The sequence below is a fragment of the Bubalus bubalis genome, chromosome 7, assembly GCF_019923935.1.
Source record: "Bubalus bubalis isolate 160015118507 breed Murrah chromosome 7, NDDB_SH_1, whole genome shotgun sequence".
Taxonomy (NCBI): Eukaryota; Metazoa; Chordata; class Mammalia; order Artiodactyla; family Bovidae; genus Bubalus; species Bubalus bubalis.
In genome coordinates, this window is record NC_059163.1 from 92,702,494 (window position 1) to 92,846,672 (window position 144,179).

Here is a 144,179-nt window from a genome sequence, read left to right on the forward strand (position 1 = left end):
AGAACTCTGAAGTTCAAGTTCCGAGTTCCCTGCTGAAAATAAGCTCCAGTCTCCCACAATGAATGCTTGATAGCACACTCTTTATTGACTACCTTCTTGTTTCTGTATCACTCCACCCATGGTGTTGCCTGGGATAACTTCCCAAATAAATGCCTTGCACTTGAATCTGTCTTTCCATGCCTGCTTCTTAAAAAATCTAAACTAAAACAATAGTGCTGGGTATTTCCTGTTACATCACTTTTTAGGATGCCTGATATCTGCTGTCTCAATTTTAGAGATGCTAAGACTGATAGGAGGCTACAGGTGGTGTCAGGCTCATGTCTCCATTATACAGTTCCCTTGCCTACCTGTATTAGTCAGGGTTCTCCAGAGAAACAGAACCGGTAGGATAGACAGATAGATATTTATCATAAGGAACTGGCTCACCTGATCATGGATGGTTAGAAGTCCTAAGGTCTGAGGTCAGTAAGCTGGAGCCCCAGGACAGCAGATGGTGCAGTTCCAGACCAAGTCTAAATGTCTGAGGAGGAGGAGAGCTGAAGGTGTATATTCCAGCATGAAAAATAGCAAGCTCGAGACCCAAGAGCCAATGTTTCAATTCAATTCTGAAGACAGGAAAAAGACCAGCGTCTCAACTCAAGAAAGAAAGGCAGGAGGAGTTCCCTTTTAGTTGTAGAAGAAACATTATTTTGTTCTATTCAGGCCTTCAGCTGACTGGATGAGGATCACCCACATTAGGGAGGGCAACCTACTTTACTGTCTTACTGATTCAAATGTTACTATCACTCAGAAACACAGACACACCCTAGAATAATGTTTAACCAAGTATATGGGCACCCCTCGGCCCAGCCAAGTTGACGCAAAATTAGCCATCACATTATCTTTCACCTAACACTTTTATCAGTTACTAATGGTTACTGCCTGGTCATATCATTTACCTGGTCAGATGTTTAAAATGGTGATTTTTTTTAAAATGCCAGTATTCCTTCTGCATTTATTAGCCAAAATTCTATCCATACGAACTTTCCCTTCCTTATCAATTATTTTATTACCCTGAAATATAGTTTGTACAGAAATGATGCAATAAATTTATCTTTTCTGATGACTTGGTTTTCTAAGGAGTTATCAATAATTTAATCCCAAACTCAGAGAAGGCAATGGCACCCTACTCCAGTACTCTTCCCAGCCTGGTGGGCTACAGTCCATGGGGTCGCACAGAGTCGGACACGACATGAGCGACTTCACTTTCACTTTTCACTTTCATGCATTGGAGAAGGAAATGGCAACCCACTCCAGTGTTCTTGCCTGGAGAATCCCAGGGACAGGGGAGCCTGGTGGGCTGCCGTCTATGGGGTCACACAGAGTCGGACACAACTGAAGTGACTTAGCAGCAGTTTAGCAATCCCAAACTATGTCAGCTGTCTAAATTATTTTCAGTATGTCACTCCCATCGGATGCTCTATCAATTTCATCTTCCTAAACCTAGCTCTCCAAGGATTTTTTAACTTCATGAAGAAGCTTCTGGATGACTATCCTCTAGACCTAATCCATAGCGGTAATCCCGGGATCTCCCTTCTTTAGAATTCCCTCCAGCTGTTTCCTGTGTGGGAGCTCCTATTCTCTGAATGCTATGTTTTTCCTCATTCTATTTAAGTGAAGCATATCCCCCAGGTTTCTTTAAGAGAGGGTGTACGATAATTCCAAATTCTACGTTGGAAACATTTTTTCTTTTCTTCATGGAAATACTTTTTGTTTTAGAGCATTTGTTTTCTAGCTCTTGGTGTTTTTCTTGACAGCTTCAGTTCCTATTTTTTTCCTCTTGAGAAAAAAAAATCTGCATTAAAAGACTGTGGAGTCTGCTTTTTATCAACTGCTAAGTGTATGAGGGAGACAGCAGAGGTGGGGTGGGAGAGGCAGCCCTGCCAGCTCTGTAGGGCTGAGGAGCACCCCAGCCGTATTTCTCTCAGCCGTTCATTGTGGGGAGAGCCAGCTTCAGTCCATTTTTACTCCTTATTCTTTGTTTGTGAACTCCTTCTCCTTGGAAACTTGTAGGATTTCCAAACAACTTCAGAGCACTGGGGAACAGTGTTTGGAAATTTCACAGTGCTGTGCTTTGTGTGCTTGATATTAATTAGTTGGACATTCAGGGAAGGTCTGAAGTCCTTCAGTGACAGGAAATTTTGTTGAATAATTTTCTTGGTTATTTCCTCTGGTGAACTTTCTCTTTCTGCAACTCCTAATATTTGAATTTTAAATTTTCTAGACTGTTCTTTCAATATTTCTCATCTTTTGGGGGTTTTTTTTGCTCTGCATCTGAAAGATATTGACATCTTTCTTCCACTCCTGCTATCTTGTTTTTAATTTCCAGGAGCCCAATTTTGTTTCCTGAATACTTTTGGCATTGCCATTTCATTGGTAAATCTTTCAATATGTATCTCTAAAATTACTCCTTTAATAATAACAACACTTTTATCACAACAGAAAAAGTTAAGTCTTTAATATCAAGAGTCTAGGGACTCTTTAAATTTCCTGTGTTAAAAAAGATTTTTTTGTTTGAAGCAGTATTCAGGTAAGTTTATGTATTTCAATTGCTTATTTTTCATGTTATGTTTTAATGTTTAGTTCTTCCTTATTTATTTTTTCCAACCATTGAGTTACTGAAGAGTCAGGTCATTTATGATGTAGAGTTTTCCACAGTTTGGACTCGACTGATTGTATTTATGCTGATTTTACATTTTCCTCTTTACTCTGCATTAACTATAAATTGATGTAACCTGAAGACTTTATTAGAATCAGATTTGACTTTCTTGGGGGTATTAACACTTTAAGGAAGCAAAAAAGTTCTAATGTTCTTTATTTTCATGATTTAGCAGCCATTGATGATCATTGTCTTTATTATTTCATTTAATGGTATAAAATGATATTATAAACTTATATTTCTTTCTGAATTTATTAGCTGTATGTCTACAAACAAAAAATTGCTCTCATCAGCTTTTTAATTACCTGACTTACAGTTAGTGCATGGTACAATTAGCAAATGCTTAATATTTTCCTTTTGTCAGTTTTCAAAATAATGAGTAGGTTTATTAGCATCTTCCAAGGATTACAATGAGTTCTTTTTAAATTGTCATCATTATGAACATTTAGATTTGAACGTATTTGATTTGTCTCAATACCTTATAGATTTTACCCCTTTTAGTCCTCTGATTGTGTGATTTTATTTTTAATTATTTATTTTTGGCTGTGTTGGGTCTTTGTTGTTATGCAAGGCTTTCTTTAGTTGCAGCGAGTGGTGGCTACTCTCCAGCTGTGGTGCAAAGGCTTCTTGTTGTGGTGGCTTCTTTTGTTGTGGAACACGGGCTCTAGGTGTCTGGGCTTCAGTAGGTGTGGTGCATGGGCTTAGTTGCCCTGAAGCATATGCAATCTTCCTGGATCGGGGATCGAACCTGTGTCCTTGCATTGGAGGCAGATTCTTCACCACTGGACCACCAGGGAAGTCCCTAATTGGGTAATTTTGACAGAGGAAAGCTTCTTTTGTTTGGCTTCTGAGTCTTTTTTACATAATCCTACTGTTTTTTTTTTTGTGTGTGACAATTCCTTGTTTTGGATTTGACAAGTTGTTTCAGGTTCATTTGCATGATGTCTGAAATAATAAATTTGAATTGATAGTATCAATGTAAACTTATGATACATTTTACCTGAAAAAGTCCATAAATATTGACTAACTCAGAAGCATTAAACACTCCTGGAAGCCTAGATTGTGATATCTAAAAAACATTTGCTTCTGAAAACCAGGAATCCTGGGTCTCCTTAGAGAAATGGCTGATTCCAGATGTGGTGTTGTGTTTTCACCTGAAGCTTGGGATCCTCTTCCAAATTCATTCTGTTATTGGCAGAGTTCAGAAATTCATTGAAATTAAGTTCTATGTACAGACTGTAAATGAGGAATCCCCAAAGAAAAAGCTATAAGGAACCATCGACAATTTGAGGATCAAATTTTTAGAGACACTACTCTGACAGCAGTGACAAGAATGGAGTGTGTGGGCAGTAGAAGCACAAGATGCTTATATACAGAGATTAGTTGTGCTTCTTCCTGGATATGGGGAAGGCCTAACACTAAGACAGTAGCAGTAGGGTAAATACACAGGGGACTGGTTTGCTAACTATTAAGAATGTATGACTGTCAGCTTAACTGATGCCAACTTGGACATGTACAAGTTCCTATCCTTCCACTGACCCTACCCAGGACTGTACTTTGCAGTAAATCATTTTACTGTCATCAAGAGCTTTGTAGTTAATAGATACTATTTAATAATCGTTAGGATTCAGTGGCTTCCCTGGTGGCTCTGATAGTAAAGAGACAGCCTGCAATGCAGAAGACCCGGGTTTGAAGATCCTGGGTCAGGAAGATCCCCTAGAGAAGGGAATGGCAACCAACTCCAGTATTCTTGCTTGGAGATCCCATGGACAGAGGAGCCTGGTGGGCTGCAGTCCATGGGGTTCCAAAGAGTTGGACACAACTGAGCGACTAACACTTTCACTTCAGGACCCAGTGGCCTCTATGCTGTCTTAGTCCCTGAACAATGATGAAGACCTTCCCTGACATTTTCCTAGAGCCCAGGAGACTAGTTAGCTGTCTATAAATCTTGACTTAGGAATGCACTTCCTGTTTCTAAGCACTACTCCCATTCTCTTGGCTAACTATAAAACTGCCCCAATGGGCCCTCAGCAGCGTATGCAGTGCAACTGCAAATGCCTCTGGATCATAGTCCTTCTGATCCCATCCTGTAAGTTACTGAATAATAAACAATTCCGTTGATTACATGGACTTCCCTGGTGACTCAGACTGTAAAGAATCTGCCTGCAGAGCTGGAAACCCGAGTTCCATCTCTGGGTCTGGAAGATCCCCTGGAGAAGGGAATGGCAACCCACTCCAGTATTCTTGGCCTGGAGAATTCCATGGACAGAAGAGCCTGGTGGGCTACAGTTCATGGGGTTGCAAAGAGTCGGACAGGACTGAGCGACTTTCACTTTCACTGACTACATGGAGCTGCCTGTCTCATTTTTTTCAGTTGCAAGATACCTTCTCACTTTGGTGGGCATTTTTCATTTCCTTTTGTCCTCCAACAAAGAGGCAGTAACGTCAGGTCTTAGGGATTGGTGTGCACGTGTAGGGGAGGGCACTGGGTTATGGGGAAGCGCGGCAAACAGTTACGGAAAAGCCCTGAGAGTGGTGGTTTAGTCGCTAAGTCGAGTCCGACTCTTGTGTCTCCAGGGACTGTAGCCCGCCAGGCTCCTCTGTCCACGGAGGTGCAAAGAAAGATAACTCCCAGAGGAAGCTCCCTCCATCCCCAGCCCATCCTCAGGTGAAGTGGCCACGGAATTCTCCTGTGAGTTTGAAAATGTCCTCTACAGATGGGCATTCTACTCAGTGGTAACCAAGGGCTCTCCCTCAGCCTGGACTTCATTCCTCTAAGGATTTCATGAGAAGCTAATAAAATACATGCCCCTTTTTGACTTAGCCGGTGAGAAGTACCTGACACAAATCTCCTCAAGAGATGTCTTCTAGTGTGGACGGAGGCGCCTGGCAGAAACCAGAAGAGATGTTAACTACTGATGGTGTATTGACTTTTTTTTTTAATTGTTGGGCAGAATTTGAAAACGAAGCGGAATGTGTGGACAATAAACTGTTCAATCTTCTCTTTGAGATGCTGGAAAATTCCTTTTTATATGTGCCCAAGCCGAGATGAGCACCGATTTGGAAGATAGGAAACTGGTGACCGGGCTTATGGAGGAAAAGACAGGGGCGGGAGACCACGTCAACGTTTTCTTTCCAGTAAACAGCAACAGGGAGCCAAACCCGCCAAGAGCTGGGAGGCTGGTACCTTGTCTCTAGGTGGAGGCCTGGGACTGGGGTCCAGCCTCCACGCATGCGCAGCGCAAGGTGCGAGCCGGTGAGGGACCGGGGAAGTTCCACGACTACCTTCTCAGGCTCCGCCCCTTCTCAGAACCAAGGGGGAGGAGCGAACGCGCGCTCGCGTCGGTGCGCGCCCTGAAGCCCGCCCCCAACTCCTGCCTCTGGTCGCTCCACCCCCCACACCTCTGCCCCGGACCCATTTCGGAGGCGCGGCCGACGCGGCGCGCAGTCAGAGCCACGAGCACGAGCGCGTGCGTACGACAGCGCGTGCCAGCCCTGTCGCGAGGAGGCCCCGCCTTCCCGCCCCGCCCCAGCCGGCCTCAGCTCCTTTGGCTTCGCTCCCGGCGCTGAGAATCCCGGTACCCGCGCGCGCTGTGTAGCCATGGAGGTCCCCGGTAGCCTGTGCAAGAAAGTCAAACTGAGCAATAACGCGCAGAACTGGGTGAGTCGAAGCAGATGTGCGGAGGAGGTTCTGAGAGGCTCCGGCTGCAGATCCATTTGGAGCCACTGCCCGCTCCTTCTGCATCCTGCTTGGAGAATCGGAGAGGGTACCCGAGGCCGCGGCTCCTTCCAGCAGGGGCGGTGGGTGGTGCCTGGTGGCGTGGCGTGGCGTGGCGTGGCTGGGGCGGGGGTCTCGGGCTGGGCTCTGCAGGCAGTCGGAACCACGGCCCGTGGGAAGAACGCCCGCTTCTCCAGCTCCACGGCTCGGATGAGACCTCGAGGACTATCTTTCGGGAGTGAGCTGGCGGCTGCTGAAACCTCCGGCGAGGGGAAGCTGCCCGCATCCCTTCCAGTGGCCTGAAGGTTTGCAGAGGAAGCGGAGGCCGGCGCCTTTGGTGCATTCCTGATTTTTCTTGGCTCTGCCAGTGCATTTAGCCCAGGTTTGGGTCCATCTCCGTGTCTTTCCATTTCTGACTTACAACATGAAGGGAGAGTACCCAACAATGTGGCCATTCATGAGTTGAGACTGCCCTGAACTGAGGTTCTTTGTGACTCGGTGTTAAATTGGAATATTTAACAAATAACGTGGAAACTAAAATGTAGGGGGAAACTAATGGTTTATAACATTTAGCAAGGACTGCCAGTTGGCTTTGATGGGGAAATGTTCTTCCTCAGAAGATTGCTTCCTTCCTTAATTATTCTTGCTAAGAAACTGCTTTAAGCTAAGCTTTTGTAAGTGAGGTGGGAGTAGGGTGGGGGAGGTGGTGCCCAACTCTGGAGGCCGGAAAGGCCTTGGTTTTAAGTCTGGATGGAATTTTTTTTTCCACAGTACAGCAAAATCTTGAGGTTTAAATGCAGCCTTGTAAGTCATCATTACCGTTGGTGAATCGAAGGAAAAAAAAGCCATTTCAGACAAGTGTTCATTTCAAGTCATTAATTTACCATTTCTGAGGTTACCAAGGATTCTCACCCGATTCCTTTCTCCTTCTAAGTTACTTCACTCTTCCTTTAGGTGATGAGGAGGGAGAGGAGATAAAAGGTGAATTCGAACATGGAGAAGGAGCCCTGGACTACCAGTCTGGTCTCTGTTTCCAACGTTGCCCTTTAGTAGTTGTTTGATCCTGAGTGAAAACACTGGACTTCTTTAAACCTCAGCTGACTTAAAGATATAATAGCCTGTACTTCTCTAGACAGTTTTGAGGAGTAAAGAAGGTAATGATTTGGAAAGGTCAGTGATACCACTACTATGCAGTTGTTGATATTGCTCCTGTTACTCGGAGGTATTTCCTGTTTAGGGACAAAGGGTTGGTTAAATTAGAGTATTTACAGGTCATTTCAGCTACACCGTCTGTAACTCATTTACTGTTCCACTTGCCAAAAAGTGCATGTGCTTTGTAGAAGCCCTCAGAGAAGATGAGAAATGAAGAACTCGGTGCTTGCCTTCCAGCTGGTCATGGCCTGGTTGGGGTTGTAGTTGGCATTTGCTGGGTGATGAATATATCATTACAGGCCCAGTTATTTGATCACAATTTAGAGGAGAGATTAGTTTAGTCTGGATGTTTTGGAGAGGATTTATGGAAGAGAGGCCTTCCCTGGTGGCTCAGACAGTACTCCGCCTGCAATGAGGGAGACCTGGGTTGGGAAGATCCCCCAGAGAAGGGAATGACTACCCACCCATTTCATGGACACAGGAGCCTGGCAGACTACAGACCATGTGGTTGCAAAGAGTTGGACAGAACTGAGCAACTTTCGCTTTTGTGGAGAAGTATGTTTAGGTTTTTGAGGTAGAGGGAAGCTGTATGAATAAGGTCTAGGAACAAAAATAATTTATATTATTTATTGTAATATTATAACTACTATAAATAATAATAATAATTGTTATTTACTCTAGGAACAATGAAGAGACCTGTTAATATACTCTGGAGGGCTTTTGTTGACTGGAGATAAGATTAAATAAGTAGTCTGGGGCTACTACGCTATATAGTTGTTAATGTTTGGCTGCTGAGTTGAGACTAGATTCTGTGAGAGATTTTTGATGAAGCTAGAATTTTTAATTTTATGGCCTTGTAAATCTTTCTTTGCCCCAATAGGGAACACCCATCATCTTTCCCTCTCATATACATCACCTGATAGCCACATGTGTAGAGAATGCACACACCTTTCCAGTTCCCAACACATGATGAAATTGGTATTCCAGAGGGACTGGTCTGCTGAAGAAATTAGATGCTGTTAGAGCCCACATGTAGAAAGAAGTCCTGGAGAACAGACAGGGTTATGCTGCTGCTGCTGCTGCTGCTGCTGCTGCTGCTGCTGCTGCTGCTGCTGCTAAGTCTCTTCAGTCATGTCTGACTCTGTGCGACCTCATAGACGGCAGCCCACCAGGCTCCCCCGTCCCTGGGATTCTCCAGGCAAGAACACTGGAGTGGGTTGCCATTTCCTTCTCCAATGCATGAAAGTGAAAAGGGAAAGTCAAGTCGCTCAGTCGTGTTCAACTTTTCGCGACCTCACGGACTGCAGCCTACCAGGCTCCTCCATCCATGGGATTTTCCAGCAAGAGTACTGGAGTGGGGTGCCATTGCCTTCTCCGAGACAGGGGTATAGTGAGGTTTAAATGAATTAATAGGTTTGAAGCATGCCTGTGCATCGGTTCATGTGTTTTTCTTCTTATTGCTATTAACTCATCCAGTCATGAGGGTGCAACTGGAGCTGGGCTGACGTGGTGGTGGGAAACAGAATAGCTGCTTTAACAGCATGCTAGGAAGAGTTATGAGGGACTGACCAGAGTTAGGGGATGAAAGAGGGAGAGGTGTTAAAAGATGGTTTAGCCCTGGGAGTTGGGGAGAATAGTTGTGGCATGCAGGGGATTTGGAAAATAGGTTGAGGGCTGGAGTGATGGTGATGACAGTTAAACACTGAGGAAAGTTGACTGTTCGCTGGAGACGATTTGACATGATTTGGTAAATTACTGATTTTCTGTAACATTTTTAGAGGTGAGTATCATGAGAGACAGTGGTTTAAAGCAAGGATCCTGGAACTGACTGCCTGGTCTTGATCCTGGGTTTCACAGTTTACTCATTGTGTAACCTGTGGCTAGTCACTTAATTTATGTGCCTCTACTTTGCTCCTCTAGAAGGTGGGAGTGATAGTCTCATAGGGATATTGTGAAAATTAAAGGAGTTAATGTGTGAAAAATGCTTAGGACAATGTCTGGCATATAGCATTATGTGTCTGTTAGCCCTTATTGCCTTAGTGTTACGTTTGTTAGCCCTTTATTCTCTTGATTCCAATTGTTGTTCAGTCGCCCAGTCGTGTCTGACTCTTTGCGACTCTGTGAACTGCAGCAAGCTTCCCTGTCCTTCACCATCTCCCAGAGTTTGCTCAAACTCATTGATGTCCATTGAGTCGGTGATGCCATTCAACCATCTGATCCTCTGCCACCACCTTCTCCTTTTGCCTTCAATCTTTCCCACCATCAGAGTCTTTTCCAATGAGTAGGTTCTTCGCATCAGGTGGCCAAAGTATTGGAGCTTCAGCATCAGTCCTTCCAATGTATATTCAGGGTTGATTTCCTTTAGGATTGACTGGTTTGATCTCCTTGCTGTCCAAGGGACTCTCAAGAGTCTTCTCCAACACCACAGTTCAAAAGCATCAATTCTTCAGTGCTCAGCCTTCTTTATGGTCCAACTCTCACATCTGTACATGACTGCTGGAAAAACCATAGCTTTGACTATATGGACCTTTGTTGGCAAAGTCTTGTCTCTGCTTTTTAATTTTTGTCATAGCTTTTCTTCCAAGAAGCAGGTGTCTTTTAATTTCATGGCTGCAGTCACCATCTGCAGTGATTTTGGAGCCCAAGAAAATACCAGTTAGTGTCTCCATTTTATTGATGAAGAAGCTGAGGCACAGATATCATAGAGGTTGTAAGAGGTGGACCCAGTATTAAGCATGCTGCAGGTCTTCCCTGGTGGCTCAGATGGTAAAGCGTCTGCCTACAATGCGGGAGACCTGGGTTTGATCCCTGGGTCAGGAAGATCCCCTGGAGAAGGAAATGGCAACCCACTCCAGTACTTTTGCCTGAAAAATGCCATGGATGGAGGAGCCTGGTGGGCTGCAGTCCATGGAGTCACTAAGAGTCAGACACGACTGAGCGACTTCACTTCACTTTCTGTAAGGGACAGGCATTCTTAGTAGAGATAGTCTGTAGAACAAGCCGATGTGTGTGCTCAGTTGCTCCATTTTGTCCAATTCTTTGCAGCCCCATGGACTGTAACCTGCCAGATTCCTCTGTCCATGGGATTTTCCTGGCAAGAGTACTGGAGTGGGGTGCCATTTCTTTCTCCAGGGAATCTTCCTGACCCAGAGATTGAACGTGCTTCTCCTTCATTGGCAGACAGGTACTTTACCACGGAGCCATCAGGGAAGCCCACAGCTAAAGTACTGTCATCTCAGTATAAAAATGAGTTCAGTACTGTCACAATCAATACAAAATTATTACGAAATATGCATAGGTATATATTTTACACAGCACACATCTCAGTTCAGACTAACCACATTTTAAAACCTCTATAGGAACATGTAGGTAGCCAGTAGGAATCGAGTTAGGTGAAGGTTGGAAATAAAGATTTGCTGGTTAAATTTGAGTTAGAGAATTTAGAGAGAAGGGCGGTATCTTCATATACCTACAAAAATAGTAAAGAAAATCAAAAATGCAGAGGGCCCTGTTAGCCTCCTCTTATCTCAGTCTGACAAAACATCAGATGTAATGAATATCATTCCCCATCTGCTTGAACCTTTCTCCGTTGGGACTGGTTTTCATCTGCCTTTGGAAAACACTTCAGAGTGTGTGTTAGTTGGCCCTCGGTTCAGACCCAGGTGTCACTCATCCATTTTGTAGACTCACGTTGGCCCAGATCCTTTGTTCGAGCCTGCTTTATGGTGGAGTTGGACCCTTGCTCCCCGCAGATTAGTCTGAGATCTAGCGCACTGGAAGCACGTTCAGTCTCATTCTGGTCTGCCGTTCCAGTCCCCTCTCTCCTCCACTCCCCAGATTCCTATAACTCCATATGTCCAGCGCCAGTTTTCTTTCTATACCTTACATTCTCAGGGTTTTACACAAGCTTTTCCTTCTGCCCTGATGCCTGTTGACCTTTATCACCTGTGGAAATCCTCAGAGCCTCAGACGCCTTTACCAAAACAGTGTGGCCCTCCTGTGTCCACACACTCTAGCATGTAGGATGAATTGTTTCTGCACCTCTGTATTAAATGTATTGCGTTGCACTCTGCTGTTACCATGTAATCATATTTCGTTACAGAGGTTTTGTGTGTACACTGAGCTTCTGCTGATATAACAGGATGAGGATAAAGGTTAGGGTGCAGAGTTAGCTAGGGTACTTCTGATATTAAAAGGCTTAGATAATTTACTAGTAACTTAGCACAGCTTAAATAAGAGAGTAAGCTCCATATGGGGTAGGATTCAAATTACAGTTTTGTCACTTACTACCTGTGTAATCTTGGGCATGTTACCTAACTTCTCTGTGTCTCAATGTCTTCAAATGTAACAATGTGGATAATAAAACATAGCTTGTAGTGGAGCTAACAGGGCATACCTCGTAGGGTCATAGCAAGGTTTAAATCAGTTAATATATTTAAAGCTCTATAGCTGCTGCTTTAAATGGGCCTTCTTATTTATTTAAGGTGTTAAATTTAAGGTGTTCTTATTTATTAAGTCATCAAATATTTTCCACCTGGTTGGTGTATGCCTTTGTCCTAGGTGCTGGAGATGCAGTCATAAAAAGACAGACAGGGCCCGGCTCTCATGGATATTGCATTCTACCTGGGAGAGAGTTAATAATAAAAAAGCAAATAAGTGAATGAGATACTTTTCCCTTTTATCAGTTCTCCTTCTCTGAGCAGTATGTCCCTCATACTGTTCAAAGCCTTTCATAGAAGGCCAACAGCTCATTCTGGATTTGAAGGAAGAGTGAGGTGATACAAAAGTGAAATAAGCATGCAGAAGTGGAACAGTATGGCATCTGAAAAACGATCCATTCCTCCTTCAGAGCATGGACCTGGCTGAGGGCAGGGGCGGGTATTGAGCCGGAAGTTAGGGAGTCACTGCTGGAAAAGTTGCCTGAAGGAGGAGGAAAGCTGGACTTCCGCCAAGAGTGTGCCCCATTGTTGACTGACCACAAGAACAGGAAGGATGGCAGGATCTAGATCTGCATTGTCCAGTATGCTAGCCACTAGTCATCTGTGGCAACTTAAATTTAGTTAAAATGAAAAATTCTGTGTTTCAAGCGCTACATTTTCATAGGAAGCTCGTGGCCACTGTTTCGGACCATGCAGTATAGAACATTTTTATCATCTCAGAAAGTTCTATGTGATAGAGCAGGTCTAGATAATAACTCTGGGATGGCTACTGACATTGTTTTCCTACTTATTTGTGTATTTGTTTTTACTTTCTTCCTTGGGGAAGGAAATTTTGAGAGATGGTGGCAACTTTGGAATCCTGGTTTTGGACAGTTCTGCTGTTCAGGGTACCCAGCTGCCAGTTAGCCTCCCCTTAGCACAGTGACTTCTCTAAAGTTGGAACGTGAAATAAGCTTCCCCAGCTTGGCTCTGTTATATTGACCTTTAAGAAGTAGTTTTCTTCTTCAGTGATTCTCAACCAGGTAAAGATTCGCCACCCCCGGCGGGTGTTTGATAATATCTGGAGACATTTTTTGTTGTTACATTTATGTGTCTATGTGGACAGGGTTCCTTCTGACATGTGTTGGGCAGAGGCCAGAGATGCTGCTAAAAAAATCCTACAGTACACAGAACAGCCCCCTCAACAAAGAATTATCACCAGTGCCGGGGTCCAAAAGTCGTTAATGCTGAAGTTGAGAAACCCTTTTCTCTGCTTTGAGTAAGAAAAAGGGGAAGTAAATTATGTAACTCAGAAATGCGAAACTAGTCATTTAAAACAAAGTCCAGCTGATACTAGCGTTTTTTCATCCACCTGCCTGGATGTTCCTGTCTTTTGCTCTGAGATGAGTCAATTACCTGTAGCATACTGACAGCAAAACCATACAACCCACCACTGAATTGTTTTGAAACATATTACTGAGTAATTAGTTCACATGGAGAGGCTGTATCTTTTGTTTTTGTTTCTGTTTTTGGCATTCGCCTAAGTGGTAATTTTTTCTATGAAATTTCCTTTCCCAAGGACACAGTCCTCTGCTAAGTATGTTTTAACTGGATGAAAATAGTGGAAAGATCGGACACTGTATAGAAATGCAGTGAGATGACTGCAGCCATTGTTCTTCTCTCTGGTTTCTTTGATGCTTGCGTCCTTGCCCTCTCCTTCTCGCTCATGTGTTTAAGAGTTCAGTTCATTGCTTTGTAGTATTCACAGTTTTACAGCCATCACTAACCAATATCTAGTTGTAGAATATTTTCATCACCCCCACAGGAAACCCTGTAGCCATTAGCACTCATCCTCTACCTTCTTCCTTTCCCCCTCTCTATCCCCTGACAACCAATAGTCCACTTTTTTGTCCTCTGAATGAAATCATACAATATATCACCTTTAGTGTCTGACTTATTTAACTTAGAATAATGTTTTCAAGGTTCATCTCATGTGTAGCACGTGTGGATACTTTGTTCCTTTATGTGATGATATAGTGGTAGGCTTTATGGATATATCACATTTTGCTTAACCCTTCATTAGCAGATGAACATTTGAGTTTCTTCTACTCTAGTTGGTATGAATGATGCTCCTGTGAACATTCATGCACAGCTTTTCATATGTACTCTTAGATGGTTAGAGGTAGACATTAGTGTATTTTTGGCTGCCCAGCCTCTAAGTCCTCTTCGTGTGTGTAGGGAATGCCCCGCTGTCACTGTGATGGGAGGCAGGGGCCTGTCACAGTATAAAGGTTTCTTTATCTGTTTATTGTTTGTCTCCTTCTCTGAAATGTTCTTGATCATTTTTCTCCCATATCTAGGAGGGATCAATCAACAAATAATGAATGAACGAACAGGTAGGTAATCTCAGACTCATTTCTGTTTTTTAGGAATCTCTTATGGCTGGTCTTCCCAATTAGAGGTCACCCAAGGGCCATTCCTGGAGAAGGCGATGGTACCCTACTCCAGTACTCTTGCTTGGAAAATCCCATGGATGAAGGAGCCTGGTGGGCTGCAGTCCATGGGGTTGTTAAGAGTCGGATACGACTGAGCGACTTCACTTTCACTTACTTTCACTTTTCACTTCCATGCATTGGAGAAGGAAATGGCAACCCACTCCAGTGTTCTTGTCTGGAGAATCCCAGGGACGGGGGAGCCTGGTGGGCTGCCATCTGTGGGGTCACACAGAGTCAGACACGACTGAAGCGACTTAGCAGCAACAGCCTCAGCAAGGGCCATTCCATTAAAAAATATCCATTAAGTCAATATTTAAATGTTCTTTCATCTGTAAAACAGAATAGTTGGCAAGCCATAATGTACATGCAGAGTGCATGCGTGACAATCAGTGGTCAAATAAACATGCCAGTTTCTTCGTTCTGATTCAGGAGATCCAGGATATGGCCAGCGATTCACTTTCTGACGAGCAGCCAGCTCTCTGCCAGTTTTGCTGTGGACCGTGCTTTGAGACAGCAAGGTTTTAAGTGTAGCCTTTACAAGTTGTTTTCTTAACCTCCAGGAATGTATGAGCTTTTGCTCTTTGTGTTTGGCTTGTTAATGACTTTTACTGAGTACAGACTAGGCTCAAGAAAAGAGGTTGGGGGTTGTGAAAAACACAAAGAATCTGTAACTCTTACTGCTTGACCAACCAACGCTCCCGAGAAAGTAAAAACTATATACAAAAGACCCCTAAAAGTATAAAACAACAAACGAATCCTATGGGCAGTAAATGTTATAGTGACTGGCTGGCTGTACATGCACCAAGCCAAATATTACTTCAAACCACCCAGACTGTTGGGAAAGAATAAGCCTGACTTGGCTGTTCTGTGGCTAGAAACTGGGCCATTGAAGACTCTGAGAACAGGAGTGGCGCGTCAGAAGGAAATAACTCACTCCTGGTCCTTAGTCATTAATGTCAAGGTTTCCCGGCAGAATTATAGGCAGAATTTGGCTAGAGTGGGATAGAAAAGGAAAAGAAGGGAAGAGGCTCTAGATTACATACAGAAGTAGCCTTTAGATTTTTAGTAAAATTCAGGGATATACCTACCGTCTTGCAATTCTAATAGGTTTTAAAAATATTCTTTGGTTTATTCCGAAAAACTGGGCATTAGGAGATTGTGGCAAATCTTTTTGGAAGTTTGTTTTTTAATATGAAAAATATCAAACATCCATAAACAGTAAGCCTCCTTGTACCCAGACTGCCATATTGGCTGCCAGAATTTTTTGAAACGTAGGAGGCAAGAGGCCTGGAGGGAGCATACTTTCCTAGTGATTAAAACAATCTTTTATCCTGTATCTTCTGTCAGCCATATCCTCTGCAGTTTATAGCTTCTCAGTTTTTTGTTTTTGTTTGTTTTACATTCTACTCAGTTTAAAAAGAAAAGCAGAAGGTATTTTATGGTGCCAAAATGAATTAAAATTCATTAGATACAGGTTTCTTCTTGCCCTAAAGCAAAGTAACTTGGAAAAACATCCCCAAACCAGATGACCAAGTGGAACAGGTTTTGCAAGTGTAGCCAGCTAACGTGCGTAGACAGCACCTTCCTGGTGCCCCCCACCCCCACCCATTCCTGTTGTGTCCCCTCTCAGCAGACTCGGCTTCTGTCTCCTCCCAGGCTGCCTGGCTGGGAGCTGAAACTGGACACTTCAGGAAAGAGATGCCATGGCTTGCCAAGAGATGCAGATGTCTGTGTCTGATACCCCGTGTTTTGTGTAAAATCCTGGAAATGCAGAGCCGGAAAGTTAGGTCTGCCTCCTCAGTTTAATGGAAATGAAGTGGGAGACCCCTATTAGCATTCTTCGTGATTATTGGAAGAATGTCTGTTAATGAGATGGTTCGTGGGGGAGGGGTCCTTTTGGCTCCTGAGGATCCCGCTCACTCCCAAGGGCAACGCGTAATGGACAGTCAGAGGCAGATGGACAGAGATGCTTTCTCCTGTAGCCCCGGCAATTGTGCAGGGAGATGAGGAAAGATTCTGAACCTCCAGCACTTCTTTAGGCTAGCCAGTTTTAGACAAGAATACATCTGGAAGTTGAAAATAGTTAAAAAGGGAAAAATAGTCCCTTTTCGAAGTCCATGGGTGTATACCTGGGAGGGTGTTTGTTCCCCGTTTTGATGACCTCTGTCTCTGACTGTTTCATGCGTCAACCTGAGCCACTTGTGTGGCTGTGGAAGCACACAGTCATGGCCACTGCTCTGGCTTTAAATGAGTGACTGCTGCCTTCAGATGCCTTGTTCCGGCTCCCTGGCAGTCATTCTGGAGCTCCCCGTTACTTCTTGCTTTTCTCTGCACTTGCTGTTCCCCATCTGGACGGGGCTTCCCTCAGAGGTCTTCAGTGCCTTATTCTGGCTGAAGCCTTCCCTGGCCACCCTGCCTAAACGTCACCCTTCCTCTGATACTTCTCATTTTTGGCTTTATTTACATTCCCCTCCTGTTTGATGCTATTCTAATTTACATAATTTCCATATTTATCTTGGTGTATTTGCCCTCCTCTGTTTTTCCAGTGGGTTCTCAAACTTGAATTGGCATTGGAGTCACTTGAAGGCTTTAGAATGATGATCGTTGGGCTTCATCCGAAAGTTTCTGACTTAGTTTGCCTGGGATCGGTTCTGGTAATTTGCATTTCTGGCATTTCCCACGCGTGCTTGTTCAGTCACTCAGTGGTGTCCGACTCTTTGCGAGCCCATGGACTATAACCTGTCAGACTCCACTGTCCATGGAATTTTCCAGGCAAGAAGACTGGAGTGAGTTGCCATTTCCTCCTCTAGGGGATATTCCAGACCTAGAGATCGAACCTGTGTCTCCTGCCTTGGCAGGTGGATTCTTCACCAGCATTTCCCAGGAGATGCCAAAGCTGCTGGTTAGGGACCACGCTTTGAGAACTCCTGCCTTGGCAGGGAGGATTAGAAAGGCCTCAGGAGGGCAGTGATTTTATAGGTATTTTCATCAGAAGCTAGAAGAATATCAGGCATGTACTGTGCATTCAGTAAATATCTTTGAATGAATGATGAATAAAACTGTGTTGAAGAGCTATACGAAGTATCAGATACAGACACCCAATTAAAAGAATGCTGACACTTATTTTACAAAGGCATAACTTGTTGGAAAGACCCTATAATTATATTTTTGCTCCATGGGAGGGCAAAATAGAACCTATATGATTCATTTTTTTCAATTTTAGAAAACAACTTTATTGAGATAAATTTGCCTGCCATTCAGTTTACCTGCTTAAAATGTACAATTTGTAAATACACGTTGTTTAGTATATTTAGAGTTGTGCAACCATCGGCACAGTCAATTTTAGAGCATTTTAACCACCCTAGAAAAGAACCTTGTTCCCATCAGAAGGCACTTAACATCCCAGTCTGAGGCTGTCACTAATCTACTTTCTATCCCTCTAAATTTTCCTGTTCTCGATGGTTCACATATTAACAAATGGAATTACGCAATATGTGGCTTTTGTTACCAGCATCTTTCACTTAGTATAATGTTTTTGAGGTTTGTCCATATTGTAGGATGTATCAGTACTTCATTCCTTTTTATTAGCAAATAATATTTCCTTATATGGATATACCATACAATAAAAAAAAAACATTTTGTTTAATTATTGTGATGCACAGTGGGGTTGTTTGACCCATTGGCTTTTGTGAATCGTGCTGTTAGAGCATATGTGTGCAAGTTTCATGTGGACTTGTGTTCGCTTCTCGTGAGTATGAATCTGGGAGTGGGAATCACTTGGTGATTATATGTAATGTTTTGCAGAACTGCTCTTTTCCAAAGTGGCTGTATGTTTCCATCAGTGAATGTATGTGGATTCCAGTTTCCCCGTAACTTCACTTGTTATTGCCTGTCTTTTTAAAAATAATTTTATTTTACTTACTTATTTTTGATTGTGCCACATTTTCGTTGCTATATGGGCTTTTTTCTAGTTGTGGCGACCTGGGGCCATTCTTCGCTGCTGTGTGTGGGCTTCTCGTTGCAGTGACTTCTCTTGTTGCCGAGCACGGGCTCTAAGGCACACAGGCGTGAGTATTTGTGGTGCACGGGCTTAGTTGCTCTGCAGCACGTGGGATCTTCCTGGACCAGGGATCGAACCTGTGACTCCTGCATTGGCAGGTGGATTCTTTATCACTGAGCCACAGGGCAGCCCCCTTGCCTGTCTTTTTGATTATAGCCATCCTAGTGGGTGTGCAGTGGTATCTCACTGTGGTTTTGATTTTCATTTCTTGGATGGCTAATGTTGTAGAACATCTTTTAATGTGCTTATTTGTGTTTGTTCTTTGGAGAAATGTCTATTAAGATGCTTTGAAGCCTATGTAATTTTATACCTTTTTTGTTTAAGAAGAAAAAAATTTGGGAGAACAACAGTTGCATTCCATTTTTTTTTTTTTACCGTTAACCATTTCATGATACCTGCAGACATTCCTTCCACACCTCATTCAGGAATCTGCTTAGATGCCACGTACTCAAGAGGCTTTTCCTGATCATCCTGTTTAAAGAAGCAGTCATGCCCTATCTCTCTTTCCAGTTTTATCCTGTTTTATTTTCAGAGAGCACTTGTCACTCTCTGATTTAATAATTAAGTTTTATTGGTCTGTCTCCCAATGGAATGTTAGCTCAATGAGGGTAGGGAACCTGTTTTGTTCACTTGGTGTACAAGTATGGCCTCAGGAATCACTGGTTGAATGAATGAATAAATGAATGAATGAGTGAGAAGACAGGGCTCTGGAGTCCACCATTCAGAATTTATGGGAACTGGGGCAGGTTATTTAACTTTTCTCAGGTTTAACACCTTAATCTGGGAAACCATAGTAGCAGGACTTTCTGCATCTTTGGGGAGCCGTGCAGACTAAATCGGAGAAGGCAATGGCACCCCACTCCAGTACTCTTGCCTGGAAAATCCCATGGACGGAGGAGCCTGGTAGGCTGCAGACCATGTGGTCGCTAAGAGTTGGAAACGACTGAGTAACTTCACTTTCACTTTTCACTTTCATGCATTGGAGGAGGAAATGGCAACCTACTCCAGTGTTCTTGCTTGGAGAATCCGGGGATGGGGGAGCCTGGTGGGCTGTTGTCTATGGGGTCGCACAGAGTCGGACACGACTGAAGCAACTTAGCAGCAGCAGCAGACTGAATCAATTGGTGTATTTAAAGAACTGGACACCGTGCCAGGTACTCTAAAGAAAGAAAAAGCTGTTAGTATTCATCTTTTTTCCTTGCTTTTGTCATGTTACATATGGCAGTTACTGTATGTTTGCAAGGAATATATGTTTACCTTTTAAGGAACTCAAGTAGACCAAAATTCTTTCTCCCCCCCCCCTTTTTTCCAGGGGATGCAGAGAGCAACTAATGTCACCTATCAAGCCCACCATGTCAGCAGAAACAAGAGAGGACAAGTGGTGGGGACCAGAGGCGGCTTTCGTGGTTGTACAGTTTGGCTAACAGGTATGGTCCAGAGAGTTAAACCAGTTTTTCAAAAGCAGTGTTTATCGTAGACAGCCTTGACCTGGGAATAAGCATATTTCAGTTTTTGAGTCCTGTTGTATCTGGAGCATCATAATATAGCTACTCAGCAATAACATATTTTCTTTTGCTAATTCCTCTTGTTCTTTATAAAATTGCTGTTAAATGGGAAAAATCAGAATGCATCTTAGAATTACTTTACATTCTGTTAACTTCTGCATGCAAATAAGAACTGGATTCTGCCTTCAAGATGCTAACAATGTAGACCATATGAGGAGGAAGAATGAGCAATGAAGAATTTCACATTTTCTCTCACTCTTCTTCTGCTTCGGCCTCTGATTGAGTCTTGTGTTGATTTTTCCAGAGTCTGTCTCGGAGAGGGTAAATTGATCCAGGTTTTGGAGGTAGTTTTAAAAATGATGGATCTTTTCACTTCTAGGAGTTTGATTTAAAATTTTGGTGCATCTTCCCAGTTTACCCCTGTTGGAGGACAGAGGGAATGAAGAGTGCTTACTGAATTGAGAAGGTATCTTGAGACTGAATAACAAGGCAGGCAGTTCCATTAATCAATAGATCAGTTTATTGTAGGGTAACCTACTCACTGGGTGGGATCTGGCAGTGATCTGGAAGCTTTCTCAGCTGCACCCTGCACTGCCGAGGGACCCCCTGGGACAATTGAATAGTTAACCTAGGGCATGGGAGTACGTGCTTGGACATAGGAAGTGCATTCTTAAGTCAATATTTATGAATGGATAACTAGTCTTCCGGGTACCAGGAGTATGTTAGCTAAGGTCTTCATCATTGTTGGGAATTAACAGAGCATAGAGGCATCCTGGACCTAATGATCTTTGAACAGTATTTATTAACTGCAAATTCTTGATGACAGAGAAGTGAAATTTAGTCCTGAGTAGGGTCAGTGGAAGGATAGGAGGAACTGTACTGGCCCAAGATGGCATCACTTATGCTAACAGCCACACAACCCACTAAAATTTAGACTTACTGACTTCACTTTCACTTTTCACTTTCATGCACTGGAGAAGGAAATGGCAACCCACTCCAATGTTCTTGCCTGGAGAATCCCAGGGACAGGGGAGCCTGGTGGGCTGCCGTCTATGGGGTCGCACAGAGTTGGACACGACTGAAGCGACTTAGCAGCAGCATTTTCCTAATGTGGACAAGGGTCCGTTTTCCAGTGTCTTGTCAACATAGATATTACTCATCCTTAAAATTTTTGCTGATTGCCAAAAAGCAGTATTCTCATTTTTTGTTTTTATAAATTAAAAGTTTCAGTTGTAGATAGGTGATATGTTTCTGTATGTGGCACTTTTGCATTCTTCCCATCTCCTCATTCTTAAGTTGAGATTGATGTTAAATTGTTATGTTTACATTGTCTAGACTTGTAATGGGCTTTCTAGGTGGTGCAGTGGTAAAGAATCTGGCTATCAGTGCAGGAGATTCAAGAGATGTGGGTTTGACCCTGGGTTGGGAAGGTCGCCTGGAGAAGGAAATGGCTACCCACTCCAGTATTCTTGTCTGGAGAATCCCATGGACTGAGGCGCCCAGAGGGCTACAGTCCATGGGGTCACAAAGAGTCAGACTCGACTGAGCATGCTTGTAACATATTCTGTTCCAAATCTTAAATATACATAATTGTTTGTATTTGAGTTCTGTAAGTAAATTGGTTCACCCTTACCACCTAATCATCAGTTCTTTTATTATGGCATGTCTGCTCATGAGCTCTTTCTTTGAGTCACGTTTCTATGGTCTATATTTTTGAAGTGATTTTTGTAAGATGGCTTTCTGTTAGATTCTAAATTGCCTGAGTTTTTATGTTTGAGAATGTCTTACCCATCTTTTATGACAGCTTGGTTGGGTAAAATATGTATTTGGGTCCTACTTTCTTTGTCTTAGAATTCTTAAAACATTACTCCATTTTCTTCTATTAAATGTTGTGACTAATCTAACTTTTTTCTGCTCCTTACGAGCTTTTTTTTTTTTTTTTTGCATTCATGAAGAATTATTACTTTTCCTATACTTTCTTTCAGAAGTTTTGCTTTTCTCATTTAGGCTCTTTGTTGTTCATGTCTGACTGCGACCCCATGAACTGCAGCACACCAGGCTTCCCTGTCCTTCACTGTCTCCTGGAGTTGGATCAAACTCATCTCCATTGAGTTGGTGATGCCATCCAACCATCTCATCTTCTGTTGCCCCCTTCTCCTCCTGCCCTCAATCTTTCCCAGCATCAGGGTCTTTTCCAGTGAGTCAGCTCTTCACATCAGGTGGCCACAGTATTGGAGCTTCAGCTTCAGCATCAGGCCTTCCAATGAATATTCAGTACTGGTTTCCTTTAGGATGGACTGGTTGGATCTCCTTGCAGTTCAGTGGACCCTCAGAGTTTTCTCCAGCACCACAGTTTGAAAGCATCAGTTCTTTGGGGCTCAGCCTTCTTTATGGTCCAGCTCTCACATCCGTACATGACTACTGGAAAAACCATAGCTTTGACTAGAGGACCTTTGCCAGCAAAGTTGTGTATCTGGTTTTTTAGGCTCTTTATCTTTCTGCAGTTGGTTTTTGTATGTAGTGTGAGGGAGGGATCCATTTTCTTTTTTTTCCATGTAGATAATCAGTTATCCTAAGAGAATATATAGATAAGGGTATCCTTTTTCTCTCTGATCTGCTGTGCCAGCTATCATAGATCAGGTTTCCACTTATGTGTGGGTTTGTTTCTGGGAACTCTCATCGATTCCACTGGTATACTTAACTTGTCTATTCCTCTCTTATTACCACACTGTTTTAATTACTGTATGTTTATAAAGTCCTGAAATTCAGTGGAGTAAGTCTTCTTACCTTCTTCATTGGGAATATCTTGACTTTTTTTTTTTTTTTTTTTTTGGCTCTTTGTATTGTATGAGTTTTGTAATCCGTTTGACCAGTTCCCCCAAAATCTTGTTGGGATTTGGTTTGGGGTTATGTTGTATCTAAAGATCAATTTGGGGTGGGTTGATCTTTAAAAAATTGAGTACTCCTTTTCTTGAACCTAGTATATTCCCTTTATTTTACCACTAATGATGTTTATAAATACTGTTTATCAGATTTTTTTTTTTTTTGGTACTTACCTTCAGGTCTAGGATGTAATCAATTTCATAATTGTCTATTTGAAAAGAAAATGCATTCCCCTGATGTGGGCAGTATTCTATATACATTCACCAGACCAGGCTTGTTAATTGTGTGTTTTGGTTTTTTTTTCTGACAATATTGTTGGATACAGAATTCATGACTCCTTTCTTTTTCTTTCACTTCAGTAGCTTAACCAGACCTGTCCAGGTTTGTATGCCATTTTCTTGAAACACTGCCTTTTCTCAGATTTTGTTTCAGATCAGCTTTCTTTGTATTTTTCTGTTGATTTGTATATTATTTTACCAGGGCTCCTGTAACAAATGGCTGCAAACTGAGTGGCTTCAGACGACAGAAGCTTAGGAGGTGGCTGGAGGCCTGAAATCAGGGTGGCTTCTTCCTGTGGGCTCTGAGGGACAGTCTGCTCCGCGCTGCTCTCCTAGCGCCTGGTGCTTCTGGCAGTCCTTAGCGTTCCCTGGCTTGTAGGCGCACCACTCCAGTCTGCTTTCGCCTTCACGTGGCCTTGTTATAAAAACACCAGTCCCTGGATTTAGTGCCCATCCCAGTCCTGTGAGACCTCATTTTAAGTAATTGCATGCACAGAGACCCTGTTTGAAACAACAGTAAGCAAAGGACAGAAAAACCCAGTCTCCCCAGCCTCTGTGTTCACTCATTGTTGATACATAACAAGTTACCCCAAACCTAGTGGTGCGGAAGAGCCATTTTAATTCGCTCACCATTCTGTGGGTAAGGAGGTCAGGAGGGCTCTGCTGGGCAGTTGCCCTCTGGGTCTTGCTTGGTTGCAGTCATGCTGGCTTGGGCTCCAGTCATGTAAAACTGGTCTGGTGTCCGCAGGAGCTTCACGGTAGGCCCTGCTTGTCAGCCGGGATCTTAGCTGGCTGGGGTTCTCAACTAGAACACCTACTTCTCATTTTTCCAGCATGTGGTCTCAGAGTATTTTAACAGCTGTTGTGTAGTTGCTAAGTCGAGTCTGACTCTTTCTGACCCTGTGGCCTGTAGCCTGCCCGGCTCCTCTGTCCAGGGGATTCTCCAGGCAAGAATACTGGAGGGGGTTGCCATTTCTTTCTCCAGGGGATCTTCCTGACCGAGGGGTCGAACTGGAGCCTCCTGCATTGGCAGGTGGATTCTTTATAGCTGAGCCACCAGGGAAGCCCTGTTTAACAGCTGGCTTCTCTCAAATTAAATATCCAAAGAGAAGCTGAATAGCTTTTTCTGACCCGGTCTTGGAAGTCACACATCATCACTTTTACTGTATTCTTTTGGTTATAGGTGAGTCCTAAGTCCAGCCCAGATTCAAAGGCTGGGAAATACAATAGACTCTGACTGTGAATGGGACAGTGGCAATGTCCTGTTGTAAAAAAGCTTTTAGGCCAGTGTTGCAAAATATACTACCTGCTATGCTTGTTAATATACATTTTTAATGTAGAAAGCATCTAATGCTATATTGATCCTTTTAACATATCATCCTTTTTTTGCCTTCTATACTGACACGTCAAGAGTTTCAGTACATGAGGTTTCAGTATCTCTTGTCTCATAACTGTCTTAGTTGTGAATTCTGTAATAACATACTCCCTAAGATGGCACATATTAGTGCATAAACAGACTCTTTCCTTTTCCTTCACTTCTCATCATTTAGTGACTAAACATCATTAGTAGAGGAAGGTGAAATGAGAATATTCTTTTCTTTCTAGATTAACTATGTTATGGATTAGATTCTCAGTTACTTTTATCATGATAGCCTTTGGGAAGTGTTGATTCTGGGATCTAGAGGTCATTTTCTAATATTTATTTCACTGACTTAGGTCTTTTCTTTTTCTACCCTCACCAGAAGTAATTTGGGCATATAACTGTTTTAGAATTGGCATGCAGCTTTAGAATAGTGGTAACGAGAGGACTTGGTGAATATCTGTATCAACCAAATATAATATTCAGATTGGTTAAGCCTTTGTAGCTCAGTGATTTCTGGGATGCCTTTGCATTTAGATAGGAATTACTAAAACATAAATGCTTATTATATTTAAATTATAGATGTTTTTCTAGCTAAGACATAGTAAAATCTTACAGAGAAATATTGGATAAGAATGTTACTAAGAGATTGCTTTGAATAATGAATATAATTAAGCTTGTGATTAAAATTATTTATTACTAAGTAATTATCCTCAATTTTCTATCTGAAATCTGTGGACTGTTCACTTTTAGGCTTATCTGGAGCAGGAAAGACCACAGTAAGCATGGCTTTGGAGGAATACTTGGTTTGCCACGGTATTCCATGCTACACTTTGGATGGTGACAACATTCGTCAAGGTCTCAATAAAAATCTTGGCTTTAGTCCTGAAGACAGGGAAGAGAACGTTCGACGCATCGCAGAAGTAGCTAAGCTGTTTGCTGATGCTGGCTTAGTATGCATCACAAGTTTTATATCACCTTATACTCAGGTATGTGGCTTTTGCACCATTGTGGTTCTAATTACATATATTGAGAATATGGTGTCAGAAAAAGCAAGTAATGTAAACATTGACATGTACTTTGAGGCTAAATCCAAATTAAAACAATTAACCTACAGCATTTCTGTGCTGCAGCTTTCTAAGTAAATTCATTTTTGAAAAGCTTGCTGTGACCCACTCATCCCCTGGCCCCTACCAAGTATAACCAAAGTTGTTGACCAAGTCAATGGCCAGATTATTTCAAGTTTGACTTTTCAGTTCACAAAACCTGTAGTAAAGACTCAATATGCATTAAACACCAGGGAAAATGTTAGATTTCTTAGCATGTGTCCGGTTGGGACTTTTTTTGCTCACAATTCCTGAGGCTCATCTTTCATCACATTTTTTTCACAGAGACCATAGCAGCACTAATTCACATCTTTGTATTTCTTTGAGAAAAATCATGTTGTTTTTCCTCTTGAGAATTTCGTTTCCCTCTGCCTTAGAAGGCGTTCACCTCCTTTTTCCTCGCCTCACCTCAGCATCAGTTGGTCAATCTGAGTCTCAGGTTGGGTATCTCCTCCTCTCAGACTTTGCAGAGTGTCTGTCTTGGTTGCCCTTGGTATTGTACCTAACACATTAAAAAAAATTTAATTTTTGGCTGTGCTGGCTCTTCGTTGCTTTGTGCGGGCTTTCTCTAGTTGCGGTGGGCGGGGACTCCTCTTCGTTGTGGTATGCAGGTTTCTCGTGGTGGTGGCTTCTGTTTTGGAGCACGGGCTCTAGGTGGATGATGGGCTTCAGTGGTTGCAGCACGTGGGCTCAGTAGTCGTGGCGTACGGGTTTGAGGGTGCGTGGGTTTCACTAGTTCGGCTCGTGGGCCCTGGAGTGTGGTCTTAGTAGCTGTGGCGTATGGGCTTAGTTGCTTCATGCCACATGGATTCTTTACGGACCAGGGATCACACCCGTGTCCCCTACTTTGGCAGATGGATTCTTATCCACAGTACCGCCAGGGAGGTCACATTGTTTTATTATAAATACCAGTTTTTTGGTTGATGATGCTAAGAGCAGCAGCAGCGGTAATAATAACAGTGATGATGATGATGATAACGGCAGCCAGCATTTACTGGACACTTACTGTGTACTGATAACAGTTTTAAAGTGCTTTCACGTGAACTAGCTCACTTAGTTCTCATCACTCAATAAGGAGGGTGGAGGTGAGGAAACAGAGATGTAAATCACCCAGGCTCACACACTGCATGGAGGAGCAAGGATTTGCTCCCAGACAGCGTCACTGGGATCCATGCTCTTGCCCACTGTGCTTTGCTGCCTCTAAAGTCCACTGGCTCCTTGATGCTGGGGTTCCGTCTGATTTGTCTTTATCATCTTGATGCTAAGCCCAGATCCGGGAACACAGTAAATATTTAGAACACAGTAGAGATTTGTTAAGTGATAGCATAGCCTCTTAGGGAGCCCAGATATGTAAAAACAGGCGAGATAGCTTAGTGGTTAAAGATAGCAGCTTAGAAGCCAGAAACAAGAGACTGAAATCTCGGCTCTCCCAGTTACTGTTAGGTGCTTGGCCAATTTACTTAACCTTCCAAGCTCAGGTAATGCCTACCTTATAGGATTGGTGTGTATATGTATGTGTGTGTGTGTATATGCTTGTGCATGTGTGCATGCGTGCGCTCAGTCACTCAGTTGTGTCTCTTTGTGGCCCCACCAGGCTCCTCTGCCCATGGAATTTTCCAGGCTAGAGTTGCTCTGAGGATTGGGTAATTCATGCATTCACTGCTCTCAGCACAGGGATGATGTGTAGTAAGTATTCAGTAAGTGTAATAAGTAATAGCACAATTCTATTATTGTAACATAAATCTGGACGGGTTACTTAGACTTTTAAAAAAATTTTAAGCTGTAAAGATTATAGCTTAAGCGTGAGATTGAGTGTTAATCACAGAGATTCACTTAATTGAAGTGTGTCAGGAGTTGTAAAAGGTTCTTTGAGGACTGCTGCTGCTGCTGCTAAGTTGCTTCACTCATGTCCGACTCTGTGTGACCCCATAGACGGCAGCCCACTAGGCTCCTCTGTCCTGGGATTCTCCAGGCAAGAACACTGGAGTGGGTTGCCATTTCCTTCTCCAATGCATAAAAGTGAAAAGTGAAAGTGAAGTTGCTCAGTCGTGTCTGACTCTTAGTGACCCCATGGACTGCAGCCACCAGGCTCCTCCATCCATGGGATTTTCCAGGCAAGAGTACTGGAGTGGGGTGCCATTGCCTTCTCCCTTTGAGGACTAGCTGCTTTTCATTTTCCTGAAGCATTGGGATCAGTGTCAATACATCAGCTTAAAGTATCCTAGCTAATGAAATGTGTAAGAGAATGAGAGTTGTTAGAGTTCCTCAATCCTTGGATAGAAACAGTTTTCACAGTGATATATAATAATGGTGATATTCTTGCACCTTCTGGAAATCTTTGCAGTTCTTGGAAAAAGAAAAAGCCAGTAATACCTTTGGAAAGCTAGCAGCTGAGACCTGGGTATCTAGAAGTATATGCTAATATGCTTCTTTTGGCCCTGTTGTTTCCATTAGCATGGAACAAAACTTTTGTTGATCTCATGCCTAAAAGCGCTGAGAGTGGAAATGAGGTTTAGATTATGCTTAGAGCATGTCAAAAATCCACGATAATATTTGTACCAAGTCATATAGGATATGTGTATTCTTCTGTGTCACTCCTGAACTTGGGCATCTTGGCTGTAAAAATAAACCTGATAATTCTTATCCTTAAGGAGTTGGTAAGTGATTTGGTGGGAGCATAGAGATGTGATCTTAAGGCAAGCGATTGGGTACATATATGAAAACTGCTGTGGAAGATCCAGAGAGGTGGTGTTGCTTGAGGTGAGTCACGAAGGGTGACCCAGTGTACCAGTTAGACCAGAGGGAGAAAGCTATTTCAGACAGAGGAGATACTGCAGTAGTTACAAAAGCATGGACATGTGAGGGAATTGCACCTGGGGGCCTGTAGGTAGTTTGTTTTGGCTGCTCTGCAGGATAAACATGAGGAAAGATGCAGCTTGAGCCATTTGCAGCAGTCTCACGCCAAATTCCAGACTGCTCAGGACTTTGCCCCAGGGGTGGTGCAGAGCTGAGATTGTGCTGGGGATTGGTGTCTCTGGGTGTGTATTTTTGTGAGGTCACCATAAAGCCTGGAATGAGAATGGTCTAGAGGTAGGAGAATAGTTAGGAGGCTTTTGGGGGTGAATTCAGGCACCGGCCGTGGGAATAGAAAAGATGGGGCATATTTGAGAGCTCTTGAGCATGTAGTGTCAGTGGGATGTCGTGCCTGGATTGATTGCTGAATTGGGGGTGAACATGAAGGAGGGTGCTTTCTGAAGAGAAGATGGTCTGATCGAGTTAGAAGATGTAGAGTAGGAAGGAAGGAGAAAACCGTGTCATTTTAGGTGGGTTAGATTTGAAGTGTCGGTGGCGTAGCTGGGTGAAGATGACCACTGGCTTATTTGGAAATGCATTCTGGAGTTCAGGAACATTGTATAGAGTTGAGATATAGTTTTGGAAGTCATTAACTCGATTAGTTGAAGCCTTGATGAAGCTGAAAAACAAAAGCGTATAGAAAATGAGAAGAGAGCGACAGATGGAAACTTGGGAACACCTTCATTTGGAAGGACAGTTGGAATAGTAGGATCACCACTGAGCTGCTGTGCCAGAAACTAACGTCATAAAGCTCGTGAAATTATTTCAGTACATTAGGATCTGTGACAGAGGTACATTGTGGGTACTTTCCCAGAAGGCACAGTGGTAAAGAATCGACCTGCCAGTACAGGAGACTCAAGAGACGTGGGTTTGACCCCTGGGTCTGGAAGATCCCCTGGAGTTGGAAATGGCAACCCACTCCAGTTTTCTTGCCCGGAAGATCCCATGAACAGAGGAGCCTGGTGAGCTGCGGTCCATGGGGTCGCGAAGAGTCGGACACGACTGAGTGACTGAGCACTGAGAACTCAGAGGAAGCGAGGCCCTCAGCCAGCCTGGACGTGTCGGGCAGGGTTCCTGAGGACTTAGCATGGTGCTTACTCTGAGTGAGCACACTGCTGTAGCCACAGGAGAGGGCTGAGCGTGTTTGCAGGGGGTATGGCAAAGGCATCAGATCCAAGCAGCCTGGTGGAAAGATTGGCATTAATTATCAATAGAACGTCAAATGCAAGACTTGAGAATGTTGGCCCAGGTGAAGGAGGCCTGTCCTGTCACTCTGAGAAGCTTGGCTTTTACCCTGATGGCGATTGAGGTGGGGTGGGAGGAGGGGGCGGTCTCTGAAGAGTTTAGTGATGTGGTTGAATTTGCATCATCTTGTCATCCTGGGTACAGTGTAGAGTGTGCCTTTGAGAAGATCAAAGCTGGAAGCCAGTAGACTGATTAAAAGGGTGTCACACTTGTTCAGGCAAGAGAAATAAGGTGGAACCAGAAGTTAGGCAAGGAGTGGATTAGTGTAATGTCTGGAGGTAAAATCTGAAGGACTTTGGGACAAAATGCACAAGATGGGACGGCAAAGGGAAGGAACCAGGAAAACTCTGGGGATTCCAGGTGAATAGCGTTCTTATCCCTTGATTTGGGCAGTATGGGTGGGAAGGAGAGCCTGGGAGGAAAGAGAATGCTTTCAGTTTTTGGACATGTTCAAGGTACATGGCAATGGCACCCCACTCCAGTACTCTTGCCTGGAAAATCCAATGGATGGAGGGCCTGGTGGGCTGTAGTCCATGGGGTCGCTGAGAGTCGGACACGACTGAGCGACTTCACTTTGACTTTTCACTTTCATGCATTGGAGAAGGAAATGGCAACCCACTCCAGTGTTCTTGCCTGGAGAATCCCAGGGACGGCGGAGCCTAGTGGGCTGCCGTCTATGGGGTCGCACAGAGTCGGACACAACTGAAGTGGCTTAGCAGCAGCAGCAGCAAGGGGGATGTCCAGGAGGGTGTATATAGGAGGAAGTTTCAAAAGGGTGTTTAATTTCAGAAATGGACAGAGTTCAGGCTGGAGAGTTGGTGTGCGTGTTGTAGTTTCCACTGTGAAAGCAGTTGAGAAGAGTGCTCCGGGACTGTGTGGGGTGAGCAGTGGGCTCCTGATCAGCTGTGGGCACTGCCAGTGCTGCAGCGAGGGGTGCAGTGGAAGGAGCCCTGGGCAGCCTGTGTGGGATCCACCAGGGAGCAGCCTTGTTGGGATATGGACGGTCAGTAGTGTGAAGTGTGGGCAGAATGGCCTGGCGAGTGCCCATGACGATGGAGATTTTTGTATCATTTGTTTGTTCACCTGTTTTTAATGGAAAATAGTGACTTTTACTTGTTCGTTGTCTGTGAAGAAAGAGAAGGCTGAAGATTCCAGATGAAGCAGGAATCACGGACTGAGCAAGTTTCATTAGAGGGAAGGGATTTTTTTTTTTTTTTAACTTGTTATTTTGTATTGGGATATAGCCAGTTAACAATGTTGTGACAGTTTCAGGTGAACAGCAGAGGGACTCAGCCATGCATACACACGTATCCATTCTCCCCCCAACTCCCCTCCCGTCCAGCCACCACACAGCATTGAGCAGAATTCTGTGTGATCCTTGTCTGCTCTCCGTTTTAATCATAGCAATGTGTACATGTCCATCCCCAACCCCCCAACTATCCAGAAGGAGATTTTTTTTCAACGTATAATTTTAAAAGTTACTTTCCATTTACAGTTACTACAAAATGTTGGCTCCATTCCCTGTGTGGTACAGTGCATCCCTGAACCTATCTTGTACCGAGTAGTTTTGTCTCTCTCACTCCCCACCCCTGTGTTGCCCCTTCCCTCCTCTGCCCTTTGGTAATCACTGATTTTTTTCTCTCTGTGAGTTTGCTTCTTCTTTGTTATATTCACTAGTTTGTTGTATTTTTTAAGTTTCCATGTGTAAGGGATCCCATACAGTGTTAGTCTTTCTCTGTCAAACTTGTTTCATCAGCATGATGCCCTCCAGGCCCATCCATGCTGCGACAGATGGCAAAAGCTCATTCTTTTATATGGCTGAGTGGTATTCCATTGTGGGCTAGGGCATTTTGAATCTGTGAAAGGAGGAGTACGGGAGGGGATGTAGGTATATTTATACGGCAGAGGGGAGATGGAGAGCATTCGTGTCTGGGGATTTTCTTTTTAAAGTCAGAGGTGTAGCCGTTGGTAAGAGTGGAAGTAGGCTTGAGTGGAGGGACCATAAGAATGATGGTAAATGACGGCAAAAATGGTGGTACTGCCTTGGATGGATAGAGTGAGTGTGGAGCCTGACTTTGAGAACAGGCAGGGGAGTGAAGCCTGAAGGGAGAACTTGGTTTTAGTGAAGACCAGAAAGAAGAAGTAGTTCACTGAAAAGGGTGGAGTATTCCAGAAGACAGAGTGGAGAGGTTTTAGACTGGGCGATGAAGTAATTACCAGAGTTGGGGGTTAGGAGCCATGCAGAAAAATAAAGTTTGGGATGTGTTAGAGATGTGCAGTGGCTGCAGGGGTTTGTATTTGGCAAGAGAATAAACTAGCCTCAGGGTTCTGAATGGATTTCTGGTGATGTTACTTTCAGGCCAGCACAGGCTGAGGTTGAGTGAGTTGTTAGAAGAGCGGCCTGATAGCATTTGCATTGGAGCTGAGCTTTGGCTCACGTTCCTCATAAAGTTTAGGTGAAAGTTTTTGTGGGGCATTTATTGTTCTCCCTCCTGGAACTTCCCAATATATCCGATTTTCAGAATAGCAACCCTTTTAAAATTCTTAGTGCAGAATGGACTTCTTAACCTAATTTCTTGGGTTTTTATTTTCAGTTTATATTTTTAAAATATAAATTAAACTTTGACTAATACATTTTGCACTAACTCAACCGAAAAGCTCTTTGACTTGTCCTTGTTATTACTATCGTACCCTTGGTTCCTGTGATTATTCTTTGTTACGTTTCTGCGCGCATCTTTTTCCTAAGGATCGCAACAATGCAAGGCGGATTCACGAGGGTGCGAGTTTGCCTTTCTTTGAAGTGTTTGTTGATGCTCCCCTGCATGTTTGTGAACAGAGGGATGTCAAGGGACTCTACAAAAAAGCACGGGCTGGAGAAATTAAAGGTAAGTAATACGTTTTTTCCCCAGTTTGTCTTTCCTTAAATATTTCATCTTACCATATCTGAGACGGATAATCTTTTCTAAAAGATGAAAGTATTCGAACAACTTGAAGCTCCTTGAGAAGAGTGAGTGGGTCTTACTACACAGTTGGATCTCTCAGGCCTGACCAGTAGTAGTACTGTGTACACTCCGTATCCTCCATCAGGTTAAAATCCTACTCACAAGACAGGTTTTAGAGGACTTGGATTTTGGGGGCTGGTGGAAACATATTGGTGTAATTTGGTGCCTAAGCACTTCTGTGGTCTTTGTTCTAGTGAAAATGTAAGAAATTCCATAGTGAATGGGGAAAATGCCTAAATTATAAGCATCTTGAGAGCAAGGAAAATGTCTCATTCTTATGTATAACATGTTGCTTGGAATGATGTGAAATTCATTCTATGTGTGATTGTTGCATTAGATTGAATTAACATGTCAAAGTGCATGCAGCTTATATTTTCAGTTTTATAGTCTGTTCCCAGAGTTTCAACTCTGATGAAAATTTGGCATAGAGACATTTAGAACTTGTTCCTCTGTGGCCTTTGATACCAGTCATTCTATTTATCTTTTAGACATCCTTTGACATTAGTCCTGGTCTGTTATTATTATTAACAGTAAGAGAGAGCAAGCCAACATGAAAAAAGCATCAAAGATAGATATTTAGTTTACACTGTTTGGGATCAATTCATGCTGGTAACTTTTATTTGCCTTCCCAGCAGGGAATATGTGATAGCCTGGGACTATCAGAAGCTCCCAGGAGTTCCATGAAGTATAGATTTTGGCACCAGCTTCTGACCCTGAAAAGGAAAAGGTGGAACAGGAAGGAAAATGCTTGTTAAGCTGGGCTCTTTTGTCTGGGCCTGAGAATGCATTAGCAGTTGGGGCGAGTTCCACTGAATCTGGTGGTGAATTTGGTTCCTTGGGCAGGCTCGTGTCCAGTCTTGTCACCTTGGAAGCTCAGTTTGACCCATGAAGCCTGTACTTTCTTGACTCAGGGAGAACAGTCCTGAATATGATAACAACAGGAAGGGAACCAGTTTATCCACTTAGTTTCTAGGTCACCCTCTGGCTTACCTGGTAGCTCAGCTGGTAAAGAATCCATCTACAATGCAGGAAACCCCAATTCAATTCCTGGGTCAGGAAGATCCCTTGGAGAAGGGATAGGCTACCCACTCCAGTATTCATGGGCTTCCCTGGTGGCTCAGACAGTAAAGAATCTGCCTGCAATGTGGGATACCTGGGTTTGATCCCTGGGTTGGGAAGACCCCTGGAGGAGGGCATGGCAACCCACTCCAGTATTCTTGCCTGGAGAATTCCATTGACACAGGAGCCTGGTGGGCTACAGCCCATGGAGTTGCAGAGTCAGACACGACTGAGTGAATGAGCACACAGCTCTCTTTGTTGATTATCAGTGTTCACTTCTGTTTGTTCGTCATGGAGATTTGCAAAGAGAAGCTGAAGGATGTGTCCAGGATCCTGATGTCTGAATCTTTTACTTATTTTAATTGTAGTTGGTTTTGTTGTTTTTGCGAGAATGGATTGGTGAGGGAGGTAGGTTTGTCTGCCCACCTGGAGTAAGCACCCTCTTTACCATTTGTTGTGTTATTAGAATTTAGCACAAAGCATGGCCTAAAAGTAGGAAGTCAAGAGATAACCTGGAGCAGCAGCAGGCTTGGCCTTGGAGTACAAAATGAAGCAGGGCAAAGGCTAACAGAGTTTTGCTAAGAGAACGCACTAGTCATAGCAAACACCCTCTTCAGCAACACAAGAGATGACTGTACACATTAATACCACCAGATGGTCAATATGAAAATCAGATTGATTATATTGATTATATTCTTTGTAGTTGAAGATGGAAAAGCTCTATTCAGACAGTAAAAAGAAGACAGGGAGCTGACTGTGGCTCAGATCATGAACTTCTTATTGCAAAATTCAGACTTAAATTGAAGAAAGTAGGGAAAACCGCTGGACCATTCAGTGAAAGTGACAAATAGATTCAAGGGATTAGATCTGATAGAATTCCTGAAGAACTATGGACGGAGGTTCATGACATTATACAGGAGGTGGTGATCAAAACCATCCTGAAGAAAAAGAAATGCAGAAAGGCCAAATGGTTGTCTGAGGAGGCCTTACAAATAGCTGAGAAAAGAAGAGAAATGAAAGGCAGAGGAGGAAAGGAAAGATATACCCATCTGAATGTAAAGTTCCAGAGAATAGCAAGGAAAGATAAGAAAGCCTTTATAAGTGATCAGTGCAAAGAAATAGAGGAAAGCAATAGAATGGGAAAGACTAGAGATCTCTTCAAGAAAATTAGAGATACCAAGGGAACATTTCATGGAAAAGTGGGCTCAATAAAGGACAGAAATGGTAGGGACCTAACAGAAGCAGAAGATATTAAGAAGAGGTGGCAAAAATATACAGAAGAACTATACAAAAAAGATCATAATGACCTGGATAACCACAATGATGTGATCACTCACCTAGAGCCAGACATCCTGGCGTGTGTAGTCAAGTGAGCCTTAGGAAGCATCACTATGAACAAAGCTAGTGGAGGTGATGGAATTCTAGCTGAGCTATTTCAGATCCTAAAAGATGATGCTGTAAAAGTGCTGCACTCAATATGCAAGCAAATATGGAAAACTCAGCAGTGGCCACAGGACTGGAAAACGTCGGTTTTCATTCCCGTCCTAAAGAAAGGCAATGCCAAAGAATGCTCAAACTACCACACGATTGTCCTCATTTCATGTGCTGGCAAAGTAATGCTCAAAATCCTCCAAGCGAAGGTGGGAGGGGGTTCAGGATGGGGAACACATGTACACCCATGGCTGATTCATGTCAACGTATGGCAAAAACTACTATAATATTGTAAAGTAATTAGCCTCCAATTAAAATAAATTAATTAATTTAAAAAAATCCTTCAAGCGAGGCTTCAATAGTATGTGAACTGGGAACTTCCAGATGTACAAACTGGATTTAGAAAAGGCAGAGGAACCAGAGATCAAATTGCCAACATCCGTTGGATCATTAAAAAAAAGCTAGAGAATTCCAGAAAAAATATCTACTTCTGCTTCATTGACTACGCTAAAGCTTTTGACTGTGTGGATCACAACAACCTGTGGAAAATTCTCCAAGAGATGGGAATACCAGACCACCTTACCTGCCTCCTGAGAAATCTGCATGCAGGTCAAGAAGCAACAAGTAGAACTGGACATGAAACAATGGACTGGTTCCAAATTGGGAAAGGAGTACGTCAAATGGTATATTGTCACCCTGCTTATTTAACTTATGTACAGAATACATAATGCAAAATGCTAGGCTGGATGAAACACAAGCTGGAATCAAGATTGCAGGGAGAAATATAAATAATCTCAGATATGCAGATGACACCATTCTTATGGAAGAAGGCAAAGAGGAATTAAAGAGCCTCTTGATGAAGGTGAAAGAGGAGAGTGAAAAAGCTGGCTTAAAACTCAACATTCAGAAAACAAAGATCATAGCATCCGGTCCCATTACTTCATGGCAAATAGATGGGGAAACAATGGAAACAGTGACAGACTTAATTTTCTTGGGCTCCAGAATCACTGCAGACAGTGACTGCAGCCATGAAATTAAAAGACACTTGCTCCTTGGAATAAAAGCAATGACAAACCTAGACAGCATATTAAAATGCAGAGATGTTACTTTGCCATCAAAAGTCTATATAGTCAAAGCTATGGTTTTTCTACTAGTCATGTATGGATATGAGAGCTGGACAGTAAAAAAGGCTGAGTGCCAAAGAATTGATTCCTTTGGACTCTGGGGCTGGTGAATACTCTTGAGAGTCTCTTGGACAGCAAGGAGGTCAAACCAGTCAATCCTAAAGGAAATGAACCCTGAATATACATTGGAAGGACTGATGCTGAAGCGCCAATCCTTTGGCTGCCTAATGTGAAAAGCCTACTGATTGGAAAAGGTCCTGCTGCTGGGAAAGATTGAAGGTAGGAGAAAGGGACAACAGGGGATGAGATGGTTTGATGGCATCACCAACTCAATGGACATGAGTTTGAGCAAATACTGGGAGATGGTGAATGACAGGGAAGCCTGATGTGCTGTAGTCCACGGGGTCACAAGTCGGACATGACTGAGCGACTGAAGACCAATAAATGGCCCAAAGCATAATACTTAGTACATACACAGTAAACGCTTGTGGGATGGTATGGAAGGTGGAGTAGAAATCATGTGTTCAGCACATTGATCTCCGCTGTCTATTTGCAAAGTTTGTGTTTGGTGCTAGGGATATAAAGTTGAATAAGACCAAAGCCAAAAGAGCTTAAGTCACTTGCAGTTTGTATTCTGTATCTAGGAGTATGTTTGTATTAGTTCAGTTTTCTACGTGTTGCTTGTTTGCCAAGTATTTCTTCATTCCTCTGACTAGGCATTGATAAAACGTTCCTTAGGTTAATGTATACCCGTGTGCATGAGTGTACCCACATTTATTTATTTTAGGTTAGCCATAATATTAGAGTTCCTGACCGGGTAGTTTTTAGAAATCATTTGCTTGTTGTTAGAATGGTGCTTAGAGAGTTTCTTAGCAATGACCCTTGATGGTAAAAATTCAAGGACAGGTGGTATTACATCCATTCAGTGGACCTCAGGCTTTTATATGGCATTACTAAACTGTAAGTGTATGCCTAAGTCAGATACTTTAATACCTAGATTATTTTCATGATTAGTTCTTAAGTAGTTATAGTCTACTTATATAAATGTTTTCCTCACAATGTACATTTATTATAATCACTTATGGGATAAATTAAGTAGGAGGAAACTTCCTGGACTTTTAAAATGTTAAACCAAACCTCCCAACACAGTGATCTTCAAACTTTGCTGCACACAAGGATCACCTAGAAAAAATCTAGTGCCAAGGCTGAACCCCAGACCAATGAAATCAGAATCTCTTGAGGGTAGGACCTGGTGATTCCAAGTTGTAGCTACATTTGAGAATTAGAACTTATGAACTAGAGTTTTAAATAACCAGATTTGTTTGTTCCCTACCTATGTTACTATGACTTACCAGTGATACTGTTGGAAGTATCAGTAATGCAAAAATTTCTTCTTGGGCTTGGGACTTTATGTGATACTTAGGAATATGAGATAGAAAAAGAATGAAATAGGTGGGTTGTAGACTTACAGTGTTCATCTCAAAGCTTCTTTGATACCTATGCCTCTTTTTAAGAAAAACTTTGAATTTTATATTGGAATATAGTCAGTGAACCATGTTGTGATAGTGTCAGGTGGACAGCAAAGGGACTCAGCCACACATAATACATGTATCCATTCTTCCCCAAACTCCCCTCCCATCAAGGCTGCTGCATACCTTCGAGCAGAGTTCCCTGTGCTATACAGTAGGTCCTTTTGGTTTTCCATTTTAAATATAACAGAGTGTACATGTCCATCCCAAAGTCCCCAACTGTCCCTTCCCCTTATCCTTCTCCTCCTGCAATCATTAACTTTGTTCTCTAAGCCTGTGAGTCTCTTTCTGTTTTGTAAGTCGGTTCATTTGATGCCTATGCCTCTTAATAGTAATGATTTTAAATTCGTATTTACCATTCTAACCCAGGAATTGGTATTCCAAGGCAAACAAGGCCCTGAATGACTTAGGTATGGAATAATGTGAAAGACAGGAATAGCGTACTTTTAGCTCAGTCAGCCCATTCTGTGGTAGCAACATGTATTCTTTCTCTTCTAGCAGTTACACAGTAGCACATATATGATAGGGAAAATCTAAATAGTGGTTAATACCTAAATTGATTGCATTTGATTGTGGAACGTATTTGATGATTTAACAGGATTCCTTACCTACGTTTTGCTTGAGCCAATAGTAGTTAATCGATCCTGATTAACTTAATGTGATCTTGAACACTGACTGATGGCAGAAGAAGCCTGCAGAGCTTTAATTTGGCTGCAGATCATCCTGGTGAATATAATGGACAGATTGACTTGGCATCAGTTTTTGCACTGAGAAGAAAAAAAACCTCGATGAGGTTGGTTGTATGCCCAGAGCTTAGGCACTGTATCCTGTGTCCCTGTGGAAAAGTTGGATGCTCTGGGTCACTTGGTATTCCTTCCTGTTTCTTCATACAAGGCACTTACTTAACAGAGGGAAGGAAAGGTGATAGAAGTATTGTCTGCCCTCATTATTTGAAGACTCCAGATCTGCACATGTGCCTACTCACTCAAGCGTATTTGTAACCCCCATGTTAGTGTAGCTACAGTGCTTCGGCTTGTAAACACACACAGAGCAGCAGCATTTTACCAGCATTTACCAGAGTACACGCTCCCGGCTCAAGTCTGAACAACGCCTTTGTGTTTCAGCACTCATGCTGCAAAGGAGTGTGCTTTACACGGCCTATTCAGTGCCATGTCTTTTATTGTTTAGCTTTTTGTTCGTGATTTTGCTTTTTTAAAATGCACTCCTCTACCTTGGCATGGTGCTGAAGTGTTGTCTAGTTGTTTGAACTGCAGGAAGACTCACCTGTCTTGGGGAGAAAATACACATGTTAGATAAGTAAGTTTTGTTCAGATGTGAATTCTGGTGCTTGTAGCCATTATTTTGGTGTTAATGAATCAACTATATATATATATATATAAATACTCATTAAAAGTTATATATTAATTGGTTGATAAAAATTTGGTGACAGGAGGCTCACAGGAACCCACCTCCATGTATCTCCTTGGAGCTGTGGTTTAGTATTCACTACATCTGTGTTTGTGGCAGTTGAACATGATCACTGCGAATAAGGAGGATCGACTGTTTATGTTGAGAGGGGGAACAAGTTTAATTAGAAATCTTCTCCCCAGAAAGAAGTTTCAGTAATATAACCCTGTAACCTAAAGGGGAGTGTAAAAATGAACTTCAGCATAGCAGAGACTTGCGCTGAAGAAACAAACCTATTTTAATTTCCACCCTCTCTATCATCTGTTACCTTTTATAGGTTTCACTGGGATTGATTCTGAATATGAAAAGCCAGAGGCCCCTGAATTAGTGCTGAAAACAGACTCCTGTGATGTAAATGACTGTGTCCAGCAGGTGGTGGAGCTTCTACAGGAACGGGTAAGAGGATGTCAAAGAGCGAATTCCCAGAGAATGATTATGTCCGATTTATAACATTCCCTCTCCAAATAAAGCACGGTGGTAATATGGAGTAACATGTATATTTTAGGTTCTTTTTTTTCTTCCAATTTTATTGAGACATAATCGACATACAGCATTGTATGTTTATAGTGGACAGCATATTGATTTGACTTACATCATGAAGTGACTATCACAGTAAGTGTAGTGAACATCCATCATCTCATACAGACACAAAATTAAAGAAATAGAAATATTTGTGAGTGTGTGTGTGTGATAACTCTTAGAATTTGCTCTTTTAGGAACTTTAGTATATAACATATAGCAGGGTTAATGACTTAGGATTTGCTGTCTCAGGAACTGTAGTATACAGTATACAGCAGGGCTAATGACTTAGGATTTGCTCTCTCAGGAACTTTAGTATATAACATACAGCAGGGCTAATGGCACTTGTAATGTTGTACATGACATCCCCAGTATTCACCGTATCACTGGAGATTGTGCTTCTTGACTACTTTCCTCCAGTTCCCTCTCCTCCCCGCCCCTTCCTCTGGTAACTAAAAATCTGATCTCTTTCTTTGTGAGTTTGTTTGTATGTTTGTGTGTTTTTAAAGCATTCAGTTCAGTTTAGTCACTCAGTCGTGTCTGACTCTTTGCGACCCCATGAATCGCAGCACGCCGGGCCTCCATGTCCATCACCACCTCCCGGAGTTCACTCAGACTCACGTCCATCGAGTCAGTGATGCCATCCAGCCATCTCATCCTCTGTCGTCCCCTTCTCCTGCCCCTGATCCCTCCCAGCATCAGAGTCTTTTCCAATGAGTCAACTCTTTGCATGAGGTGGCCAAAGTACTGGACTTTCAGCTTTAGCCTCATTCCTTCCAAAGAAATCCCAGGACCGATCTCCTTTAGAATGGACTGGTTGGATCTCCTTGCAGTCCAAGGGACTCTCAAGAGTCTTCTCCAACACCACAGTTCAGAAGCATCAATTCTTTGGTGCTCAGCCTTCTTCACAGTCCAACTCTCACATCCATCATGACCATAGGAAAAACCATAGCCTTGACTAGACAGACCTTTGTTGGCAAAGTAATGTCTCTGCTTTTGTTTTTTGTTTTTTTTTTCCCTTTTCATTTTCTTTTTTTTTTTTAATTTCTTTTTTTAAAATTTTATTTTATTTTTAAACTTTACAATATTGTATTGGTTTTGCCAAATATCGAAATGAATCCACCACAGGTATACATGTGTTCCCCATCCTGAACCCTCCTCCCTTCTCCCTCCCCATACCATCCCTCTGGGTCGTCCCAGTGCACCAGCCCCAAGCATCCAATATCGTGCATCGAACCTGGACTGGCGACTCGTTTCATATATGATATTATATGTATTTCAATGCCATTCTCCCAAATCATCCCACCCTCTCCCTCTCCCACAGAGTCCAAAAGACTGTTCTATACATCAGGACATAACTTTCCTTCCAGGGAGTAAGTGTCTTTTAATTTCATGGCTGTAGTCACCATCTGCAGTGATTTTGGAGCCCAAAATATAAAGTCTGACACTGTTTCCACTGTTTCCCCATCTATTTCCCATGAAGTGATGGGACCGGATGCCATGATCTTCATTTTCTGAATGTTGAGCTTTAAGCCAACTTTTTCACTCTCCACTTTCACTTTCATCAAGAGGCTCTTTAGTTCCTCTTCACGTTCTGCCATAAGGGTGGTGTCATCTGCATATCTGAGGGTATTGATATTTCTCCCAGCAATCTTGATTCCAGCTTGTGCTTCTTCCAGTTGACCTAGAACCCTGGGTTGGTTTCTGTCACACCACAGAATGGTGTTTTTATACATTCCAAAATGATCACCATAATAAATCTAGTTATTACATGTCACCACAAAAATATTACTTAGTTATTAACTATATTCCCCACATTGTATATTTCTCTTGGAGCTGTGAGTTTGTACCTCGGAATCAACCTCACCTATTTCTTTCCTTCTCCCCAGTCCCCTCTCTTCTGGTAAACACCCTTTTGTTCTCTTGTGTCAATAACTCTGTTTCTGTTTTATTAAGCTTGTTCATTTGTTTTTTTAGATTCCATATATAAGTGAAATCATACAGTGTTTCTTTTTCTCTGTCTAACTTAATCATATCCTCTGGGTCATCCATACTGTCATAAGTGGCAAGATTCCATTCTCTTTTATGGCTAATTTTCATTGTATACATCTACCACAACTCTATCCATTCATCTATTGATGGGTACTTGGGTTGCATCCATATCTGGGATGTGTAAATAATGCTACATAGGGGTGTGTATATTTTTTCTAATTAGTGTTTTTATTTTCTTTGGACAAATACCTAGAAGAGTTATTGCTGGATCATATGATAGTTCTAGTTTTAATTTTTTGAGGACTATCTGTACTGTTTTCCATAGTGGCTACACTAATACATATTCTACCAATAGAGTATGAGGGTTCCCTTTTCTACACATTCTTGACAATACTTGTTATAACTTGTTGTGTTTTTGATAATAGCCATTCTGACAGGTGTGAGGTAATATCTCATTATTTTGATTTGTATTTCCCTGATGATCAGTGATGTTGAACATCTTTTCGTGTACCCATTTATCAGTTGCATGTCTTCTTTGTAAAAATGTCTGTTCAGCTTCCCAGAGCCTCTGCCCATTTTTTAATCTTTTTTTTTTTATGTTGTATGAGTTCTTTATTAACCTTATCAGATGTATCATTTGAAAAATATCTTCTCTCATTCAGTAGAAGACCTTTTTTTGTTGTTGTTAATTTCCTTTGCTGTGCAAATGCTTTTGGTTTGATGTAGTCCCATATGTTTATTTTTGATGATGTTTCCATTGCTGAAGAGACATAGCCAAAAAAAAAAAAAAATGTTATTAAGGCCAGAGAGCATACTGTATGTGTTTTCTTGTAGAAGTTTTATGGTTTCAGGTCTTACATTTAAGACTTTAATCCATTTTTAATTTATTTTTTTATATGGTGTGAGAAAGTTGGCAGTTTGATTCTTTTGCCTGTAGCTATCCAGTTTTCCTAAAATTGTTTATTGAAGAGGCTGTCTTTTTCTTATTGTATATTCTTGGCCCCCTTGTTGTAGATTAATTGCCCATATAAGTGTGGGTTCATTTCTGGGCTCTCTATTCTGTTTGTTTGATCTGTGTGTCTGTTTTTGTACCATAATGTTTTGATGACTGTAGCTTTATAGTGTAGTTTGAAATTTTTAGGGAGCATGATACCTCCAGCTTTGTTCTTCTTTCTCAAGATTGTTTTAGCTGTTTGGAGTCTTTTGTGTTTCCATACAAAATTTAAGATTATTTATTCCACTACTGTAAAAAATGCCATTAGTAATTTGTTAGGGATGGTATTGAATTTGTAGACTGCCTTGAATAGTGTGCTCATTTTAACTGAATTAATTCTTCTGATCCATGGCCAAGGTATATCTTTCCATCTGTCATCTTCAGTTTCTTTGATTAGTGTCTTATAGTTTTCTGATAACAAGTCTTTTACTTGCTTAGCTAGATTTATTCCTATATTATTCTTTTTGATGTGATTGTAAATGAAATTGTCTTCTTAAGATCTCTTTCTGATAGCTCATTGCTAGTGTATAGAAATGCAACAGATTTCTGTATATTAATTTTGTAACCTGCAACTTTACTGAATTCGTTGATTAACTCTTAGTAGTTTTTGGTAGTCTCTTGCAGATTTTCTATGATTTTCTGTGTTGAGTTTCCTTATTCTATGGTTACTCTTAATGTACTACCAGATTTCTCCAGTGGTGAGCTGTTCCACCTCGTCCTTAGTGTGGGATCTGGCCTACAGAGAGCTTTCCTCAGTGTTTCTACTTTACCTGCAGCTTTTAGCATTCACTAGATGCCTGTACTAGTGTTCTGGCTCCTCTCTCGGCAGTAAACTACTGTGGCTTATTACCACACTTATTACCACTTACTACCTCGTGCTAGCTGCGCTCATGATGGGGAAGTGGTGGTGGTTCCCAGTTCTACTGAAGTTCCAGCTTCAGTCTTTTTTCTTTTTTAATAAAGGAGAGGCAATATTTTTAAAATTAATTAACTTCTTTCTTTTTATTTTTTGACTGTGCTGGGTCTTCATTGCTTTGCATGGGCTTTCTCTAGCTGTGGCGAGCAGGGGCTACTCTTCATGGTGGCGCACGGGCTTCTCCCTGTGGTTGCTTCTTTTGCTGCGGAGCACAGCTCTAGGCATATGGGCTAGGGAGTTGTGGCGCACAGGCTTAGCTGCTCAGTGGCATGTGGGATCTTCTAGAGCAGGGATGAAACACATATCCACTGCCTTGGCAGGCAGATTCTTATCCACTGTCCCACCAGGGAAGTCCCAGCTTCAGTCTTAAGCAGGACCTATGTCCCTAGGGCTTGAGGGGGTTCTTTCTCAATGTCTCTTCCCCTCTCTGCATGGTAGCTAGCCTCTCCTTGAACCTGGGAGGTCTTGGAGGATGAGTCTTGTGCTCCTCACGTGTAGATCCCTGGTTTGTATTGGTTCAGGGTCTTGGGCCAAGACAGTTTCTTCTACCTCCTTTTGGTGGACCATACTTGGTTCTGTTGTTGCTGTTGTTCAGTCGCTAAGTTGTGTTCAAATCTTTGTAACCCCATGGACTAAAGCATGCCAGGCTCCTCTGTCCTCCGCTGTCTCCCAAAGTCTGCTCAAATTTATGTCCATTGAATCAGTGATGCTATGTAACCATCTCATCCTCTTCTGGTCCCTTCTCCTTTTGCCTTTATTTTTTTCCCAGCATAATGGTCTTTTCAAATGAGTTGACTCTTTGCATCAGCTGACCAAAGTATTAGGGCTTCAGCTTCATTCAGCTTTAGTCCTTCCAGTGAATATTCAGGGTTGATTTCCTTTAGGAATGACTGGTTTGATCTCCTCACAGTCCAAGGGACTCGCAAGAGTCTTCTCCAGCACCACAGTTCAAAAGCCTCAATTCTTCGGTGCTCAGCTCTCTTTATGATCCAACTCTCACATCTGTACATGCTCACTTGCTTACCTCCCCGAAAACAGTGGACCCTGGGCGGAGTGAGGGGTCCTTGCCGTCCCCCATCAGCTTAAGGCTTTTGTGTTGGATGAGACAGTGTTGCAGGGGACAGGCAGAGCCTTGTGCCTACACCACTGAGGGAGCTCACTCTCTGGTCTCCAGACCTGCTCCTCATCTTCCTTCTGCAAACCTGTTACAGGCCTGCTTAGGGTGAGTGCAGAACTCCTAGTGTCTGAGTTCCCAGTGATAACAACCTGCCACACAAGTCCACACTCAGCCATTGGAGTTTTTAAATCTTTAAAGCTTTTTTCTTCTTTCTGTCTTTACTATAGCCATCTCTTCCTCCCATCCTCTACTATAGGGAGATAATTCATGTGTCTTGACTTTTTTTGGTGGGACTTGTCACTCTTCAGAAGCAGTTCATGTTACTGCGTTAGGACCTCAGCTCTGTGATGGGCTCAGGAAAGTTTGATTTTATAGATTAGCTGGTCTTTCTCTTTGTTAGGTGGTGGTCAGTTGTGAGATCTGTTTCATTTTCAGTGTACTGTCTGTCCTTACTCTCCTTTGTGGGGTTGCTTATAGTTTTCTTATAAATTTGTATGAAATTAGTAAGGTGAAACTAGTGGTAAAAAACTTGCCTGCCAAGGGAGAGACATGTGAGAGGTGCAGGTTCAGTCCCTGGGTGGGGAAGATCCCCTGGAGATGGAAATGGCAAGCCACTCCAATATCCTTGTCTGGAGGATCCCATGGACAGAGGAACCTAGAGGGCTACAGACCGTGGGGTTGCAAAGGGTTGGACATGACTGAAGCAACTTAGCAGGCACACACAGTAAGTATTCTGTGTCATTTTCATTGAGCTGTGTTTTCAGTATTTTTTCTTTCTTTTTAAATTTATTTTTGGCTGTGCTGAGTCTTTATTGCTGCATGCAGGCTCTCTCTAGTTGCACCAGGCTGGGGCTAGTCTCCATCGCAATGCACGGTCTTCTCATTGCCTTGACTTCTCTCGGGCCGGCGTGCAGGCTTCAGTAGTTCGGGTCATGAGCTCAGTAGGCAGGGCATGTGGGCTGAGTAGTTGTGGCACAGGGCCTTAGTTGCTCTGTGGCATGTGGGATCTTCCTGAACCAGGGATTGAACCCATGTCTCCTGCATTGACAGGTGGACTCTTAACCACTGGACCACCAGGGAAGTTCCTTCCTTTATATTTTGATATAATTTTGTTTGTATGTTTTGTGTAGTGAACCCATATCTTCTTTTTTAACTTAAGACTTGTCATATCAATGTTGGAAAGTTATACATAGTTCTATTTTCTGTTAGTTTGAATTATTTATTTTCTACATCTAACTAGTGATTCTTATGTGTTTTATGAAACTTCAGAAAAATGCACATAGATATTGTAAAATTTTGGTTCATGTATCACTGAATCCATTTTATGGGCTTTAGATAATTCCAGATAGTTCAGACACTTAAAAGGGACTAGTTACTTAATAGGTGATGGCCATCCTCCTTCCTTCTTTCCTTCAATTCCTAAACACTTCTTTGGGGCCCTGGCTCAGAATAGCATCATTTGAATTTGACCCTTTAGTACACAGAGGCTATTTTTTTTGGTAGTAGTGGTCAGATGATTTTTTTTTCTTTTTATCTTGATAAAATTCTGTGACTCTTCTGTGAGTCTAAAACTAGGACAGAGTTCTTATATATCCTTCATTAGCTTCCTCTTAGTTTAATAACTTGCATAATCATAGATCGTTTCTCAGCACTGAGAAATTAACCTTGGTACTAAAGCACAAGCTTATTTGGATTTCACTAATTTCAAAATTTCAAAATTCACCAGTTTTCCCACTAATGTCCTTTCCTGTTCTCTGATTCAATCCAAGATTCTTCACTGTATGGACTTATTTTTAACCATGATTCTGTAAAGTGAAACTACAGGCTCACATGATGTCTGTTATGCACAGGATTTTGCTTCCCCCCCAACCCAGTGGTAAAAAAGGCAGGATTGACTGTCACTGTAATTTCAGGCTCACTCTACTAGATATTCCCTCAAGTGGTCACTCCGTCTTCAGTTCTGTATGCCTTTTCTTCCATTTTATGTTGTTGGCAGAATCATCTTTCTAAAATGTAGTCTAATCCTTTCTGTCATTTACTCTAAAATATGTATTGATTTTCCCCAGTGTTTGTAGGAGTAAGGTGACTTGTGTTCAAGGTTCTCCATAGTTTGGTTTGAAGCTGCATTTTTTTCTTATATCTTTCACTACAGTGTTTACCTGTTCTTTTTTTTTTTTTTCCTTTTTTTGATGCTGTTACTTGCCTTAGTCTCTGTGGCCTTAATTATTGCCTTGCTCCTAATTTGTTTGTTCCTAATTAATGATTGTACCTATTATTCTTCCTTTTATGTGGTCTATGTTATGGTCTCTTCTTCCTTTTATTAGTCTACATTGTGCTTGCTAGACAGTCTTATAATTGGACAGTTTCATTCAAGGTTTTGAAAAAAGGAATAGATAAGGAACTAATGTCTAATAAATGCTTGTTGTAAAGGACATGTATGTGGGGCTTTGTTTTTTAAAGTATTTGCTTTGATGGTTAGAACTGGGGGAAAGTGGTCTTTGTTCTACTTTAGCTTCTAAGCAGTTCTCCCTTGAATTGCTATGGTGGTTTCCCACTTGGTCTTTGCACTGAGTGTATATAACATCTAATTGTATTCACACAGTTAACCTATGAGTATTTCGGAGATCTGTGCTAACCTGCTCATGAATATATTGGATTCTGTGTCTAGGACTCCAGTACCTGAATTCCTAGGACTCATTTTCACATGCCTCTGGCTTTTACTTTCAAGTGTCCTCATTACACCTCAAGTACAATATAAATAATTTTACAGCAGAAGGATATTCTGGCAGTATTCTAGTTTAAGATAGAAATTTTCTTTTGAAAAATTATTTGTTTGGGTGGTGACAAAAGAAATGTAAAAGCTTCCTTAATGCAGTTGCTTTTTCAGGTACCACCTTCTTTTGGGGAAAGATTTCACTTATATGCTTTCCTAAGGAAATTATTTCACTTCACATTAAAAGTATGTATTTCTGCTTGTACTGATCCATCCTGTAAATTAATTTAGCAAATACTTGTTGCTGTACATACTAGGCACTGTTGCAAACCACTGTGGATGTGGCAGTGAATTACACAGTACAGATTCCTGCCTCATGAACCTTAATTTTTGGCCCTTTGTTGTTCAGTTGCTCAGTTGTGTCCTGCTCTTTGAGACCCCCATGGACTGCAGCACTCCAGGCTTCCCTGTTCTTCACCATCTCCTGGAGCTTGCTCAAACTCATGTCCATTGAGTCGGTGATGCCATCCAACCATCTCATCCTCTGCCATCCCCTTCTCCTCCTGCCTTCAATCTTTCCCATCATCAAGTTAGTTGGCTCGTCACATCAGGCGGCCAAAGTATTGGAGCTTCAGCTTCAGCATCAGTTCTTCCAATATTCAAGATTGATTTCCTTTAGGATTGACTGGTTTGAGCTCCTTGCAGTCTAAGGGACTCTCAAGAGTCTTCTCCAACACCACAGCTCAAAAGCACCAATTCTTTGATGTTCAGCCTTTTTTATGGTCCAAGTCTCACATCCAACTACTGGAAAAACCATAGCTTTGACTGTTGTTGGCCAAGTAATGTCTCTGGTTTTTAATACACAGTCTAGGTTTGTCCTTCTTCCAGGGAGCAAGTGTCTTTTAATTTCACGGCTGCAATCACTATCTACAGTGATTTTGGAGCCCAAGAAAATAAAGTCTGTCACTGTTTCCATTTTTTCCCCATCTATTTGCCATGAAGTGATGGGACCAGATACCATGATCTTCATTTTTTGAATGTTGAGTTTTAAGCCAGCTTTTTCACTCTCCTCTTTCACTTTCATCTACAGGCTCTTTAATTCCTCTTCGCTTTCTGCCATAAGTGTGGTGTCATCTACATATCTGAGGTTATTGATATTTCTCCCTGTAATCTTGATTCCAGCTTGTGCTTCATCCAGCTTGGCATTTTGCATGATGTACTCTGCATATAAGTTAAATAAGCAGGGTGACAATATAGAGCCTTGATGTACTCCTTTCCTGATTTGGAACCAGTCCATTGTTTCATGTCCAGTTCTATCTGTTGCTTCTTGAACTGCATACAGGTTTCTCAGGAGGCAGGTAAGGTGGTCTGGTATTCCCATCTCTTTAAGAATTTTCCACAGTTTGTTGTGATACACACAGTGCAAGGAAATGGCAACCCACTCCAGTGTTCTTGCCTGGAGAATCCAGGACAGAGGAGCCTGGCAGGCTAAAAAGTCTATGGGGTCACAAGAGTTGTACACGACTTAGCTTCTAAACCACCACCACACAGTCAAAGGCTGTGAAGCATAGTCAGTGAAGCAGAAGTAGATGTTTTTTCTGGAATTCTCTAGCTTTTTCTATGATCCAAGGGATGTTGGCGATTTGATCTCTGGTTCCTCTGCCTTTTCTAAATCCAGCTTGAACATCTAGAATTTCTCGGTTTAGGTACTGTTGAAGCCTAACTTGGAGAATTTTGAGCATTACCTTGCTAGTATGTGAAATGAGTGCAGTTGTGTGGTAGTTTGAACATTCTTTGGCATTGCCCTCCTTTGGGATTGGAATGAAAACTGACCTTTTCCAGTCTTGTGGTCACTGCTGTTTTCCATATTTGCCGGCATATAGAGTGTAGCACTTTAACAACATCATCTTATAGGATTTGAAATACCTCAGCTAGAATTCCATCACCTGCACTAGCTTTGTCCCTTACAACCTTTATTTTTGGATATTTGGTTCTTACAACCATTATTTATAATTATAAGCTAGAATGACTGTATAAATTCTTTTCTTTTATAACATGAGATAGAATTTTTAAAAAATTCAAGAAAGACATTCACACACATACATAACTACTTCTCTTTTGATGTTTGTTCTCTTTTGATTGACTTTCTCACGAAGTTGAATCTCAAATGAGCATTAGGGCACATGGGGAAACCAGTGAATACTTGACATTCAGCTCAGAGTTTGTGGTGATGCAAGGAGTTTGCTTGCCTGCAGCACCCTGATCACAGGCGACTTACTATAGTGTGCACTTTTTCTAACAAACTTTCTACATGGTGATCCAGGAGTAGCCAGTGCAGTTGAACCTCATTGTCATCACAAAGACATTTGTTAGGGTTTCCAAAGGTAGGTTGTTGTTCACTCGCTCAGTTGTGTTTGACTCTTTGTGACCCCATGGACTGTAGTACTCCAGGCTTCCCTGTGCCTTCACTATCTCCTGGAGTTTGCTCAAACTCATGTTCATTGAGCCTGTGATGCCATCCAACCATCTCATCCTCTGTCATCCCCTTCTCCCCCTGCCCTCAATCTTTCTCAGCATCAGGGCCTTTTCCAGTGAGTTAACTCTTTGCATTAGGTGGCCAAATGTCACAAATATAGATTGGGAGTGGAAAGAATGAATATGTTGAATACAGTGATTTTAAAGCAGAGAATAGTAACCAAATCTCCATAGGTTTATAGTGTGTGTGAGTGGGGATGTGAAAATTTATTGGTGGGTCTGTGTTGACCAGCATTACGTGTAAGAATGTAATTGTGAGTGGAAGGAGATGGCATGGACAGAGGTGGAAACCTGCAACAAGAACTCCTGCGAGGACTCTTACCATGTGCAAAAGCCTTTGGTAGTCGCTTCAGTAGCATTATTGCATTGAATTTGTAAGACTCTGATAAGTAGTTGTAATTCTCCTCGATTTACTGATGAGAAAACAAATTCAGGAAGGTGAAGTTATTTGTCCCAAGATTGAGAAGTGCTGCCTCCCCTGGTGATGGGTGGAATTTTTTCTGTCTGCTGCTTGGTATTGGAGAGACTTAATGAAATGAATTCTACCAGCTGTTGTTTCTTCAGCATTCTCTACTACCAACAAAAAATTAGTCCATCTAAGAAAGAAATGGAAAATTTTTATTGGGGTCAAATGTGCAAAGTCACTTAAGTTGTGTCAATTCTTTGTGACCTCATGGACCGTAGCCTGCCAGGCTTTTCTGTCTATGGGATTTTCCAGGCAGGAATACTGGAGTGAGTTGCCATGCCCTTCTCCAGAGGACTTCCAAACCCGGGGATCAAACCCAGGTCTCCTGTGTTGCAGGTGGATGCTTTATAATACAAATTTTTATTTTATCATTGTTAATATATGGAACTGATTTTCACTGTCTGAGAAAAAATATATATATATTTTTTTAATTTTACTTTATTTTTAGACTTTACATAACTGTATTAGTTTTGCCAAATATCAAAATGAATCTGCCACAGGTATACATGTGTTCCCCATCCTGAACCCTCCTCCTTCCTCCCTCCCCATTCCATCCCTCTGGGTCGTCCCAGTGCACCAGCCCCAAGCATCAAGTATCGTGCATCGAACCTGGACTGGCAACTCATTTCATACATGATATTTTACATGTTTCAATGCCATTCTCCCAAATCTTCCCACCCTCTCCCTCTCCCACAGAGTCTATAAGACTGTTCTATACATCAGTGTCTCTTTTGCTGTCTCGTACACAGGGTTATTGTTACCATCTTTCTAAATTCCATATATATGCGTTAGTATACTGTGTTGGTGTTTTTCTTTCTGGCTTACTTCACTCTGTATAATAGGCTGAGAAAAAATATTTTGAGGGTGCTCTACAATGGGTATTTTAGGATGAAGAGTATTTTGGTTCTGGCATCTCTGGATTGTCTTATTTCTCTTTTGATCTGGCTTATGTAGTAAAATTGGAATAGACAGTGGAGTCATTTATATATTTAATTTTTCAGTATTTTGTCTGAGCATCTTTATTTTCTCAGTGTGCTTTGGTTCGCACATTTTTATTTAAGAAGCTAGAAGACACTGGAAAATATGGAAGGTTTTAAAATTCATTGAAGTTTTTTTCCTAACCCTTGAATGGTCACTAGATGGCCTGCTGGTATTGCATTTTCACTTGGTGGGTTATGACATAAGGAAGTAGGCTTCTTGCTGATGGTTTTAATCTAATGTGATATTTTAAATACTGTTTTTAAATCTACTAGGAACTCTAGATTTAGTGGTGCTATAAATTATTTAAAGGTTTGTCTTTTTATGAAATGGTGGTTTAGTGCTCTAAATGGATTTTATACTGTACATAAAACCAGACTTTGCAGCTCCGTTTTCAAGTGATGCCAGAATGTCATTTGGTGTTCATGCTTGGGATGCATGTAGTTTAGATAATAGAAATTTAATAGTTACATAAAAAAATGATTGAGCTCTAGCATTCAAATCTGTTGAGCAGATTTGGCTTAAGAAAAAGTTCAGAATATACTTAAAGGAACAATTTAAAATGTGAAGTCACTCTGTTTATTAACGTGTTCACAGTTAGGAACATTAAAAAGAGAAGGGAAGGACTACTATTTTCAGGTAGTGAATGTTCTACCAGCCAGTTTCCAGGAAAAAACGAGCAGTTGTCTCTGAACAAAGATATGAATACAACACGTTAGGTCTTAGATTGTATTTAGTTAATCAAATAAACAAAAAAGTTTTGTGTATCTATGTTACATATTAAATTTAAATTAATATTTGAGTATTTCTAGACCTACCTCATTAATGGAAACATGTAAATCGTTAATCAGCCAATTAGTCTCTCAGTCGTGTCTGACTCTCTGCGACCCCATGGCCTGTAACCTGCCAGGTTCCTCTGTCAGTGGAATTCTCCAGGCAAGAATACTGGAGTGGGTTGCCATTTGCTTCTCCAGGGGATCTTCCCCACCCAGGGATCGAACCCAGGTCTCCTGTGTTGCAGGCAGATTATTTACCATCTGAGCCACTAGGGAGGGCCCTAGTAAATTGTTAGCTAATCTCCTATTCACGAGAACTCCTAGGAGTACCCCTGTTTCCTCTTTACCCTTAAATGGTGACTGTGGAGCTGTTAAGATCAGAGTTAACTTGGACTGCAAGGAGATCCAACCAGTCCATTCTAAAGGAAATCAGTCCTGGGTGTTCATTGGAAGGACTGATGCTAAAGCTGAAACTCCAATACTTTGGCCACCTCATGCAAAGAGTTGACTCATTGGAAAAGACCCTGTTGCTGGGAGGGATTAGGGGCAGGAGGAAAAGGGGACGACAGAGGATGAGATGGCTGGATGGCATCACTGACTCAATGGACGTGAGTCTCAGTGAACTCTGGGAGTTGGTGATCAACAGGGAGGCCTGGCGTGCTGCAATTCATGGGGTCGCAAAGAGTTGGACATGACTGAGCGACTGAACTGAACTGAACTGAAGAGTTTAGGTGCATAAACACCTGTTCCTGACCTGGCTTGTGATCTATTTTTGTTTTAAAGGAAGCGTCCTGATGTAAAGGGTTTTATATGTACATGTTGCAGGAGAACACATTTTCTGATAGCTGTATCTCTGGGAATCCTAATGAATCCCAAATAAAATGGATAGCTCATGTGGCAGAGACTTCATGTTCTGTTATCCACATATCTTGTCTCACTTTGAGATGGTTTTGATCTTTTTTGATGTTTAATCATGGTTTTGGAAACTAAAAATATTTCAGTAGAATGTGATAGAAACTGGCTGTGTCCATATTTTAAAAACAGTTTGTCTTCCTGATAGTTCTCTCCTCTCTACATGTTCAGTCTACAGAGAACCTGCTTCTTCCAAACGTGTTCCATGTTCCTGTTGACTCCTGCTGTGTTTGTGTTAATTCCAAAAATATTTGCTTTATGTACATTTTTGAAGAGAAAAACTGTGGCAGCTTCTCAAACCTTTATTTTGCCATTGGTTAGGCATCAGAAGAATTTTATATTTAAGTTATGAGGCTAAAATTCATCTTAAAATAATTGCTGAGTGTGAATTTTGAAAAGGAAAGAATTTTGTGACATGCCATGTAATGAAAAAAATTAATACTCAAATTTTAAAGTTTTAATGATGAATAAACATTTATATAATTTAAAATTATTTTCTTGATAAAAGGAAAAAATAATGCCTTCTTTCTTGGAGTCTTAACCACTGGACTGCCAGAGAAGTTCTAAATTCCCTCTTTCTTGAAAAGAAAGTGATTATAGGGGAATTCCCTGGTGATCCAGTGGTTAGGACTCAGAGCTTCCACTGCAGGGGTCCCAGGTTCCATCCCTGGTTGAGGAACTAAGATCCTGTAAGCCACGTGGCGTGGCTGATAAAAATTAAAAAAAAAAAATGATCATAGCCTCTATGTTCATGCAGATAAAATGGCTTGTTACTAAAAATGCATTCATCCTAAAGCTATGGCATTATTAGTATACAAAACATTAAACAAATAATTTGGCCAGGCTTATAATAGAGATACTGCTCTCTTTCATGTTCACAAGTTCTCTTGGATTTGCTCACCAACTGTTTGTACCTTTTGGTTTTTCACTGAGGGTGTGGTTGGCAGGAAATGGACATGATGTATAGAAACCTTTGTTGATTCTCGGCTCTTATTTTGAACAAACTCTCCTTGGAGGAGGCAGATTCACATACTGGGGTGCATACTCCAGTGTGGTATGTGATACAGAAGAGGGGGTCCAGGTCCGAGGCGAGGCGAGGACAGAGCCTGCCTTGTGCTGGGAGCGCCGCAGTGGGCAGCGCTGCTGCTCCTCATTAGCGTGTGTGGGCTGACGCTAGGGATGCTGGCTTAGCAAACCAGCTAAAAATGCCCTGTTGTATCCAATAGAGATCAAAAGATTTAGTCTGTTGGGTGCGCTCCTCTGACCCTCCAGGATGGTTGACAGCTGTTAGTGGTAAAGCAGGGGTGAGGGTGGAGGAGAGTCATCAATACCCATCAAGAAAGAGGCATCCCATCCTTACAAAGTAGTATGGGCTTCACAGATGCCAAAGAAAGCTTTAGGTAGAGTTGTTTGTATCAGTGAAATCCTTCTCTTCCCTGGAGTTGCTGTGTCATTTATTCCCAGACTGTGGATTCTGTTTTTTAAAGTTTTAAGGGATCCAAAGTGGTGAGAATGGAGGTGTTTGATTTATTTACAGTGATAGGGCTTGAGAAAGTTTGTTGAAAATAATTCACTTATTATTAATAGAAATATTTAGGTGTAACTGAAATGTTGACTATCTTTACTTTTTGTCTAGATCTTTATTAACACAGAAAGATCACATGCTGAAACCCTGGGAATTGTAAATGTTTAATAAAATCATGAAAATAAACTAAGAGCACTATGTGTGACAAAATGTTTCATAACTTAGTTTTATGGGAGAAACAGTAAAGGTTTTATTTTAATTAAAAAATATTTTTAGTTTATTTTTTTATTTGGAAGAGAATAGTGTTGGGACCTGAGTTGGAATCCCAGCCTCAACACTTATCAATTAACTATATGACCTTGGAAAAAATAACCTAATTTCTTTGGCTTTGATCCTGTCATCTGTGAAATGGGAAATAAAAATAGTACCTATCTCAAAACTGTTCTGAGACTTCTGTTAATAAATGTAGCATGCTTAGAACAGTTCCTGGCATGTAGCAAGCACACTGTAATTATTATTTATTGAGTATTTATTGTGTGTTAAGCACATTGGAAGACAGTGTAGCAGGGATTTGGGGTAAGTTATTAACCTCTTCTGAGCCTCAATTTCCTCATCTGTAAAAGAAGGATAGCAATAGTTTCTTTTACTTTCATAGGTAGGATTGCATGAAAATTAAATGAATTAATTCATGTGACGCCCTTAAGGCATTGCTGGGTTTGTTGTTAGCATCCAGTAAATGTGAGCCCCCACAGATATACTTTAAGTCATTTTTCACACAGCCATGTACCTATATATATGTATATGCATATACTCACACACACATATATATATTATATACATACACACACTCATACCCTTGTTGTTGTTAAACAGCTGAGAAAGAAGTTGAGAAATGTAGATAACCTGTTCAAGGTTGCACAGTAAGAATTTGATCTCAGGCCTTAAGGAGCCAAATCAGAAATAAGTGACCTATAGACCTCTGTTGCTTTATTGTATCTTTTTGGTTTTGAAGATGATGTTCCTCTGATTTTTCTGTGATTCATATGAATATTTAATTTCAAGTGTGTTTTGTGAAATTTTATCATACTCTTTCTCTCAAAAGCCTTAGTGAATGTCTGACTGTGTAACTTTTAATTTTAGCATTTGTTGTGGAAGACTTGAATTCTTTATTTTGCAAAAATGTGTGTTTCTCAAGGCACCTTTGAGAGCTTTACACATACCCAAGAAACTAATTGAACATAAGGGTGCATGTGCAGTTCACTTAATGCACGTTATATATTCCGGGAAACATGGATTCTGAATTTTTATTTTCTGGTTGATGGAGTAATAGACTTTGTACAAACTGATCAAACTACCAGTTGCTCTATGATACACCTATGGGTGAAGAACACTTGGAGGGAAATATACAAAAATGATGTTGATAACCAAATATAAGGGTGATGGGTTTTTCTCATTTCCACATTTTCTTTCAGTTCAGTTCAGTTCAGTTGCTCAGTCATGTCCGACTCTTTGCAACCCCATGAATCGCAGCATGCCAGGCCTCCCTGTCCATCACCAACTCCCGGAGTTCACCGAGACTCATGTGCATCGAGTCAGTGATGCCATCCAGCCATTTCATCCTCTGTCGTCCCCTTCTCCTCCTGCCCCCAGTCCCTCCCAGCATCAGAGTCTTTTCCAATGAGTCAACTCTTCGCATGAGGTGGCCAAAGTACTGGAGTTTCAGCTTTAGCATCATTCCTTCCAAAGAACACCCAAGGCTGATCTTTAGAATAGACTGGTTGGATCTCTTTGCAGTCCAAGGGACTCTCAAGAGTCTTCTCCAACACCACAGTTCAAAAGCATCAATTCTTTGGCGCTCAGCCTTCTTCACAGTCCAACTCTCACATCCATACATGACCACAGGAAAAACCATAGCCTTGACTAGACGGACCTTTGTTGGCAAAGTAATGTCTCTGCTTTTGAATATGCTGTCTAGGTTGGTCATAACTTTCTTTCCAAGGAGTAAGCATCTTTTAATTTCATGGTTGCAGTCACCATCTGCAGTGATTTTGGAGCCCAAAAAAGAAAGTCTGACACTGTTTCTACTGTTTCCCCATCTATTTCCCATGAAGTGATGGGACCAGATGCCATGATCTTCGTTTTCTGAATGTTGAGCTTTAAGCCAATTTTTTCACTCTCCTCTTTCACTTTCATTAAGAGGCTTTTGAGTTCCTCTTCACTTTCTGCCATAAGGGTCGTTTCATCTGCATATCTGAGGTTATTGATATTTCTTCCGGCAATCTTGATTCCAGCTTGTGCTTCTTCCAGCCCAGCGTTTCTCATGATGTATTCTGCATATAAGTTAAATAAGCAGGGTGACAATATACAGCCTTGATGTACTCCTTTTCCTATTTGGAACCAGTCTGTTGTTCCATGTCCAGTTCTAACTGTTGCTTCCTGACCTGCATACAGGTTTCTCAAGAGGCAGGTCAGGTGGTCTGGTGTTCCCATCTCTTTCAGAATTTTCCACAGTTTATTGTGATCCACACAGTCAAAGGCTTTGGCATAGTCAATAAAGCAGAAATAGATGTTTTTCTGGAACTCTCTTGCTTTTTCGATGATCCATCAGATGTTGGCAGTTTGATCTCTGGTTCCTCTGCCTTTTCTAAAACCAGCTTGAACATCAGGAAGTTCACGGTTCACGTATTGCTGAAGCCTGGCTTGGAGCATTTTGAGCATTCCTTTACTAGCGTGTGAGATGAGTGCAATTGTGCGGTAGTGCCAGGAGCCAGAGAGAGACATTCCACTCGTGACAAAGGTCATGAGGAAGGAGGCTCGGCATACGCAAAGGCGGGATCGAGCCTCGGGAGTCCCCCCGGATATTCTTGAGCATCTTCCCCCATAAAACCAGAGTCTGCCTACTTTATTGCTTTGTGCTCTCACCTCTGACTTTACTGGGGGCTGTCCCCCACCACCATCTCGCTCTCTCTGTCAAAGAGTTAACTTACAGCTCCAATTAATAAAGTTCCTGGGCAGTTAGGAGTGTTTAAATCCAAACCCCTCAGATGGCTCTCTAACTCGCCTGACAAGTTTACCCGGACACCTACAGCTATGCATACGATTGTTTACAGTCTTCCAGCCTCGAGAGGCACAGGAAGCTTAAGATATTCAAATAGCTTAGAGCCTCTCAGAGAGTTAGAAACTGTCAAAATAAAACTAGTAAAAGATTTCATTGATGAGCCAATGTTTGTTGCCAAGTTTTCACATCCCCTGAATTGTATCCTTGAATGTGTATTAATTAATATAGTTGGTATGTAGAAAAAATAAGTAGTGGCCTTGGTGTTAGTAACTTTAGACCCTTAAGGTAATAAATTCTTTCCTTTGTAAACCCATTACACATCCGCCCTATAGGAATGTAATTTTATCTTCGGAAGATGGCGCCAAACCTTAAAATAATTACTTACTCTTAGAGAAAATAAGTCTTACGGTTGATAAGTCCTTGTCAAGAGTCATAAAATGTTAATAGGCCTTCTGGCCAAAAGATGATGTAAATCACCTAAACCATTTGTATACAATAAATTTGCAGGAAAGAAACCCTGGTTTTTGATAAGCATCAAAGACTGCTGACTTTGCATCCCCTATTATCCTCTATGTGTAACTTAGGGTATAAAAGCCCCTATTGAAAATAAAGCTATGGGCCTTGCTCACCAACGCTTGGTCTCCCCATGTCATTCTTCCCTTTAACTTCCAGCTGAGTATCCATCTGGAGCGCGGATATCCTCTGCGACCATTTATTTGCCTGGGCTTCTAAGACCCACTCGAGAAGGTGTCTAAGGTGGGGCACCTTCCACTATTCGATAGGGCGCCTGTGGCCTCCGTGGTCAGAGCTAACCTGGTGTCACGGGTTATATTGATTTTCCATGTAAACCAAGCTATTCAGCTTCTTTTCTCCACTGAGTTTTCCTACTGAGCTATCCTCATTCTATTACTCTTTATATCTCTGAATAAATAAATAAATAAATAGGTCGCCTACTCCGTCTCCCCTTCGAATACCCTGGATCAGCCGGGGCTGGACCTCAGCACGGTAGTTTGAGCATTCTTTGGCATTGTCTTTCTTTGGGATTGGAATGAAAACTGACCTTTTCCAGTCCTGTGGCCACTGCTGAGTTTTCCAAATTTGTTGGCATATTGAGTGCAGCACTTGCACAGCATCATCTTTCAGGATTTGAAATAGCTCAACTGGAATTCCATCACCTCCACTAGCTTTGTTGGTCGTGATGGTTCCTAAGGCCCACTTGACTTCACATTCCAGAATGTCTGGCTCTAGGTCAGTGATCACACCATCGTTGTGAAGATCTTTTTTGTACAGTTCTTCTGTGTATTCCTGCCACCTCTTCTTAATATCTTCTGCCTCTGTTAGGTCCATACCATTTCTGTCCTTTATTGAGCCCATCTTTGCATGAAATGTTCCCTTGGTATCTCTAATTTTCTTGAAGAGATCTCTAGTCTTTCCCATTCTGTTGTTTTCCTCTATTTCTTTGCATTGATCGCTGAGGAAGGCTTTCTTATCTCTCCTTGCTATTCTTTGGAACTCTGCATTCAGATGCTTATATCTTTCCTTTTCTCCTTTGCTTTTCGCTTCTCTTCTTTTCATAGCTATTTGTAAGGCCTCCTCAGACAGCCATTTTGCTTTTTTGCGTTTCTTTTCCATGGGATGGTCTTGATCCCTGTCTCCTGTACAATGTCACGAAGCTCCGTCCATAGTTCATCAGGCACTCTATCTATCAGATCTAGGCCCTTAAATCTATTTCTCACTTCCACTGTATAATCATAAGGGGTTTGATTTAGGTCATACCTGAATGGTCTAGTGGTTTTCCCTTCTTTCTTCAATTAAAGTCTGAATTTGGCAATAAGGAGTTCATGATCTGATCCACAGTCAGCTCTTGGTCTTGTTTTTGCTGACTGTATAGAGCTTCTCCTTATTTGGCTGCAAAGAATATAATCAATCTGATTTCGGTGTTGACCATCTGGTGATGTCCATGTGTTGAGTCTTCTCTTGTGCTGTTGGAAGAGGGTGTTTGTTACTATTTATTTAATTTAACTATTTATAAAATTATTATAAATTATTCTTTATAAAAATAATTAAACAATTTATTATTTCAAACAAATGTATTAAAAATAATTCCTGGAGTTAGAAGTATAGAATGGACTACCTTAAACTGTTTCTCTTGCTAGATTTTAAAAAGAGACTTTACCTTGTTGTATTGTATTAATATCTATAAAGAGAAAATGGAAGCAGCTGGTAGAAGCTGTCTCTCCTCCTTCACCATTATTCTTTGAGTCACTCATGTAGTGTTTACTGTTAGTAAACACAATAAGTAGTCTTCTGCTGTGGGTGCCTGCTGCAGGCTTAATTTCAAAAGGAGGTGTGGAAGGTTTATGAAGCTCTCTGTGCTCTGCACAGTTTGTGTTTAACACACACTCTCTGCTTTCCTCTGAGCAGTGGGATTCTTGAAGGACAAAGGGCCCCCAGAGAGCTGGCTGAACATGGCATGGTAGCAAGCAGTGCTCCTTTATTTATGTCTTTTAATTTCATTATTTCTTTTTTTTCGTTCTTCATATTTACTCTTCTCATTCATTCTTGAGTTTCTCCTGAGAAAGATCAGAGGCCTTGAATTTACTGGCAGGAGGAACTTGGTTTTGGTACATGACTTAGCCAGAGCTGTTCCATCTTTATGGGCTTCCAAGGTGGCAGTAGTGGTAAAGAATCTGCCTGCCAGTGCAGGAGATGCGGATATGATCCCTGGGTCGGGAAGATCCCCTGGAGGAGGACATGGCAGCCCACTCCAGTATTCTTGTCCAGAGAATCACATGGACAGAGGAGCCTGGCGGGCTGCAGTCGATGGAGCCATGAAGAGTTGGATACATCTGAAGTAACTTAGTACACGTGTTCCATCTTTGAAGGAACAGAATATCAGAGAAATGTAGGAGAATAATTCTTTCTAGATTCACAGGGCCCATAAAGACTGCTTGAGTGGTGGCATTCAGGCTTTCATGAGGTCATCTAGTTTTGAGACACATGTCTGACTCTGGTTTTTCTGTCTGCTGAAGATATTTCTATAAGTCTGAATATAAGTTGAAGTTTCTTCCCAAACTTTTTCCTTGGGAAAAGCAGTAGGTAGTGTCTTTAAACACTTGGGGTCATAAAGAGTGGGATGCGACTGAGCTACTAAACAACAACATTGATACATTGTTATCATCCATAGTTCATAATTTACATTAGGGTTGAACATTGTATGGGTTATAACACCTGTGTAATGACATTTACACACCATTGTAGTATTATACAGAATAACTTCACTGTCCTAGAAAATCCCCTGTGTCCTTCCTATTCTTCTCCCCTCCCCTGTAACCTTGGGCAACCATTGATGTTTTTACTGTGTCCATCAGTTCAGTTCAGTTGCTCAGTCGTGTCCGACTCTTTGCGACCCCATGAATCGCAGCACGCCAGGCCTCCCTGTCCATCACCAACTCCCGGAGTTCACTCAGACTCACGTCCATCGAGTCAGTGATGCCATCCAGCCATCTCATCCTCGTTTTGCCTTTTCAGAATGTCCTATAGTTGGAACCATATAGTATGTAACCTTTTCCAGTGGGTTTCTTTGATTTAATAATCTGCCTTTAAGCTTCCTTCATGTCTTTTCATGGTTTGATAGCTCATTTCTTCTTAGGGCTGAATGACTAATGTTCCATTGTCTGGATGTACTGCCATTTATTTATTCATCTACTGAAGGACTTCTTGCTTGTTTTCAAGTTTGGGCAGTTTTGTGTGAACATAAGTTTTCAGCTCATCTGGGTAAATACCAAGGAGCATGATGACTAGGTTGCATGGCGAGAGTATGGTTCAGTTCAGTTCAGTTGTTCAGTCGTGCCTGACTCTTTGTGACCCTGTGGACTGCAGCACACCAGGCTTCCTTGTCCATCACCAACTCTCAGAGCTTGCTCAAAACAGATTGTCTTCTAAAGCAGCTATACCATTTTGCATTCCCACCAGCAGTGAGTGAGAGTTCCTATTGCTCTGCCTCCTTGTCAGCATGTGCTCAGTGTTTTGGATTTTGACCATTCTAATAAGTATATTCTAACAGGGTTATCTCACTGTGGTTTTGAATTGCATTTTTCTGATGATATATGATGTAGAATATTGTTTCATATACTTATTTGTCATCTGTATAACTTCTTTGGTGAGGTGTCTGTTCAGGTCTCTGACCCATTTTCTAATAGGGTTCTTTTCTTACTGTTGAGTTTCAAGAGTTCTTTCTATGTTTTGGATAATAGTCCTTTTTCAGATACACCTTTTGCAGATATTTTTTCTCAGTCTGGTTTGTCTTATCATTCTCTTGAGAATTAATGTATTTTTAAATGAGACATTGCTTAGACATATATGAAAAACTTATCAGTGCCAGTTTTATATGCTTATGGAGGTTACTTGATTGATTTGACTTTAAAAATTTAGAGTAATTAAACACTTTTGATAATTATTCCTAGGAGAATGACAGGTGTGAACAGGCCTTGTGAAGGTCACCTGATGAGCAGTGTCTGAGAGCAGTGTGTAAGTTTGGGTCATCACAAATAGATACTTGTGGGATAAATGAGAAAAAGCTTTGTCCCAGTATGATATAAATGAGTACTTGGAGTTGGGATAAAATTTCCAGAATGCACTTCATAGGAGGTCAGAGAGTGCTCTTTTTCAAACCGCGGTGGTGGGAATAGAGCTGACGTTCTCTGGAGTACTGTATTACGTGGCTAATTAGGTGGTGTTAGTGAGGCTGGTGATAAAGATGTGTACGGAAGCTGGAATAAAATGGTTCCATAATATGTTACAGATAATAGTGATGATGTTTAGAGTGCTTTTTTTGTTTGTTTGTTTCTGAATCCTTTTAATCATTATTCCTTACTTGAGGTCACCTCTGTGTAGTTGCCTGATTTTGACATACATGGTACACTGTGGGAATTTCTTTCACACTCAATAGTGGGAAATTACGTGTGATGATTTCTTGCATGTGGGATGTTATCTGCTTGGGAGTAGGCCAACCGTCATTAGGAAAATTGATTAAATCCCTCTCATACTGTTTTTAAAATCTCTTTTTGAAACATTAATTTCCTTCATTAACATACCTTTTGGAGAACTCTAAATTGTTGGATCAAGCATTTAATTTTGCTTTTGTTAATGTGTAGGATATTGTACCTGTGGATGCCTCTTATGAAGTGAAAGAACTGTATGTGCCAGAAAATAAACTTCATTTGGCAAAAACAGATGCAGAAACACTGCCAGCGTTGAAAATTAATAAAGTAAGTGCTTTGTCCTTTTTCCATATCAAGTGCTTTAATCCTATAGATAGTTGTTGGTTTGAGGGCATGAGTGTTGGTGGTGGTGGTGGTCATAGTTGTATATATCACCATTTCCAGGGATGGGAAATATGTTTAATTTATAAAACCATATTCCCAAATTACCATGGCTTTGATTTTATTTTACTCATAATATTTATTTTGAAATACCAAAGAATAGAGGTTATATAAGATTTTAGGTTTATCAGAAGGAATGGATTCTAAAAAGTAAAAAGCCTTTAATAATTAAAATGAAATTTTTTTTCCCTAAACATTGTTTCCTAATCCCTTGCCAAGACCCCGATTTTCCCTTTCTTATATTGTGAAGAATAATTATGTTGTATATTGTAGCTCTAATAATATCATTAGGTGTTTTTCCCGATAAGAAATTGCTTAAACTAGATGTGAAGACAGTGGAGATTATAATTTATCACTTTCAAATCTTTAGAGAATTTTAAATTGTATCATTCAGATATACTTTAAAAATAGGTTTAGAAATAAGAACTTAAAATAGGAATAGAATTTCCCAGCCTTTCTTCTAGTGTAGTAAAAATCCCAGACACCCAGGAAAGTGCCAAATCTGAAAGTAAGGAGGAAGGGAAAAATAAAACTCCCAAACTTTCTGAGGCTGGAGAAAGACTCTTCAAAGACTTACTCAAATTCCTGATAGGAGTACATTGTCTAGGTGGTTTGTGTGATTGGGTTTCTAACCAGAAGCTAAGACATGTTGCAGGGAGCAAGGAGAAGGGGAAGTTGGGGAGCAGAGTCACTCAAAGCTGACTTTACTAAGGAACAACAGATTTTGTCACTAACAGACTTCGTGTCAATTGAATAAACACACACACACACACACACGCATTAGGGTAGGGGGAGAAAGAGAAGAAATAAACTGAGAATGAATGAATCCGAATCCAGGTCAGTCAGACTCTGTAACCCAAAAAGATAGTAGCTTTTTCAAATGTGAACCTTTTTCAATACAGTGGTTTGTTCTTTGCTTAGCAGTATGAAAAATAATTAATTAAAAAAACATAGGCTACATCATGTAATGTATTAGCTCGGGCTGCCACAACAAAAACTGTAGCCTGGGTGACATAAACAACAGACATTTCTTTTCTCACGGTTCTGTAAGAAAGAAAGTCCAAGACCTAGGTGCTGGCTGACTGGGCCCCTGACAAGGCTCCCTTCCTCTCCGGCTGTCAGACACCTTCTCGCCATATACTCAGGGTGAGCGTCGAGCTCTGGCATCTCTTCCTTCTCTTATGTGGGCACCAGACTATTGGATGAGGACCCAGCCTTATGACCTCATTTAAGCTTCATCACCTCCTTGGGGGCTTCAACATATTTGGAGGGGACATAAACATTCAGTTTATAGTAGATACCATCTAGAATTGGATTCCAGTAGAGACAAATAGGGGCCATGTCAGAGGCTTAGGAAAAATTAATTAGAGGAGAACTTGAAACAATTTGGTGCCTGAATATCATTTTTTCCTGTGAATTGAAGGAGGGGTGTACTTTGCCATTATTTGATTTTTCAGTGGAACATGCTGGCCAGCATACATTGGGAATACATGGTAAGCCACATCTTACTGCACACCTCTTGGCCAGGTGCTTTATCTTGTCTCTTTTGAGAATCATGGCTATATATATACATATATATACCAAGTTAAAAGTGAGCATATCCAGCTTACATGGTTGTTTTGTCACTAAGTCGTGTCTGATTGTTTTGCAACCCCATGGACTGTAGCCCTCCAGTCTCCTCTGTCCATGGGATTTCCCAGGCAAGAATACTGGAGTGGGTTGCCATTTCTTTCTCCAGGGGATTTTCCTAACCCAAGGATTGAGCTAGCATCTCCTGAAATGCAGGTGGATTCTTTACCGCTGAGCCACTGGGGAAGCCCCCCACCAGCTTACATTAATTCATCATTAATTTATCAATTCTTTAATATTCTAATTGGATACACTAGAAATCTTAAAGTTCAAGAAATAATACAGTGTTTGTAAAATGAATGTCATTGGTGAGGGACACTTTTGGTAAGTATTTTTATCTAAAGTTTGTTTTAGTTTAGAACAGTGGTTGTCAGAGTGTAGTTTCTAGAACCTTATTGTTAACATTTTCTGGGTACCTGTTAAAAATACAAATCTTTGTCCCCCATAGCAAACCAGCTAAATCAGAAACTGGTGTGGAATAGTCTTTATTTAACAAGTCTTCCAGAGGTTTCTTACACATATTGAAGTTTTAGGAATGCTGGTTTAGGAGGTGCTAATCTTATTAGAAATGTTATTTAAATTTATTAAGAAAAATGCATATTTTCTTAGTGCCCTTGTTGTTTATTAGATTTGTATAACCTATAATCATTCTTGAGAAGTTTGCTACCATTGCTTTCAAAATGAAACTCCAGAAAACCATTACTGCTTTTGTTCCTGAGTACATGAAATAGAGCATTGTTCTCTACTGTCTCATTTACTAGGTGGATCTGCAGTGGGTGCAGGTTTTGGCAGAAGGCTGGGCAACCCCGCTGAATGGCTTTATGAGAGAGAGGGAGTACTTGCAGTGTCTTCATTTCGATTGTCTTCTGGATGGTAAGACTTTGGACATTCAGGTGCATTGAGTGTGGAAAAGAGGGCACATATTTGCAGGGATTGGTCACTGTTTAGAGAGAGTACTGGTAACATCTTAATTGGAGATAGCACTTTAAATTATATCAGTACTGAATATTTTAAGTATATCCTGAGATCGTCTTTCCAGGTTTAGTTTTCCTGATTGTGATTTATTGTGGGGGAGAAGGACAACCTGGGGGTTAGGGCTGAAAATGGATTTAAAAAACGAATGCAGTTTCCCTGTTCCGTATCTACCTGATCACGGTGGAAAGCCTCTTCTGAAGGTGTACATAGTCACTAAATTGTGCTGTACTGAAGCCCATGCTTGCTTATTAAACCAGGTGTTCTAACAAGGAATCAGGGGGTCCCAGTTTAGAAATCCTGAAATAGGTGGCTGAAAGGATGGTTTTCTTATTTTAAAACACTGAAGCAATTGCCAAAGAAATCTGTATTTAGGATATTGTCATTACATTCTAGCTACCTTAAACTTTGTATACTGTTGGTAACATTAATTTACTACAGTAAAGGAGATATTACTAAATTGTAAAGAACTCTAGTGCCATATGATCCGGCAATTCCTCTTCTGGGTATTTATCTGAAGAAAACAAAAACACTAACTACAAAAGGTATATGCACCCATATGTTCATTGCAGCGTTATTTATGATCACTAAGACTTGGAATCAACCTAAGTACCCATCAGTTGGTGAATGGATAAAGAAGACACACACACACACACACACACACACACACGAATATTACTCAGCTGTAAAAAAGAAAGAACTTTTGCCATTTGTTGCAACGTGGATGGACCTGGAGGTTATTATGTTAAAGTGAAATAAGTCAAACAGAGAAAGACAAATTTCCATGTGATTTCACTCATATGTGGAATTTAAAATACAAAAGAACAAACAAAACAGAAATAGACTCATAGATACAGAGAACAAACCGTGGTTGCTAGAAGGGAAGGGGTGGGAGTAGGCTAAGGTGAAGGGGATTAAGAAGTGTAAACTTCCAGCTATAAAATAAATAAGTCATAGGCATATACTTATTAGCATAAATATAATACTATAATAATTTTATATGGTGACAAATGATTACTAGACTTATGGTGATCATTTCATGATTTAAATATTGTATTTAAATGTTGAATCACGGTGTTGTACATCTGAAGCTAACATAATATTGTACCTCAGCTACAATACTTCCATTTAAAAAGAAGTCATAGAACCCTACAAAATTGCAATCATGTTCTTCTGTGTTATGAAGAACTTTTTTTGACCAGGGAAGTAAACAGATACTGGAAAATGTAATTCCTAATCCTTGATCTCAAGAAACTTTATCACAAGAACATAAGGATTGAATTTTACTTTTTGATTTTCTTCTTTGGAAATAATGGTAAAAGTTACTGTGGACTGCCTCCTTAGTAATGATTCAGTCTTGGATGTGGTACAGATCTGTCTATTTATTTTCCATTTTGAACTCTACCATGTGGTGGTAATTTTAAAATAGTCAAGCAGTTATCACTGATTTTGTTGACATCTTTCGCCCCAAGAAGGCATGCCATGATTTCCAAAAACATATAGTTTCTCTTTGATACGTAAATAACATCCACATATGAATTTGAGAATGCATTTTATTTTCCTAACCTGTACATGATGAGTGGGAAAAGAAGAAAACACTTCTGGCTCTTGAAAGGTTGGGAACCTAGAATGTGCCTTCTGTCTCACCAGCAGCATATTTTGGTGTAAATGGAGACACTGATAATTTACTTGTTTCGTCACCCTTGATAGCTGACATTAGTTCCATTCTGATCAAAAACCAAAAAAAAAAAACAAAAAACGTTTTGAGTGTTTTGTCTTCCTTTCTCAAGGATCTAGACCCAAGCGTCTAGCAAGTATCTTCAAGTAACTTGCCACTCAAAATGTAGTGATCAGCAAGGGTTCTCATTTGTCCTGAAAGGGCCCTGAAGCACAATTGCTAATCTTACTCGTACATTTTTGGTGATGTTAGGTTTAACCAGCAGTTCTTCCTTGTTACAATCTGTGATTCTTCCCCCTAAAGACAGTTTCATGAATGGTTGTGAAGAATATTGCTACAATTGATGTTCTGAATTTTTGCTGTTTTTTTTAACTCTGGATTTGTTGCTTGTTCTCTCCCTGATTTTCTGTACCAGGTGCCAATAGAACTTATCACTGGAGTAGTAAATCTTTTATTTGAAGAGTGTCTGCTGAAGTGTGAAAGCTAGATATGAGACCTGTTGAGTAACATAAGCTGTGTGCTTTATCTTCTTTTGTGCCCTGCAGGGGGTGTCATTAACCTGTCAGTACCTATAGTCCTGACGGCTACTCAGGAAGACAAAGAGAGGCTGGATGGCTGCACGGCGTTTGCGCTGATGTATGAGGGCCGCCGGGTGGCTATTCTTCGCAATCCAGAGTTTTTTGAGCACAGGAAGGAGGAGCGCTGTGCCAGGCAGTGGGGAACAACATGCAAGAATCACCCCTATATCAAGGTCCTGAGTAAACCTTGCTGTGTTTTGTCTTGATTTGCCAATAATCCTTGTGCTGAACTGTGGGGCATTACCTGTATATCAACTCTGCCATCAGAACCATTAATATTTTGCAGAATCAAGGCTGGAACTTAGATTCGTGTGATGAGCATACAAGCTTGTCATTTTGGTGCAGACACATGTTCAGCACATATTGTTTGAGCACCTCCTGTATGCCAGGCCGTGAGCTAGGTGCCAGTGCTGGGAACACTGGGTGATGTGCATGGCAGGCACAGTCCTTTTCTGCTTGCTGTGAGCTATCTGGTGGTGGAGCAGATACTGATCTTGTAGTTACAGGTAGGATGTGAGGGCAGGATGCTGTGGGAGCCCACAGCAGGGTGATTTGATCTAAGCTGGACTTTTAATTGAACATTGTGTTTCCGGTATGCAAACAGTGCAGTTTTAGTCTCCTCAAAGGGCCTCATGTTATTTTATGTATTGTATGTGAAACATTATCACTGAAGTCACATTTCTGTCCTTTGTTTTAAAGTAGACTTTGAACTGTAAGAGAAACTGAGGAAATTCCCCGGGAGTCTGTGGTTTGGACTCGGCGCTTTTACTTCTGGGGCCAGGTTCCATCCATGATCAGGGAACAGAGGTCCTACAGGCTTTATGGTGCAGCCAAAAAAAAAAAAAAGCCCTAAGTGAAATTGTAGTAGCTCTGTATATCTAGAAAAGGTATATAGTGTCTGTTTAAATCATGGAAGTGTGCTAAATTTTATTTCATTGTCTTCTGTAGGACAAAAAAGAGCAATTAAAATTTAAAAATAGGCAGATATGGGACTTTGCTGGCAGTCCAGTGTTTAAGATGCCACACTTCCTCTCCAGGGGGCTCAGGTTCAATCTGATCGTCGGTGGGGGAACTGAGATATACTGACTCCTTTGTCCTTAAATGCCATTCACTCTGTCCCTGGATACTGTGTTCCCGTGCCCTGTTTGTTTTCTCTGTAACATTTATCACTAGCTGGTATTCCTCTGGTTTCTCCAGTCTTTTCTCATCATCATTACTTTAATTGCTCAAAAGTTTAGGATTGGAAAACACAAAGCGGGCAGAGTGACCCATTTTTCTGTTAATCGACATGCAGCAACAATTGAAAGAATGTTTTCGTTACTTAAAAGGTTATAATTATTCATTTCGATTTTGTTTGCATTTCATATGCAAATATAATAGCTGTATCACAAATCTTTTGTGAAATTATAAAATGTATTCTAATTCTACAGCATTTCTCATTCCCAGTTCAGTTGATAAGCCAAACAGATTTACCATTAACCTTAAGATGAACATAATTTATAGGTATATATAACTTGTGTGAGAGAAATGTTCTTATTTCGATCTTGATTCCTGTTAAAAACAAATTATTTTCTTTCTCTTGCCATTAGATGGTTATGGAACAAGGAGATTGGCTGATTGGAGGAGATCTTCAAGTCTTGGACCGAATTTATTGGAATGATGGTCTTGATCAGTATCGTTTTACTCCTACTGAGCTAAAGCAAAAGTTTAAAGATATGAATGCAGGTAAGACATGGATTGGATTATCTCACATGGGACTGTTTGGAGTCTCTGCTTGATGGGGAAGTGCTTAAGGATTTTTTCCAATACTTACTAAAAAGTAAGACAGATTGAGGACTAAAGATAAGTGGAGTTAGCAATGGAATATGTAAGGAAAGCTATTATAGTCAGTCTGAATCCACCTGTGTAGTTCACTCCCATTCTGTGTAAAACAATAGAAATAATGACATTCTGCAGAAAACAATAGAACAGCAATAACACGTTCACTCTTCATTCACCAAGTGCTGGTTGTTCATCTGTTGTATGTGCCTGAGTGCCAAGCGCTGAGTATTCACAAGTAAACAGGAGCTTATGGTCTATTAGAGACAGGCAGTCAAAAAACAACAGAAAAAGTCATTGAAGAGTAGGTTAATAATGAGTTCAGATTTCTGAATTAGGATGAAGTGGAGCAGTGGAAGTGGAGAGTCTGTAGAAACCCTTCTTTATAATACTGCCTTAGAAAGTATCCCAGGACAGGGATTCTTATATTAGACATCTGTGATTAGCAGGTCTTTTACACAAAGCTAGGTAAATAATGTGTTTATGCTGGTACACCTGCAGGTGCCACAGCGTTTGCTGTAGATTTTGGGAGGCTTTTTTAAGGTCTGAAGAATTTCGAGCCTCTTATAAATCATACTGCTTATGAATTCTCACTCTGGAAATGGTTAAACCCTAAGCATGGGTACTGCTTTTTCAAATAACTTCTGTGTAGAAATTGAGGAGATAGCTCTATTGTAGTTTGCTGATATTTGATACGACATGAAATGGATCAGGAACTGGAGATGTGATCTGGGCACACCCCTTCAGGGCTCCACGGGCCTCAGCAGCCTGCTCATTCATTCACATTTCCTGCTTAGACACCTCAGGGTATTTGATAGTGTAGGACCACATTTCTGCTTCTGAATTTTATTCCTCATCTCTGAGTTTGAAGCGCACTTGTGCAGGAATTTCTCTATGACACCTGCTGCTTGCTGATACAGCAGCTTGTTTTCTTCCTTTTTGCTGACAGGTTTGGGCACAGTCACAGGGGACTGTATGATGCCTGCTGTAAGTCCGGGTGGTGCCCCATTCTCTTTTGTCAGTAAGTGACTTAAAGGTCCATGTGTAAGTCTGGTTTGGCCTTTGAAGTGTAAGGAAGCGGGGCTTCTGGGAGAGGTTTTCCTCTCTGAAGAGAATCAGGCTTAGGACACCAAGTTATCTTTTTCCATCCTTCCTTTTCCCCTTGCTTTGGACGTGGTCATGCACGGGTTCAGTGTTTGGAGCCCGACAGCCATTCTGTAACTATGAGAATCCATGAGAGTCTTATACTGTTGAGTTTCTGATCAACCCTCGGGTCCTCTGTATCCACATTTTTTACTCAAAAGACCTAATGCATGTTTCAGTTATAGAAGATGCTTCTAGTTGAGTCTTATCTTGTTTGTGGCCAGAAGCATCTGATAATTTAACACGTATAGACCTCTTTTTTTCTGGTAAGCAGGAACATGTTTAACTGAGGACTTGCTGAGTATTTTTTTTTTCCAATATAATTTATATCAGGAGCTCATGTTAATAATAATCTTTTGGCACTGTTGAAGGGTCTTATCATGAAATTATCATTCATAATCGGAGACTTTATGTTACATCTGTTTTGCATTCTTCCTTGTGGGGCCAAACATTTAAAATCATTTAGAGAATTTGTTGCATAATGAATGATTGCAACTTTTGTTTAAAGTAGCTGGGAGCCAGTTATTAGCCTTAAATCAAGCAAAAAAGATGGTGGGGTGTTATTTTGTTTACTTTTCCATTTTAGACTAAAGCAAATAAACAACAGATTGAGGACCTTCCTTTATAGTTCTTACTCACTCTTTTCCGGAAGCCAGTAACAAGTCATCTATTTGTGTGTACAAATCATAAATCAAGGGAGAGAAAAGAGGAAATTCTTTTTTTTTAGGATTCTTTTCCTTAGGATTCCTTTTTAACCTCTTCCCCCTCCTTCCCTCATCATAGTAGAAGAACTCTGATTACCTCATGTGGGCTATTGTCCTGTGCACATTGATAGGATCAGTTTTGGTGTTTCTAACCCATTCTGTAGCTGGAAGGATTGGAAAATCACTAACACCCATGTGATTGCAAGGTGTCATGGTTCCAGGTGGCAGGTTCTTCGAACCGTGGATGATTGACCACTATCTTGGAAAGAATGAATTTCACTTAAGCCAATTAAGAGTCACGTTAGTGTTTATTGTACACAGTGGAGTCCTGCTGGGTTACGAAGGGAAACATTGGCATAATTCCTTTCGAGCTAGTGTGTGCTAGCACAGTGCTGAATAAATCTGAAAAAGCCTTGTAGAGTTTATTGAACCAGACCATATTTTAAATGAATTGATAGAAACAGTAGAAAGATATCTTAGGCAAAGTTGGGAATGATAGATACGTGAGGAAGCTGAGGCGGAAGCAGATGGTCTGCCTCTGAAGGCACTGCCGCAAGGCAGTGAGCAGGAGATGCTACGGTCTGAGGTTGGGTGACGGAGCCTCTATCAGCCGGGTCAGGGCACACTCAGATGAGGCTGTGAGCATTATCTGACAAAGTGAGTATTTAAAGACGGGTGGTCAAGGTTAAGGGAGCTGCCAAGGAATGACGAGGCATTTGGGGACTAGCAATTTGGGGTAGTATTACCATTCTTGACGTGGTTTCTTAAGTGGGGAAAGAGAAGGCCGGCGCTGCAGGGAGGGGTAGCGGGCAGGAGATAGTTGTTGGGGTGTGGGCACGGCAGTGGTCACCATGCTGGGGGCAGATGTTTTCTCCTCCATCCTCTGCTTGCCTGTTGGGGTCTGCCTTGGGGAGGTAGGACTGCAGTCCTCCCTCTGCCCCTGGACACACATGTGCACACACACACGTGTACACGCACACACACATGCACAGGAGACAAGGACTAGAGGGGAAGGTGAATGCAGAGCAGACAGTACAGGGTCTATTTGGCAAAAAGCTTTATATTCAACATTACTTTTCATGTTAATTTGAAAGCACTTTTAAGAAAGAAAACAACTTGCTGCCATGTTTGGGGTATGAGAGTCCCTGTTTGTGAAAAATTCTAGTCTATTCATATTTACTCAAGTGGCCTATCTCTGTCTTATGGATTTTTTTTTTATTCCCTTATGAGCAGTTCAAGTAAAAGAAAGACTGGTGATTTATGACAGGCCTGAGGGAGCAGGGGGATCAAACTCATTTTTTGTTTGTTTGTTTCCAACTATCTTAAAAAATCTCCCATGGAAATAAACAGAGTGCCCTCCCCTCTCCCCTCTCCCCTCTCCCCTGGCAGCCGTGGCACTGTTCTCAGGACTCTTGTTCAGCTATTACACTGATTTGAGGAAAATCAGAAATGCCTGTACTTACAGTTTTGGAGTAAAATGGCAGATAGTAGAGCTTGCCTAGGACTGGAAGAGAAGACTTATTAATTAGTGCTGTATGTAGGACAGTTTTCAGAGAAGTTGAAAGGAAGGAAGCAGGAAGATGTTGTAATTCTGGGTTTAGCGGTTGGGCTGCAGTCCAGGACTCTGCCTGTGGGCTGGGCAGCGAAGCGCAGTTCTGAGAAATCTGGGGGAAGGAGTTTGGAGCACTCCCCTGCTGACCAGTCCATTCGTGGCTCACAGCAGCTCTGCTGGGAACCTGCTGCCGTCCCTGGGCCCTTTGCTGAGGAACTGCAGCGCAGGGGCCCGGCCCAGGTGTTTTCAGTATGCCGCATTGTGTTCCAGGGCCGTGATGCTCCGTCAGGCAGCCTGTGCCCTGCCTGTGTCCAGGCGGTCGGGGTCCACCCTCCTTCCGCCACCAGGAAACACTCCTGGAGCCATTCCTTCCCCATTGCATGTCAGTGCAGTCTCAGAAGAAGCTTCCCTGCTGTCTTCTTCCCCTTCCACCTGCTGCAGGGAAGGGATCAGACTGTACTTAACATGATGTGTTGGCTCCTGGCTGGTATCGAATGCAGAGGAGAAGGAGAGAAGCTGTACTGTGGGGTTCTTCCTTACTTAGGCATGAAATATAGATGTCTGGGGAGCTGGGCCTGCTTTTGGCTTAAGATATGCGGGTAATAGTGAAGGTGGAGAAATTGAGGGGGTGGGAGCGGTAATGAGCAATATCTATTGAAATGTTTTTAGTAGTAAGTCTCTGTAACTGATGAGTTGGAAGGTCAGGACTTAGAGATGCAGCTAACAGAAGCCATCTGTATGCACATGGTAATTGAATCCAGGCAGAGGGGTAAGTTTCCTGAATGAGTCTGTAAAGAAAGAATGTCATAGGACCCAGCAGTGAACCTTATGGTTCTGAGAGGACTACAAGATGTCAGAAACAGGTGATTAGACTAAAATGGGCCAAGCAGAGTATAAAATGTCATATACATTTGATCACATCTGTGTAAAAATGTATGCATAAGGAGAAAAACTAGGAGACTCTGCAAAAAACCAAAATCAATTATATTAAGATCATGCATTTGGGTTGGTTTTTTTCTCTCCAAATTTTCTTCAGTATTTCATTTGTATGTATGTGTTAGTCATTTGTGTCTGACTGTTTGCGACCCCTTGGACTATAGCCTGCCAGGCTCCTCTGTTCATGAAATTCTCCAGGCAAGAATACTGGAGTGGCTACCCATTCCCTTTTCCAGGGGATCTTTCTGACCCAGGGATTGAACCCAGGTCTCCCATGTTGCGAGGGTAGCACCTGTCTTCACCGATGCCACGTGGTTACGGTGTATGACCCCACTCACAGGGTGTGGGTTGGGATCAGCCACAGGAGCCTGCCTGTATGCTGGGGAAGGAACACATTGGGTGAGCAGAGACAATGGAGGCCTGGAGGATGGTTTACTTTATATGGAAAATGTGGGGCACATGTTTCTCTGCAGCAGCCTTCTGGTTTTGCCGTCTCTCCATTCCACCCCCTAACTGTCACCCACATCAACCCTGCATAGTCTACTAGGCCAGTTCTCTCTGAAATATGGCTGATAAATGCACAACCTCTGTTTGGAATGCAGTATCCTTCCTAACCTGTGTTTCAGAATTCTGTGTGATACCACGTGCTAGGCTTCATATCCATCTTTGACAAAATGGATAATTCTGTGTCCTCAGACACGTCTGCCTTCCTGCTTCCACACTTTTGATCTCACCAGGTGGCTTGGCTGCAGTGTTTTCACTTCCATCACCCAAATTTCATTTGTCTTTGAGAGGTCAGTAAATTACAGCCTGCAGGCCAGATCTGGCTTACTGCTTGTTCTTGTAAATAAAGTTTTATTGGGAAATACCCACACTCACGCGTTTGTGCATCGTTCCGTGACTATTGTTGCACTACTCGTGCAGAGTTGAGTGGTTGCAGCAGAAACCCCATAGCCTGAAAAGCGTAAAATATTCACTCCAGCTCTTGAAGGAAAAAGTTTGCTTTTGTGCACAGCATTAGCAACTTCACAGTGTACTTTCTATAAGCCAAAATAATAGAATTCCTGGTCCTTTCCCAGAAGTGAAGGCAGAGGGCTAAAAAGAGATGGAAATCATAATATTCTTGCCTAGAGAGTACCACGAACAGAGGAACATGGCAGGCTACCGTCCATGCAGTCACAGAGAATTGGACATGACTCAGCAACTAACACAGGCACACACACACATCCCAGGAATGAGGACAGAGGGCTAGAAAGAAATGGAAATCATAAATGTTAATATTAAGCTTCAGTCATTTTGTAGGTAATGTCCCATTTTCAAACACAGTTGAAACTCGGATCTTTGGTAAAGCATTCAGTCTTAAACTAAGCCATAAGGAGTTATAAGTGAAAAGGTAAATATTTTATACCAGTTATGGTGTGACAATAGGGAATTCACTGTCCTTTAGGAAATGGGGATGAGAATGTGAAAAATTATTGAGAGTTGCTGTAAGTATCAGTGGGCCAAGGTCCATAGTAGCCCATTATTCTTTGTCCATCCTTGATGGAAAATGGATGGAGGAAAATTTAATAGTGATGCATGTTGGGTTATGTTAGTTGGGACAACACCTTGGGAATGTAAGCGTCCAGTCGATCAGTTACTCCTGTTACATTGTTCATCCATGTAAGTTCTTTAGTGGAGAAACCAGATGGTAGGGATGAAAATGCAGTCTGCAGCTACAGACAGTTAAAACCATTTGGGTAATTCATTGATAAATAGTTATAAGGGATTGAAAAGACTGGAAGTTTAGGAAAAACCTGGTAATACGGGGAAGAAAAAAATGGGCAGACCAAATGATCACTGCATTTCTGAATGGACCTGGTAACAAGGAAATAATTCTACCTGGAAGAAATTTTGGCAGTAAAATCCTTTATATGCTGCTAATGTAAACTTTTAAGACGTCATTCATCTTAACTTTATCTGTTAAATGTCCATGTGGAGCTAGATTAATTCTTTTTGGAAAGGAAGCCTAGGTAGGTGAATTATTAGAACCTGTGAAATATGTGTATTTGAGACAGAATTTATTTTTTATGTTTCCTTTTGCACATCCTGTCATATACATAATCTTGCAAAATGGCGATCTTACAGAATGAGATTTGCCGTGACTGAAGTCTAGGGATGTAGTCATCGCACACCTGAGATGTATTACGCAGGGGGCCTGCTCACAGTTAGGCACCTGTTCCTCATTAAGGACAGCGAAGGCTGCATGTCCCAGCGCAGGGCTAATGCACCCTCATCTTTAAACACTCACTGGGGTGTTCGTCTGGAGTAGACCTGGAGCCACCAGTAGAACAGTGGGTTCAATTTTCCTGCCAGGAACTTTTAGATATGATGCTTTTCTGTTTGTTTTTTTTTAAAGAATGAATTGTCTTAAGGAACTTAGATTTATTAAGTGACTGCAGTGTGCATCTCACCATGCTGGGTACTTTATATTATCTTCATAACAGTAACTTTAGTATCGCCCCACCAGGAAGATGTCACAAGTGAAATTAAGACCTTAAAGACCACAGTCTATGGTTAAAAACTGCTAGACTTGTGATTTGAAACTGTAAATATCCTGTTCTAAAACAATGCTTCTTCCGTGTGTATCTTTACTTTTAAAAATGTTTAGAGAAAGCTTCAAATATATGCTACTTATATTTGTAAGTAGATACATTAGGCTTCCTTGGTAAGAATCTGAAGTAACACTTTGAAGTAACACTTTAAAGTAACACTTTACTTTTGTAATAGTAAGAATGAGTCCCCATTTACCTCCAACCCAAATTCAATTGTACCAACTCTTGACTAATCTTGTTTCCCTTGTGCTGCTGCTTACCCCACTGCATTCCTGCATGTTATTCTGAAGCACATCTCAGACCTCATGTCATTTCCATCTAAATATTTCAGAAAGTATTTCTTAAAAGTTAGGACTTTAAAAATAGAGCCATGATATCACGGTTGCACCTAAATAATAATAGCTTATTAATACTATCAAATAGGCTTCCCCGATGGCTCAGCAGTAAAGAATCTGCCTGCAATGCTGAATGGAGAAGGCAATGGCACCCCACTCCAGTACTTTTGCCTAGAAAATCCCGTGGACGGAGGAGCCTGGTAGGCTGCGGTCCATGGGGTCGCTAGAGTCGAACACGACTAAGTGACTTCACTTTCACTTTTCACTTTCATGCATTGGAGAAGGAAATGGCAACCCACTCCAGTGTTCTTGCCTGGAGAATCCCAGGGACGGCGGGGCCTGGTGGACTGCCATCTATGGGATCACACAGAGTCAGACACGACTGAAGCGACTTAGCAGCAGCAGCAATGCTGAAGGTGCAGGAGACTCGGGTTTGATCCCTGGGTCAATTAGATCTCCTGTAGGAGGGCATGGCAACCCGCTCCAGTTTTCTTGCCTGGAAAATCCCATGGACAGAGGAGCCTGGTGGGCTACAGCCTGTGGGGTCACACAGAGTTGGACACGACTGAGTGACTGAGCACACACACAATACTATCAAATATCTAGTCAATGTTTGTATTTCTGATAATTTCATAGTAGTTAACATTTCTTGTTTTTATAGTTTGAATTAGGATCTAAGTAAAATTCACACATTGTAATCAGTTCATATGTTTCCCATCATAATTTTTTACTTTGTTTTTTAACGTTTTGTTTTGAAATAATTTTTAAAATCTACAGAAAAATTATAATAGTACCATGAGCTCCTATATGTTTTACCCAGATCCCATAATTGACATTATGTTTATTGGCCTTTTCATTCTCACTTTCTTTGAAAGTTTCAGACACAATGTCTCATTACCCCTTAGTTATTTCTGCATGTATTTACTGAAAATAAGGACAGTCTCCTGCCTAACCTCAGTGTGCTCATCAAACACAGAAAAATACACTGATATAAGACAGTCCAATCTGGGTCCTGCACTCACATCACGCCATTGTTCCAGTTGGTTCTTTATCACAGAAACAACAATGATAACTGAAGTCTTCTCTTTGCCACCTTTCACTGTGCTTCCGGACGTCAGCCGTGTCTTCAGTTGGCCTCATTCAGACCAGTCACTTAGTCTTTCTTGTGTCGCTCACAAACTTGGCATTTCTGAAGAATGCCCGTTATTTACTTTCTTGATGGTCTCTGAGCTTTGGTTTATCTGCTGTTTCCTCGTGATTGGGTGCTAGTTACACATTTTGTCAGGAATCCCACAGGAAGCAAGGCCGAATCATTGGCACATCATTTTTTGTGGCTCACAATTTTGATTTGTCCTCTTCCAGATGAGTTTAACTTTTTTAAAAGTTAACTTTTAGCATTAAAGGTCATGTTTACCAGGTTTTTCCTGCTGTAACGTTAACAAGTTATTTTGTACATACTAACAAGTATTTTGGGGGAGAGATTTTGAGACTCGATAAATATCCCGTTGTTATCAAATTTTTATCTGTTAGTTTTAGCATGCTGCAAACATGGTGATTTTTCTAATTCTGTCGTTCTGATTACGTTTGTTAGTTGACCTTCTATACTGTAAGTTAGAGCTTCCACTTCTTCAATGTTTTTTTTCATTTATTTTATTCTTTCTGGATTCATAGACTCCTCTTTTACTCAGTGGTTTTCAAACCATTAATTATTATTTACTTTGATGTTTAGCTTGTCCTAGGTTGGCTTCTGGGGCTGTGTCCCTTGACATGTCCTGGTTGCTGTACCCTTTGACATGTCCTCATCCTTCTCTGAGCACTTCCTTTCTTTATGGTACAAAAAACATTCCATCTCATGTTGTACTTTCCATGCCTGCCCTAGAATTGGCCATTTCTGCCAAGGAAGCCTGGTTTATTTAAATAGGGGGTAGTACTTAGGTTGCAAAATTTGGGCTTTAGTTTTGCTCTTTGCCACTGGGTAGTCACTGCTTGTAGGACCTTTCAGTGGACAGAACCAAAAAATAAGCATGCGTACTCACACAAGTTTATATCTATTCCTGAATACATCGATCCATACAGCTGAAAACCATGAGGCAGGTTATCCTGTTATTTTCAACCCTAATCCAATACCACATGGTCTTTTCTAGCCTTTCTTCTTTTTGGTATTTTTGCCTTTCCTCTCCTACAGTCAGAATCCCGGCTCCCATCATCTTCCATGGATTTACTTACTTGCCGTTCTTCCATGTGTGGTGCCGTCTCCCAGTCAGACGAGCTGTCTCTTCAGCCCTGGCCCCACTGACCCCACTCAGGCAGGCGTCGCCTTGGCCCGGGTGCCGCAGGCTTGTGCTGGCTCCTAGAGTGCTCCTAGTCTCTTTCCTCCCCGTGGTCCAAGCCTGAGCTACTTGCCCCCAACCTCCTCATCAGTGCAGTAACACATCAGCTCAGGAGTAGGATTCCTTAATGCCTAGTAAGTGTCTGTTGTTCTTCAAGGCTGTTTACAAAGAATGGGTAAAGGGAAGGGAAGAGAGGGGAGAGAACTAAACTTACTGATGAGATCGAGGCCAGAATCAGAATGCAGGTTAAATGGAACAGTGGAAGTGTGTGTGTTCAGGAGATAGTCTTTGTTGTTTTTTGGAAAGACTGGAGTATGGTAATTAGGAAGTAAGATTCACTCTTGGTCTTGGGCAAGGGGAGTTCTATATAATAAGGGATGTTTTGAAATCTTTTGATATCTATAATTTGAAGTGTTTTTAGAAGGACAGAAAAACTGTGATATTACCCCTCCTCCTGTTTCCTTAAAGCAGGATAATTTTAGATAAGTAAGTAAATAAAGTCGTTCAGTTGTGTCTGACTCTTTGTGATCCCATGGACAGTAGCCTACCAGGCCCCTCTGTCCATGGGATTCTCCAGGGAAGAGTACTAGAGTGGGTTGCCATTTCCTTCTCCAGGGGATCTTCCTGACCCAGGGATCGAACCCCGGTCTCCAGCATTGCAGGCAGATACTTTACCATCTGAGCCAGCAGGGAAGCCCATTAATTGTAGATACTCACATATTTGTATCAAGATTTCTTTTTTGTACCTTATGTCCTGCTAGCTATTTCTTTGGTATAAACCAGCTTTGTTCATTTATAAAAGGTAACTGGAGAACTTCATAGCACAGTGATGATGCTCTCAGTCTTGGGACGTCACACGATGTGTCGCCAAAAACCTCCTGGTCAACTAGGTGCCATAGTTTTCTTTCTGTGCCTTTTGTTGCTGTGATAGAAGAGGGTTAGAACTGAGAATAGACTGGGGATATTAAACAATTCAGCCTAAAATTATTAGGGGAGGGGAAGATGTTCCTCTCTGAGTCTAGATTAGATTTTAGAGCTCCTCTTCCTGGGTTGTTACTCTGTTCTGTAAAATTACTCTATGACCCCAAGAGCCATGCCTTCTGAGAAAGGTCTCCTGACAGCAAGAGCCCCATGTAGGAGTGAAGCCAGGGTTGTAAGCAGAAGCTACATAGTCAACCACTTTAATTTATTCAGCACATTTCAACATTTGAGTAATAGCAATGGTCTTTGAAAGGGATATTGTTGTTGCATGGCTCAGATGATAAAGAATCCACCTGCATTGTGGGAGACCTGGGTTCGGTCCCTGGGTTGGGAAGATCCCCTGGAGGAGGGCATAGCAACCCACTCTAGTATTCTGGCTTGGAGAATCCCATGGACAGAGGAGCCTGGCGGGCTACAGTTCGTGGGGTCGCAAACAGTCAGACATGACTGAGCGATTTAGCACATAAACAGTAATCCAAAATCTAGACCTGGCACCACAAAACAACTGGATAGCATTACAGTCAATTAGAGTAATCAGTATAAATGAACTTATTTAGATAGTAAGTAAATTTTCTAACCCCTGCATTTCTCTGTCTTTCTTTAATAAAGGACTGTCTTAGATCTGATGACGGGATTGACCTGATGGGTTATTAAGGCATAGATTGAGAATTTTTATGCTTTGTAGGCCATTGAACTGAGAGATGTGTTCGGGCCAGTCAGTCTGATTTTCATCCTCAGGTTGCCCATGAATGCAGAAAATAATTGTTATAAGTCCATTACTATTATGTGACACATGCTCAGGCTTGTAAGATGTGTAAAGTAATAGTCACTGTATCAGGCTGCCTTGAAGTAAGTGGTCAGCACAGTACATGCTTTCCCCCAGTTTCTGATTCTGAGCATACAGGTTTGCTTAATCCTGAGCATCAAGCTTCACGAAGAATTGCTTATCTTTTGGAAGGTAGCATTGGAAATGTGCTGTTCTTAACTCTGAAATTCTCTTTCAGATGCTGTCTTTGCCTTTCAACTCCGCAACCCGGTACACAATGGCCACGCTCTATTGATGCAGGACACCCACAGGCAGCTTCTGGAGAGGGGCTACCGGCGCCCTGTCCTTCTGCTTCACCCCCTTGGGGGCTGGACGAAGGATGATGACGTCCCTCTGATGTGGCGGATGAAGCAGCATGCTGCAGTGCTGGAGGAAGGAGTCCTGAATCCTGAGACCACAGTGGTGGCCATCTTCCCGTCTCCCATGATGTATGCTGGACCAACTGAGGTAGATAGCTTTTAAGATTTGCTCTGCAGCAGTGTTGAAGCCACTGTGACTAACACAGCAGGTAGCCACAACAAGCTTATCTTTGGATATTTCTTCCGATCATAGATCTGTTCCGAGCATGAGGCTGGAGTGCTCACCTGCTCTGTTGGGGATGCACTCTAGAGGTGGCCCTCAGGAGGCAGTCTTGTTAGGAATGGGAAGGCGGGAAGGGGTTCTCTTGCTCTTACGGTGGTTTGTGGTCCCAGTCGTGAAGGAGGGAAAGTTCCTTGCAGACAGAGAGCTGGGCAACCTTGAGCCTGTATGACACAGGCTCTTGTCTGGCTCTTGTTACACAGATCTGTCAGCATGCATCTTGTCCCTTTAACAAAGTTCTAAGTCACTCTTCCCAGGGGACAGAATCGGCCTGATTTTTGCTTCTGGTATTTGAGTGGGAAGAAAAGGATGGTATCTTTAAAGAAAACATTCTTCATCTGTTCTCTATTGAAGGACTAATAGAGTCAGGAAATAAAATTGCTTCTTGATTTTGGGTGGAGTAGAGTTCTAGAGTTCTACTTAGCAGTCAAAAGGAACGTTTTGAGATCTTTTTATAACCATACATAAGGAAGAAGACTTAGGTTTTTGCTTCAAGGTAGAGTTGGCTTTCAAAAAATATTTGTTTGAATAAGTGGATAAATCAGTGAATGTCCTGAAAAACAGTGTGTGAAAAATTCCTAGCCAGCTTCGTATTGAGAGTTTAAGATAAAGAATGAAATGCACATTATTATTGCATTCTTTCTCGTTTTCACTTTGAAGGGAGATGAATTTACTTACTAGGTATGTTTGGGAGGCAAACCCTTTTAGAAGGATAAAAACAATTTAGTTGTAGATACTCTATGATAGCTTCCTTAAAAAAATTTTTTTTTTAAGGAAATAAAACATGTTTGGCTGTTCCTTGGGATCAAGCCTGAAAATTTTTATTGGAGCTTAGTTGTGGGGTTGTATATTTTTTATCTAAGAAATACTGACAGAAAATTACAGTAACAGCAGGCTAAAAGTTTAGAGGGTATTTGATTCTTCTCTTGGATCAGCCTGAATAATACATTAGAAGACATGAGGTAGAATTCCTCATAATCTTCCCTCTTTGTTGGTATAAAATATTCATAAGAATTGGGTGCTGAAAGCCGTTGTAGTTTCCCAGAGATCACCGTGTCTTTAGTTCTTACATCTTATTTTTTCTCTACTTGTTAATATTTATTTATGATTTTTGCATCCATATTTTTTAAGATATTATTTATTTTTAGAGTTTATTTTCAATTGGAGGATAATTGCCTTACAATACTTGTTGGTTTCTGCCATCTGTCAACATGTATCAGTCACAGGTACATGCACCTCCCCTCTCTCCTGAGTTACTTTGGAAATAAAGTAACAATTTTGTTCCAGTAGTTTCCCAACCTCTTTTTTGGTTCTGTCTTCATCACCATCATTTTAAGGGAATCATTTGGAATGAAGTTCTCCAGAATTACCACATGAATAGTTTTCAATGTGGGAGTGACGGAAATGAATTTAGGGGTCAGGGCTGTTTATCAATAACTTTATTAAGAGCCAGTGAGGAAAATGAAAGAATTTATCTTGGCCTATTGAGGACATATTTTGTCCCATTTGTGTTTCTGATTCCTGTCTGAAAGGGAAGGTATGACATTTTATTACCTAAATAAACTAAAAACTGCTTTTGAGAAGGTGGCAACGAGGGGATAGACAAATAATAAAAACAGAAGAGAGAGCACCACACAGGGTCAAACATGCTGTTTTGTCTGCATTCAAAACCAATACAATATTGTAAAGTAATTAGCCTCCAATTAAAATAAATAAATTTAAATTAAAAAAAAAAAGGGTTTTTAAGTCCCGTCATTTCAGAGCCAGGTGTGTCTCTTGAGGAAAATTCAGAGATCAATGTACCTAAAGGTGCTCTTGGGGTGCCTGCATTTTGGCTTTCCTCAGAGTCTTACTTCTTGCGAGGCAAAGCTGACGAGGTGAGCTGGCTGCAGCAAGCCCTCCTGCGGCCTCAGATTTGACTCCTGTATGGCAACCCACTCCAGTGTTCTTGCCTGGAAAATCCCAGGGATGGGGGAGCCTGGTGGGCTGCTATCTCTGGGGTTGCACAGAGTCGGACACGACTGAAGCGACTTAGCAGCAGCAGCTACACCCGAGAGCATGGTCTGGTTCAAACAGCATAGGCTCTTGGACCATTCTTGGCCTGGTTTGCCGCCTAATCTTAGGTTCGACTTCTCTGAGCTACGTTTTAAGCGCACAGAAAAGGGTAATTTAAGGCATGCACAAGGAGGTGGGGCTAAATATTCTTTAAGGTTCTGTCGCATTCTCCTTATTTTCTTACTTGTCTTATTTGCTTTTAACTTCATATTGAACTATAATATACAAAGGAGAAAGTGCACATTTCCCAGGTATACAATTAAATGAATTTTTCCCGTTTGAACAGTCGTGTGACCAGCACCCAGACAGGTGAAAAGACTGTTACCAGCACCCTTGACGATCTGCATCCTGCCCTCTCCTCTCCCCCCGTCCTCCCCGCCATAGTCATCACTGTCCTCACTTCTCACAGCGTAGATCCCATGAGCTCATTGGAAACTCTGGGAAGCAGACTCTAAGAGAGAGATGAGCCTTCAGGAGGATAGCCCTTGGAAGCAGCACTTGTGGAAGAAAGAGAAAGGCAGGGAGCAGAGTTGGGCTGGAGGAGAAGCTGAGCTGCAGTTTGGTCTTAGTGGAAGCCTGAGTTGATCCTGGGTGGGTTTCTGGAAAGGCCCTTCAAAGATGCTTTCAGTTGCACAAAAAGTAGTCACTTAAACCTCTGTGTTGACCAGTGGTTGGCTGCCCAGGGAGGGGGCCTGCCTTTGACCGATGCATCTTCTTTCTGCAGGGGCAGTTTCTGAAGAGGGCTGACAGCCTGCTGGGTGTGTGCTGGCAGCCCTCCTCAAAGTGGGGAAGCAATCCTTCTTCCCTTGGGGACCTGGGCATTGCATCACGGCGCCTAGTCCAGCCTTTCCTCGTGCTTTTATAACTGAAATCACACTGTGCATGCTCTGCCGTTTGGCTTCTTTCCCTTTGCGTATGTTGGTGAGACTCACCTTACTCTTCTGTGTAGCTGGTTGTAGTTGGTCGCTCTCTGCCCCGTGGCGTATCCTGTCGTGTCACTGCACCCAGTACTGTTGATGGGTGTCACAGTTTCCAGTTGTTTGCTATTAAGAACAGTACTGGCGTGAAGATGTTCATGCATGACTTTTCATGGGCATTTCTGTTGGTTTAATACCTAGAATTCTAGATATTCTAGGGGTGAGCCTTTGTTCAGCTTTAGTAGATGTTGCCAACCAATTTTCTAATGTGGTTGTACCATTTTAGCGATACATTCTCATCAGCAGTGTATTTCTTCAGCTAAACGTGGTTACTTGTTTCATTTGAGCCATTTTGGTCCTCTGGCTGTATGTAACCAAGTGTCCTGTATATACTTTTACTGTTTCTTAACCAACCTCTAAAATATTTTCATCGAACCCAGTTTCACTGAAGAGGAGATGGAGAAGTAAATGGGTTGTATGTATATACCATGATTGAGAATATAAGAATAGCCTGTTTTTACTGAGCGCTGCCGGCAGACAAATGTTCCAAGTGATTTACGTGTATCAGCTAACTTCATCCTTGGAACGACGCTAAGAGAGCAGGTAGATGATGGTTATTCTCAATTCAGAGATGAGGAAACTGAGGTAGAGGGGTTAACACACCTGTTCAAGATCACACAGTAGTGTCGAGATAGTCTGGTTCCAGAGCCATGGGCTCTAACTGCCACAGAATGTTTTTCTTTTATCTTATCATATAAAATTAAAATATGTGGCCACAGATTTTTGGAAAACAGACTGGAAACAAATTCTTAAAGTATCCTATAGAAGTTCCAAAACAGTGATTTAGGATGGCCTTGACTGACATTTATTAGAGGTAGAATCTTTAGTACAGGGTCTTTCAAACTTATTTTTCATTTGTCACAAACCAGAGTTGTGTGTTGTGATTATTGTTGTTTAATCTGTGCGTGCATGCTCAGTCGCTTCAATTGTGTCCGACTCTTTGACCCATGGACTGTAATCTACCAGGCTCCTTTGTCCATGGGATTTTCCAGGCAAGAATACTGGAGTGGTTGCTATGCCCTCCTCCAGGGGATCTTCCTGACTCAGGGCTCAAACCCACCTCTCTTTTGTCTCCTGCATTGACAGGCGGGTTCTTTACCGCTAGTGCTACTTGCGAAGCCCTTGTTTAATCTATATTCTTAACTCTTTTTTTTTTTTTTTTTGGACACACCGCATAACATGCTGGATCTTAGTGCCCAACCAGTGATCAAACCTGTGCCCCTTGCGTTGGAAGTGTGGAGTCTTAACCACTGGGCCACCAGGAAATTCCCTTACTCTCTGTATTCTTCTGATAGCTGCCTCGTTGTTGTTCAGTTTTGGAGTCGTGTCCAACTCTTTGCAGTTCCATGCATTGCAGCAGTCCAGGCTTCCCTGGGCTTCACTATCGCCTGGAGTTTGATCAGACTCACGTCTATTGAGTCGGTAATGCCATCCAACCATCTCGTCCCGCCTCATGGTAGTAGTCACATCTGCCTTTTTTTTTTAACTGTTGTTGTGAGAAGTAAATAGAATAAATATAAATCAGTAACACATTGCCTAGCTTGTGACAGTACATGGTAATTAATATCAACTGCCTTAAAAAACAGTAACAAACTGTGTTGCTGCAAGTTCTTAACATCCCTGGTATTCTGTCCCTGTCTCAGGGGAGCTGTGTACATCTCAAGGCTGCTCATCCATCTGTGTGAAGTTGTAGAGTTTTGATTATGGCAGAGAGCCTGGGATGACCAACTTCCTAACAGACTCCACATCAGAGCATGGATCCTCTGATTTGGAATATCCATTGGTGTTTGACAGGATAAAGCTCAAATAAAGAATATGAAGACAAATGAAAATAACCATTTCTTGAGTGCCTGTATATGTGGCTATCATATACCGAGCAGATTCTTTGTGCGTATTATATAACCTCATCCCCACAACAGCTCAGTGAGATAGCTGTTATTTCCATTTTACAGCTGAGGTTACTGAAGCTCAGAGAGACCAAGTAATGTAACTATGGTCTGTACAGGAAAACTGAAGCTGGACAGTAATTAAAGCAGTAAAAACAGATTTTTATTCGGGAACTATTGCAACATGGGGAAAAGAGACCTAAACAGAGACCTGGGCTCAGTTGAATACATCATGGTCAAGTGGAGATTTATAGCCAAGGAGCATAGTGGTGGTCAGTGGCTGGAAAATTACTAGGAGGAAACATCAGAAACAACGGGCGTGGGATGATTCTGGTTAAATGGACCTAGCAGGATCCTTGCTGAAGGCAGGACAGCCTGTTCACATACCACTTGGAGGTGGTAGGGATGAAGAATTGGATCATGTATTGAGGATGGAGGGGTTGTAGACTGACTTAGCAAGATTTTTGCCGCAGTTGGTAGTATAGGAACCTGATCAAAGTTAGGTCAAGGAGGGAATCTTGGTCATATCTTAAAACCAGCAAGATGGGCAAATGGACCTGAAACTCAAGCTTTTCTGACTCCAAAGCCTGTGTCTTCTTTTCATCAGGCTCCTTGCTGCCTGGAAGCCTGTCAGGGGCCATAGCAGTCGGTAGGAGGGCAAAGAGGTTAAAGATGCCCCGTGCCTACACAGAGCTCCCAGGCTTCCTAGAAGGGAATAAAGGCATATTCGAGCAGTTTCTGCATGTAAATCTCTGGAGTATCAGTTACATGCTAAGAGCTGTGGCTCTTGTCAGAAAGCACTGCATCTGGTACCCAAGCAAAGGCAATTTTTAACTTCTGAACTTTTACAGAACAAACTTAAGAAATTCTGACAAACACCTCCATATTTTATTTTTTTAATTTTATTTTTAAACTTTACATAATTGTATTAGTTTTGCCAAATATCAAAATGAACTATTAAATATTTTAATGTTTATGACCTGGCAGGATTTAAACTGTTATATTGAGTGGCTTTTGAAAACTATCCATTTCTTTTTCTCAAGTGCCTCACTTGTGTGCTTGACTTATTAGGCTTATTCACAGCCTCAAATGAATTTTTTTATAGTTAAAAAAACACACACAACACTCATTTTTGTAGCTTTTCCAGTGACATCAGGACAAAGTTTGCCAGTAATGCTCATTTGCCAACTAATAATAATAAAATAAAAACAATGACTCTTCCTTTAATCATTTTCTGTAGGTCATTTAGAAGGCATTGGTACCAGATTTGTTTCTCCAGCACAAATGCTTCTCAGAATGATGAGCAGCTGTTAGCCTATTTGGTTATCAACAGGATGTCCCTGATTTTCCAGTCTGTAAAAGATTTGATGGCTTGATAACTAAATTCCATTTTAGGAATTGGGTAGGTGGGGGCAGGGCAGCATGTGGTGGGAGAGCTACTTCTCTAATGTTAAAAAATTGTCCCATCTCACTAAATGCTGTAATCCATTTATATAAAGGACAAATAATGCTTTTTAAGATGTGTTACATGAACGTGCTGAAAGTAAGATATATCTTGGAATGTAGACATGTGCAGTAAGTTTTCTCTTGGTCTTTAAGGCATTTGAATGAAAATTACCGGTTGAATTCTGGAGAAAATGTATCATCATAAGCTGCCATGAAAGTTATTGGTGCAGTTAGTAAATGACTCCTCAGTAGCAACTGATTGTATTTAATTGAGCAAATGCCCTTAATCAGGGACAGTAGGAACATTCTTCCACGTGATGCAGTATATTTGTTTAATTAGTCCATGCTTTACACCGCTATCTGGAGCAGTAAATAGGAAGTCTGGTAAGGTTTAAACCCTGTTCCTCCCCATAAACACTTCCAAGCCTTTAAAAACTAAAGGGACAGCTCTTAGGATCTGAGCCTGATTATAGGAGCCATAAACCCCTGAGTTTTAATTATAACCTTTGACTCTCTTTGAGCTCTTTGATCATTTTGTCTTCTGGTCATTTATTTTATTAATGTTTCTGGAATAGTGCAACACAAATTCACAATATCTTATCTGAAGTACTTGGGGTCATGTATTACTTAATCCTGCTTATGGGCCTGGGGCATAAAACACATTTAGTATTTGTTAACAAAATGAATGCTTTTTCACATTAATTGGGATCAGCAAAGGCCACAGATAAACTTTGTCAGTTTTGATCAAGTTTTGCTAATGTTAGTTTTAAAAAATGGTTTTTGGATTTCAGATAGTTACCATAAGATTATTGAACACATCCATTTGGTAGTATGTACATGTATCACATCATCATGTTGAAAACTTTAAACTTACATAATGTTGTATGTCAGTTACATCTTGTTAAAGCTGGAAAAAAATGAAGTTCAGAATTTTGGATAGGGAATTGTGGATCTTTATCACAAAAACATTTAAAGTCTGTTGATTTATTTTAAAAATAACTTTGGGCTTCCCTGGTGGCGCAGTGGTAAAGAATCCACCTGCCAGTGCAGGAGTCATGGGTTGCATCCCTGGAGAAGGAAATGGCAACCCACTCCAGTATTCTTGCCTAGGAAATCCCATGGACAGGGCAGTCCATGAGATTGCTAAGAGACAGGCATGACTGAGTGACTGAGCAGCAGCATCATCTTTATTTTATACCCTTTTAGCTTATATGTATCTTGAAAAGTGAAATCACTAATTTAATACAGAGACATTAGATTTTATAGGTGTTTCAGATGCTTTTCACAGGGAAGGAGGAATATACCCTGTTTTCCTCCTGACTTTTCCATAGACTTCCAGCTCAGAATCTGTTCTTGTCTGTTTCTTACTCTGGCAGCATCAAGATCAAATATTGTCTTTTAGTTTGGCCTTTCACTTTTCCCTGCAGTTGTAATCTATGCTGTTTCTTCCCTAAATGTAGCTTGTATTTTCTCTCCTGCTCTGAGTCCTATCTTGTAGGGCATGACACAGTTAAGTAGCTCCATGTGAATAGGTATGCATGGACTTTGGCATTGGAGAGACCCAATGTCAAATACTCCTTCTCTTAGTTATTCATTTTGCAACTTTGAGTGTATTATTGAAAGTTTTCTTATTTGTAAAACAGAAATATTGACTATCTTATTGATTTCCTCTAAACATTAAATAGGCGAAGGCAATGGCACCCCACTCCAGTACTGTTGCCCGGAAAATCCCATGGATGGAGGAGCCTGGTAGGCTGCAGTCCATGGGGTCGCTAAGAGTCGGACACTACTGAGTGACTTCACTTTCACTTTCCACTTCCATGTTAGAGAAGGAAATGGCAACCCACTCCAGTGTTCTTGCCTGGAGAATCCCATGGACGGAGAAGCCTGGTAGGCTGTAATCCATGGGGTCGCACACAGTCGGACACGACTGAAGCGACTTAGTAGTAGTAAACATTAAATAAAATATTCATAAAACATTAAATGAAATATTCATAAAACACTTTGTTTTCATGTTAGGAAGAACTTAATAACTAGCGCCTGTTTTTTTCTTCACTCGCCCCTGTGAAGGATCTCATGAAATGTTTTCCAATGACATCATGGTTGCCTTCCTGTGGTTCCTTAAAATAATAATCATTGAGGAGGTGGACAGACAGAAAAGATTCAAAGACTTTTGGCATTTACGAAAAACAAATTTTGGGGGTCCCTGGGCTTGGGAGGCTGAAGGGGGAGGAGGACTGTGGATTTTCTCTCTCCCCCATGACCCTCTTTACACCTGCCAGTGGCCTGGGCTCAACCAGGGCAAAGTAATTTACAAGAATAAAACAGTTTGGTTGCTGATGGTTCTGAACAAATCCTTCTGTTACATTTGAGTTATGTTATTTTGAACCCTGAGACATCTGAGGTTTATCCTTGAAGATAAAGGAAATCTTTGGGAAAGTCTGTATTTTACGAATCAGGCCTCAATTCTTAATGCTCAGAATGAAGGGTTTGGATTCCATAATCTAAACACTACTTTTCAACTCTTAAAATTGTGTGATGGGCATAATTATAAGGTGTGTCTAATTCTCTTCTACAAGCTGGAGAATGGCATGTGTAAGTAGATCTCATAATTTTCGCATTGCAAATCAGAACTACGACTCATGATGACTAAATATTATTCCATGTCTGTGCAGAGCTATGGGAATTGGTAGAAGTGCTTAGAACGCTTAGTTATGCAGAGATTGGAAATGATAAGAACCTAGGATCTACATGATGGCAAGGATAAACCTTGTCTTTCATTTGCCTCTCTAGATTTTCCTAGTCAACTTGAAGAGATTAAAATCGTTCTTGCCATTGAGAGATCAAGAGGCGGACCATTAAGATTTGGGAATTTCAAGAAAATAGGTTAATACTAAAGTGTTGTGATAATGTATAACCAAGATGTGCAGGAATTTTAACATGAAATTCAAGAGATGAATGAAAATATGGATGTTTTTACCCAACAAAAATAGTTAATTGGTTTGACTTTAAAGAATTTTTGTAGCATTAAGACAAATACCTTTTTGACAATTTGGAAAAAGAAAATTTGCATTACAAAAATAGCTATGTCTGAAGTTCTTTCACAAACCAGTTGAACATATGAATTTGGCTTTATGATGTGGTTACTTTAATAGACTTCATTACAGTTAAAGAAAATCTTGATGTGAAATGTATAAAGAAATCGGTGATTTAAGTAGGGATTTAAATAAATGTTCTGTTTGTTATCTTCAGTATTTTTAATTAAACAAAATTGAAAATATTATATGCTTAATCTGCCAGGTTTCTAGGACAGTGGAATTTCTCCACCGTGGGGTAAGAAGAAGAAGGTATAGGACTAGTGGTCTTATATGTTATGTGGTATAGTCCAGATTTATAATTTTATGATGTAATATAATTTTAAATTTGAAAAATAAATTTTTTTTTTCCTCTCAGAAGCCACTGAAAATTAAATTTAGCAAAATCTTTGGTAGGTTTAAAAGTGGAGGATACAGTATAGTACAGTTCAGTCGCTCAGTTGGGTTGGATTCTTTGCAACCCCATGGACCACAACACTCCAGGCCTCCGTGTCCATCACCAACTCCCAGAGTTCACTCAGACTCACGTCCATCGAGTCACTGATGCCATCGAGCCATCTCATCCTCTATCGTCCCCTTCTCCTCCTTCCTTCAATCTTTCCCAGCATCAGGGTCTTTTCAAATGAGTCAGTTCTTCACATCAGGTGGCCAAAGTATTGCAGTTTCAGCTTCAGCATCAGTCCCTCCAATGAATATTCAAGACTGATTTCCTTTAGGATGGACTGGTTGGATCTCCCTGCAGTCCAAGGGACTCTCAAGAGTCTTCTCCAACACCGCAGTTCAAAAACATCAATTCTTCAGCACTCAGCTTTCTTTATAGTCCAACTCTCACATCCATACATGACTACTGGAAAAACCATAGCCTTGACTAGGCAGACCTTTGTTGGCAAAGTAATGTCTCTGCTTTTTAATATGCTGACTTGGTTGGTCATAACTTTCCTTCCAAGGAGTAAGCGTCTTTTAATTTCATGGCTGCAGTCACCATCTGCAGTGATTTTGGAGTCCCCTAAAATAAAGTCTGTCACTGTTTCCACTGTTTCCACTTCCATGAAGTGATGGGACCAGATGCCATGATCTTCGTTTTCTGAATGATGAGCTTTAAGCCAACTTATTCACTCTCCTCTTTCACTTTCATCAAGAGGCTCTTTAGTTCTTCTTCGTTTTCTACCATAAGGGTGGTGTCATCTGCATATCTGAGATTATTGATATTTCTCCCATCAATCTTGATTCCAGCTTGTGCTTCCTCCAGCCCAGGGTTTCTCATGATGTATTCTGCATATAACTTAAATAAGTAGAGTGACAATTTATAGCCTTGATGTACTCCTTTCCCTATTTGGAACCAGTCTGTTGTTCCATGTCCAGTTCTAACTGTTGCTTCCTGACCTGCATACAGATTTCTCAAGACACAGGTCAGGTGGTCTGGTATTCCCATCTCTTTCAGAATTTTCCATGGGTTGTTGTGATCCACATAGTCAAAGGCTTTGGAATAGTCAATAAAGCAGAAATAGATGTTTTTCTGGAACTCTCTTGCTTTTATGGTGATCCAACGGATGTTGGCAATTTGATCTCTGGTTCCTCTGCCTTTTCTAAAACCAGCTTGAACATCTGGAAGTTCATGGTTCACGTATTGCTGAAGCCTGGCTTGGAGAATTTTGAGCATTACTTTACTATCGTGTGAGATGAGTGCAATTGTGCAGTAGTTTGAGCATTCTTTGGCATTGTCTTTCTTTGGGATTGGAATGAAAACTGACCTTTTCCAGTCCTGTGGCCACTGCTGAGTTTTCCAAATTTGCTAGCATATGGAGTGCAGCACTTTCACAGCATCATCTTTCAGGATTTGAAATAGCTCAACTGGAATTCCATCACCTCCATTAGCTTTGTTGGTCGTGATGGTTCCTAAGGCCCACTTGACTTCACATTCCAGGATGTCTGGCTCTAGGTGAGTGATCACACCATTGTAGTTATCTGGGTCATGAAGATCTTTTTTTGTATAGTTATTCTGTGTATTCTTGCCACCTCTTCTTACTATCTTCTGCTTCTGTTAGGTCCATACCATTTCTGTCCTTTATTGAGCCCATCTTTGCATGAAATGTTCCCTTGGTATCTCTGATTTTCTTGAAGAGATCTCTAGTCTTTCCCATTCTATTTTCTCCTCTATTTCTTTGCACTGATCACTGAGGAAGGCTTTCTTATCTCTCCTTGTTATTCTTTGGAACTCTTCATTCAAATGGGTATATCTTTCTTTTTCTCCTTTGCTTTTCGCTTCTCTTCTTTTCACAGCTATTTGTAAGGCCTCCTCAGACAGCCATTTTGCTTTTTTTTGCATTTCTTTTTCTTGGGGATGGTCTTGATCCCTCTCTCCTGTACAATGTCATGAACCTCCATCCGTAGTTCTTCAGGCACTCTATCAGATCTAATCCCTTGAATCTATTTCTCTCTTCCACTGTATAATTGTAAAGGATTTGATTTAGGCCATACCTCAGTGGTCGAGTGGTTTTCCCTACTTTCTTCAATTTCAGTCTGAATTTGGCATTAAGGAGTTCATGATCTGAGCCACAGTCTGTTCCAGGTCTTATTTTTGCTGACTGTATAGAGCTTCTCCATCTTTGGCTACAAGAATATAATCAATCTGATTTTGGTAGATGATAGGTAACTATTTTCTAATGGAGTCAGGGAGCAAATGAGACTTTTTTGTTTATAAAAAGGGGCATGGATTAAACATCATATTGCAATGATTCAAGAACTATTCTAATTCTAAAGTGTTTACATTGTAAATATTCTGTGTATGGAGATAAGTAATTTTGGTTCCTTTATGTCCCTGATTTTTGATTTGTTAGTTGCACAATATCTTAATCTGTGATGGATGGCAGGGAGAACCATAACAGGATTTGCATAGATCAATATTATTTGAGAACTGATTATAATTTGAATTGTGAATACTCCCCTTTTAGCACTATTGGGTAGCAAAACTTAATTCTTACTTGTATCGCTTACATTGTTGAAGTAAGTTATGTAGAGTCAAAAAAACATTAGCTGCAAAAATGTACTTGGGGAGGAAATTCTGAAACCAATACCGATTTTTTTCAATGACAGTTGCTGGCTGTGAGTTGTTATTATTCTCCCATCCTTTTGATTTGATTTGATTTACAATGTTGTGTTAGTTTCAGATTCTCTTCCATTATAGGTTTATTACCAGATAATGAATATAGTAACAATACAGAATATACTGCTATACAGAAAATTCTTATTTATTTTATATATAGTCATGTCTGTCTGTTAATCCCATAGTCCTAATTTATTCCCCTCTCCCCTTTCCCCTTTGGTAACTATAACTTTGTTTTCTATGTCTGTGAGTCTGTTTCTATTTTGTAAGTAAGTTCATTTGTACCAATATTTTAAGATTCCACAATCAGATCAGATCAGTCGCTCAGTCGTGTCTGACTCTTTGCCACCCCATGAATCGCAGCACGCCAGGCCTCCCTGTCCATCACCAACTCCCGGAGTTCATTCAGACTCACGTCCATCGAGTCACTGATGCCATCCAGCCATCTCATCCTCTGTCGTCCCCTTCTCCTCCTGCCCCCAATCCCTCCCAGCATCAGAGTCTTTTCCAATGAGTCAACTCTTTGCATGAGGTGGCCAAAGTACTGGAGTTTCAGCTTTAGCATCATTCCTTCCAAAGAAATCCCAGGGCTGATCTCCTTCAGAAGGGACTGGTTGGATCTCCTTGCAGTCCAAGGGACTCTCAAGAGTCTTCTCCAACACCACAGTTCAAAAGCATCAATTCTTCAGCGCTCAGCCTTCTTCACAGTCCAACTCTTACATCCATACATGACCACAGGAAAAACCATAGCCTTGACTAGACAAACCTTTGTTGGCAAAGTAATGAATTTGAATATGCTATCTAGGTTGGTCATATCTTTCTTTCCAAGGAGTAAGCGTCTTTTAATTTCATGGCTGCAGTCACCATCTGCAGTGATTTTGGAGCCCAGAAAAATAAAGTCTGACACTGTTCCCACTGTTTTCCCATCTATTTCCCATGAAGTGATGGGACCAGATGCCATGATCTTAGTTTTCCGAATGTTGAGCTTTAAGCCAAATTTTTCACTCTCTTTTTTCACTTTCATCAAGAGGCTTTTGAGTTCCTCTTCACTTTCTGCCATAAGGGTGGTGTCATCTGCATATCTGAGGTTATTGATATTTCTCCCGGCAATCTTGATTCCAGCTTGTGTTTCTTCCAGTCCAGCATTTCTCATGATATACTCTGCATATAAGTTAAATAAACAGGGTGACAATATACAGCCTTGACGAACTCCTTTTCCTATTTGGAACCAGTCTGTTGTTCCATGTCCAGTTCTAACTGTTGCTTCCTGACCTGCATACAGGTTTCTCAAGAGGCAGGTCATGTGTTCTTGTATTCCCATCTCTTTCAGAATTTTCCACAGTTTATTGTGATCCACACAGTCAAAGGCTTTGGCATAGTCAATAAAGCAGAAACAGATGCTTTTCTGGAACTCTCATGCTTTTTCCATGATCCAGTAGATGTTGGCAATTTGATCTCTGGTTCCTCTGCCTTTTCTAAAACCAGCTTGAACATCAGGAAGTTACTGGAGATCAGTGGAGAAATAACTCCAGAAAGAATGAAGGGATGCAGCCAAAGATTCCACAATAGGTGATATCTTTTAAATGTCTTTCTCTGATTTACTTCAGTTAGTATGATAATCTCTGGATACATTCATGTTGTTGTAAATGTCAGGATTTCTTTCTTTCTTGTGGCTGAGTAGTATTCCATTGCATAAATATACCTGTTGAGCTAAGAAGGCAGAGATTGGGTTTCAGGGCTGCTGAAGCAACGAGACTTGCGGCACAGAACTAAGGCAAGGCTTCCCTGGTGGCTCAGTTAGTAACAAATCTGCCTGCATGCGGGAGACCTGGGTTCAATCTCTGGGTCAGGAAGATCCCCGGGGAAGGAAATGGCTGCCCATTCCAGTATTTTTTCCTGGAGAATTCCATGGGGATTCCACAGAGGAGCCTGGTGGGCTACAGTCCATGGGGTCACAAAGGGTTGGACACAACTGAGTGACTAATGCTTTCACTTTCAGGGCAAGAGAAGATGTGAGGGTGTTCCCCAGGGTTCCTTGGGCTGCATTTGTGCAGGGCAAGCCTGGTAGAGAGTAGCTACAATAAGTTTGAGAGTGGATGGAAGGTACTAGAGGTTATTCATTGTTGAAAGATGACATTGCAGCCTAGCTAAAGTGGAGAAATCTTGTTAACATCTTAGGTATGCAACTAAGACACCAGAAACACATGCTTTTGGAAAATAGGCCACACTGTCCAGAAAGCGTGTTATCAATCTGTTTACAGTCAGGAAGTGGGGAATCACACAGAATTGGACAGGGGAAGTTTAAAGATGTGCTAAACTTTAATAGCTGCTGCTGCTAAGTCATTTCAGTCGTGTCTGACTCTGTGCGACCCCGTAGACGGCAGTCCACCAGGTTCCGCCGTCCCTGGGATTCTCCAGTCAAGAACACTGGAGTGGGGTGCCGTTGCCTTCTCCGAACTTTAATAGAGAAGTAACTAAAAAATGCAGAGTGAACTCTAAAGGGTACCCTAGGACTGAGGGAGATTACCAAAGGAAGGGTAGAATTGGAAAAGGGATCCTCTCCCCAAGGTTGTGCTTCAGATCTCATTGGAAAAGGTATGGTTTCTTCCCACTGGATGGTGAAGTTGAGTGGACTCTTCTGGACTACACTGGTTCACAGATGCCAGATAACAGGAAACAACCCTCTTTCTGGTTCACAGGCTGCTGCTGCTGCTGCTAAGTCGCTTCAGTCGTGTCCGACTCTGTGCGACTCCATAGACGGCAGCCCACCAGGCTCCACCGTCCCTGGGATTCTCCAGGCAAGAACACTGGAGTGGGTTGCCATTTCCTTCTCCATTGCAGGGAAGTGAAAAGTGAAAGTGAAGTCGCTCAGTCGTGTCCGACTCTTAGCGACCCCATGGACTGCAGCCTACCAGGCTCCTCCATCCATGGGACTTTCCAGGCAAGAGTACTGGAGTGGGGTGCCATTGCCTTCTCCAGGTTCACAGGCTAGCTGAGGCTAAAGACTGGTGAACTCAGTGGGGGTCAGGGCATTCATTGGGAGCTGGCTTGCTGCCAGATTGGTGCATACTGTGAGATACCCATGTAGCAATTAATGCAGGAAGCAACTCTCTGAGGCACAGTTGAGCATAGCGGGATACGTGAGTAAGCAGAGGGAGTCAGGAAGCTGCTAGTGGGAGGCTTGGAGTGCACTGGGTGTTTGCATTAGGAGGACTGTAGCGAGGTGATCACTGGACTCAGGCTAGGGCTTTGAGGTTGTTGAAGGAGTGTGCACTTTGGGTTTGCTGCTGGACCCCTGTGCCACCAAATGGCCCCATATTCAGGTACCGCTACACATCCTTCCTCCTGCAGTGTCCCTCTAATGCCCTCTGCTGATTTAACATTGTGCTCACTGTGAAGGAGAAATGCTTAGTTTTCAGTCCATTTTCTCAGCAAATACTAAGGGTGAATTTGGAGTTGAAAGGCAGTAGGTTGGTAATTGGTCCAAAAAACTGGACTGAACCTGCCCAATAGAGCTTAAAATTGAGCCTCAAAAAGATAAGAAGACGTGCCAGTAAATTACCTGCCTGCTGGAATCAGGCTCTTAACATTCTAAACGAAAACGGCATTATTCAGGCTCCTTAAAACAAATCATTCACAAGTCCAGCATACAGCAACAAATTATTGGAAATAAGCAGGGAACTGTGATTTATAATCCAGAATAAAAACTTTCACTAGAAGCGTACCTTTAGATGATGCTGATGTTGGAATTAGCAAATTAAGAACATTGAGGCTTCTTAAACAAAAATATTGTCTTTGGATGGGGAATCTCAGAAAAGTGGAAGCTGAAAAAAATCAAGTGGAAAACCAAGGGCTAAAAAAGTATAGTATCTGAAACAGAAATGTTTATTGGATAAACTTAAAAGCTGACTAGAGTTGGCAGAAGAAAAAGGTCAGTGAGTTTTTTAAAACTCAGTAGGAATTTTTTGAAAACGGAAAAGAAGTGGGAGAAAACAAGCAGAGCCTCAGTAACTTGTGGACAATCTCAAGCCATCTAACATATGTATGAATGAAGTTCTGAAAGAGAGAGAGAATGTGGCACAAAAACTTTTTGGAAAAAAAAAAAAATGGTTGAAAGTTTTCTTCAATTGGTGGAAAACATCAGCCTACAAATTCAAGAAGCCCAGTAAATATAAGAAGGGATAAACCCAGAGAAAACCACAGTTAGGTACATAGTAGCCAACCTGCTGAAAATTTATGATAGAGAGGAACCTTAAAAGCAGAGAGATGGGGAGAGGAAGAGGGAACAGTAGGGGAGTAATAAGAGTGATGGCTGGCTTCTCAAGTGCATTATGAGCTAGAAGCAATGGAGTAGCATTTTCAAGAGAGAAAAAAAGTAGAAACATATCTATTAATCTAGAATTCTATAGTCAAGCAAAAATAAAGGTGAAGGGAAGACATTTCAGGTAAGTGAAAGTTGAGAGTTTTATTAATGAGGAAAAAAAGTTTTTCAGGAGTTCTCTAGACAACTTCCCAAGAGATTGTTATTTGCGCAGGGGCCCATGCTGTACTGCTGGGAAAGCAAGGACGTAGCATTTTCATCCTTTAGGGGGAGGTTTCTGTCACCAAGGAATAGGGAGATCAGGACAAAGAGAAATCAGCTGTTGTGGAGGCAACGAGCAGTGTTTGCCACATGTGAATTAAATTACTCTTATAATCAGAAAAAAATGACAAAGCTGTTTGTTCTTTGCTACACAGATGAAAGTAAAGTAGAAAATAAGTCATTGGTTGTTAGGTTGGCCATTTACAGATACTTAGAGGGGTTCATAGAAAACTTTTAGGCATCATCATGTAGTCCTTCAGTATGGATTCAGTTTCCTGATAATTATGCTAGCCAATGGCATAAAAAGATAAGGAATACATCCTGACCTCAGTCTGCCGGATATACAGTTCTTTCTGGGTTTTAACAACCATCTTCTGGGCAGCGTGTCATCTTCTTCAGAGAGGAAAGGAGTTTTCTTCAGAAATTCTGGTCAGGAAGCAATTAATTCAACTGTGTTGGTCAGGAAATACTTCACAGAGTAATAGTAATAGCGGCAGTAATAACAGCTTTCCTTTATTGAAGGCCAGGTGGTATCCTGAGTACTTTCAAAACTTCCAACAATCTTATGCATTACGTGTTATCATTCTCATTTTTATAAATTAGGAAACTGAGGCTTGTATAAGGAAATTGCTTAAGATCCTTCCATCAGTGAGGGGCAAAGCTAGGATTCAAATCTAGGACAGCCTGACTTGAAAGCCTATGTTCTTAACCAGATACCAGTGGCCATGGCTGACTTGCATTCACTTCATTAAAACATATTACCTGTTCAGTAGGTTATAAGGAGAAGGCAGTGGCACCCCACTCCAGTACTCTTGCCTGGAGAATCCCATGGACGGAGGAGCCTGGTGGGCTGCAGTCCATGGGGTCGCGAAGAGTCGGACACAACTGAGCGACTTCAGTTTCACTTTTCATTTTCCTGCATTGGAGAAGGAAATGGCAACCCACTCCAGTGTTCTTGCCTGGAGAGTCCCAGGGACGGCGGAGCCTGGTGGGCTGCCGTCTATGGGGTCGCGCAGAGTCGGACACGACTGAAGCGACTTAGCAGCAGCAGCAGTAGCAGTAGGTTATAAGTTGACTCACACTAGGCTTTCTTGGAAGAATGACATTTGATTTGCTTACTCATGGCTGTTAAAAATCATAAAGTTTTCTCATAAGGGAACCATTCATTAAAATATACATTGAAACCATTTAGGTCACCTGCAGGGGAAAGTTGACTCCATGTTTGTTGTGTTTACATTTAATTTACTCACATACCTTCTAAAAGAAGTCAGAGAAGCAATTACATTTTCTGACAGTTTTACAAGGCAGAGTTATAACTGGCCCATGTCACCAATATGCTTTTGAAATATATTCCTGGCTTATTGACCAGTTGGCACTTGAATGATTTAAGCATCCAGACGTAAATATATAATGAGCAAAGTAAGTTCACCTAAGTTCAGAAAACTTAGACTGCCCTTTTAATTTAACTCTGTAAGCAGTAACTATTTTTCATGAGGCAGAAAAGATTTTACATTTAAGTGGAGTTGCAGAGTACTTAATTGATAATTTGATGCTGACTGACCCCTTGATACAAATTGAGTCTGAACAAGTGGAATTCTTCTGTTTGTCTGCTGCGAAGGGGCAGAGGGAAATGAGCAGATATTTCATGAAGAGCTGAATCTGGGGTGGATGGAGGAAGAGGTGGTGTATGTGGAGAACAAAGGTCGTCTAGCTTCATGCTTTGCCATCTGGTGCACACAGAACTTCTGCAGCTCACTGCAAGCAGAAGTAATACTGTAGTGGAAAAAGAGGTAGTTATAAGGGTCCTTTCTCTTTAGCTGGCTTATGAGGAAAGCAAACTAGGCTAGTGCTCAGGAGGCTTTGTAATGATCCACGTCTGGAAGTGGCACGCATCACTTTGGCTTTCATTTCTTTGGTCAGAACTCAGTGGTGGAGAGACTGAGAATTGTATTAAACTGTGTGTTTAGGAAGAAAGATAGTACAAGGTATATAGAAACAGGTCTATGGAAAACTAAGCAAGCAGAAAACAAATTAAGGCAATTATTAACTCTAGGAAAAACAGTTGTACAAGGAGAGGAGTAAAATAAAGATGATAACAGCCAAGATTTTATTTTATTGTGTACTTACTCTGTGCCAGGTACTATTCTAAGTCCTCAGTTTTTTCATATGGTAATTTTATTAAAAATTATATCCAGTAAATACAATTGTAATCCCCATTTTACAGATAAATGGTTATTTCACCAAAGTATTGATACCACAGTATTTATTGAATAAATGGGATAGGGAATGAAGACAGTGGAGTAAGAGCCAAATATCTTCTTTTATAGCAGGAAATAATAATGTGGAAATTAGCCTATATTATAATTTTGAACATGATCAATTTGAACTGTGCAGGTCCACTTATATGCAGGTTTTTATCCAGTAAGTATGTGCAGTACTGCATGATTTGTGGTTGATTGAATCCATGGATGCAGAACCTTGAATACGATGGGCTGACTATGGGACTTGAGCATCCACAGATATGGAGGGATGACTGTATATAATATCTAAAATTAACAGTCAAGTTACAACTGTATACACATACTGTTTAGAAATATAGAGGTAAATATCAGTAGAAACAACTAGAAAAGTTGAAAATCCTCAGGGTGACCTATTCAAATATAGGGTATATGGGGTTGCCTTCATACTCCTGGACTTTGTGAATGGTGTTGATATAAAAATAAAGTACTTGGTAGAAGAGATGCTATCAAGAGAGATAAAATGAAATGATATGCAGTGGCCATCATTTATGCCTCTGTTCACATAGAACTGAGATGGTTTTGTAAATCACTAAATAATGGAGCCGTACACTGACAGGGAACGAAGACCAAGTGTGTGGACCTGGGTTTGTCCTGCGCTCTGTTGGCCGAGTCACTTAACCTTTGAGGATTCACTTCCTTCCTGTTTTAATGAGAATGTTGCTCTCTTCCAGTTACTTTAACTTCTACATTTCTGTAGTTCTAGGTGTTAGACCAAGTAATTTTTGTTTTTACACAGTGAGTCAATGTGACGGTATAGGCTACAGGGCTACCTTTGAAAGCAGCTGGCTGTTAAGTCACAGCCAACACCTTGTCTTATGCTTCCCAGATCCATATACATATATACTTGTAGATTTTTTTGGAAGGGGAGGGGTTGCCCATTTTTTTTTTCTGGCTTCCCAAGAGGATGATTTTAATTCGTTGAGATTTCCTACTGATAGATACTGATTATATAAGAAGTATATACATTTATTATCCACTTACTACTTCTAAGTGCTGGTCATGAAATCGTGGTTGTTTAATGTGACCATTTCTATTCTAGGTCCAGTGGCATTGCAGAGCACGGATGGTTGCGGGAGCCAACTTCTACATTGTTGGACGAGACCCTGCTGGCATGCCCCATCCAGAAACAGGGAAGGATCTTTATGAGCCGACTCATGGCGCCAAAGTGCTGACCATGGCCCCGGGCCTGATCACCTTGGAGATCGTTCCCTTTCGAGTTGCCGCTTATAACAAGAAAAAGAAGCGGATGGACTACTATGACTCTGAGCAGTAAGTTTTACATTCTCTGCATAAATCTGTGAAACACCTTGTGTTCTAAGCTGCTCCTAGGGTTTTAATGTATTGCCTTATCTTTACAACAGCTGACCAGTGGCAGGCTTTGTTGTACCAGTTTCAGAGATGGGCAAACCAAAGAAACTAATTTCTCAATACTTTAGAAGTAGAAATAAAAATTGAATCTGGTTTCATGGTTCATGATCTTAGGAATTTTCTTGGGAAGTGTTAAGGCAGTGATGACATTTCTGTCTGCCTTATAGAAGTAGTCCAAGGACTCAGCGATGATTTTGCTAGTAAGTGCAAGGGATCCAAGTAATAAGAGAATTTGACTAATATTTGCTCTCCTAATTGCATTATAGGTATTAAGTTAATACTTGTAATTAATGCCCTATACTAATCCTGTGAAGTAGGTGCAGTTATCCCCATTTTGTAGATTGGTAGTAAGCTGAGGCATACAAAGTTCAAATACTCTTGTAATGTCACAGATCCAGTGAATGGCAGCTCGCTGGGTATGCTGACCACTAACAGTGCAGCTTCATTCTTCAAAGATCTTAGAAGGAGCAAAAAATGAACAACCTTTTCATGCAAATTATTGGTAATATTGAGCATGTATCTATCTTCTTTTGACTGGCAACATTTTATTAGTTGCTATCTACAGATAATATCCATACCTCGAGATATTGTTCGTTCAGTTCCAAACCACTGAAATTAAAGTGAGTAATCCCAATAAAGCAAGTCACATAAAATGTTTTTGTTTCCTAGTACAGATAAAAGTTATGTCTACATATACTATAGTATATTAAGCACATAGTAACAGTATTTCTAAAAAAGCAATTTACACACCTTAATTTAAAAAACTTTATGGCTTAAAAATGTTAACCAACCTCTGAACCTTCAATGAGTTATGATGTTTTCACTGGTGGAGGGTCTTGCCTACATGTTGATGGCTGCTGACTGATTAGGGTGGTGGTTGCTGAAGTTTGGGCTGTGGTAGTATCTTAAAATAAGACAACCGTGAAGTTTGCCACATCCATCAACTGTTTCACTGATGAGCTCTCTGTAACACACAATGCTGTTTAATAGAGCTTCTTTCAAAATTGGACTCAGTCCTCGCAAACCCTGCTGCTGTTTTATCAGCTAAAGTTTATGTAATATTCTAAGTTCTTTGTGGTCATTTAAAAATCTGTACAGCATCTTACCAGGAGCAGATTCCATCTCAAGTAACCACTTTCTTTGCTTATTAGAAGCAAGTCTTTAGCCATTTCAGTTTTATTGTGAGAGTGCAGCAATTCAGTCACATCTTCAGACTCTACTTCTAATTCTAGTTCTCTTTCTGTTTCTACCACATCTGCAGTTCTTTCCTCCACCGAAGCTTCAAGCCCCTCAGGTCACCCATGACATTTGGAATTAGCTTCTTCCAAACTCCTGTGAATGCTGGTATTTTGACCTCTCCCCAGGAATCCCAGATATTCCTAACGGCATCTAGAATGGTGAATCCTTTTTTAGAAGGTTTTCAATTGACTTTGCCCAGATCCATCAGAGGAATCGTTGTCTATGGCAACTATAGCTTTATAAAATATATTTCTTAAATAAGAAGATTTGAAAGTGGACATTAGTCCTTTATCCACAACATTAGCAGGCGTGAAAGTAACATTAATCTCTTTGCACACCTCCATCAGGGCTCTTGGGTGACCAGGTGCATTGTCAATGAGCAGTGTCAGTATTTTGAAAAGCATCTTTTTTTCTGAGCAGTAGAAGTTCTTAACATTGGGCTTAAGATACTCTGTAAAACCATGTTGTAAACAGATGTGCTGTCGTTCAGACTTTGTTGTTCCATTTATACAGCAGAGGCAGAGTAGATTTAGCATTGTTCTTAAAGACACTAGGATTTTTGGAATGGTCAATGAACATTGGCTTCAACTTAAAGTCATCAGCTGCAGTAACCTCTAACAAGAGTCAGCCTGTCCTTTGACGCTTTGAAGCTAGGCATTGACTTCTCCTCTCTAGCTATGAATGACATCATCTAGATGGCATCATATTCCAATAGAAGGCTATTTCATCTACACGGAAAACCTGTTGTTTAGGGTGAAAGTGTTAGTTGCTCAGCTGCGTCTGCCTCTTTGTGGCTCCGTGGACTGTAGCACACCAGGCTCCTCTGTCCGTGGAATTCTGCAGGCAAGAATATTGCAGTGTGTTTGCCATTCCCTTCTTCAGGGGCTCTCCAGGGACTGAACCCAGGTCTCCTGCGTTGCAGGCAGATTCTTTGCCATCTAAGCCACCAGGGACGTCCATTGTTTAGTGTAGCCACCTTCATTAATGATCTTAGCTAGGTCTTCTGGATAACTTGCTGCAGCTTCTATATCAGCACTTGCTGCTTCACCTTGTACTTTTATGTTATGGAGATGGCTTCTTTCCGTAAACCTTATGAACCAACCTCTTCAGGCTTCAGACTTTTCTTTTTAAACTTCCTCACCTCTCTTAGTCTTCACAGAATTGAAGAGAGTTGGGGCCTTGCTCTGAATTAGGCTTTGGCTGAAAGGATTATTGTAGCTGGTTTGATCATCTATCCAGACCACTAATACTTTCTCCATATGAGCCATAAGGCTTGTTTGGCTTGCTTGTCCTTCATGTGTTCATGGAGTAACACTTTTAATTTACTTCATTAACTTTTTCTTTGCATTCACAACTTGGCTGCTTGGCATGAGAGGCCTAGCCCATCTCAGTTTTCAACATGCCTTCCTCACTAATAAGCTTAATCATTTCTAGCTTTTGATTTAAAGTGAGACATGTGCACTTTTGACTCGAAAACTTAGAGGGCACTGTAGATTATTAATTGACCTGGTTTCAATATTGTTGTGTCTCAGGGAATAGGGAGGCCTGAGGAGAGGGAGAGAGATGGGGGAACCGCTAGTTAGTGGAGCAGTCAGAGCACATACATTTAAGTTCACCATCATTGTACGGGCATGGTTCATGGGGCTCTAAAACAATTACAGTAACCTCCAAGATCACAGATCACCAGATATAATAATTAGTAATGAACGTGTGTGTGTGTTGTGTGTATATATGTTAGTCGCTTAGTTATGTCCGACTCTTTGTGACCCCATGGACTGTAGCTGTCCCGGCTCTTCTGTCCATGGGATTCTCCAGGCAAGAATACTGGAGTGCGTTGCCATTTCCTTCTCCGATTTTAAGAAATAGGTAATCCAAAAAGGAAGAACCAATTGCAAAATACAGGACTTTAAGAAAAATAATAAACATTAAATATTTCCTAGAATTTTGAGATGGAATAGACCTTAGATATCCTTTAGACAAGACATTTGTTTTATCAATAGAGAAACTGAATAACTTCAGCAAAGGTTGCATTAATTAAGTCTTCTTCTCAACTAAACACCGTTTCTCTAGCCCTCTATTTTTCTTATTATTTCTTTAGATCCCAATTAGAAAATTTTTAATTTATTTTTATTTTAACATCTTGTTTAATTTCATCTAAAGACTTTTCAGGTCTTTTAATTGCTGATTCTGTCATCCTTCAGTTTAGTTCAGTTCAGTCACTCAGTCGTGTCCGACTCTTTGCGACCCCATGAATCTCAGCACGCCAGGCCTCCCTGTCCATCACCAACTCCTGGAGTTCACTCACACTCACGTCCATTGACTCAGTGATGCCATCCAGCCATCTCATCCTCTGTCGTCCCCTTTTCCTCCTGCCCCCAATCCCTCCCAGCATCAGTCTTTTCCAGTGAGTCAACTCTTCACATGAGGTGGCCAAAGTACCGGAGTTTCAGCTTTAGCATCATTCCTTCCAAAGAAATTCCAGGGCTGGTCTTCTTCAGAATGGACTGGTTGGATCTCCTTGCAGTCCAAGGGACTCTCAAGAGTCTTCTCCAACACCACAGTTCAAAAGCATCAATTCTTCAGTGCTCAGCCTTCTTCACAGTCCAACTCTCACATCCATACATGACCACAGGAAAAACCATAGCCTTGACTAGACAGACCTTTGTTGGCAAAGTAATGTCTCTGCTTTTGAATATGCTATCTAGGTTGGTCATAACTTTCCTTCCAAGGAGTAAGCGTCTTTTAATTTCATGGCTGCAATCACCATCTGCTGTGATTTTGGCTGTATGCTAATTAAATTTTTAGATAACATGACTTTCAAGGTTATTATTCAATCATTATAATGGAATTATTACACTAGACTTCTTAGAGGACAGAACTCACTAGAAACCTTACGATGTACAATTTAGCTTCCATTAGACATAGTATTATTCAATTAAATACAAATCCTCAAAATTATATTAGTTTCCAGCTCCCATTTTTATCATGTCTACAAAGATGATGTAGTTTGCTAGGTTGAGTCTCTGATTTTGGGGGAGTGATAACAGTGATTGTAGGATTGGATTCTTTAAGCTTGGAAAACAAAATTGCTGAACGTGTCTAGGGATTACTCTCTTATGATCTCGTCCTTGATTTTAATTCTGTTCCTGGTGTGGATCCCACACACGCAGATCAAGGCTCTTTTCTGTCCTCCCTCTCTTCGTTCTGCCAAAATGATGTTTTTTTCCTTCCAAGATTTTTGCTACTTTCACTTTACTGACCAGTTTCTTTCTGTTTAGAATTAGATCTGGAACAGTGTCCCCTAGAAATGTCTCTGTTTTGTTATGCTAGAGTCAGAATAGCAGTCAGAATAACAAAAGAGCACAGACTTTGAAGCCCAAGGGAATGGAGTCACATTCTTGCCCCACCGCCCCTGCAGCTGTGTGACCTCGGGTGAATCACTGTCCTCCTCCTGCCCTGCTTCCCTCAGCTTCAGAATGGGGTGTAGTGATCGTGCTATGTGTATCTTCATAGAGTGGTTGAGGACCAGATCAACTCCTATATGTCATTTGCAAACTGTTAACTGGAACCTAGTAAGTACTAGAAACGTGTATATTGTTATCATATATATAATATATGTAATGAAAAAGTATGAACAATTGTGAGGATTATCAAATTGTGCCACACGGACACAAAATGAGCAAACACTGTTGGAAAAATGGTGCCAGTAGACTTTCTCAAGGCAGGGTTGCCACAGGCCTTCAGTTTGTGAAAGATACAGTAAAGTGAAGTGCAGTCAATGGGGGAAGCCCGTAGGCAGCACACCCTGTAAGTTTAGAGTGGCCGCGTGAGGTTCTAGAAGCAGAAGTTACGAATGCTAGCCCCATGCTTGCCGAGTGACTTGAGATTCCTGTGTCATATCTGGCCTTGTTTCTTTATCTCCAGAAGGGTGGCAGTGGATGAACTGATTTCCTTCTAGCTCAAATTCTGTAGTTCTTTCCAGAATCTGTAGTTCCTAGCTATTTTCCGTTAGTAGGAGCTTCATGTTTTGTTGATTAATAGTTATTTCATGCAAATTGTACTTGCTTATTTAGTACTCTTGCTTTGTTAGTACTAATTACACTTCAGGCTGAGCAAGAGGTTGCCTCTTAGTTTCTGTGAGGATTGGTTGCAGGACCCTTGCACACATACCAAAGGCTTCAGATGCTCGAGCCTCTTACATAAAATGGTGTAGTATTTGTATTTGGCTTACACACATCCTCCTGTGTACTTTAAATTACCTCTAGAGTATTTTTAATACCTAATACGATATAAATGCTATGTAAATTATATATATTGTTGCCTGCCCATGATAAATTCAGGTTTTATTTTTTGACTTTGTGTTTTTTCAGTGTCAGTTGTTATGTATCTTCTTTCATGTTTTATTTTGTTTATTTGGATCCTTTCTCCTTTCCTCTTGATGAGCTTGGCCAGAGGTTTATTGATTTTGTTTACCCTTTCAGAAAACCCACTCTTGATTTTACAGGTTTACATTTTGGGACTTTCTAGAATTCTCTTCTCGCCCCCTGAATGTTTTCAGTCAGAGGTTGTTTGTATCCTTGGATGTAGAAACCATGGATTTGGAGGGCCAGCTCTCTTTTTAAATTTTTGTTTTCTCAGCTCATGGGTGCTGATTGAAACTTAAGTCTTACAACTTCTCATCTGAGAGAACTCATCCTTTTTTCCATGATACTATACTGTTGACTCTGCATTCAGGAATAATGCTGATCCTAACCGCGTGTCCTCATTTAATGTGGCCTGTTTTGTAATGGTTCAGACAAGAAGGAAAAAGAAATTAAAAAAAAAATTCTTTTGTTTCTGAAAGGGACATAAATTCTGATGTCATTTAATAAAATAAGTTACCTGCAAAATTAAATACTATTGATAACAGTGGAACTTGAGGGATTTGTTGGCTTCTCGTTTAATGACAAATAATTATGGAGAAAATGCACAATCTTAGATGGTAGCAGACTTTTCTGAGCAATGGACTCTAGAAAGACACAGGAAAACCCCATGAGTCAATGAACAGAAAAGGCTTATTGTGAAACTGATTTGGGGAATTGTGAAAGCACTCCTGACTGTGCTCAACAGCCCTGGTGTGGAATTCAAGGCAAGACCCACTCTAGACCATTATTTTCTTTTTATGTATTTTAATTGGAGGATAATTACAACATGTTGATATTTTTTTTTTTTTTTTTTGCCATACATCAACATGAATCGGCCACAGGTATACATGTGTCTCCCTCATCCTTAACCTCCCCTCCCACATCCTTCCCCACCCTACCCCTCTGGGTTGTTCCAGAGCATGGGCTTTGGGTGCTCTGCTAGACCGTTCTTTTCTGAAAACCTGAGTTGTGGCCCAGGTTATAGTATACTGCAGAACCTCACCATGAGAAGAATTTGCAATAAACCAGAAATGTACCATTTTTACCCTTGTACAAAATTAGGGTTTGCCAATACCTGGAAATCGTTCTAAATCATGGCCTGTTTTGTTTTGGCTTAAAACCAATTTAAATAAATAAATTTATATTAAAAATAGATGTATGTGTCTATGTATTTATATATGTATATATACTTATATACATGCATACACACATACTACAGTTTCACTGTCTGAAAAAAAGTGCAGCTATAAAAGCAATGTGATGAGTTTTAAAGGGTCTTTTTCTACCAAAGAGATGCCTTAGAAGGTTAAAGAAAATTTTTTTAAAGAAAAAGCAATTAGAGTAAACTTTGAACTACGTTACTATATAGGTGATTGAAGTGAAAATATAAATTAAATATTAAGGAAAACAAAAAAGCTTCAAATATGCCCTTTTGTGGTTCAAAACATGTAGGGTCACCATCAGAGATTTTAATTTTCTTAGTCTGGAGAGGATTACCTACTGGCAATTCTTTGAAAGTTCCTCCTGCCATTGAGAACCCCCACTGAGGGTAGGCTTGGTTTCTTACAGATCGATAGAATGAGTAGTGCCAGGGGTGGAATGCTGGGCAGGACAACCCTTCACCTCTCACCCAGCATGCAGTTTATTTGTGTGGTTTATGTACAAATGTTATGAGTGAAACCTCGATCTGAAAGTAACAGTTAGTCACTTACAGAATAAGAGGTGAGAAGTAGAATTGTTCTGCATGTGGCCAGCTACTTAAAACTTAGATGAGTTTGCATTTTGATGAGTTAAGGAAGCAAAGCTAGAGTTGAGCTTTTACACTTCTTGTGCGGATGTGTTTTGTTACTGTGGTTTCCTTGCATGATCAGTTGATTTAATCACACGCAGGACCATAGAGTCCATCTGTATGTAGTTGAATGATGTGCTGGGAAGCCCTTGATAACTTTCATGTTTTGTTAAGTCTGTGTAATATTGCTTTAAGTCTCTCTTTTCATCATTCAAAAGCTAAATAATTACATCAGTTCTCATAAGAATTTCCAGTGATGAATTCTATATTAGTTGCATGACTGGCTCATTTTCTTGGAATTTTTTTTGAGTTACTAAGTCTAATAAATTGTAACTTGGGAAGCTTTAAAACTGCCTTAGTTTTCTAATTTTTTATATTCCTGTTCAAGTGTAATTAAGTTGATGGGAATATGTTGGAAAGTGATTAAAATTTTGTGGAAAGGCGATAGTCTTTGATGTAGTGAGAAAACACAGTTATTAATTATGCACATATGAGGTTATCTTATGTTTGATTAATGGATGTTATTCAATGCCAGCTTTTATGTAATTAATGATTTTATAGCTTTGATTTGACTAAATACCAGTGTAAAACAAGGCTTAGGGATAAAAAAACAAACTTCATGAAGATTGCAGGTGAGATATTATTGATAAGAATTATGATAAAAATCATCTGTTTATACTTAGGAAGTTAAGTAGGTTCATATTAGCTGTAATAATGACTCAAGGAAATTTAGTTTTAGGACTACAAGATTAAAGGCCATTCTTTCAGCTATTACAAACTTTTAGAGATAATTCAGCTATTTGTAATTTTTTTCTCCTTTAGTAATAATTCTTCTTTGTATTTGGGATAGGTTAATGTAAAATTTTGGTTCATATTTTTGAAATAGCAGCTCACCCAAAAGAGAGTGCACGTCAGAGTGCTTGGTGGAAATGGGTCAGTGAGAGAACAGGTAGACATAAATGTTTGCTTTTGGTTATTTCCATGTTATCAGTAGAGTATTTCCTTCATATTTTTAATTCTGAAGTATACCTTAAATCTGGAGAAGGCGATGGCACCCCACTCTAGTACTCTTGCCTGGAAAATCCCACAGACGGAGGAGCCTGGTAGGCTGCAGTCCATGGGGTCCTGAAGAGTTGGACACGACTTAGCGACTTCCCTTTCTCTTTCACTTTCCTGCATTGGAGAAGGAAATGGCAGCCCACTCCAGTGTTCTTGCCTGCAGAATCCCAGGGACGGGGGAGCCTGATGGGCTGCCGTCTATGGGGTCACACAGAGTCGGACACGACTGAAGTAACTTAGCAAAAATACCTTAAATCATGTACTACTACTAATGTCTTCTTTTTTGAAAGCACTCTACTTATAGACATCCTTCAAGGCTTTTCTCATATATTCTTCACTCTTTTATATACTTGTCACAGAAGAGCTCACCTGCTCTAGTGGTTTCTGTGTGGTGACACGTAAAGCTATTCCTCAGTGTTTCCAGGTTGCTAATTATGTTAACTTTCTATTGCTCTGTAACAAATTAACACAAATTTAGTGGCTTAAAACATTACCCATTCATAACCTCACAGTTCCTTAGGTCAGAAGCCTGGGGTGGCAGTTACAGTAGTAAAAGATCACAGATCACCAAGTACAATAACAATGAAAATGTGTGTGTGTTAGTCGCTCAGTCATGTCCGACTCTTTGCTACCCCATCGACTGTAGCCCCCCAAGTTCCTATGTTCATGGGATTCTCCAGGCAAGAATACTGGAGTGGGTTGCCGTTTCCGTCTCCGATGTTAAGAAATAGGTAATCCAAAAAGGAAGAACCAATTGCAAAATACAGGACTTTAAGAAAAATAATAAACATTAAATATTTCCTAGAATTTTGAGATGGAATACACCTTAGATATCCTTCAGACAAGCCAGATGCCCCTTTTTGGAAAAATTCAGTTCCGTATGGTTCTAGGACTGAGGGTCCCCATCTCCTTACTGGTTAATAGGGGGATCATTCTCTGCAGCTCAAAGCTGCATTGCGGTGTTTCCTTGTAGGCACCTTTATCTCAGTGTTAGAACCTCCCTCAGGTCAAATCCCTGAGGGTTCAGATCTCTGACTACCGCTGTCATCTGAGAACATTCTTTGCTTTTAGAGGGCTTGAATGATTAGGCCTCTAATTCATTAGTTAGGCCCACTCCCATACTTCCACTGTTTTAGGTCAATTGATTAGTAACTTTCATTGCTTCTACGGAATTCCTTTTGCCATAGAAGGACATATCATGGTAGTGACACCTTCATGGGGTGAAGGTCATGAAGGCCATCCTAGAATCCTATCTACACACTAATGGGTGTTTCTGCTTAGGTTTCATGATGTTATTTAAAATGTCCAGAAGCAGCTTTACCTTTCCCTTCATGTATCTCCAAATCCTAAGTTTCCTTAGTTACTTGTTCTTCTTCATGTAGAATGTTTGAAGTCCTTTATTCTTTCACCTCACTCTTCACACCCAAGTCTTGTCATGTTGACCCCTGAAATATTTCTTGTGTGAATTCTTTTTTCTTTCTTGCTGTGCAGTCTTTGCCACACATAAATATTTCTGTTAAAGTACTGGGGGAACTGCCTGCCATTAATTCATAAAAATGTTTTTACTGATTTTGATGTTTCTCTTGAAAACTTGTGGAAGTCTGACACTAATTGCATGAATTTGCCAATGAGTCTTGTCCTGTGCTTGTAGATTTTTCACATACTTTATGGCAAAAGTTTTATTTTTTTATTGCATAGATAATAATTATTAGACAATAATAAATATTTTTATTGCATAGGGAGTTATTGCATAACCAGTAACAGATAAGGTCTCATTTAAAATCTTACTATACCTTTGAATCATAATTAATGACAGTACTATGTATACTTTTGAAAGTCAAATTAAATATTTTACATATGCTGTATCTTGTTTTAAAGTCAACATTTACATTGAAATTAGGATAAAACTTTCCAACTTTGCTGTTCTTTTATTCACTTATTAACTATATATTGATCTTTACTACATACATGCCCTTGCTAAGTGTGGGCACTGTGGTTGGAAACAAGCTTGATTTGTTGGCTTAACAGATACAGAACTTACATTCTGGAGAAGACAGACAATAAACCACTAACGACACAGTTAACTAAGGGTCCCATGTGCTTTGCAGAAGCCTTGTGGCAAGTTCAGCTAACACTTATCTGACCAAGTCTGGGTTATCAAGGATGGGTTCCTGGAGTAGGTGACATTTGGGCTGAGTTCTAAAAGATGAATAGGCATCTTGATAAAGAAGGAGGTAATAGACTGTGCCAAAGCCTTTGACTGTGTGGATCACAATAAACTGTGGAAAATTCTGAATAAGATGGGAATACCAGACCACCTGATCTGCCTCTTGAGAAACCTGTATGCAGGTCAGGAAGCAACAGTTAGAATTGGACATGGAACAACAGACTGGTTCCAAATAGGAAAAGGAGTACGTCAAGGCTGTATATTGTCACCCTGCTTGTTTAACTGATATGCAGAGTACATCATGAGAAACGCTGGGCTGGAAGAAGCACAAGCTGGAATCAAGATTGCTGGGAGAAATATCAATAACCTCAGATATGCAGATGACACCACCCTTATGGCAGAAAGTGAAGAAGAACTAAAGAGCCTCTTGATGAATGTGAAAGAGGAGAGTGAAAAAGTTGGCTTAAAGCTCAACATTCAGAAAACTAAGATCATGGCATCCGGTCCCATCACTTCATGGCAAATAGATGGGGAACCAGTGGCTGACTTTATTTTTGGGGGCTCCAAAATCACTGCAGATGGTGATTGCAGCCATGAAATTAAAAGATGCTTACTTCTTGGAAGGAAAGTTATGACCAACCTAGACAGCATGTTAAAAAGCAGAGACATTACTTTGTCAACAAAGGTCCGTCTAGTCAAGGCTATGGTTTTTCCAGAAGTCATGTATGGATGTGAGAGTTGGACTATAAAGAAAGCTGAGCGCCAAAGAATTGATGCTTTTGAACTGTGGTGTTGGAGAAGACTCTCGAGAGTCCCTTGGACTGCAAGGAGATCCAACCAGTTCATCCTAAAGGAGATCAGTCCTGGGTGTTCATTGGAAGGACTGATGCTGAAGCTGAAACTCCAATATTTTGGCCACCTGATGCAAAGAGCTGACTCATTCGAAAAGACCCTGATGCTGGGAAAGATTGAGGGCAGGAGGAGAAGGGGACGACAGGATGAGATGATTGGATGGCATCACCGACTCAATGGACATGAGTTTGGGTAAACTCTAGGAGTTGGTGATGGACAGGGAGGCCTGGCATGCTGCAGTCCATGGGGTCGCAAAGAGTAGGACACAACTGAGCGACTGAACTGAACTGAATAGCATTCTGGACAAAGAGATAAGCACTTGCAAAGCTGCTGAGGTGAGACGACCCAGAGGGCTTGGGAAGAAGGCCAGGGTGGATAGGAAAAGGGAGTGAAAGGAGTAGGATGAGATAGGGACTAGATAAAGCAGTTCTTTGAAAGGTACAAACTGGAATAGATTTTTAAAAGATAGTGTTGTTACAGTGAACATTAGATACTGGGAAGTTCAAGTTTTGGGTAATTAGGTGAATTGGATTATCCTGACTGATTCTCCTAAGAAATTAACTAAAAATTATGGTTAAAGGAAAATGTTTTCAGAAAAGTATTATGGCACTGATAAGATGATAAGAACTGTAAGGGTAAACTATTAAGTGAAAGTTAGAACTTCTGTTAACTTGAGTTTTGAAGCTGCTTTTTGCCCTGGTGAACCTAGGGAACTTGAGGGTTTATTGCCATGGTCCTAACCAGGGCCGGGAGTCAAGCAGGAGACACTCCCCTTAAGCTGGTGCTCCCTTCCCACCTTAGGTGTTTAGAGAGAACCTGAAGTGAACCCCACCCATTCCTCTACCCTGAGAGACTGAGCAGAGCACTGAGCTTTAGGCGCAAAAGCTCAGACCTGCTCAAATGGGCCAAATGCAGATACCTTGTTGTTGTTGCTGTTGTTTAGGCACTAAGTCATGTCTGACTCTTGTAACATGGACTGTGGCCCTCCAGACTCCTCTGTCCCTGGGATTTCCCAGGCGAGAGCACCGGAGCGGGTTGCCATTTCCTCCTCCAGGGGGTCAGGTATCAAAGCCCCATCTCCTATATTGGCAGGTGGATTCTTTACCACTGAGCCACCAGGAAAGCCCTCATATTACCTGGATTATATCAGAAAAAACAACCCCAAAACCCTCAAGCCGTGAAATCAGTTTTTGGTGGTTCTTAACTGGGCATGCCTCTTAAATATTCAGCAGAAGCAAATGTGTACTCTCACTGGGTTATTACTCCCTCGTCCTCAACCTCAGCTTATTCCCACAAATAATTATACAGGCTTAATAGACAGTTTCAATAAAAAATGATAAAATATACAAGGAAACAGCGCCAACAAAAGGAAAAAAAAAAGAAAGTACTTTCAGCACAAGCAGGTTTTCAAAGACTTCACATACCAGAATTATCAGACGTGGATTACGGAGTAACTATACTTGCAGTGTTTATTAAACACAGACACGTTTGAAACTACTCCTTGGCACTTAAAAGCATAGAAATGACCTAGCAGTATAGAAGAGGGAACGGTGGGAGGGAAGTCACTGTGGAGGTGTGCCCTGGTGCAGGCAGCAGTTAATGAGATGATGGTTTAGGCAGCTTGCAATGTGGAGACTGGAAGAAAGACAAGTAGGCATTCCCTGGAAACTTATTTGACTGAATATCTGATAGGAGTTGTGCTCTAGCTTTTATTTAAAGAGTTTTGAGGGGAGGAAAACATGATGAATTAAGGATTTGGGTAAATTCATTTGAGATAATGAAATTTTTCACGTATTTCGATTGATCTTTGGTTTGGAAATAAAACATTATTAAATTTGTCACATATGATGTCAACCAATGCTTTTTGTTTCCTGGAAAGAAAGCCATAAACAGCTAACTATCTGGTTTTGAATAAATTGTTTGTATTTGAAGAGAATTCTTAGTATTTTGATATATTTTTTATATATTTTTTTTGACTGTTTAAAAAAAACTGTTTAAAAGTTAATTAGCCCCCAAATAGTTAATTAGATTCATTTATAAGTTACTACCATCATCTTAAATTCTGTCAGAGGAGCTTCTCTTTGCATCCCTGATTGCTTATCATCTAATTAGCATTTTTTAAAAAAGCCAATTGAATATGAACTTTTGAAAGATAAATGCAAAGGGCCCCCTCTGACCCCAGCTTCTTGTCTGTCTGAGCAGCTTGTGCTGGCGGCTCTGATGGCCGCATGTGAGAGACAGCAGATGGTTGTGAAGATTTAAAACCTCCAGCGCGTGGCCACGAGCTGTACTTGGCGTCGGTCAGGATGCTGGCCACGAGTAGTTAGTGTGTCGTACGTGGGACGGGATGCTGCGCCCCAGGCTCCCACGGAGTCTGATGGCTGGTGTGCCTTCTCCATCCTGGAGTCCTAAAACCCCTTCCCCTTCGGTTGTTTTTTGTCTTGTGTTGTATTTTTTTTTGGGGGGAGACAGAGGGTGTGTGTATATGTTTTAGAGGAGGCCTTCTGTCAGCTGTGGATTGTAAGCATCTGTGACCAAGTGGTTTTGAAAAGGAAAAAAAAAAACAACAGACCTGCATTTCTTTTTTCAGGTGTCGTGGATATCCGTTACCGAGTGTAATCAGATGGGCTAACTGGAATTGCTTTGCAGTGAAAGCCTGCGCTGTACTTAGTTGCTCCGCCGTGTCTGACTCTTGGCCACCCCAGGGACTGCAGCCCGCCAGGCTCCTCTGTCCATAGGGGGTTCTTCAGATAGGAATACTGGAGTGGATTGCCTCGGCCTCCTCCAGGGGATCTTCCCAACCCAGGGATCGAACCCAGGCCTCCTGCATTGCGGGCAGATTCTTTACCAGTTGGGCTATGAGGGGAGCCCAGTGAAAGCCTTAGGTCCTTTGTTTAGTAGCCTGACCTGCTTCTGTCAGATTCCTGATTACTCACAGGTAGGGTTCAGAGCTAGTTTTTAGGCCATTCCTGGAAGAGCTCAGTTTTTACTTTATTTTTTTCTGTAGAAAGCTATCCATTCAAAGCTGTGATTGTGAAAACTGTGATTAGATTATGGATACTGACTCGTGTCAAGTCATTGCACCTGATTTCTGATTAAAAAAAAATAAAATCCTTGTGTGATGGATCGACGTACAAGTATGCTGCTGCTGCTAAGTCGTTTCAGTCGTGTCCGACTCTGTGCAACCCCAAAGACGACCTCCCACCAGGCTCCCCCGTCCCTGGGATTCTCCAGGCAAGAACACTGGAGTGGGTTGCCATTTCCTTCTCCAATGCATGACAGTGAAAATTGAAAGGGAAGTCTCTCAGTCATGTCCGACTCCTAGCAACCCCATGAACTGCAGCCTACCAGGCTCCTCTGTCCATGGGATTTTCCAGGCAAGAGTACTGGAATGGGTTGCCATTGCCATCTCCGGTACAAGTATGAAGCAGAGGGAAATAAATGTGTTTTCCGTTGCCAGGGCGAGTGGAAGGAACCACCAGCTTGTGGAAGCAGGAACTCCCATTTCATGTGATGAAGAAGCTTGTGGCATGCGGGGCAGATGGAGTGTGTAATAGGGTCGGAAAAGAGGTACCCAGGGACTGTGGTTTTAAAGTGCAATTTCAGAAGGAATGCAAGCCGACTTCTGGTTTCAGACTCTTTGGCATTCTGAGGAAAGAAAGGACTTTAATTGGTCTGGCTTTTTTCCTTTAATCACAAACTCAGGACAGAATCATTCTGCAAGCTGCTCCCTCATTTTCTTTCTCATTGCCCATCAGGAACAGGCACTTTCTACACAGACATGGGGTTTCCTTTTTTGAAATCAAAATTTTAAATTGACATGGCCAGAAAGATCTAGGGTCATAATTTTCCTTAATGAGGCTTATGGAAGGAATTGTTAAGTGAATCTTCTAAGGAACAGAAACGTTCCAGCAGCTTTTGTCAAATGATTGTTAGCCAAACTAATCAGTTGTACATTGGGTTGGAATGAGTGTTTTTGAACACAGCTGGAGATCTGGACCCCTGCTTGCCCTTGACTTCCTCTCCAGGCGCTGCTTTGCTAATCTCTGCCTGGAGGGGTAACCTCTCTGGCTTGGAGATAAAGTCACTTAACTGCATTGATGGATCTTATTATCAGTTCCTTCCTCACAGGTTCTGGGTTCCTCTCAGGAGATGATCTTACATCTTTATTGAGAAGGTTGAGACCATCTTGCATTAACCACCTCATCTCTTGCTAACTACAGATCATCACTATTTCTTTTCTTCATTCTTCACCCTCCTTGTCAGAGCTTCTTTCTCTGTGTTCTTCATCCCAGACTTCTCCAGCTTTCATTTCTTTGCTGTTTCTCTCTCCTGGCTTTCGTTCTCCTCCCTTTTCTCATTCTTGCCACTTATTTTCTTCTGCCTATATACGTGGTAAGACCTCCCCTTTCCTTTAAAAACAAAAATCTTTTCTCCACTCTGTATCTCTGCCGCTTTACCACTTCATCTCTTTCCTTCATCATCTACTTTTGTTGTTGTTCAGTTGCTTAGTTGTGTCCGACTCTTTGCGATCCCATGGGTTGCAGCACACCAGGGTTCCCTGTCTTTCACTATCTTCTGGAGTTTGCTCAAACTCATGTCCATTGAGTCGGTGATGCCACTGAAACTGTTGATTAAAGACAACTTAAATTTTGATTCATTTATCCAATGGATTTTCCTCTGTTGTGGTCATCTTCCTTAGCCCCTCTGTGGTCTTAACAAAAATTTTACTTTTTTCATGAATCATCACTTATATTTTTTACTGTTCTTAAGTATACTCTAATGACTGTGTCGGAGAAGGCAATGGCAACCCACTCCAGTATTCTTGCCTGGAAACGCCCATGGACGGCGGAGCCTGGTAGGCTGCAGTCCGTGGGGTAGCAAAGAGTCAGACACGACTGAGCTACTTCACTTTTACTTTTCACTTTCATGCATTGCAGAAGGAAATGGCAACCCACTCCAGTGTTCTTGCCTGGAGAATCCCAGGGACGGAGGAGCCTGGTAGGCTGCCGTCTACGGGGTTGCACAGAGTCGGACACAACTGAAGCGGCTTAGCAGCAGTGACTGTGTAACTGTACTCAGAGATGTACATAGTTTACTTAAACCTTCAACTGTCATCATTTACAACATTGAAAACAACTTTAAATAACTACCTTTATGCATAATGTTTGCAGTCCTCTCCAGTTATTTCCTTTACACAGATCCCTAGAAACCGAATGATTAGTTAAAACGTACCTGGCATACCTGTAGAAGCGAGGACCACTTGGCAGTTTATGATTTCACTTGAGTCCCAAGTTAACTCCTCAAATAGCAAAGTGGGGAAGGAACAAACGTACAGTCACTGATGAGGAGTAAACAGGGCTTGTGACCTGGCGAGTTGAATGACCTAGAACTCTCTCTGGGTCCTTGTCTGCTACTTAGTCGGTCCTTGTTTGAGGGAAAAGGTTAAAATTACCAGTAGACACCGTGTGTCTTAGCCATAGTACACTGTACTTAGTGGTCAAAGGGCTTTTATGTGTTTTGAAGGTATGAAGGTGAAAAGAGCTAACACTGCCTTTGTGTAATACCCTATCAATGGAATAATATTAATCACTGCTACTTGTTTATTATTTTTCAAGTTCCAATTTTTGTCTTACGGTACCAAAATGCATTTTGCCTTTCAGATTCAGACTGTCTAAAATTTTTTCAATAGGTGCTAGTTAAATTAGATGTTTTTCTAAAAAAAAAAATGTTCCTAATTTCTAAATTTTTAATTGCCAAGGATTGGGGAGGAGGGAAGGAAATATGTATGATTATAAAAGGGCTTTCCTCATAGCTCAGTCAGTAAAGAATCTGCCTGCAATGCAAGAGACCCAGATTCAACTCCTGGGTCGGAAAGATCCCCTGGAGAAGGAAATGGCAAGCCACTCCAGTATTCTTGCCTGGGAAATCCCATGGACGGTGGAACCTGGCAGAGTACAGTCCATGGGGTCACAAGCGTCGGACATGACTTGGCGACTAAACCAACAATAAAAGGGCAATCCAAGTGATCATCGTTTTATTTTGTGATTTTTGATACTGTGATGTTTTTTGCCCTGTGACAAACCTGAAATCAGGTTGATGTTTATAAGTATTACATTTCATCTAGATCTTTTTCATTAAGCTTCTCTACCATGAACAGAAGGAACAGACTTTTTTTTTAAATTTCAGTATTTACAAAGTTTTTAAAAATGTGAAATAATTTTCTTTTTTCTCTCCCTTTCAGCCATGAAGACTTTGAATTTATTTCAGGAACACGAATGCGAAAACTTGCCCGCGAAGGCCAGAAACCTCCTGAAGGCTTCATGGCTCCCAAGGCCTGGGATGTGCTGATGGAGTACTACAAATCCTTGGAGAAGGCTTAAGCTGTTCACCCAGTCAGTTCACCTTTGACACCACACTGAGTAGCAAGAGGTCACTGTTGGCATTTCTCTGTGGTGGTATCTGTCCAGACATGCATCCCCAGAACAGACCTTTTCCTGACGTATTAACAGCGTCAGTTTGGTCTGCCTTATGAGTTCTGTTCCGAACTAGTGTAACACACTCCTGGTTTTACTGTATCTTTTCCAACTTATTATAGTTCTATTCCTACAGTACAGTTTTAAAACCTTGTCTTTTTGTATTTATGCTTCTGTCTTATCATTTTTTCAAGCTCTTATATCAGTTGTAAGCAATAGTATACACATTGACTCTCACTTTTCATCTCTTGAAGAAAGAAAAAAAGATCCCCTAAACAATAAACTTGGCTAGATCTTGTTTTGGGAATTTTATAAGACATCTGTAGCAGTTAGATTTCTTTTTTTCCCTACAGTGAAAATATAAACTGCTTTCTTCCTTCCCCTCAGCTATTGATCTCTTAACTGTTATAATCTAAAGTGTATTAATATCTATGTAAACTCTGAATGAACTTTCTTGATTCAATAAAATTAAACTTTTTGGCTTCTTATTTACGTGATTTTTAAAAAATATTGTTATGTTTACACATACTTATCCTTCATGTGAAAAAGTTTCTGATGGAGAAAGAAAGCTAATAATTACTAGAATCTAATAATTAGTTCCAAGTACTGTTTCATAGTGAGTTTTTAAGTGGGAAAATAATGATGCATTCTTAATCCATCCAAAACCTCAACTTTTTTCCCCAAATCTCTCTCTAATATTCCTAAATACCTCAGATGCTGGTACTAGTAGTAGGGACGTGATGGAGAGATATTAGGGTTTGCCAGTCAGTTCATCTGGAGTGGGGGACAACATGTCAAGTTTGCTTTTGTAGAATATCCTGAATGCTCGAGTCATGGTTTCATGGTGGCAGCGATGGAGTCAAGATTCTGGGGGCAGTGAGTATCCAATGGTGACGGCACCCATGGTATTCGGCTCTCATCTCAAATATTCCCGTGGAATGACCTTGGCTGAGTCCTCTGCCTCTAACTTCTCGTTCCTGACCATTTTCTGAGCCTTATTCTCTTGCCTTTTCCATCGGTTCTGTAAGATACCCAACAGTTTTCCTGTATATTCCTTTGCTGCTTAAATTATCTGGAGTTTCTGTTTACCAAGAGCCCTGGTCATAACAGGTGGCATGTGAAAAAAAAAAAATGTGCATTTCACATTAAAATCTTGATACTGCTAAATTGAAGTTGATTTTTACTGTTAATGTTTTTTTAAAGGTTTCTTATTTTGTTTTGCTTCTGACTGTGCTGGGTCTTCATTGCTGTGCATGGGCCTTCCCTAGTTGCGGTGAGTGGGGGCACCTTTTAGTGCAGTGCTCAGGCTTCTCATCGTGGTGGCCCCTTTTGTGGAGCATGGGCTCTGGAGTGTATGAGCTTCAATAGTTACGGTGCGTGGGCTCAGTGGTCGAGGCTGGCGCTTCTCTCGGCACTCGGGCTTCGTTGCTCTGCAGCACGTGGGATCAAACCCCTGTCCCCTGCATTGGCAGGAGGATACCTAACCACTGGACTGCCAGGGAAGCCCTACTGTTAACATATCTTAAAAGTGTAAATACAGAGGAAAGAATTTTGGTTCTTGGCACTCAGAAAACGTACCCTTTTAAAATGAGAAAAATATACTCATAAAATCAAGATGAGAACATGAAGAACAGAAATCAGCGGCATTAAGGTAAAATGTGGTTGAAAACGTAGCTTTGTGTTCTATCATATAATTGTTGTTCCTGAGGTTAGTTGTGTTCTATCATATAATTGCCATTCCTGAATTAGTCCCATTGTGGTATTTGACCTCATCCCACCAGAGGGGCACATGATGAAAACATGATTCTAGGGCCCTGTGTTCTTGGGATTGGCCAGCCACCTGTGTGTTCTGGAAAGATGGAGAAGAAAATAAAAGGACCCAGTGATTTCTCCAAGTCCACAGGTTGGTATGCGTGTCTTTAAGCTACAGTTATGATATATGTAGAAATTTTATTTTTTCCTTTCCAGTTCATAAAAATGAGCCCAAACCAATCTTTAAAACCTTCGACCCTTACCCCAGCCTCTCTTGCCAAATGGTCTTGGAAATCTCAATGCCATTTTTATCTATCCATCAGCTGGAAAAGTGAATGGAAAAATAATTATTTTTTTTTCTTGAAGGAAGTAAAAGAAAGTGCAGTCATCTTGGCAGAAGTATAATGTTTTAAATCTGTCAATTTTCTATTCCACTCTGATAATCAAGACCATAGATTGGCGTTTCATTTCCATCCAAGAGGAAAACAATTATGTGCATCTCTTGGAAGTTAGCATTTGAATACTTGATCAGGAAAAATTCAGAAGTCATGCTTCCCACATATGGTATATTTTTATTAGCACATATGTATCCAGGGCTGAGTTGGGTCATGAAGTAAGAAGTATTTCCCCCCTGGGCTTCTTTTGTGTGTGGGCTATATTACTTTGAGGGTCTGTAAGCCTCTTTGTATTTCTGTGGATCCCATTTCCTCCTCCACACAGTCTTGTCCTGGATATAATTGTATGTAAGTTGTGCCAAACACATTCTGCCCACCTAACTCAGTGTCTTTCTGGACTGAGGTAAAAGCTGGGCTTCCTAAAGGTAAGTACTTGAGGACCGTAATTGAGTCGGGGTGTGTTGAGATTGGAACTTTTTTTTCCTAATTGCCCATTTTACCAGATTCTTAGGCAAATGGCATCAGAGTTTCAGGCCTGGATTCAAGGAGCTGAAATTAGAAACAGGGAAAATCTCATCACGGACCTTTATCTCCCAGACCTGCACGTGCACTGAGCATCTGTGATGACCTACCTTTGTTAAAAAATCACGGTTACCAGAAAAGGAAAGGTAGTGGGGTGGGGTCGGGGAGGGAATAAATTGGGAATCGGGGATTAACAGGTACACATTACTACAGGGAACTGTATTCAATGTCTTATAACCTATGACAGAAAAGAATCTGAAAAAAACCCATAGATACATATACATGTGTATATAACTGAATCACTTGTACACCTGAAACATTGTGAGAGTTGGACTATAAAGAAAGCTGAGAGGTGAAGAATTGATGCTCTTAAACTGTGGTGTTGGAGAAGACTTGAGAGTCCCTTGGACTGCAAGGAGATCCAACCAGTCCATCCTAAAGGAGATCAGTCTTGGGTGTTCACTGGAAGGACTGATATTGAAGCTGAAACTCCAATACTTTGGCCACCTGATGTGCAGAACTGACTTATTGGAAAAGACCCTGATGCTGGGAAAGATTGAGGGCAGGAGGAGAAGGGGACGACAGAGGATGAGATGGTTGGATGGCATCACCAACTCAATGGACATGAGTTTGAGTCAATTCTGGGAGTTGGTGATGGACAGGGAGGCCTGGCGTGCTGCAGTCCATGGGGTTGAAAAGAGTTGGACGCAACTGAGCAACTGAACTGAAACATTGTAAATCTACTGTACTTCAATTTATAAAAGAAAACATGTCCACTGAAATGAATTAGAACACTGACTTACTCTCTGCTTTGTTTCTAACAGCTCTAACTTGTCCTCTATGAGAAGTATTCTGTCTGAGTGTATAACTGCTTCTATTGCCCAAGAGAAAGTATCTGTTGAAAAGTAAACTGGAGCCTTGCTGCACAGTCAGATCCCCAAGAAAAAAGCCAAACGAAGGAGAGACAGTTCTGTCTGACGTGTGACTGGTTCACCCCTTGACTGCCCAGAGTTTGCCCTGAATGACTTTGAACCTCAGTATGTGGCTAGTGCTGTTTTGTGTGATGTAGAGGCACATCTGTATATTCTACTTAGGTTTGCAGTTATAGCAAATTTGACTTTTGGTAAGTTGTGGGCAATTCCAGTGGGCTATGCACTTGGGCTACGCAGCCATTAAGAGAGTTTTGAGTGAAAAGCAAGTTAAAAGTTATTTAGGAGATGTGTAGACTTAAGCAGAGATACAAGTTTAAAAGAAAGTGTAGTTTTGTGGTTAAGAATTCAAGCTCTACGGAGAACAGTGGGGAAGTTCCTTAAAAAACTAAAAACAGCGCTACCAGCAGGCTTCCCTGGTGGCTCAGATGGTAAAGAATCACCTGCAATGTGGAAGACCTGAGTTTGATCCTTGGGTTGGGAAGATTCCCTGGAGGGAGGGCATGGCAACCCACTCCAGTATTCTTGCCTGGAGAATCCCATGGACAGAGGAGCCTGGTGGGCTACAGTCCATGGGGTCACAAAGAGTTGGACATGACTGAATGACTAGGCACACAAGACATATGACCCAGCAATTCCACTCCTGGGCATATATCTGGAGAAAACCATAATTTGAAAGGCATGCACCCTGATGTCCACTGCAGCACTATTTACAATAGCCAGGATATGGAAGCCACCTAAATGTCCACTGATAGAGGAATGGATAAAGAAGATGTGATACACATATAAAATGGAATATTACTCAGCCATAAGGAGTGAAATAGTGCCATTTGCAGAGACATGGATGGATAGAGAATGTCAGAGTGAAGTAAGTCAGAAAAATATCATGTAATACTGCTTATATGTGAAATCTAGAAAAATGGTAGAGGTGAACTTACTTTCAAAGCAGAAACACAGTCACAGATGTAGAGAACAAACTTAGAGTTACCAAGGAGGGAAGAGGAGGGTAGGATGAATTAGGAGACTGGTGCTAACATATACGCCATTATATATAAAATGGATAGCAAATGAGAACCTACTGTATCACACAGGGTGCTCGGTGGTGACCTAAATGGGAAGGAAATATTAAAAAAGACTGTACAAGCACTGCTCTTTATTATTATTTAAAGATGTAGTTTGTTGGCCAAGCAACACAGTGATACCAATATTTATGAGACTAGACCTTATAATCTTTGCTTCGTAATACCATTCTCTAGCCCACTGAGCAAAGTGACTAAATACACTATGTTAGATACAAATCTAAAGGCAGTCAAAACACAGTATCCCTGTTTTAGCCACACTTTCCCCTCACTTTCCCCCTGTGTCCAGCTGCTGTGTTTCCTAGATTAAGAAAACAAGTACATTTTTGTAAAGAGAAAAATCAGAAAAATACATACATTTGCTTAAAGTAAGCATAGACCAGGAGAAGGCACTGACGACCCACTCCAGTACTTTTGCCTGGAAAGTCCCATGGATGGAGGAGCCTGGTGGGCTGCAGTCCATGGGGTCACAAAGAGTCGGACACGACTGAGCGACTTCCCTTTCACTTTTCACTTTCATGCATTGGAGAAGGAAATGGCAACCCACTCCAGTGTTCTTGCCTGGAGAATCCCAGGGACGGGGGAGCCTGGTGGGCTGCCATCTATGGGGTTGCACAGAGTCGGACACAACTGACATGACTTAGCAGTAGCAGCAGCAAGCATAGACCAATCCTATGAAAAACTGATAGTACCTTGGAAAAGCATCATCCAGAGAAAGATCGAGATTAGAAAGGTCAGTTAGTTAATTAATAAAGATCAGCTTATTCTCAACATTAATGAAGATCTGCTTTAATTGGTCATTCAGTTCAGTTCAGTTGCTCAGTCGTGTCCGACTCTTTGCAACCCCATGAATCGCAGCATGCCAGGCCTCCCTGTCCATCACCAACTCCCAGAGTTCACCCAGACTCACGTCCATCGAGTCAGTGATGCCATCCAGCCATCTCATCCTCTGTTGTCCCCTTCTCCTCCTGCCCCCGATCCCTCCCAGCATCAGAGTCTTTTCCAATGAGTCAACTCTTCGCATGAGGTGGCCAAAGTACTGGAGTTTCAGTTTTAGCATCATTCCTTCCAAAGAAAAACCAGGACCGATCTCCTTTAGAATGGACTGGTTGGATCTCCTTGCAGTCCAAGGAACTCTCAAGAGTCTTCTCCAACACCACAGTTCAAAAGCATCAATTCTTTGGCTCTCAGCTTTCTTCACAGTCCAACTCTCACATCCATACATGACCACTGGAAAAACCATGGCCTTGACTAGATGGACCTTTGTTGGCAAAGTAATGTCTGCTTTTGAATATGCTGTCAAGGTTGGTCATAACTTTCCTTCCAAGGAGTAAGCGTCTTTTAATTTCATGGCTGCAGTCACCATCTGCAGTGGTTTTGGAGCCCCCCAAAATAAAGTCTGACACTGTTTCCACTGTTTCCCCATCTATTTCCCATGAAGTGATGGGGCCAGATGCCAGGATCTTAGTTTTCTGAATGTTGAGCTTTAAGCCAACTTACTCACTCTCCCCTTCCCTTTCATCATATTACTTAACATTAAAGCTGCATTTTACAAGTATTAACACTTTTCATTTAAAAGTTCAGCTTATTGATATGTCTGATAAAGCATAAAATCTTAAATATATTTAACTTTTAGAATTGAACTATAAGTGGTATTTCATGTGCTAGAGAATTTTTATATCTTCTGTAGATAAAACAGGAATAAAGGTATTAGGAATATGAAGTACAAGATTGTATACCATTTCCCAGAGGAATTCCCAGGAAATTTTTTTTTCTTATTTGTATAGTCAAAAGATCTCATAGCTAAGAGTAGGATGATGAATAAATAACAAATAGCATAAAATTTAAGTATATCTTGAGTAAACAATAAAGATCATAATAGTCACTAACATATGCTAAGTGCTTACTCTTATTTGCCAGACACTGTGCTAAGTCCTTTACATGTTAAGAAAGGAGAAGAAAATTCTTTTCAAAGAATTAAAATAAAAATTAACAGTATAGTAAAGTTTCATTAGAGAAATTGACATTAAAAGTTAACTTTGGTAAAGAGGTCAAGTATAAGATAAATGTGCAAAAATAAAACCACATAAATGTGCAAAAATCAAAATCTCTGTATTAACAATAATTGACTACAAATGAAAATGTCTGATGGAGAGGTCATCAAGAGGACATGACTGCCAGGTGACCTGCGAGCTAGATATGGAAAATCAGGGATGCCTTGTCTCTATTCATCCTTGGAATGTACATTCTCCTCACCATTCCCACAGTCAGAACCATTTCAAGGATGCAGCCTTGAGAGGGAACATGTTGTTGAGACCATCTGGACAGTATGCGGGGCTGAACCCTGTTACGGATGCTGACAAACTCAAGATACTGATGGGTGTGTGTGGAGCTGTATTCAATGCACGGCCTTTGGAGACAAGCCTCCCAGTTAAGTCCCGTTGCTTAGCAGGACTGGTGCCTAGTAATCGGCAGTGGCTGCCTCATTCCTCTTTCCCCACTCTCTGTGTTCAGGAGCTGTTTTCAGATTTCACCTGGGAAATGCCTGAGTTTGTGAACCAGCGATGTCCCAATAATGACAGTCAAACAACTTGTAAAATACTTAGGAACAAAATTAAGAAGAAAAGAAACAGGGACTACTTGAGTAAAACTGTAATTTTATGAAAAGTCATAAAAGCAAGATCTAAAAAAGTGGAACAGTTTACCATGGTCCTGCTGCTGCTAAGTCGATTCAGTCGTGTCCGACCCTGTGCGACCCCATAGACGGCAGCCCACGAGGCTCCCCCGTCCCTGGGATTCTCCAGGCAAGAACACTGGAGTGGGTTGCCATTTCCTTCTCCAATGCATGAAAGTGAAAAGTGAAAGTGAAGTCGCTCAGTCGTGTCCGACTCTTAGCAACCCCATGGACTGCAGCCTACCAGGCTTCTCCGTCCATAGGATTTTCCAGGCAAAAGTACTGGAATTACCATGGTCCTAGGTGAAAAAATATAAAAATGTCAGTCTTCCAGAATTCATGATTTTAAGGCAATTAAAACCTCAATGAATTTTTTTAGGGAGGGGAATTAGATAAAATTTTATCAGTTCATTTGGAATTAACAAATAGCAAAAAGGCAAGATAATTGTAAGAGGTGAAAGGAGACAACTTATCTACTGACTCAAAGACTCAGGAAAAGTATTAGGAGTTGTTTTAAGCCGCTGAGTTTTGGGGTGCTGTGTTATACAGCAGTAACTGCTTAAGACAGGCCTTACAGCTCATGTATCCTAACTCAGCTGTACTCACCTGAGGACAGGGCTGGGGAAATTTGAGTTATGGTAATGGTAAAAAAAAAAAAGCAAACTGGAGTAGGACCTAGAAGCTTTATGATTAGAAGAATAAATGATAGAATCAATTAAAATAGCAGTGGCAAGATAGAAAACAGAATTAGACAACAATGTATATATAAAAAAGACTGTTCAGTTACAGAGCTATAAAATAGAATATATCCTTGATAAAATAAATAGATAAGCACAGGAGTTGGCTAACTATGATCTGGCTTGCTGCCTTTTTTGGAAACAAAGTTATATTGGAGCATAGCTACACACGTTTAAGTATTCTCTGTGGTTGCTTTTGTGCTCTAGCAGCAGAGCTGAGTAGTTGAGACAGAGACCTTATAGCCTGAAAAGCTGAAAATGCTTATCATCTGGCCCTTTACCGAGCCCTGCTACTGGCTGGTAATTACTCCTACAGCATGGCGTTCCCGTGGCGGAGTTCCTACTAACAGGAGAGGACAGACGCAAGGGATGGAGCAATTTACTCGATGTTTCGTCTGTATATCTCACCCTTCTATTCCCTTCTTCAAGTTGGATGGGAGTGAGATGGCAACAAGGAAAGAGACTCAGACCCTCAGCAGATTTAACCTTGTGAAGTCAGAGAAGTCAGAGCGGTAGGTGCTCAATTGCCTCTTATCGTGGAAGTGAGATTGGAAGCTTAATGACAGTAACACGTCCAAATAATTGGATTAAGTGTCAGGCATGGTGTCTGACTAGATTTGGAGCTATATCGATTGAATTGTTTGCTGAATAGGACAGTTTTAGCATTATGTTGATGCAGAAGCATTTCTTCTAGAGATGGGAACTAAAAACGTGTGAATCCTTAACCAACAGCATCCTACTGTGTAGCACAGGGAACTGCTCAATGTTATGTGGCAGTCTGGGTGGGAGGGGAGTTTGAATGGATACATGTGTATGTACAGCTGAGGCCACTTGCTGTCCACCTGAAACTGTCACATTTTTACTTGGCTATGTGCATGCTAATTCGCTTGTCATGTCAGACTCTTTGCAACCCTATGGACTGTAGGCTCCTCTGTCCATGGGATTTTCCAGTCAAGAAGGCTGAAGTGGGTTGCCATGCCCTCCTCCAAGGGATCTTCCAGACCCAGGGATCAAGCCCACATCTCTTAGGTCTCTTGCATTTTTTACAGGTGGGCTCTTTACCACTGACACATAAAATAAAAAAGATTTTTAAAAAATCAGCACTATTTAAATAAAAAACCCAAAAAATAATGTATGAATCAAATAACTATGTTTTAAAAGTAGATACAAGGCAAAAAATAAAAACAAATATGAATTTTATTAAGCAGTGGTTTCAATAGTAGTTCTTTCACTTTTATGCATTCAGTGGTTGTCTAAGCAATTACAGATTCAAAATGATTGGTGACAGGAACATCAGGTTTATCAGCAGAAACACGAAATACGTAACGCTGACAGATCATCATGTATGTGTTCAGGGCATACAAGCTAAAATTCCTCTGAGAACGTTCACCTTTGCATTTCCTGACTTCCATGTTTAAACTTGTATCCTGTGCATTGTGTTAACACTTTTCTTTGCATTTAGTTTCCTTTTAAAACATGAGAACAAAAGAAAAAATTTAATATCCGAATCCCTAAGGACAGTCACCATATACCACATAATAGCTGCTTAGAGGGACTTAAGTTTTTTATATTTTTAAATCTTTGGAACATAGGGAAGGTATTTGGTTCCTTTTATTCATATCTCTAATGGATTAAAAGTATTGTGCTCAAAGTTTGCATAAAAATTTTTCTTTTAGTGCCAGAAATAAATGAAAGAGAATAAAGGACCTCCATCAAGAAAAGAAAATGTAACACAGCTTAGAGACAAACTTGGAAACTCAGTTTTAAGTGATTAAAATATATGAATTTAAAAGGTCGTCTTTTTAGAAAAGGAACTGGGGTGATGACATCGTCTACCATGATAACTCTGAAAGAGAGCGCAGGCGATAGGGTAAAATCAAGGGACTTTGGGGTATTATAGGAAGTGGGATTTTTAAAAATATGAAAGTACTTGTTCCAGAGCTTTCCAGGTAATAGGTATTAAACATATGTTTGCTTCTTCCCCTTTCGAAGGAGAGACAATGTGTTTCCCATACTCTCTTGTAGCTATCATTGGCCATGGGACCAATTTGGGCCAAGGAGACATAAGAGGGATTTTGTTCAGGTTGATCCCTGGGTTGGGAAGATCCCCTGGAGAAGGGAAAGGCTACCCACTCCGGTATTCTGGCCTGGAGAATTCCATGGACTGTAGAGTTCAAGGGGGTCGCAAAGAGTCAGACATGATTGAGTGACTTTCACTTTCCTTTGCTTTTCTTAGAAAAGAGATGGCACAGCCAGTCACATGATACTTCCTTTTTTTCTGTCTGGTAGGCAGACCTCAGAATGCTTCCTCAGCAAGCTCTGTAACAAGATATTTAGCAATTCCTGTTGTATTTGAACAAAGTTTGTATGTTTGTTTAAAAGTTGTGTTTTGATTTGTATCTGCATTCCAATTAATGATTTTGATAAGCTTTGGACTTGATCATCAGCTCTGGAAAGCGGGGTTTATGGAGACATTATTGTCAAGAACCACTTAGTAAAGCCCTGAGAAATATGTTGAGAATTTGCCACTAGAGACAGAGGTGGATCAAGGATGGTCCTCACCTGAACTTGGGCTTTGGTAAGTTTTTCCTCCTTTGCTAAAAGGTTGAAACATATATCTGCTCTCCCATAAATAATTCTCAAGGATTCCTGAAACACTAATGGCCCATATAATCTTTTTAAGGAACAGAGCAAGACTACCGCTGACAACAGGACATTTTTTAATGTTTTTTTTTAATCCTAGATTACCCTTTGCAGTTTGCTTGGTTCAAGACTGCATCCAGCAAATGACAAACACCCTCTAGATAGCCCAGGCTCCTTGAAAGCCTTATAATCAATTCAAGGGGATTTTAACTTTGCAAAAGGAAAAGTTAACAGGGATATGAAGTACCTCTAGACATCTCTAGATTTCTCCAAAGTCAGTCCTGCCTTAGAAGACCCTCCAAACTAGGGAAATAAGCTGATATAACCCTACAAGGGGTAAAGCTTCCTATTGTCCTGTCAGCTGAGGTTTTGGGAACTGGGGGCTTCCCTGGTGGCTCAGACGGTAAAGAATCTGCCTGCAATGCAGGAGACCTGGGTTCAATCCCTGGGTCAGAAAGATCCCCTGGAGAAGAGAAAGGCAGCCCACTCCAGTATTCTTGCCTGGAAAATTCCATGGACAGATAAGCCTGGTGGGCTACAGCCCATCAAGTCACAAAGAGTCAGACATGACCGAAGGACTAACACTTCCGGAAACTCAATACAGACATTTTTCTCTTTAGGGTCAAGCCATCCTCACATTCTCTCTGTATTTCCACCTCTCTTTCTTCATGGCAATCCTGCTACACTAGAGAGGTTTTTAATATGAGGAAAAAGAACACTTCAGTCTCAGAAAGATGCTTAGCATCAAAGTCCTCTAGGCAAGCTCTTTAACATTTACATTTTTTTTTTAAGTTTTCTTAATGCTCTGAGGAACACAAGGCAGTTCTCCCACACCTCCTATGGTCTGAGCACCCCCTTCGCTTGAGAGACATCTCACTGCTGCTTTGGCTGCCGACAATCCCTTGTGAAAGGTTCCCATTCTCCTCCAGTGCTGAAGTCACCACAGGGCAGGGTTATGAAAGGACTTGATTATGGGATGCAATTATAGGGGAGTCTCAGAATCTGTCCAAGCAAGTGACTTTTTATGATAACCAGGGCTTCCAGTTCCTGGAACTTACTTAAAAATGAAATCAATTGAAAAAAGTGTTAGAGAAAATCTTCACAAAAAAATAAGAATAAAATATAACCGGTGGAAAAATACAAAAATGGGAAAATTTCCAGCTACACTAGACTTTTTTTAAATTGCTTCCTAAAGGTTTAAGTATTCTCTTTTTCTTTACAATTTTTTTCTTTTAAGTTTTACTGAGATATAATTGACAATCAGAACTGTATAAATTTAAGGTATACAGCATAATGATTTGACTTTCATCATGGAATGATTACCATAGTATGTTTAGTGAACAGCATCATCTCATATAGATATAAAATTAAAGAAGTAGAAAAAGGTGGTTTTGCCTTGTGCTGACAACTCAGAATTTACTCTTAACAGCTTTCATCTATAACTTACAATGGTGTTAATTATATTTATCAGGTTGTACATTATATCCTTAGTACTTATTTTATAACTGGAAGTTTGCACCTTTTGACCACATTCATTCATTCCCACTCTTCCCTACTCCCTGCCTCTGGTAACCACAAGTCTGATCTCTTTTTCTATGAATTTTTTTTTTAAGCCCTACAACACTGTATTAGTTTCTGTTACACAACATACTGATTTGATATTTGTATACATTTCAAGATGATCAACACAAATCTGGTTTCCATCTGCCACCATACAAAGATATTACATAATTACAGACTATATTCCCACCCTGTACATTTCATACCCGTTATTAGATTTCTTATTAATGCAAATTAAAATGTCTTGTTTCATTCTGGCTAGGATGCATTGAAATGAGTTGCGAGGCGTGAGAGCCTGGCGGAGTTTTGATGCCTCCAAGACCTGTAACTGGGCCCTTAAGTGTTCAGGAGAGCATCGTTCTGCCCTACCGCCAGCAGTTGGAGGATTACTGATGTCCTTTTATTTATTTAATTTTGTCTGTGCTGGGTCTTCGTTGCTGCGTGGGCTTTCCTCTAGCTGCGGAAAGTGGGGGCTGCTGTCTAGCTGCGTGTGTGGGCTTCTCATGGCAGCGGCTTCTCTTGTGGAGCTCGGGCCCTAAGGCGCGAGCTTCAGTAGTTGCGGCTCCTGGGCCCTAGAGCAGAGGCTCAGGTGTAATGGCCCAGGGCGCAGCATGGGGGATCCTCCCGGAGCGGGGATGGAACCTGTGTCTCCTGCACTGGCAGGCAGATTTTTTTTTTTTTTTTTTAACCACTGAACCACCAGGGAAGCACACTGATGTTCTTAATGAGAAGAAGTTCATGCGTGAGGAGGGGTGAAATCGACTGCAGTAAGAATGAAGCATTTACACTCGCCCAACAGGATCAGCCAGGAGTGTGACTTGAAGCAAGCAGGGTTTCAGGTAAATAATTGGCCATGGTGTGCGGAGTGGAGAGGAGGAACTGCAGAGGATTCACTGAAAGAGGTCATATTTTTTCAGAGAGGATGGTGAGGAGGGGCCCACTGTAGGTGTTAAGAGAAGCGATGGGGAAGGGAGGGTACCTTTGCCATCTTCCCAAATAAATCCTGGTGCTCAGAACTCTGTCTGACCTGTTCTCTGGTGACCATATAGGCTTTAAAGTCATTGGTTCACTAGTGGGTGAGCTTGTGATGATAGGAGTTCAAATTTATTTCTGTTGTGCCAGCTCCAAATACCAGATGTGTCTGCTTTTAGGGTCTGTGTCTCAGGAAAGCCTCTGGTGGTCTTTCTTCTCCCTCTTCCCTGGTGGCCTCTCTCTAACCCCTCCACAGTACCATCCTGTTACAGGACACGCCCTCTGTATACTAAGAACACCTGTAATGATACCAATTTACCATTGAATTTCTAGATTGTTTCTTGGAAACCTGCAGATGTCTTTTCCTAATCGGAATTTCAGGATGTAGGGAATAATGCTAATAGGTAAGCTTTACTGTGGGCTCCAATGTGCTAGGTACTGGGTGAAGGGTTTTACGTACATTAACTCCTCTAATCTTCACAACTCTACAGGGCAGGGGAGGGGTGCTTCACAGGCATCTCAGCAAGGGGCAGGGCCAAGTTCCCCCAGCTTCAGGTCTACCACATGCTTACCAGCCTGTGCTCAGGCTCCTACCTACCAGCTGCAGCAGCTCTGCACACGCCTGGTGTTGCCATCTTAAGTCAGCGTGGATCGTGGCATTTCTACAGGACGACCGCAGAGCTGAAGTGTGGGGCTCCCCTGTTTATCAGAGGGACTCTGGTCTGGCATTCCTGGTGAGCGTCACCCCAAGAGCAAGTGAAACTAGACCAAGCCAAAGGAAAAAAAAGGTTTAGACTTTATTTTATTATCCAGATTTTTTTTTTTTCCTCCTGGGAGTTGTTAATGGGCTTTGCCTGTGACAGGTATATTTAATCACTTTCTGTTCATGAAAATCATTAAAGTTGGTGTTAAGTTTTTCATATAAAACTATGTTCTAAGGAGCATTAATAAAAATTTAAAATTATTTTAAAATATAGATTATATTTTCTTTTTCAATTTAAATCTTCTGTTTTTATCTTTCATAACTAGGATTAATTACAGTGGACACATGTATAAAAATAAAATCACATACATTAAGTTGGCTATTATTATAAAAATAAAAAATAGTAAGTGTTGGTGAGGATGCAGAAAAATCGCAAGCTTAGTGCACTGCTTTGGGAGTGCAAAGTGGTGCAACAGCTATGGAAAGTAGTATGGTGGTTTCTCAAAAAAGTTAACTGTGTACTGCCGTAAGATCCAGCACTCACCTTTTAGTTATACACCCAAAAGAATTAAAAATAGAGACTCAGATATTTGGGCACCAGTGTTGGGAATTCTGCCCAGAAAGGGAAACATACCCTTGGACTTAATGACTTATAAATTTGTATAATTTGCTAGGATTTCAAAACTTTTTTTTTCTACTTTTGTTTCCCAATCTTAAAAGATAGAATAATATAAATTTTCTTACTATATAATCAGGACAAGCAATGCTAACTGCTATAAAAGTAATATCTAGATCTCAATGGCTTAATACAAATACAGTTTTATTTTTCTAGTGCTTATCACAGTCTTCAGGTAGATGTAGATCATTTCATTTTCTGACATGGTTACTTTCAGTCTACAGCTTCCTCAATCACTGTGGAAGAACACAGAGAGCAGATACAATCATGCAAGGGCTTTAGGACCAGGCCTTGAAAGTGGCCTTTATCTCCTTTTCTCTTCATTCCACTGATCAGGATTGGTCACATGACTGCAAACCAACTTTGTGGAACTCAGAAATGTAATCTTGAATTCTCAGAAAGCATTAAAGGAATTATGGAGCACTTGACTAATCTTTGTCACAATTAAAATTTTTTCTTGATTTTTTTTTTCCCCCAAAAGATTTGAGCTATACTATGAGGATTCAGATGAGAAAACATGATAACATAACACTTGAGTGAGGACAATTAGAAAATGAAAGTGAGATATTTTGTGCTAAGCATTTATGTTTTATGATCTTGAAACCCTTTCTTTACGTATCATGCAACCATGATTGCTATTCCTTTCCTCATTGTGACAGCTCAGAATTCATACACTAAAACAATTTAGGCTGTGCCTGAGTCAAGCAAGACATCCAAATGGAAATTGTTTATTTAATTAGCCTCATCCACATGACTTATTTTTGCTCTTGATATAAGCATAAGAAATAGGAAACAGTCTGATATCACCATCCCCACTCTATAAAAAACAGAAGCATAGAAAACTTAGCTAAGGTTGTCATGCAAGCAATTGTCATAATGCTTACATTTCCAAGACAGATGGAGAGTGGATCTGGGAGGGCTCCCTTAGCAAAGCTGTGCTCATGGAGCCTGAATTTGAGCTCATAAACTATGTCCTTGATTGTGTGTCATGCTTGGTTATGGTTAGAAAGCTTATTTCAATATGGTGTTGTTGTTTAGTCGCTAAGTTGTGTCCGACTCTTTTGTGACCCTGTGGACTGTTGCCTGCCAGGCTCCTCTGTCCATGGGATTTTCCAGGCAAGAGTACTGGAGTGGGTTTCCATTTCCTTGTCCAGGTGATCTTCTTATGCAGGGATCAAACCCACATCTCCTGCTTGACAGGCAGATTCGCCACCACCGAGTCACCTGTGTGTGTGTGTGTGTGTGTGTGTGTGTGTGTGTGCGTGTGCGCGCTAAGTCGCTTCAGTCATGTCCGTGGATTTTTTTTTACCCCATGGACTGTAGCCTGCCAGGCTCCTCTGTCCGTGGATTCTCTAGGCAAGAATACTAGAGTGTGTTGCTAAGCCCTTCTCCAGGGGATAGAACCCACCTCTCTATGTCTCCTGCATTGGCAGGCAGGTTCTAATGCCACCTGGGAAGCCCTATTGCAATATGACTCTGTAAGGGACATGGCTTCCCTGGTGGCTCAGATAGTAAAGAATCTACGTGTAAGGCAGGAGACTTGCATTCAATCCCTGGGTTGGGAAGATCCCCTGGAGGAGGACATAGCAACCAATGGCAGTATTCTTGCCTGGAAAATTCCACGGACAGAGGAGCCTGGCAGGCTGCAATCTATGGGGTCACAAAGAGTCAGACACGACTGAGAGACGAACACACACTGAGCCAAATGCTCTATTTGTCTAATAAGGGTCAAGGGCAAGTGTGATATGGGGAAAGTTATTTTACGTCTCTGACACTCTCAGAGTTTTCTTGCCTGTAAAACAAGGATCTCACAGAGATTTGGGGTTTGGTAAGGTTAAAATATTTGAAAGCAGCTAGCTCAAATTTCCTGGCACATAGTAAGGGTTTCATAAATTTCATTCTGAATTTTATTGTTGTCGTCCTGTATTTTTTAGTCAGAGCTGATCTCCATCTGATGTGGCACTTGAGTAGCCAAGAAAGACATAGACCATGATGCAGAGGGAACAAACATCAGGTTAAGCACTACAACTTGGCCCTCTGACTGTGCTGTAGCAGATGGTCATCAGTAACGTGTGAGATTTATAACCTGAAACATCACCAAGTTTGAATTCAGTTTTTTAGTCCTGTGGAGTTGAAAGAGGAAAGAATGATGGGGTGAAGGGCAACATGAATAGACTTATAGTCATAATCCAGTGAGTGTGTTTGGCGATATGGAGGTAGGATGAGAGAATATGGCCAAACACGTATGAATGAATGATGGCCTGGCCCAGTGTGATGTGCTGGGAGCTTCCTGGAAGCGTGGTATGAAGCATGTCAGGGCCCTGAGGATCTCTTTTGTTCTCTAAGTATCTCAGATGCACTTGCCAGGGAAGATCTGAGCAAGAGAGGTTGGGCTCATGCCTGGAGATGTCTTATCAGCTTGGTATTACTCTTTTTCCATTTCCATCCATCTGGGTCCAGGAATATGTCCTGGGAAGAAGTAACTGCAAAGAAAACCTTCAGTTTCTCTTGTATGCAGTATACAGGGGCAGTAGGGATTTATCACTGGCCAATCATTTCACCTTTAAGGGTGTGGGAAGGGAAGGATAAGATCTATTTCAAAAACTTAACAGTGGACAACCACTGGTGCTGATTCTACTGTCGTTGTCCTTTGCTGTGGGATTTTAGTGACGCTTGAGGAAGAAAAATGTTTGTCCTAAACACTCCTTTCTGCATAGTTAAGCTGTGTTTATTTATTTTTTAAATAAATTTTTAAACATTTATTTATTCTTAAAATATATTTATTTATTTTTATAAATAATATTCACTGAAAAATTATTACTATTTTATTTATTTATTTTTTAAAAATATACTTATTTGGATGTGCTGGGTCTTAGTTGTGGCATGTGGGATCTAGTTCCCAGGGATTGAACCTGCATTGGGAGCATGGAGTCTTAGACACTGGGCTTCCAGGAATGTCCCTTTTCCAGCTGTTTAGATACTTTATAATACTAGCCTGCTGCTGTCTAGAGTTCATGTTCTTGTAGGCAGTTCATGTAGGCAATATAAAACCAGGGTTATATGGACAGACTTCATGGATTTTATTAATTAAATAGAAAAAAAAACCCTCACATATGTGTGTATATGCTTTTTTCTGGCTTTCAGCAGATTCTCAAAGGCATCAACATCTTCCCCCAAAATGCTGAGAATCACTGGTTAGCATATCTGCCTGGTAAATCTGAATCTCACTATTGGACATTGATGCTGTATTTTTTAGAGAAGAAGTTGCTGTTATTCTTATTTGTAACTAATTATGTTTGTGTAACCCTACATATATGTATAGTATAATTTAATAAATTTCAGAATTTTGAATTAAGAAGAATGGGTTCAAATTCTGGCACTCCTGCTTCCTGATGGTGTGACTTAGGCCAAGTAACTTAAGTTCTGTGTGTCTCTATTTCTTTAGCTGACCAATGAATGCTAATCCTTCTTTAGAAGATTCTTAAGAGGCTTTGAAGAAGTATGACATTTGAACCTCCAACATGTTGTATAGTTAAATATAAATATGTTTTATTAAGTCATGGTTGTGTAAAAGGTCTCTCCAAACACAGAGAAGAAATCAGCTATAACCTACTATCCAAACTTGCTTTTATCATTTTACCATGTCTTTCAAGTCTTATTTCCATGGATAGAATTTTTTTTAAAAATATAGTATACTAGAGTGTCTGCCTGTAGCAAGATGGCGGCGGTCTCAATGTCAGTGGCGCTGAGGCAAGCGTTGTGGGGGAGAAGGGTAGCGACTGTAGCTGCCGTTTCCGTTTCCAAGGTTTCCACCAGGTCGTTGAGCACTTCCACATGGAGGCTGGCACAGGACCAAACTCGAGACACGCAACTCATAACAGTTGATGAAAAATTGGATATTACTACTTTAACTGGTGTTCCAGAAGAGCATATCAAAACTAGAAAAGCCAGGATCTTTGTTCCTGCTCGCAATAACATGCAGTCTGGAGTAAACAACACAAAGAAATGGAAGATGGAGTTTGATACCAGAGAGAGATGGGAAAATCCTTTGATGGGTTGGGCGTCAACGGCTGATCCCTTATCCAACCTGGTTCTGACTTTTAGTACTAAAGAAGATGCAATTGCCTTTGCAGAAAAAAATGGATGGAGCTATGATGTTGAGGAGAGAAAGGTTCCAAAACCTAAGTCCAAGTCTTATGGCGCAAACTTTTCTTGGAATAAAAGAACAAGAGTATCCACAAAATAGGTTGGCATGGACTGTATCTCTGTGCTTGACTGTGAATAAAGTCAGCTGTGCAGTATTTATAGTCTGTGTATAATACACCTCTTAATCTCCTAATAAATTTGACCTTTAAACTACAGAAACATTTTTGTGGTGTCTATTTTAAATGTTTTTTGATGTCCCAAGTTAAACATGTTATAATTTCCTTTACAGGTAGGTGATCATACCTCTATGAAATTTCAGCACTTAAAAAATCTATTAAAAGAAATGTTTGAAATCAGCTGCAACATTGAAGTTTTACACTTGTTTTTTATGGCCATTCTCAAGTTAATAGTGTTTATAAACTACCAGCCATCATTATCAAAATACTGTCTTACAAATTTTCCTGTTATCATAGGTAAAGAAATTCATGATTACTGTGCAGTCTGATAAACCTAAGCCCAAATCTCCTTATTATTGAAATTTGCTTCTGTATTTAGAACTGTTTCTCTAAGCTTCTTTGAACCTGAATGAATTGTGTTCCATACTAAACTTTGCCCACTAATCAGTACTTCATGATTGTGATGGTTCAGGTAAAGATTTTATATTCTTGTGAATTAAAAGACTCAGAAAATAAAAACCAATTCTTTGTTAAAAAAAAAATATAGTATACTACATTTATAATTAGATCAGATCATTTATAAACACAATTTAAGCCATTTTCCTTTTTGTTGGATTTTAAGTTATATTGCTTTCCAAAATAGTAATAATTTTTTTCAGTGAATATCATGAAAAAGACATTTTAAAGAGACCTAATCTTTATAGACCTGATCTAGGTCTATAAAGTAGATTTCCAAAGTGGAATTTGAGGGCCAGAAAGTTCTTGTCTTTCTTAAAAGGCTCTTGAAATATAATTGACTCACAAATTACATATTTTCCTAACTTTATGTTATGCAATAAAATGTATTTATGGAAAAGTGCATATTACCATAAACAGTTTATTTCTCATCTATTTATTGCAAAGCAAATACTGGTTTACTTATATCAGAAATACCCTTCGCACCCTTCTCAGTCATTCTTTCTTACTTTCTCCACCAAGGAAAACACAGTCTTTTGGGGAAGTTGTTTCTTTGCTTTTGTTTATAGTTTTATCATTGAAGCATACATCTCTAAATATCAAAGCTTGGTTTTGCTTGCTTTTAAAACTTGATATATAGGCTGTCATACAGTTTGCATTCTTTGTCTGGATTTTAATGTTTGGTTTTATGTTTGTGAGAGTCCGTCTTATTGTTACATACAACTGATAAATTGTTCATTTTCTTTGCCACAAAGTCTCCCAATCCAGGTAATAATTATGAGCTGTGATCTGCCCTCATCACATCATAGCATCTGAAAGGATTTTATATTCTTATATTTCTTTATAAAGAAAGGAAAGAAACAAACATTGGAACATCTACCTTAGTTTAGACATCACAAATCTGAATGTTTTTGGAAGAAGAAAGCAAACATGTTTGTGTGTGTTTCAGTATTTATATGTGGAATGTTCGATAAGAGAAATAACTGATATATAACATATAGAAGATAATTTGCATTCTAAATCATTGCTCCTTAGCTTGAAAATGCAAGTGTGTGTATGTGTTTGCTTACATATGAAAACTTCTTTGTTCCCATGGACAGAAAAAAAAATTTCTCAGAGAATAGATTGTCAGCTCCCCCCTTTTCTCTTTAAAAAAATGTAAAAATGTATATATATATATTTACTTTTGTTTTTAATTAGAGGATAATTACAATATTGTGATGGAAAGCAACATGAATTGGCCGTAGGTGTACATATGTCCCCTGCTTCTTGAACCTCCTTCCCACCTCCCTCTAGATTGTCACAGAGCGCTGGGTTTGGGCTCCCTGCTTCATACAGCAAACTCTCTCTGGCTATATATTTTATATATGGTAATGTATATACTTCAATTGTCAGCCTCCTTTTAAAGTGTGGTGAATGTTTCTATATTTAGATAACAATGTGTTGATAGAACAAGTAGAGGTTTACTTTGGGTTGTTACAGACTTTGACTAATAGCTGTAATCTTTCCTCTCCAAGAACAGAGATAATAGAAGATAGGATTTTTAATAAAATCCACTAAATTGCATATACTTGATTTAAAAAGAAACACAAAGCTTTCACTTTTGTAAAGTGCAGAGATTTTGAAGCAGACGCCTTCCTTATCCTCTACAAGTCATAAATAGATTCATCTTTATGTACTGATCCATTTAAAAATAGACACTATCTTTAGCACAATTGGAGAAGGCAATGGCACCCCACTCCAGTACTCTTGCCTGGAAAATCCCATGGATGGAGGAGCCTGGTGGGCTGCAATCCATGGGGTCGCGAGGAGTCGGAGGAGTCGGACACGACTGAGAGACTTCCCTTTCACTTTTCACTTTCATGCATTGGAGAAGGAAATGGCAACCCACTCCAGTGTTCTTGCCTGGAGAATCCCAGGGATGGGGGAGCCTGGTGCCATGCCGTCTATGGGGTTGCACAGAGTCAGACACGACTGAAGTGACTTAGTAGTAGCAGCAGTAGCAGTTAGCTCAAATGCTTGCAAATAGAGACGTGATGGATTTTAGGAAATTGCAGCACCTCCCCCATCATTCTCTTTTATCTATGAGAAAGGATTTTTTTGAACCTTTGATAGCATCAAGGTCTAAATTAGGAGTGTCCTTAACAAAGTCCCAGCAACTTTGAGCACTTTTCCTTGCTCAGAGTTCACAAAAGTGAACTTATTTATTCACAAAGAGGTGAATATGCAAAGGTCTCATGGACTCTGCGTTGGGCACTGCATCCACTTCTGTAAAGTTGCCCTAATGAATGTCCTGCTTTGTGTGTCCAGTTTTGACTCCACGGGAAGATGAATCAGGGCTTTCTGTTTATTACCTGTATGTAAACAATCAACACAATCCTAGTACACAGTGATCACTCAGGAATATTTGGAAGTTGTTACTCTAGGCTGCTGAATCCCAGCAGCTGGTTTCTGTACAAACAGTATTTGTTACAGCCTCCACAAACTTCCCCAGAAGTTTGGCAACATCACAAAGACCTTCCTGCCACCAAAAGGCTTTCTTGCCACTGCAGTGATTGCTGACATGGAGGGGGAACTGAGCAATCTTCTTAAGACTTTGTTACTCCACTGATGCTCATGATTTCAATGGCATTAAGTTCCAAGATGAGGGAGCAATGAAAGTTTCCTAATGTCCTGCTGCTAAGTCGCTTCAGTCGTGTCTGACTCTGTGTGACCCCATGGACGGCAGCCCACCAGGCTCCGCTGTCCCTGGGATTCTCCAGGCAAGAACACTGGAGTGGGTTGCCATTTCCTTCTCCAATGCAGGAAAATGAAAAGTGAAAGTGAAGTCGCTCAGTCGTGTCTGACTCTGCGACCCCATGGACTGCAGCCTACCAGGCTCCTCCATCCATGGAATTTTCAGGCAAGAGTACTGGAGTGGGGTGCCATTACCTTCTCCATTCCTGATGTCCAGTGTGTAAGAAAGGAAATGGATACTTTTCCTTTTAAGATAGAGTGATCAGTGCATCCTTACTGCCACCTAAGTTACTGAAATAAAATTACATGTAACCTTCTTTTTAAAAAAAAATATTTATTATATTTGGCTGTGCCAGGTCTTAGTTGCAGCACTCGGGATGTTCAGGCTTTGGTATGGCATGTGGGAATCTTTAGTTGCAAAATGTGGAATATTTAGTTGTGGCATGTGAACTCTTAGTTGAGGCAAGTGGGATCTAGTTCCCTGATGGGGGATCGAACCCAGGCCCCTTGCAATGGGAGTATGGAGTCTTAGCCACTGGGCCACCAGGGAAATCCCCACACATGGCTTTCTTAATATTAGAAATTTGCTTCTGAAACTCAGATGTTCTGTGCAACAAATGTTGGCTTTCAGCTCATTCTCCATTACTTTAAATATAAGTATGATACACCAACTCCCTCACCACCAATTTCCTTACATGCAACCAAAACAGTTATTATGCATGTAATTTAAATACATTAGTAATAATTATAAGATGCTTACAATATTGCTTCCTGATCCCCACATAGTAAAAATAGTGGCTATAAACAGTGTTTTGTATGCTGTAACACATTGCATTTCCTCTCTGTTAACACTCCTCAGCTTTTAAAAAAAGTCTGCATTGAGTGATATTTTAGCAACTGCATTTGAAATTGTAGAATTTTCCTATACGTCATGACATTTTGTTTAATATGTTGTAATGAGTATGATGGCTAATTTTATCTGTCAGCTTCACTGGACTAAACATGATTTCTGGGCGTGTCTGTGAATATGTTTCTGGAAGAGATTAACATTTGAATTGGTAGACTGAATAAAGATGATCACTGCACCAATGCAAGTAGGCATCATCTAATCTGAGGACCTCAGCAGAACAGAAAGGCAGAGGAAAGGTGAATTTGCTCTGTTTGAGCTGGAACATTCATCTTCTCCTTCCCTCTGACATCAGCATTCCTGATTCTCTGGCCTTTGCCCTTGAGATTGTTTGTTGTTCAGTCATTTCTGACTCTTTGAGACCCCATGGACTGTAGCCTGCCAGGTACATCTGTT

General features: G+C 41.0%; 2 protein-coding genes, 2 long non-coding RNA genes and 1 pseudogene across 5 annotated transcripts; 4 read left to right on the forward strand and 1 right to left on the reverse strand.

Annotated features, from left to right (window-relative positions):
- The first annotated feature begins 1,529 nt into the window (after positions 1 to 1,529).
- LOC123334494 lies at positions 1,530 to 5,707 on the forward strand. The gene is made up of 3 exons (XR_006552457.2): positions 1,530 to 2,569; positions 5,276 to 5,390; positions 5,523 to 5,707. It is a non-coding gene; the product is annotated as an uncharacterized LOC123334494 (long non-coding RNA).
- A 406-nt stretch (positions 5,708 to 6,113) lies between these two features.
- On the forward strand, positions 6,114 to 121,208 carry PAPSS1 (3'-phosphoadenosine 5'-phosphosulfate synthase 1). Of its 2 annotated transcripts, none has more exons than XM_006061881.4 (12): positions 6,114 to 6,359; positions 19,854 to 19,968; positions 25,321 to 25,556; positions 32,518 to 32,656; positions 39,661 to 39,779; positions 63,041 to 63,154; positions 65,659 to 65,770; positions 68,093 to 68,298; positions 69,715 to 69,850; positions 81,523 to 81,791; positions 102,407 to 102,636; positions 120,489 to 121,208. In XM_006061881.4, exons 1-12 carry the CDS (start codon positions 6,300 to 6,302, stop codon positions 120,625 to 120,627), a joined length of 1,875 nt encoding a protein of 624 aa, XP_006061943.1. In that variant the 5' UTR covers positions 6,114 to 6,299; the 3' UTR covers positions 120,628 to 121,208. The 2 variants fall into 2 exon arrangements, with proteins under 2 accessions (XP_006061943.1, XP_006061944.1); XM_006061882.4 differs by lacking the exon at positions 6,114 to 6,359 and adding an exon at positions 6,543 to 6,798.
- Positions 103,545 to 116,643, reverse strand: LOC123466006 (annotated as a pseudogene).
- Positions 121,209 to 133,506: 12,298 nt separating the features above from the next.
- On the forward strand, positions 133,507 to 134,889 carry LOC123334568. The gene is made up of 3 exons (XR_006552591.1): positions 133,507 to 133,850; positions 134,317 to 134,387; positions 134,475 to 134,889. It is a non-coding gene; the product is annotated as an uncharacterized LOC123334568 (long non-coding RNA).
- Positions 134,890 to 139,064: 4,175 nt separating this feature from the next.
- Positions 139,065 to 139,723, forward strand: LOC102413806 (NADH dehydrogenase [ubiquinone] iron-sulfur protein 4, mitochondrial). The gene has a single exon (XM_006061883.3). The coding sequence runs from the start codon at positions 139,081 to 139,083 to the stop codon at positions 139,606 to 139,608; it is 528 nt and encodes a 175-aa protein (XP_006061945.1). The 5' UTR covers positions 139,065 to 139,080; the 3' UTR covers positions 139,609 to 139,723.
- Positions 139,724 to 144,179: the final 4,456 nt, after the last annotated feature.

Bases quoted from the DNA above. Each gene is read 5' to 3' on its own strand.
- PAPSS1 (XM_006061881.4), top strand. From the start codon at position 6,300: ATGGAGGTCCCCGGTAGCCTGTGCAAGAAAGTCAAACTGAGCAATAAC. The intron at 32,657-39,660 runs GTAAGTAATACG...TACCTTTTATAG, and splicing joins ACGGGCTGGAGAAATTAAAG to GTTTCACTGGGATTGATTCT. The intron at 63,155-65,658 runs GTAAGTGCTTTG...CTCATTTACTAG, and splicing joins CAGCGTTGAAAATTAATAAA to GTGGATCTGCAGTGGGTGCA.
- LOC102413806 (XM_006061883.3), top strand. From the start codon at position 139,081: ATGGCGGCGGTCTCAATGTCAGTGGCGCTGAGGCAAGCGTTGTGGGGG.